At 41.2% G+C, this 121,896-nt stretch overlaps 6 protein-coding genes and 1 long non-coding RNA gene across 10 annotated transcripts; 4 read left to right on the forward strand and 3 right to left on the reverse strand.

Annotated features, from left to right (window-relative positions):
- Positions 1–6,773: 6,773 nt before the first annotated feature.
- On the forward strand, positions 6,774–8,381 carry LOC310950742. Its single transcript, XR_014593302.1, has 3 exons — positions 6,774–6,912; positions 7,183–7,223; positions 8,241–8,381. It is a non-coding gene; the product is annotated as an uncharacterized lncRNA (long non-coding RNA).
- Positions 8,382–11,337: 2,956 nt separating this feature from the next.
- LOC310950814 (NACHT, LRR and PYD domains-containing protein 1 homolog) lies at positions 11,338–19,288 on the forward strand. Its single transcript, XM_083918810.1, has 11 exons — positions 11,338–11,402; positions 12,572–12,615; positions 12,707–12,777; positions 14,105–14,319; positions 14,442–14,692; positions 14,792–14,911; positions 17,349–17,484; positions 17,610–17,648; positions 18,165–18,212; positions 18,420–18,698; positions 19,156–19,288. The coding sequence occupies exons 1-11, from the start codon at positions 11,348–11,350 to the stop codon at positions 19,170–19,172; spliced, it is 1,275 nt and encodes a 424-aa protein (XP_083774936.1). The 5' UTR covers positions 11,338–11,347; the 3' UTR covers positions 19,173–19,288.
- A 9,432-nt stretch (positions 19,289–28,720) lies between these two features.
- dnajc28 (DnaJ (Hsp40) homolog, subfamily C, member 28) lies at positions 28,721–32,331 on the forward strand. 2 transcript variants are annotated; one of them, XM_083918929.1, is made up of 3 exons: positions 28,721–28,946; positions 30,750–30,805; positions 30,893–32,331. In XM_083918929.1, the coding sequence occupies exons 2-3, from the start codon at positions 30,795–30,797 to the stop codon at positions 32,070–32,072; spliced, it is 1,191 nt and encodes a 396-aa protein (XP_083775055.1). In that variant the 5' UTR covers positions 28,721–28,946; positions 30,750–30,794; the 3' UTR covers positions 32,073–32,331. The 2 variants fall into 2 exon arrangements, with proteins under 2 accessions (XP_083775055.1, XP_083775056.1); XM_083918930.1 differs by lacking the exon at positions 30,750–30,805.
- A 179-nt stretch (positions 32,332–32,510) lies between these two features.
- Positions 32,511–32,939, reverse strand: LOC310950110 (uncharacterized protein; the record flags this gene model as incomplete). Its single annotated transcript, XM_083917772.1, has 1 exon — positions 32,511–32,939. The coding sequence occupies one exon, from the start codon at positions 32,937–32,939 to the stop codon at positions 32,511–32,513; it is 429 nt and encodes a 142-aa protein (XP_083773898.1).
- A 3,263-nt stretch (positions 32,940–36,202) lies between these two features.
- Positions 36,203–40,099, reverse strand: LOC310949973 (sodium channel regulatory subunit beta-1). Its single transcript, XM_083917609.1, has 5 exons — positions 39,772–40,099; positions 38,621–38,787; positions 37,112–37,346; positions 36,524–36,683; positions 36,203–36,256 (listed from the first exon to the last, which is right to left on the reverse strand). The coding sequence occupies exons 1-5, from the start codon at positions 39,812–39,814 to the stop codon at positions 36,211–36,213; spliced, it is 651 nt and encodes a 216-aa protein (XP_083773735.1). The 5' UTR covers positions 39,815–40,099; the 3' UTR covers positions 36,203–36,210.
- Positions 40,100–45,016: 4,917 nt separating this feature from the next.
- On the forward strand, positions 45,017–80,731 carry gramd1a (GRAM domain containing 1A). Of its 2 annotated transcripts, XM_083918050.1 has the most exons (20): positions 45,017–45,033; positions 48,796–49,891; positions 60,874–61,105; positions 61,656–61,676; positions 61,910–61,994; positions 62,177–62,280; positions 62,497–62,592; positions 63,203–63,283; positions 63,909–64,027; positions 64,757–65,066; positions 66,906–67,059; positions 68,885–69,031; positions 70,288–70,409; positions 71,895–72,037; positions 73,709–73,812; positions 74,541–74,771; positions 75,042–75,126; positions 77,896–78,003; positions 78,379–78,499; positions 78,699–80,731. In XM_083918050.1, the coding sequence occupies exons 2-20, from the start codon at positions 49,425–49,427 to the stop codon at positions 78,786–78,788; spliced, it is 2,820 nt and encodes a 939-aa protein (XP_083774176.1). In that variant the 5' UTR covers positions 45,017–45,033; positions 48,796–49,424; the 3' UTR covers positions 78,789–80,731. The 2 variants fall into 2 exon arrangements, with proteins under 2 accessions (XP_083774176.1, XP_083774177.1); XM_083918051.1 differs by lacking the exons at positions 45,017–45,033; positions 48,796–49,891 and adding an exon at positions 45,968–46,253.
- A 4,870-nt stretch (positions 80,732–85,601) lies between these two features.
- On the reverse strand, positions 85,602–105,220 carry scn1ba (sodium channel, voltage-gated, type I, beta a). 2 transcript variants are annotated; one of them, XM_083917982.1, is made up of 6 exons: positions 104,787–105,220; positions 92,587–92,753; positions 89,793–90,030; positions 88,656–88,797; positions 88,337–88,408; positions 85,602–88,154 (listed from the first exon to the last, which is right to left on the reverse strand). In XM_083917982.1, the coding sequence occupies exons 1-5, from the start codon at positions 104,839–104,841 to the stop codon at positions 88,342–88,344; spliced, it is 669 nt and encodes a 222-aa protein (XP_083774108.1). In that variant the 5' UTR covers positions 104,842–105,220; the 3' UTR covers positions 85,602–88,154; positions 88,337–88,341. The 2 variants fall into 2 exon arrangements, with proteins under 2 accessions (XP_083774108.1, XP_083774109.1); XM_083917983.1 differs by lacking the exon at positions 88,337–88,408.
- Positions 105,221–121,896: the final 16,676 nt, after the last annotated feature.

Raw genomic sequence — 121,896 nt, forward strand, 5'->3', positions numbered from 1 at the left:
GGCGGTCGCGCCTGCCGCACTGCGGAGGACAGAAGGGGCGACTACAAACTGGAGGACCAACGGAACTACTGGAGGACCAACGGAACCACTAAAGGACCAACGGAAACGTTATTTTCGGTTGAAATCCAAATGTGGTTAAATTCTTCTTCTTCTTCTTCTTCTTCTTCTTCTTCTTCTTCTTCTTCTTCTTCTTCTTCTTCTTCTTCTTCTTCTTCTTCTTCTTCTTCTTCTTCTTCTTCTTCTTCTTCTTCTTCTTCTTCTTCTTCTTCTTCTTCTTCTTCTTCTTCTTCTTCTTCTTCTTCTTCTTCTTCTTCTTCTTCTTCTTCTTCGAGATGAACAGACACTAAAAATGTAGCTGCAGCTGAAAGACGGCAATGTGTTACCGTGGCAACACCGGGAGTTTAGAGTGAAGTTAGATTGATTTCTGATTGTTTTTTTTTTAAATTATATTTACATACATTTGTGATGGAACCTAAATGCAGTGTAATTCATAGTTTTCTGCTGTAAAAAATATTGTTATTGAATTATTAAAAAAAATGGAAAAAATAAATAACAAAATAGTTCGAGAGGTCACTTCCTGTCCAAATGACGTCAGACGTGAGCCTTAAGTTGTCAGTGAGAAACGGAGAGACGAGAGAAGACGGTCTACTACTCGTCAAGCAGGCGGTAATTATAAAATATGAAAAATAATAAATTATGAAATGTGTTTTATTTTCTTACAGTTTTCCCGCTGTTCCGTCACTTTGTGGAGAGAAGAAAGTGGTTGTGGACATCATTTAACCAGGGTAGACACACTAAACATACAGTAAGTGGACGGGTTTCATCTCCAACAAGTGAAGCTCTGCGTTGTTTTTAAACTAGAATTAAATCACAACATTTGTCTGGTTATTTTTTTACTTCCACTTTCCCACTTCGGTTTCCTTTAAGGGGCAGAACCGTTAGCTAGCATATTTCCACAAGACGTTACTAACTTAGACACTGCTAACGTTAGCAGTGGCGGATAAAGGTGGTCAGGGGCCCCTAGGCTACAGTTTGTTTGCCCCCCCCCCCCACCACCACCACCAGTTTATCGAAGAAAAAAAAACACCAGCTAGAACAGAAGAAGAGTCCGCAACCCTGAAAAATCCTGTCAATTTAGGAATTTTCTTCAGTAGATCTTGGTCCTGCTGTTCTTGCAGTTGTTGTGCTTTTCTGTGTCGTGCACTGCTATCACATTTACTTTCTGACATTTTGCCACTGTATGACAATTCCCCGTGACGTCACAGCAACGGTATTTGTTCTGGGTGTCAAAAGCTGAAGCGTTCTCCGATGGCACCACTAGTAAACAAGCCCTTCCGTGTCATTAAACCAGTGTGGCTTAAATTAATGGGTGATCTGCACCGAAGTGGAAGTAGAATTAATTTACACACTTCTAAGAATATATTCAATTTTATTTTATTTTTAGTGCCAAATCATAACAAAAGTTATCTCAGGACACTTTACAGAGTAGGTAAAGACCACACCCTATGACTTATTTATGATTTACATAGACCCAACAATTCCCCCGTAGAGTACGGTGGCAACGAAAACCTTCCCTATTACAGGCAGGAACGTCAGACAGACCCAGCTCTGTGGACGGACATCTGTCCCGACCGGTTGGGGAGGAAGAAAAGTAGAGAAAAGACGCACAGATGGACAGAGAGAGACAGAGACAGACATAAAGACAGAGACAGACACACTTCCAGAGATGCAAGCAACCACAATAGTGACAGTGACGATAGTGGGTTTGCTGGTGTCATTATCTTGTTTTTTTCTGGGCTGTAGATTGGAAACAGAGAATATATTATTAGAGAAGAAGATAGAAAATGAACTGATTACTACCATATTTAGTTATCATTTAAGTAATATTTCAAGCAGAAATAACAATCATTATCTGGTTTAAGCTTCTCATGTGAGGATTTGCTGCTTTTCTCCGTCGCTGAGATGAAATATCTGTGTGTTTTGGGCCCTGCAGTAGTGATTTCACACTGTTTCAGACACATTTTAGACTAATTAGATCAATCTGTAATTAAAATAATAATTACTTGTACTTGTTACTACTTAAGATTAACGTTTTGTCATTTAACTGAGCCTGACAAAGTGTGATGTGGCTCTGATAAAGAATTACTTCTATTTTTTAAATGTTTACCATTTCAAATGTATCTGAAATAACAGAGGTATGCATAAAGACCAGTATATTTGTCTGAATTCTTTATTTTATAATCAATTTTTTTGTTTGTTTTGCAGTTTTTTGACCCTCAAGAGCAGCAGCTGGTCTAAAAAATGTCTGAAGGTAGGTGCACAGGTATTATGTACACAGGTCATCTCACCAGCTATCTGCTACTCACTGAGTTCAGGTTGTCTACAACATAAAAGCAGAACAAGACCGTGCACCATATTAAACACATTTGAAACAGATAGTACACACTGTTTTATCTTCTTTTTTTTCTTTTTTTTAGCCTTTTTAAAAAATGTTTATAACTATATATCAGAGAGAGACAGACTAACATGTTTTGCTTTTGTCATTGTGTTGACAATTAGAAAACAATAGAATACCCACATTGTTTTCCTTTTAAAGTCTTTTGTTTAAACTAGCAACCAATATATAATATAATGTATCTAGTATAAATCTTATAATGATTTGCTGGCTGTGTGTATGGAAAACAGTAGTATGCATAAACACAAGTCTAATCCATAACTAAGCAATTTTAATTTCCCATTTCCAGCTGCAGGACCCTCAACTGGAGCAGCTGGTGTAAATACCATGGCAGAAGGTGGCTGCACAGGTAGTTTGATGTCTTCTCAGTAAATGTACCTCGCCTGCCAGTCACTGATCCGATAATCCAAAATCTGACTAGGGAACCTACTTCCTAATTTACTCAGGGTTCCCACAAATCCTGGAAAACCTGGAAAACAGCTTCATACTTATACCCTGTTGGTGTGGTCACAGTTCACTCTGAGTAGGGAAGCTGATTTAAACCCTCCTTAACTACTAGTCTGATCAGTCGATCAGCACAAAACAAGAAGTATCCTCTACTGGTCGTCTTGTCTCTGATTATGGTCTGAAATTCCCGGATCTGGTCATTCAGAGGGAGCAGTTTAAGCTTCTTTTTTTTCCAGTCATAAAAAAATGAGCAAAAACGGATAATCATTTTAACATTTTCTGATTTTCCTTTAGCTGAAAATGAACTACGGGGCAATCAGTACTCTCCAAAATGGATAACATTGTTATCTGAGTGTGGACTTTACCTAGTTTGTAAAGTGTCCTGAGATGACCTTTGTTATGATTTGGCACTATAAATAAAATTGAATTGAGTTCTGTTCAGGATCATATTCTTAGTGCGCTGGGGTGCGGAAATAAAGACGAAGGACTCTAACAAAACCAACAAACTCGTAAAAAAGTCTGGATCAGTCGTGGGGACCAAGCTGGCTCCACTGGAAGAGGTGGTGAGACGTAGACTGTTGGGGGAGATCAAATCCATCATGGACAACGTCCCCCACCTCCTCCACAGCACCCTGGACAGCCTGATGCACACGGAGCGCTGCAGCTCGTCCTTTCTGCCTGAGGCCATCGGGCTTTATAACACACGTAGCCTCCAGATCTGTGCAGCCCAGCTGACCACATTTATAATGAATGAATGTTGTGTGTGCCTAGAGTATTTATTCTGTCTGTTTTTGAATATATAGTGTTGTTTTTGTTATGTGGAGCTGGGACAAACAATCTTCCCTCTGGGATCAATAAAGTCAATTCAATTCAATATTCACCTCAAATGGAAAGGTCATTCATGGACTGTTGTAGAATCAATCAGCTGCTGTGTTGTGGAAACTTGCTGTGGAGGCGTCTGTGTTAGAGCAGTGAAGAAGAATTGATTCTGGGAAGACAGCTGTTTTCTCTGAGTGAAACTACCTTAAAGTTTTAAATTAGGTGATATAGACCTGCACACTTGCTGACCCAGCATTTTAGGCAATATCATGAACATTTATGGTACTGGTATTTGTATCCAAACGACTTCAAACAGAGCACATCAAAACAGCCTGATTTCTATCTATTTATATTTCTGAGTAAGGCAGGTGCCAGATACTTTTGCTGGCTCCTTTTTGTACTTAGCCTTGTTTTTATTTTTTATATAAAGACAAGAGAAAAAGAGAGAGATGATAGCAGAGGTAGGGGTTGCCCAAACCCTCATTGTAACTTGATTATACAAATTAAATGAAATACGCGTGGAAGCGATGATATCAGCGATAAAATACAGCGATAGACTGTGCGTCTTTTAAACCAGGTTTCTCCAGAGGGGAACATATTAGAGTTTGCTGCGACCTGTCAGTCATTCAGTAAGATCCTGACGGAAAAAGTCCTGGAAAGTGATCTCTACAACGGCATAGTTGAGGCTTTGTGTGTGGAGTTGAACAAAGACATTTCAAAAAAGGATAAACAGGATTAATTTGGTGCAGACGTAGTCAGACATCGGCTCAGGAACTAAAAGTAAGATAAATAATGTGAAAATATAGATTCTATATTTGATCCTGTAAAACAGGGAAGTTCATCAGCTGGGTACAAAGTTTGCATATTGGAAAAACACTAATTTGATTTAACAAATTATGTGGCTACATATTATTATTATTATTATTATTATTATTATTATTATTACTGCAATTTCCCAGCTTGGGATCAATAAAGTATTTCTATTCTATTATTATCATTATTATTATTGTGTCACTGTTGGTTGAAGTGTGACTTTAGGATAAATTAAATGTCTATAAAACCTGATGTTAATAAATGACTAATGGGTCTTTTTCTGTTTCTCTCCTCAGATAAACAGCGTCCACTGACCCAGAGAGTGAGTAATGTCACAGCACTCTCACTTTACACAACACAGCTTCGATTCAGTAGATGAAGACTGAAATCTTCTTTGGGAACATTATAATTCATGAAAAAAAACCTTTTGTATTTAAAAAAAAATCAGTCATAACGGATTGACATAAACTATGATATTTCTAAAATGGGAAAGATCACGTTTGCTCTGAAACTACAACAGGGAACTTGTTTGAAAAGTTGGGAAAGATGGTTTTACGTATGTGTCACACCAATACGAGCATCATTTGTCTGAAGTGTATTTTTGTGTCCTTTTTGTTTTATTTTATATTCCCTCTGTAGAGGGCTTTGTATGTTGTTACGACCCGGCTCATGGGGAGAAGGGAAGCGACATAAACCAGAATGTTTTTGGTAAAATAACATTATTTATTTGCAGGGTTTAAAAAAAGAACAGGGAAAAGGGCATGTTGGATGCTGCTCAACTCAAAGAAATAAATATAACTTAAAGAGGTCTCTCCAAAATCAGAGATAACTACTAGCCAACAAGAATTACTCAATGTTGCTATAATCAGAAAATACAAAATAAGCAGCACCCTCTCAAACCTAGTGTCTCTAACATCAAAGTACTACAGGTGTCAGTTTGGTATCTGTAAACCCCACTAAAACCTTGCCCAATTTCCTTACGGAAATTTTAGAGATAACAAAGGAAACTCAAAGAGCACTGCACATACACACACACACACACACACACACACACACACACACACACACACACACACACACACACACACACACACACACACACACACACACACACACACACACACACACACACACACACACGGCCAGTTGGTCAAAGACAAAAGGCCAAAATCACAGCGAGCAACTATTTAAGCAGAGGGACGGTCTGGAAGGTGGTAGGTGGTTGGAAGAGATTTCCAGACGCCGCACCGATCAAATCACTGTCAGAACCAGGAAGTAGGCCGGTCTTGTGCCACATGCTTAGCATAGATGCACAACACTGATACACAGATACTGGAGGAGGCCGTAACAATGTCACTAAGGTCTATCCCAACATGTTAATTATTGGTTCTTGTTCTTGTTTTACCAAAGTTAAGGAAAATGGTTATATATTACTGGATGGGTGATGGGATGGAGAAGAATAACCTAAAACCGTACATTTGCAAATGGCTGAATGAGAAGTATATGTATTAACATTGACTGTATGGACCCTGGAGAATCATAATAATAATAAAAAAGAAGAATCTAAAAAAAAAAAATCAGCCCATCATGCTACATAATGTACACATGAGGTCTTATGCATGAATGTGAACCAATAATGTTAATGTTTTTGTTATTTCAACCAACCTCTTGAGGAATATATAGCGCGTTATTCGTAATTCAAAAAAAGAAAGGATGTTTCTCAAGATGCAACTTGTCAAACAACTGTTGTGAAAATCAACAGGCACATTCCAGCTTTTGTTGCAGTCTCTGAAAGAGTTACATTCAGGCAAAAATAAAGTCATGAAAGTGAAATAAAGTCCGTTAATGAACATAAAATACATGTAAAAGTGAATGACATTGATGTGATTAAATGAACACAGAAATACACACAGAAAAAAGTAATGTGAGACTAATTGGAGAAATATTATCAATGGTACCTTGTGTGGTATGATTGATGAACTCTCAACACAGCACAGATGTTGAAGAGATGTGAACAGAAAAATCTTTAACCATCCCAGCTGAGAAACTGCTTTTGATTCATAAACATTTCCTCTGAATCTACCAGGTGGAGACGATGGTGTCTGTTACAGAGCTGCTTTTGGAAACACTGAAAGATTTGCGTCACGGAGAGTTCATGATGTTCAAGAAGATCCTCTTGTCTCAAACTGACTTCTGCAGACTTTTATCAAACAGTTTATGGATGCTGATGTTGAAAATAGAAGACAGACAGATCCCAGTGTTTACGTTGGTGCTGACCTACGGCCAACAGTCCGTGCAGACGACCAAAGTGGTTTTAAAGAAGATGGGAAGGACTGATCTGGTGCAGAAGTTGTCAGACAGCAGCTCAGGACCCAAAAGTAAGACAAAAAGCATAAAATTATCTTAAAGTCATAAAACTGGTCTTTAACCTCTATTTGTAACTTATGTCTTCTCTTTACACTACAAATAATCATATTTATAATGCAGAGTAAAAACACATCGTATGGTGTATAAAATATATTTGACTGTTAAGGTGGTTAAAGTGTAATTTTGTGTATTTCAAATTTTTCCAAAGCGATATTGTCTGATAATATTTATCGTTTTTTGTTTGATTAATCACTCCTGACTTTCACCACTTTTCTTTTCAGAGAAACACTCCGATGAACACCAACATGCCCTGATCCACAAAGTGAGTAATATCACATCTGTCTGACTTTATACAACACAGCTTTAATTCAACAGATGCAGATTCAAAAGTAAAGCATTTTAAATACTGATATGACCCAATCACATGATTTACCCTTTTTTCCCATAACTGAAGCTGCGTTCAGGTCTTCAGCTCTTTAGCAGCAATTTTATCCAACAATAATGATAGAATCCATCAGAAATATTTATATATTTAAACCATTTTTAAGGTAAACAGGATATAAAACCCGAAATTATAAAAATACTTTATTTGGGCTTCTGTGACTCATTTCAGTATACGTGAAAATAGTTGCTGCCTGTAAATTAGACGAAAAATAACCATTAACAAGTATATAAGGGCAAGGGTGGAAGGGACATTTTATTAGTAATGAAAAAAACCTACTAATAAAAGAAAAGAACATCTTATAATCAATACAACAGCAGTCCAATAAGGAAGACTTAACGATCCCGTTTTAGATGTGAAAGTAAGAATTCATTTAACAGTGCATGACAAATAATATGATTGAATGAGAGTCTTTGTCGATTAGACTCCATCTAATCATCATGTCAAAGGGGTAGTGAAGCTGAGGGTAGAGCAGGATACCCCCGATGATAGAGATGCTACTGAAGACTTGGACGTTAATGGGGTGGAGATAGGTGTTTGCCATAGCCTGGATTGACAGCTGACGACACACAGAAAGACCAGTTTGAAACTTTTGACATCTACAGCCTGATTGGCTGAGGACAACTAGGAGATCCCTGATAGGTTAGAGAGAAGTGGTGACCCCGCCCCCAATCAGCTGACTTCTTAATGTCTCGACAAGAAGCGTGACAGAGCGAGAGAGATGTGAGATAGGATGAGGGGGGACAGTCTTTCCGTCTGAACTTTCGCTAGACTACAGTTACCAAATGGATCAGTACTTTGTGCGATCCAGCAGAAACCCCCACATCTACATTAATATTAACGAGATGAAAAGAGAGACATTTTTTAATTGTCCCATAAATGTGTTGATTATTTCAGGTAGCAGCAATGGCAGCTGTCAAACAGCTACTTTTGGAAACGCTTGATGATTGGAGTGACGAGGAGCTCGAGAAATTCAAGGAGAAACTCCCAAACATCCCATCAGAGATGAGACTCTCAGCAGACAGAGCAGACCTAGTGGATCTGATGGTGCAGTTCTATGGTCAACAGTCTGTGGCGTTAACCATGGAGGCTGTGAAGGAAATGAACAGGACTGATCTGATGGAGAGGTTTTCAGAGACCAGCTCAGGACTCAGAGGTAAGACACAGAAAACAATATATGCGTAATGATTTGAATGTGTTTGAAGAAACTGGGCCTTATTAAAGTGGATTATACTTTCGATGTTTAATGAAGTTAAAGTACTAATTTTAAATGTCTTTTCTCCTCAGGGAAACACTCTGTGGATGAACATCCACCTGCACTCTTGGAGAACGTGAGTCTGACTTGACACATCACCGAAGCATGTGAGCGGAGTGGAGCGGTGAGAACGCCGACTCCTCGCTCACAGCTGCTCTGTGCCGCTCCGCTCAATATCGATCCACTTAACTAGATTTCACATCGCTCCGCTCAATTTGCTCACTTTCTCCAAAATGCTACAAAGAAGAAGTATTTTTGTTTAAACAACACGTTGATAGCCGTTTCCAGTATTTATGAGTGATTTTATCTGAGATTTGTGTTTTAAGATCCATTTTTTCTGACACCACATGAAAGTGGACCTACGCTGCACAGGTAATTACAAATGTTCTTTACATATCCTTTGAATCTTTCAGGCAGCAGCAAGGGCAGCTGTGAAACAGGCTCTTCTGGAAACACTGAAGGATTTAAGTAACAATGTGCTCAAGAAATTCACGTGGTTGCTGCAGTTCACGTACTTTCAGAAGAGCCTCCCACAAATCTCATGGGAACAACTGGACTGGCTAGACGCAGAAGCTCTCGTGGATCTGATGGTGCAGACCTGTAACCAACAGTCTGTGGAGGTGACCAAGGAGGTTTTAATGGAGATGGACAGGGATGATCTGGTAGAGAGGTTGTCAGTGACCAGCTCGAGACTCAAAGGTCAGATTATTATGAACAGTTTACAGTATAAAACAGTACACACATTTGAATATTATATTTATGCAATGGGTAATGTTTGGGCTTTTGTATCAAGTCCTTTAGATTTCAGTTAATGATATGGTGTCAAAGCGCTCTGTGATGATATTTTTATGTCAGAACCAAACAGATTTGTGTGATTTACACACTAAACTTAATTTGAATCAGTTATGAGGGATTTTCTGTTTTCTTTCTTCTCAGAGAAACAATCTAAACTGCTCCAGGAAGTGAGTAACGTCACATCTCTTTGCTGCCATTTTCATGATTTAACATTTCTGGAGAATTGGAAAAATGTTTCTGCATGCCTGAAGAAAGGAATGTATATTAATATATTAATGTCCTCTGACTACTTTGAATCCATCAGATGGAGATCCTTTTGGAAACAGTGAAGCCTTTAAGTGACTTGGAGTTCAAGTATTTCAGAGATGCCCTGCAGTTCACTGAAATGGAGAAAGGCCTTCCAAGAATCTCAGGAGATCAAATCCAGACGGCAAATAGAGTTGAGATCATGGAGCTGATGGTGCAGACCTACGGCCAAAGGTCTGTGGAGGTGACCAGGGAGGTTTTAATGAAGTTAGAGAGAGATCTGGTGCAGAAGTTGTCAAACCTCAGCTCAAGATTCAAAGGTCAGAGAAAAAAGACGGAAACTGCCTCATTACACATCCATACGTGTCTCATACATGTCTAATTGATAATATATGGACTGATTTTTGAATCAGTAATGAGCAATTTTCTGTTTTCTTTCTCCTCAGAGAAGCAACCTAAACACAAAGTGAGTAATGTCCCATCAGACACACACACACACACACACACACACACACACACACACACACACACACACACACTGCTTTCTTTTAATTAATTAAAGCTAAAATCATTCTTATGTGGAAGGTCAAAACATGGATCAGTGGATCTGCATTCTTACTTTTCATGGCACATTGACAGAGAATTAGAGACATTCAAAGCTCCATTATTGAAAACCAGCTCATAGAAATAAATGAATAATATGACGCTGGGACGAAGCTTCAGAAATGAACACACAGAAGTAACCTGACTCTCGCCAGATGAATTTCATTCCGACTCACTTCACTCATCCATCTGAGATCTGTCAATAGGAAAATTATTTCAGGAGGCTGGACCTCCTGAAATCCTTGCATATGATTGGATAAACCACTTGTCCGTCATCTTTATTGACGTGCTACTTCAACCACTCACAATCGAAATCAACCTGTGACGCTGATGAGAGCGGCATAGGGAAAAGTCAAAACAGAACAGCCGACATCGTTTCTACCAAGAAAAGCCTTCAGAGCCGTTCTCTGCTGTTCTTTTAAAGAAGAAATATTCTCTAGATTGGACAACACGGATGAAACAGCACAATCCATGTTGACGCCTGCTTCCTTGATGCGAGCCGCTATTGTTGTCTGAATCACAACAGTCGCTTCTCTGCTACCTCACATCTATAAAACCCTCGCCCGAGGTCCTGATTGGCCTGACCATTTTTTACGGACCCTGAAATCCCTCTGCAATGGAGCGATCCCAGATGGTTGAGTGGACCTAGGTGGAGTCAAGGTAGAACGAAAGTCATCTTGCGATAGTCAGGTTAACACGGAAGAACATTATAAAAAAATCACAAAACACTCTGATGTGCGTATGACCGTGCCTTATGTGGTTCATATCAGTTGTTACAATACTCTCATGACTTAAATGCTGATGGAAATGATTGATGTCATCATTACATTTGAAATGTTACATAAATGCCCTTTAAATACATTTAATCCATCAGAAAGTAACCATGACACCACTGATGGAGAAACTTTTGGAAACACTCAGAGATTTAAGTGACGGGGAGCTGGAGATGTTCAAGAATGCCCTGCAGTTCACTAAAATGGAGAAAGGCCTCCCAAGAATCTCAGCCGATCAAATGGAGACGGCAAGTAGAGCTGAAATAGTGGAGCTGATGGTGGAGACCTACGGCCAACGATCTGTGGAGGTGACCAGGGAGGTTTTAAAGAAGATGAACAAGAGAGATCTGATGCAGAAGTTGTCAGAGACCAGCTCAGGATCCAAAGGTCAGAGAAAGAAGACAAAAACATAGCCTTAGCCATATTACACCATACGTGTCCCGTTATATCTAATAAATAGATTTCATAATTCTTAGCAGCAAAGTGAATTTGTGTAGGTTCATACTTTATTTTGTAACTTATGTGAAATATGAGAAGTTAGACAGCGATTCAACATCACATTCATCACTTTAACTGAAAACCTCATCGAGTCGTTTCCAGCCTCTTTGATCTTTCACTATTGAGTAGATGTTTGTGTCGTTTTGCAGCAGTAAATTCTTTGTTTAATTTAATTTGAACGCAACCAAACGTTATTTAGGAGGAGCAACATATTAGGTACAGTTCATAGTATAATACAGTACATCAAGGCCAAAGACTTTGACCTCTTGAATCAAAACTTCTATGACTCCATCCATCCGTCTTCAACCGCTTGTGCCTACCGGGGTTGCGGGTTGGGGGCTGGTGCCGATCCCAGTTGACATCGGGCGTGAAGTGGGGTACACCCTGGACAGGACGCCAGTCTATCGCAGGCCCATTGTAAATGATACAGTTGGACACAATTTTAACATTAGAATCTTTGTCCCAAAAGTGAAACAATCCTGTAACATCCACAGGACACTTCCATGAGCCTCAGCTGTACTTTGTGTTTTATGCTAAAGTTTTTTTGGTAACACACTAAACTAAGATGGTGAACACAGGAAACATTATACAGCATGAGCATGTCGGCATACTGATGTAAATATTAAGGTCAAACCCATGCTGTGCTTAAGGACAGCCAGAGCATGACTGTAAACTCTCCTACCCGCTTTTTGTTGGTAAATGGCGCAATCACTTTCTGTGGCCTCAAGAAACCAATGTGCCTGACCACACGGTATTTTAGGACCAACACACTCAGAGTATAGAAAGCATTTGAGAACATTTGCTACTCTCACAACGTGGACACTGGGCATGAAAAGGACACGAGTGCCCACACTGCCGTGACACAGACCTGGATTAAAAGCAAAAAATCTCTTCAAACTGCTACAGTCGTTTGTACTTTAGTAGACTTTCCAGAGTAGACATCAGTGTCAGTGTGTTCTCCGTAACATATTACTTAGAGCAGCAGAACATCTGGAATGTTACTATATGATTTCATTTATTCAAATTACATTTAAAAATAATGAATTTGTGTCTTGAAGGGCCTTCAAGAAGCTCAGACTTTGAGGATGGTGGAAGCATTAAGGTAATCCCCTTTATTCATTCATGTGTTCATTTATATGATGATGCAAAAAGAAACATCTCCACTTATTTGCGAACATGATTGTCGTCTGCAGCAGGTCTCCAGTGACTGGATTCAACTTGAACCTGAAGTGAACTTTACAGATGATGAGGCTCTAACTTACAGGTAAAATAACATCATAAACACTGCGTCACAGCAAACTGGAACTACAGGAAACACTTCAGCTTGGAAGGAAAATCTTCACCTGTGTTTTTAAATTACATGTTTGTGTGTTACTTGTTAAATATGGGGACCTGAGGCTGAAACCAAATCACCCTGTGACAAAAAAGTATGATTCTGACCTCTGCTATTATCTGATTATAACATGCAATACGCCATATAGGTCCGTGAATGTTCTCATTTGTCCAGGTCATCGTTATCCCCAAAGCGATTTCAGTCAAAAGCAACTGGACTTGGTTATTTGTCTAGAAAGTCGTTTCACCTCTCAACCAAGAGGCTCCATCAGGTCATGTACGCATCTGACCAGGCTGGGACTGGTCCAACTATCTGGTGTGGAGATCCAGGTATTTAACCTCTCACCAGGCCGATTATGTCACTGGAACCCGGTGTATCAGAGAAACCCAGGAAGATCTTCAACAAACCCTGCATCCCTATGTATTTCAAACCCAATAACACACTCGGACAGAGACAGTTCATCTCAAGGACAGACCACCACACACCCACAAAAGCAATCTGGTTCATGCTGTCCAATGCAACGAGGAATGCACAGATCTCTACATCGGAGAAACAAAACAACCACTGCGTAAACGCATGGCCCAACACAGGAAAGCTAACTCCTCAGACCTGGACACTGCTGTCCACTTACATCTCAAGGAGAAAGCCCACTCCTTTGATGACAACAATGTCCTTATCTTGGACAGAAAGGACAGATGGTTTGAAAGAGGAGTAAAAGAAGCCATTTATGCAAAAGTAGAGAAACCATCGCTAAACAGAGGAGGTCTGAGACACCACCTATCACCAATTTACAATGCTGCCCTTTCATCCTTTCAGGAGATTCAACAATCTAACCTCAAAGAACAACTGTTCACAAGAGGCCTCCTGTGACTCCAACGACTGTCGTTCAGACTCAATAGAGCACTAACGGAGTCCAAACCAACTTCCCACCAACGACTGCCACTCTAACGACTTTGAGCACAAAGGGTTCCAGTGACATCATCGGCCTTGTGAGAGGTTAAATACCTGGATCTCACACCATTTAGTTGGCCCAGTCCCAGCCTGGTCAGATGCGTACATGAACTAATAAAGCCTTTTGGATGAGAGGTGAAACGTCTTTCTAGACAAATACCCAAGTCCAGTCACTTTTGACTAAAATCGCTTCGGTAATATGACATATATAGTTCTTTGGTAATACATTTCCCACCAAATAAACTGATATTAATGCAATGTTTTGTGTATAAACACAAACTCACTTGCTTTCTTTTTCACATTTTAGCCTACAGTCTGACGCAGGACACTTTGAATGCAGTGTCTCTGGATTGCGGTGGGTCTGTAAGGAAAGTGTCAGCTTTAAGTACCAGTTTTGCTCTGTGAAGGAACACATGGAGAGGATTGAAAGCTTACAGTACCTGCCTGCAGGTCCCCTCATAGACATCACAGTCGTTGCTGGGAAGCTGGATGTAGTGTACCTGCCACACTGGATCTGCATCGGTAAGTGAACATGAAGAAAATAACAAAAATGCACTGACTTTTTACATTTCTGACAGCATGTGGACAAAAACTGATACAATCCTTTTCTTTTCACTAATTGTTTGTTTTTATATTTTGTGCAGATGACGACCCGACAATATTAGACAGGTTTGCAGTTCTACACATCGATGACTGTGGAGCTGTTGTGGAAAAAGTGTCTGAGGTCACATCATCCCATGTCAAGCTGTCCGAACCAGTTTTCTCTCTTAAAATGGTCCTGGTGAAATTAGGCTTTTCAGTGGAAATAGACTGTAAGGTGTTGATATATAAGACCAACTCATCGTCCCTCACACTCCATGTTTACCAGATTCCACCCGATCCTTTTCTGAAAGAGGTTATTTCAAATATTACTGTCACCAATACCACTAAAAAGATTCAGAATGACACCATGAATAGTACAAAAGATAATAATGTTGTGGGTTTTTTTTTACAGGAATTGGACAAGATAGATGGATACACAAGAATCCGAAAGCAGCATCCAAAGAAGCCCCTGAAATTATATGACTGGTTCAACCTAACAGCAGATTTGGGCGGTGAAGAACTCTATTCAGACGTAAGTTTTGAACTGACTGGATATCTGTAGAGTTAACTGTGTGGATATAATTACATGACTTCAAAGATATTTTTATTTAAGTAGATTTAAATAATTATGGTCTGGGCAATTCTACTGACAAGTCCTCCTGTATTTGTCATTTTTCTTCCTTATTCTTCCTCCTTAAAAATACCCGGCCACGTCTCACTGTCAGCTTTAATGATGCTTAAAACCTAAAGCCTCAGCTGTGGCTACAGGCAATACAAAATACTTTCAAATATACCTATAACCATGATCACCATTAAAGCCCAATATTTTACCATCTCATCTCATCTTCAACCGCTTATCCAGGGACGGGTCGCGGAGGTAGCAGCTTTAGCAGAGGACCCCAAACTTCCCTTTCCCGGCCCACATTAACCAGCTCTAACTGGGGGATCCGGGGTTGTTCCCAGGCCACTGTGGAGGCGCCCAGGGGGCATCCTTACTAGATGCCCGAACCACCTCAACTGAATCCTTTCAACGCAGAGGAGCAGCGGCTCTACTCTGAGTTCCTCAGGGGTCACCCTCCTGAGAAAACTTATTTCGACTGCTTGTACTCGCGAACTTGTTCTTTCGGTCATGACCCCGCTTTAATGACTATAGGTGAGGGTAGGGACAAAGATTGACCGGTAGATCGAGAGCTTTGCCTTCCGGCTGTAGGTAGAGCGACATACTCCCAGGCCCCCTCCAGGATCCTTGCGAGAGTGAAGAGTTGGTCCGTTGTTCCACGTCCCCACACCCACTGCTTTGCCTCTGACACAGCAGAGGCTGCAGCCCTTCTGACCTGTCGGTACCTTACAACTGCCTCAGGAGTCTTCCGGGATAACATATCCCGGAAGGCCTCCTTCTTCAGTCGGACAGCTTTCCTGACCACCGGTGTCCACCACGGTGTTCAAGGGTTACCCTCCCTGTGAGGCACCTAGGACCACAGCTCACTGCTGCAGCTTCGGCAATGGAAGCTTTGAACATTGCCCACTCCGGTTCAATGCCCCCAACCTCCACAGGGATGCCAGAAAAGCTTCGCAGGAGGTGTGAGTTGAAGATTTCTCGAACAGGGGCCTCCTCCAGACATTCCCAGTTCACCTGCACTACTCGATTGGGCTTACCTGCTCTGTCCAGAATCTTCCCCCATCCTCTGACCCAACTCATCACCAGATGGTGATCAGTTGACAGCTCTGCCCCTCTCTTCACTCGAGTGTCCAAAACATACGGCCTCAGATCGGATGAAACGATCACAAAATCGATCATCGACCTTTGGCCTAGGGTGCTCTAGTACCACGTCCACTTATGAGCATCCTTATGTTCGAACACGGTGTTAGTTATAGATAATCCGTGACTAGCACAGAAGTCTAATAACTGACGACCACTTGGATTTAGATCAGGGAGGCAGTTCCTCCCAATCACGCATCTCTAGGTGTCTCCATCATTGCCCAGGTGGGTGTTGAAGTCTCCCAGCAGAACTATGGAGTCCCCTACCGGAGCCCCATGCAGGACTCCATTCAGGGTCTCCAAGAAGGCAGAATACTCTGAACTGCTGTTCGGTGCATATGCACAAACAACAGTCAGAGTTTTCCCCCCTACCACCCGCAGGCGTAAGGAGGCGACCCTCTCGTCCACCAGGGTGAACTCCAACACTGCGGCGCTCAGCCGGGGGTTTGTGAGTATCCTCACACCCGCCCGGCTCCTCAAACCCTGGGCAACTCCAGAGAAGAATAGGGTCCAACCCCTATCCAGGAGTACGGTTCCAGAACCAGACTGTGTGTGGAGGTAAACCCCACCAGATCTAATTGGTAGAGCTCCACCTCCCGCACAAGCTCCAGCTCCTTCCGCGACAGAGAGGTGACATTCCCCATCCCCAGGGCCAGCTTCTGCTGCCGGTGTCTTGTCCGTCGAGGCCCCTCGCCTGACAGCAGCGCACCCGCCCCCAAATGGCTCCTCCTGCGAGTGGTGGGCCCACAGGATGGAGAGGAGGGAGGTGCCACGTCACTTTTTCGGGCTGTGCCCGGCCGGGCTTCGTGGCAAACCCGACCACCAGGCGCTCGGGCCAGAAAGGGGCCCCGGGCTTCCTCCGGTTAGGGTTTCTCTTCCTCGTTTGTTCATTGAGTCTTTGTAAACCATTCTTAGTCCGGCCCCTCGCCTGAGACCACTCTGTCATGGGTGACCCTACCTGGAGCGCTAGGCTCCAGACAACACAGCCCTCAGGTTCACAGGGACACACAAACCTCTCCACCACGATAAGGTGATGGTTCCCGGAGAATATACATTTTTTTTCCCCCTGTCTGGAAATGTCTTTGATTTAATTGTAAATACCACCGCAACTTTCTTAACTTCATTAGAAAACATGAAAAAGAAAAATTCTAGTGCACTCTAGCTCAAAGTCGAACTTCTCACTCTTATTTATCTTTTTTATTTTTTCCAGACATTAAAGTTCAAGTATGAACCCATAGAACCAAATTTCTTTGAAGTGTCCGTGAAAAATCCAGACAACGACCTGGTGCTCAATCTCAAACAAGAAAATAAGCCTCAGCCAGTGTGGACGTGTGTCATTTCAACAGGTCAGTTACAACACTGCCTGTGTACCACTTTCATTTTATGGCATTTGAATTATGAGTGAAGCAGATATCAGGTCAGTAAATCAACCACAAATGCATATTTTCTTCCCCTCTGCATTTTTTTCCAGATGAATGTCAACGCCGCCAAATCACTGGTCATGTACAAGGTGAGACATATTTGTATTTACTCTGTTTTTGAACCAAAGAGGCAACTGTAGGAACTTGATCAATAAGGGACAGACATTTTATTTTAGCTCAATCTGTTGCAATAAATGTATTATATATTGTCCCTGTTCAATAAACAATAAAATTAAATAGGATTAGCCATCTACTGCAGGCATCACCTGACAATATGGTACATCCTGGGTTTTTAATCTTTCACATCAGACATTTTAAACAAACTTCCGTAGTTTTGAACAGAGAAGATTTGTCACTGTTGGAGCTACTGAATCACTTTATTTTACATTGTTATCAGAGAGTGGAGGTTCCTCCCTCACCAAAGATCTCGGGCTGAGTGTAAACGGACTGGAAACAACACAAACCTGACAACTTTAATTTTGGCCTTTGATCAAATTACTCCCAGAGATAACACCCTTCGTATAGTATAACTTTATGAGTCAGCATGTCTGATAATAAACATTTATAGTGAGATTTTAAATCATTTTTTCTGCCCTTATCCTCAGACAAACCCTCTGTGGATGAACACCCGTCTGCACTGATGAAGAAGGCGAGTGAACTCACACCAGTCCGACTTTACTCAACACAGCTTTCATTCAATAAGAAGCAGAGTCTGAATCAAAGACTTTACACTGTGATAAAAACCAAACTCATGAATTAAACTGGATGGTTCTGATCAGCTCTTATGGCTTTTCAGTCATAATCTAAAGTTGTAGTAAAACGATGTCCCTTAGTTTCTTTGCTTTGAATCCTTCAGGCAGCAGCAGTCACAACGGATAAAGAGAGGCTTCTGATAATGCTGGAAGATTTGAAAATGAAAGAGTTCGACTCATTCAAGTGGCACCTGCGGAACAGTGACATCGGGGAAGACGAACGCATCCCGAGCTACAAACTGGAGAACATTTCCATGATAGAGCTGGTGGATGAGATGTGGCAGATCTACATCCAGAAGTCTGTGGAGGTGACCAAGAAGGTTTTAGAGAACATCAACAGGAACGATCTACTGGAGATATTGTCAGAAGCCAGCTCAGGATCCAAAGGTAACAAACTGTTAAAAACACAGAAGTGGCATAGTTAGTGTCACCATTTGTCCCATAAATGTTAGGCTTCAACTATAAATCAGAAGCTTTGGACACAGTGATGCTCTTCTTCTTTTGAGTTCCTTTATTTAAGAGACAGTACATTATTGTGTTATGTGGATAGATGGTCCTCACTTGGTTAAAGATGTTTAAGGTAACAGATTGAAATACAGAATAATAATAAGACATTTTGAGGAAATCTATCACGTAACTGCCCCACAAATAAAACGTATTATTCACAGAAAGTCAGTTAACGATCACGGACTGTACCTTTTGTGTGACTACTGCTGATTTTGCCCTCTGCCCACCCCCCTCTACTCCCTGCATTCAGATGAAACATTGTGAGTATTTTTTGTTGGAGCAGCGCCACGTTTCCTACACTGATGTCACAGGTTTTTCAAATGATCTTTCTCTTCAGACAAACTCTCTGGATGAACACCTGCCTGCACAGATCCTGAACGTGAGCAAAGACACATCTGAGCTTCAGAAACGGCACATTCATCACCTCGAGCTGATGGATTTTGGTTTGTTTGATTCATTATTTTTGTGGCGTTAAACCACAGAACCGAGGTTGTGTCCAGGTTTGTTTCTTCAGCAACAACATTTAAATGTTTTCTTCAGTAAGTCTGAGAGTGCTGCGATCTGTAACACGAGGAAATGTTTCTTTTTTATTTCATGTTTCAAAAACAAGACAAATTAGATGCTTTTTTTTAAAGCATGTACACGGGTGGAGATTTCTGCAAAATGAAAACATGAAATAATCAGCTGTAAGGTGCTGGAAAAGCTTGAAAATGGACCTTGAAAGTGCTTAAATTTGACCTTTGAAAACGGGAACGAACCCTGTAAACTTTATTTGCATCATGTATATATTTCTAATGATGTGTATTCTGTTTCATTTTCTTATTCTTAAAATCCTATATATTAATATTTTATGTTTATGTTTTATACTAAAACCTCCCTTTTCATGTCTTACATAGAGCACATTGAATACCTCAGGTGCTGTACACAATAAACTGTCTTGCATCATCATATACATTTGCTCTATCCTTTGAATTTACCGGCAACACTTATAGCTGTTAAACTTTCTATTTTACAATAAATTCCTCTCATCATTATCTGTGTTTGTTGACTTTTGCACATATGAATCTAGACTAGTCTGATAAGAAAGATCATTGTTTTTGACGATATTCTCTCAGGAGGGTGGCTGGAGTCTCCCTTAGAGAGAGGGGGAGAAGTTCAGCATCCGTGAGGAACTCGGAGTAGAGCCGCTGCTCCTTTGCTTTGAAAGGAGCCAGTTGAGGTGGTTCGGGCATCTAGTAAGGATGCCCCCTGGACGCCTCCCTAGGGAGGTGTTCCAGGCACATCCAGTTGGGAGGGGGCCTCGGGGAAGACCCAGGACCAGGTGGAGAGATTAGATCTCCACACTGGCCTGGGAACGCCTCAGGATCCCCCAGTTAGAGCTGGTTAATGTGGTCCGGGAAAGGGAAGTTTGGGGTCCCCTGCTAAAGCTGCTGCCCCCGAGACCTGACCCCGGATAAGCGGATGAAGATGAGATGAGATGAATGTAATGTGTAGTGTGTTGAATTCATAGGTTCAAAAGTGTGTGCTTTTAATGTGGTTACCTGTATATAAACTACTCCTATAGGTGGAAACAACAGCCTTCTGATCCAGAATATCACCTATAAAGCGAGGGGGTGCATTTCACGGCAGGGGTGCTGAATACGGCACAACACCGGCAGTGAAATGTTCAGGTATTTTAATTTTAATTTAGGCATATGAGGGGAAAGAGAAGTAGCATCTGACTTAATTCTGTCAGCTCTTGTGATTTGAGCTTTTTGTATTTGGTGGTTTAGTTTGTCACTGAACTAACTACTGTCACCTTTTAATAAACAGTAGAAAAACATGTTTGGATCTAAACGTTTAGAAGGCGCTGTGAGTTCACTAAACTCAAACACCGACACTCAACACAAGAGTCAGTGAATACGTTGTATTGTGTTTGTTATATTTTAGTTGTCTGTATCGTATGGTTTCATAGGGATAATATAAATATTAGCTTCTCCAGCAAAGTCATCTTCAGACTCATACTCATGACAGAATCCTCAAATCCCCCCAAAATGCTGTTTCATTGCTTCAGAACTTCTTTCTCAATTTTCATCATGTAATTGTGTTAAAAGCCCAAATTAAGAAAGTATTGCAAAAGTTCCTCTCATGGTGTTTCTTTTGTGTACCTGTGGATAAAAGAAGCACAGTGTGGAGGGTGTAACTTGTCCGTACAGAGAGTTATCACCTGGTTCTGCAGCTGCCCTCAGCTTTACACAAGGTTCATAGTTTCATCTCCTCATTTAAAGCTGAAGTCGGTAACTTTACCACTACGTCACTATATCCTGACAGCGTCGCGAGGAAGACGAGCTGTGGAAAGGTCACGTGTCTCTACTTCCATCCTCTGGTCAGTGTGATCTCAGAGCCCAAATGGCACCTGCTGGTTTCCAACATGTTTAAAGAAAACCAACCCCTCAGTGCAGCGGAGTCCGTCAATGACTGCTCTGGAATTATGAAACTAGCAGCGCTGATCAAATACAATCACAGAGATTAAAAATAAAAATAGACACATTATTCTTTCTGTTCTGTGTGTAAACTTGTACAAAGTTAAACCCTGAATTGTTTTATTTACATTTCAAAAACATACTCATTCATATTTAAAACTATATATGTATATGTATGTATATATGTTTGTGTATATATTTATGTATGTATATATGTATGTATGTATGTATATATATATGTATGTATATATGTATGTATATGTGTGTGTATATGTATACATGTATATATATATATATGTATACATGTATATATGTATGTATACATGTATATATATGTATACATGTATGTATATATATGTATACATACATATATATATACATATGTATATATATATATGTATATACATGTATAGCTATCACACACACTCACACACGTTTCCTAGATCAAATATTTGAGTAAGCTTATTTGATTAAATCTAGCTGGTCAAAGAATATAAAAAAATCCCCAGAGACATACAGCAAGTACCAGATTAAGCAGATTAGTATGTGTTACCTTTATTAAATTACCTAAGCTAACCATCCTCCCCTCCTCTGTCTTGAGCCCTGTCTTTGTACACCGGGGCCATGTTTGGAACCATGCTGAGGTTTGCATTATGAGCAGCTGCCCTGTTTCAGCAGTTCTGCCCCGATAAAAAAAATGCCCGGACTTCTTCGTCCGGAGAATCGAAGTGCTCACAGGTTTCAGATCTGGGATTTTGTCCTGCACAAGCACTGCAGGAGCGTGTTTAAGACCTCGTCATTATTTAAAATGGCTGCAACCAAAGCACATGCTGACCGCATCTGCATGGGTCAAAATACAAGATGAATAAACAGAATACACATCATTTAAAAATAAATATATATATATAATGCATAAACTTTGTAAAGGTCAAATGTATTTATTCATTTGTTTATTTCGGGCATGTCAGTTGGATCAATCATCATCACACATTATCTCATTTTAAATCACACAATTCACATTGGCCGAAAGGGAAAGTGGGAGAAGCAAAAGCTTTTCTAGTCCCGCCCCCGTTACCACTGAATACATTATCTTCATCCTATTTTTTTTCTTAGGACAGTTGACACAACATGTTTCAACATCAGGTCGTAATCAGAGGTGCGGTCCAGCTCTAGACAGTCAGACTGTGTGTGTGTGTGTGTGTCTGCACAAGCATCCATGTTAGTCCATCACAAGTGAGCTCACACACGAGTTGACCTTTGCCTCGTACTGTGCTTTTCAGTGTCAGCTACTGTTTGGGTACAAATGGTTTTTGTTTTTTTTCAAGTTCAAGCACTTTCAAGGTCCATTTTCAAGCTTTACAGCTGTGGTCAGATAATATATTTCTACGAATACATACTTACTGAAAATGATTGTATCACGTTTTCATTTTGCAGAAATCTCCACCCGTGTACATGCTTTAAAAAAAAAAGCGTCTAATTTGTCTTGTTTTTGAAACATAAAATAAAAAAGAAACATTTCCTCGTGTTACAGATCGCAGCACTCTCAGACTTACTGAAGAAAACATTTAAATGTTGTTGCTGAAGAAACAAACCTGGACGCAACCTCGGTTCTGTGGTTTAACGCCACAAAAATAATGAATCAAACGAACCAAAATCCATCAGCTCAAGGTGATGAATGTGCCGTTTCTGAAGCTCAGATGTGTTTTTGCTCACGTTCAGGATCTGTGCAGGCAGGTGTTCATCCAGAGAGTTTGTCTGAAGAGAAAGATCATTTGAAAAACCTGTGACATCAGTGTAGGAAACGTGGCGCTGCTCCAACAAAAAATACTCACAATGTTTCATCTGAATGCCCGGAGTACAGGGGGTGGGCAGAGGGCAAAATCAGCAGTAGTCACACAAAAGGTACAGTCCGTGATCGTTAACTGACTTTCTGTGAATAATACGTTTTATTTGCGGGGCAGTTACGTGATAGATTTCCTCAAAATGTCTTATTATTATTCTGTATTTCAATCTGTTACCTTAAACATCTTTAACCAAGTGAGGACCATCTATCCACATAACACAATAATGTACTGTCTCTTAAATAAAGGAACTCAAAAGAAGAAGAGCATCACTGTGTCCAAAGCTTCTGATTTATAGTTGAAGCCTAACATTTATGGGACAAATGGTGACACTAACTATGCCACTTCTGTGTTTTTAACAGTTTGTTACCTTTGGATCCTGAGCTGGCTTCTGACAATATCTCCAGTAGATCGTTCCTGTTGATGTTCTCTAAAACCTTCTTGGTCACCTCCACAGACTTCTGGATGTAGATCTGCCACATCTCATCCACCAGCTCTGTCATGGAAATGTTCTCCAGTTTGTAGCTCGGGATGCGTTCGTCTTCCCCGATGTCACTGTTCCGCAGGTGCCACTTGAATGAGTCGAACTCTTTCATTTTCAAATCTTCCAGCATTATTAGAAGCCTCTCTTTATCCGTTGTGACTGCTGCTGCCTGAAGGATTCAAAGCAAAGAAACTAAGGGACATCGTTTTACTACAACTTTAGATTATGACTGAAAAGCCATAAGAGCTGAATCAGAACAATCCATTTTAATTCATGAGTTTGGTTTTTATCATAGTGTAAAGTCTTTGATTCAGACTGTGCTTCTTATTGAATGAAAGCTGTGTTGAGTAAAGTCGGACTGGTGTGAGTTCACTCGCCTTCTTCATCAGTGCAGACGGGTGTTCATCCACAGAGGGTTTGTCTGAGGATAAGGGCAGAAAAAATGATTTAAAATCTCACTATAAATGTTTATTATCAGACATGCTGACTCATAGAGTTATACTATACGAAGGGTGTTATCTCTGGGAGTACGTTGATCAAAGGCCAAAATTAAAGTTGTCAGGTTTGTGTTGTTTCCAGTCCGTTTACACTCAGCCTGAGATCTTTGGTGAGGGAGGAACCTCCACTCTCTGATAACAATGTAAAATAAAGTGATTCAGTAGCTCCAACAGTGACAAATCTTCTCTGTTCAAAACTACGGAAGGTTGTTTAAAATACGATATTGTCAGGTGATGTCATTTTGTTTATTTTACAGGGACGGGTGTAGCTCAGTGGTAGATTGGGTCATCCTCCATTCGAGAGATCGTCGATGCGATCCCCGACTCCCCCGGTCCACATGTCGAACTGTCCTTGGGCAAGACACTGAACCCTGAATTTTGCATGGGTGTGTAAATGTGGTGTGAATGATTAGATTAGATGGTACGTAGACGTCCACTGCCGTCAGTGTGAATGGGTGAATGTGACAAACACTGTGAAAGCGCCTTGAGTAGTCAGAAGACTAGAAGGCGCTTTATATATATAAGTACAAGTCCATTTACTATTTAGTGTGATTAATAAATGATTCCTCCTAACCCAGTTATAACACCCCAATATGCAACAGGTAAATAAGCAAAGCGTGCAGGTGACTAAACTCACAAGTTTCCTGTTTCCTGTCAAATCCACTTTGACAGTTGGGTGCATAATAAGGCATTAGGTAAAAAGAAAGAGGAGCTGAGTGAGACCCAAACTAAGCAACACTGGCAAAGGCAACTCACAGTGTGATAAAGACTCATCTCACCGTGATTTTAAATAAAAAACATTCACACAGATTTATTAATTTACATTAAGTGACACATCACTATGTTGTCATGTGCAAATTAAACGTATTCTGCGACTCCGACCCAACAACCTTGAGCTGGAACGCTTGATACACTCCTTTTGCAGAGTTAGTCTCAGTGTTAGCAGAGTGAAGTTGATGTGATATAAGTCCATTACCGTTACCATTAACAATGCTCCTACAGTTGCTACTTTGGTTTCAAAAATACAACAAATACGTTTTAAATGTCTTACCTTGTACAGGACCAGTGATTTGGCTGCTTTGATATTCATCTGGAAAAAATGCAGAGGGGAAAAATATGGATTGGTAGCTGATTTACTGACTTCATCCCACAGTTGATCTGCTTCACTCATGATTCACACGCAATAAAACGTAAGTGGTACACAGGCAGTGTAGTAGATCCATGTGGTAACATTTAAAACGTACCTGTTCGAATCGTACAGGTCCATACTGCTTCACCATTTTTTTGGATGAGCTCGAGGGCAAAGTCTCTGTCTGGATTTTTTCTGTACACTTCGAAGAAATTTGGGACGCTTTTATATCTGAGCTTTAAGTCCTGCGAAGGAAAAAGAGAAACAGGGGAAATGAATGTATCCGTGGTATCAAATATTGATAAATGTCATCTCTCATCTCATCTCATCTTCATCCGCTTATCCGGGGTCGGGTCGCGGGGGCAGCAGCTTTAGCAGGGGACCCCAAACTTCCCTTTCCCGGGCCACATTAACCAGCTCTAACTGGGGGATCCTGAGGCGTTCCCAGGCCAGTGTGGAGATATAATCTCTCCACCTGGTCCTGGGTCTTCCCCGAGGCCTCCTTCCAGCTGGACGTGCCTGGAACACCTCCCTAAGGAGGCGCCCAGGGGGCATCCTTACTTAAATGTCAGAGATATTCAAATTTACAGTTATTTATCTCAAAATAACAAATAGTGGTCAGATTGGTCAGAGATATTCCTTCATTAACAAGGCGGTGAGATATTTTTTAAAAAGATAAGAAGTAATGATCATGCGATTGAAGCTGAATTTATGTTTGAAACACAGTAAAAGTCTCAAGTTTTTAAACATGGCTGGTTTACTAAATAGGGCAACATGTCAACAAGTATGAAATTATTTTTTGGAGTAAGTGAAGAGTTTTATTTTACAAGCCTCCCACAGAGGTTTTAGGACAGTTTCATGACTTTAACTAAATGGTAAATGGTAAATGGACTTGTACTTATATAGCGCCTTTCTAATCTACTGACTACTCAAGGCGCTTTCACAGTGTTTGTCACATTCACCCATTCACACAGATGGCAGTGGACATCTACATACCATCTAATCTAATCATTCACACCATATTCACTCACCCGTGCGCAGCACAGGGAGCAATTCGGGGTTCAGTGTCTTGCCCAAGGACACTTCGACATGTGGACCGAAACAATTATTTTGTCTGGATTTTTGACTAAAAAATTGAAAAACAGAGCAAGTGTTGCTCATCAGTTCTACACATACTCTAGGATAAATCTCTGCATGGTCCAAATCTGCTGTTAGGACGAAACGGCCGTGCATTTTCAGGGACTTCTCTGGATGTGGCTTTCGGATCCTGTTGTATCCATCGGACGATTCCCTCTTGTCCAAAACCTGTAGGAAAACAAAAAAGTCTTTAAAGTAGCCGGCATTGTGGGCTCTGTTGTCTATTTTATCAATCCATTTGTGGTGTAATTCTGTATCTGATTGTGATTATGATTAGTATTCGTGACAGTAAGATGTGAATGAACCTGTTCTAGACCAGGTGGAATCAGGTAAACATGGAGCGTGAGGAAAGCTGGGTCAGTCTTGTATAGTAAAATGTGACAGTTTATTTTCACTGGCAAGCCCACTTTCATCAGGACTGCTCTTGGTGAGAAAAGTGGTTCGGACAGCTTGACATGGGACGATGTGACCTCAGACACTTTTTCCACAACAGCTCCACAGTCATCGATGTGTAGAACGGCAAACTTGTCTAATATTGTCGGGTCGTCATCTGCACAAAATATAAAAACAAACAATTAGTGAAAAGAAAAGGATTGTATCTGCAGTTTTTGTGAAAATGTAAAAAGTGCATTTTTTTATTTTCTTCATGTTCACTTACCGATGCAGATCCAGTGTGGCAAGTACACTACATCCAGCTTCCCAGCAACGACTGTGATGTCTATGAGGGGACCTGCAGGCAGGTACTGTAAGCTTTCAATCCTCTCAATGTGTTCCTTCACAGAGCAAAACTGGTACTTAAAGCTGACACTTTCCTTACAGACCTACCGCAATCCAGAGACACTGCATTCAAAGTGTCCTGCGTCAGACTGTAGGCTAAAATGTGGAAAAGAAAGCAAGTGAGTTTGTGTTTATACACAAAACATTGCATTAATATCAGTTTATTTGGTGGGAAATGTATTACCAAAGAACTATATACTGTATGTCATATTCCCAAAGCGATTTTAGTCAAAAGTGACTGGACTTGGTTATTTGTCTAGGAAGACGTTTCACCTCTCATCCAAAAGGCTTCATTAGTTCATGTACGCATCTGACCAGGCTGGGACTGGGCCAACTAAGGGCGCACTCACACTGTCCTTCCGCACCGCGCCCCGGGCTTTGGGGGACTTTCTAGACAAATAACCAAGTCCAGTTGCTTTTGACTGAAATTGCTTTGGGGATAACGATGACCTGGACAAATGAGAACATTCACGGGCCTATATGGCGTATTGCATGCTTTAATCAGATTATAGCAGAGGTCAGAATCATACTTTTTTGTCACAGGGTGATTTGGTTTCAGCCTCAGGTCCCCATATTTAACAAGTAACACACAAACATGTAATTTAAAAACGCAGGTGAAGATTTCCTTCCAAGCTGAAGTGTTTCCTGTAGTTCCAGTTTGCTGTGACGCAGTGTTTATGATGTTATTTTACCTGTAAGTTAGAGCCTCATCATCTGTAAAGTTCACTTCAGGTTCAAGTTGAATCCAGTCACTGGAGACCTGCTGCAGACCACAATCATGTTCACAGATAAGTGGAGAAGTTTCTTTTTGCATCATCATATAACTGAACACATGAATGAATAAAGGGGATTACCTTAATGCTTCCACCACCCTCAAGGTCTGAGCTTCTTGAAGGCCCTTCAAGACACAAATTCATTATTTTTAAATGTAATTTGAATAAATGAAATCATATAGTAACATTCCAGATGTTCTGCTGCTCTAACAGACCTTATAGCAAATTAATTGACTCTTTCACTATAGATTTTATTTTATTTTGGGATAATGTTGTTTTTGGTTCCCATAATTACCCTGAGAAAGAAGGTTACTTAAAATAAATCTGTTTTTATTTCTTGCAAAATTTCATATTCATTAAAGTAAACTTATGTTTTTAAAAAGGAAATGGAAGTTTACTTTAAGCTAATCACCAAATCAGCAAATGTAAAGGCTGTTAAAACTTTTATAATATGTCTAACCTTGTTGTATAATAATGACCTTGTTCTCTGTATTCTCCATGTCATCTGTGCCAACGCCTTTTAAATAAAGCTGTTGGGGAAAAAAGACAAAAAAAACAGGGTGGAAAATCAGTGAAGATGCGCTTGACAGTGGGGTTTAATATCGAAAAATGTTATTTAACGTTAGCTTTTTTAATACGAAGACGGACTAATTAAATAAAAATGTAATATTGTAGAATAATAACAGTCGACGGTTGCTTCCAGTAGGGGGCAGTAATGCAATTAATGGGACGCCAACGGCCGCAAAGCCCCGAAGAAGAAGACTACGTAACAACAAGTCACACATAAACAGGTGACCTGGTTTTCTGTAGGGTGTAAAGTTGTCGTTGTGTGACTTTAACGTTAATAAACAGACGTCTTTAACTCAGTTTTCAGTGATAATCCGCGTTTAATGTTTAAACCTGGGTTATTTTGCTAACCTCTTCCGTCGCAGCGTTATCTAACGTTAGCTAAGCTAGCATGGAACCTTCAACTTCCTTTTTTTTTTGTCGTGTAACTATGGCAACTACATGAGCTGCGGTTAGTAACGGTAAGTCATTCTCTTTGTGAGCTCCAGGTTTGTTATGTACAGTCAGCTTTATTGTTCATTTCTGCGGTATGTGCCAGCTAAAGGGTTCAAAAATACGTTTCTGTCTAAATACTGAAGGGTTACAAACAATAAATACATTCGAAATAATGCTAAAGAAATAGAAAAACACAAAAATATACAGTGCAAAACAAAGAAGGAAACGTGCAATGTAAAGGACGTACTGTTCAATATGCGCAATATACAGGAAACTGAAACAATGGATTGAAAGTGTACGATTAAAGGACATAAAAGACTAAATATAATAAATGTAAAAGGTGTAACAAAGTCTCAATAGAAACCAATGCCATTTTTGACAAGCTTTCTGTTAACCCTGATTAGGTTAAACTTCATTATCACTGCACAGGTTTGAGGTACTGGGACAACTAAAAGTAGTTGACATCTAACCAGTGTGCGAAAAGCAGTGAAATATGCACCAAATTATAGAATAAACAGTAATGTATAGTTTGTAAAATAAACAATAAGGGGCACATGCATTCAAAATATATTCTGTAGAGTTTGAGTAATATGGACACTGTGTTATGTAGAAGAAGAAGAAGAAGAAGAAGAACAATTCCTTTATTTGTCCTGCGATGGGGAAATTCAATTTTCACTCTATTATTATTTTTCATTTTTACACACACAGGCCCGAAATACACACACATGCACGGACAGGACCTATATACATGCAATTAATGGAGAGATGTTAGAGTTAGGGGGCTGCCAGTGACCGGCGCCCCATACAGTTGGGGGTTCGGTGCCTTGCTCAACAGCACCTCGGCAGTGCCCAGGAGATGAACTGGCACCTCTCAAGCCACCAGTCCACGCTCCATTCATGGTCCACACAGGGACTCGAACCAGCAGGGACTGGACTGAGCTACTGCTACTACTACTAAATAAATACATATATGATTGATGAATACTCTAAGTGATATTTTTGGAGTTTTGGAGAACATCTGCCCTCTTAACAGCTAAAAAACATGTTTAACATTGTTTTAACAGCTTGCTAGAGACATCAGCTGTAAAACAAGTTTAAATAAAATTCATTTTGTAAGCTCTATGTATGCAATTGCTGTTGACACTAGTCTTTATGCTGCACCACACCTCCCGTCTCGAGAGAGAATAATTGTAACGTATATGTTTGCCCATGGAAAAACCCATATAACATGAAATAATGAGAAATGTATCCTTATTGTTGTCACCTTCATCAAAAGTACAAGCCCAGTTTGTGGCGAAGGGAAGGGTTGCCACTAAATATTTTACAGACATTGGGTTTAAATAAAGTCAGAAGAAAATTTTAAATATTTGATGGGGAAAAAGAGGTTTATTTTGGAGTTACACAGATGCAGTTAATGGTTCTGTGAAGCCCCAACAATGAGGATAAAAGTCAATATCAACAAAATACAAGGGTTAAGTGATGCATGTAATTTTAAAATGTGGTAAATAGTTTTCAAAATGTAATACCAGTATCATACATTTGCTAAAAATAAGGGATCATTATCACGGCATGAAACAAAAACAGGTACCTACAGTATTCGATCATCAATCTTTGCTTCTAATTTAATGACATTAAGACACAATTAACACACCAAAGCAAAAATAAAATGTAAACCACCCAGCAAACGCATATTCAGAGCTGCACCTGACCTACACCGACGTGTTTACTTTGTAAAGACTATCTAGTATTTATTTACGCTTATTACTGCCGGTAGTCTATCATACCGTTGCTTCCAGACAAAAATATTAACTTCATTATATCCGCTAAAGCTGCTGTCCCCATGACCCGACCCCGGATAAGCGGTTGAAGATGAGATGAGATTTCTGTAGAATGATCTACCTTTCTTTAAAGATCATTTTCTTGTACATGCCTGGTTGGCTTTTGTAATATCTTCTGCTCTTCAAATCTACAGGACGGTGCCAGAAATGAGTTGCACTTTCCACCTGCTAGTTTCCCGGCGTGACCTCTTCCATGGCCGCTTTCTGCTCATCTTGTCTCGACAGTCCCTGCTGCTCAGGGCGCTTGGCTCCATGCCCCAGATCAGCCGCAACCTGCAGGAGAGCTATAGGCTTCTGCAACTGCCTGACGAGGGGAGCAGCAGTTCTGTGCAGGTGAAAGAGGCCTACTTGCGCCTAGCCAAGCTCTACCACCCGGACTCTGGGGCTCCGACTGCAGATGCAATGCTGTTTGCTCGGGTTGAGGAGGCCTACCGGGCTGTGCTTGCACATCAGAGAAAGACCAAAATACCTGATGAAGGGAAGGAAGAGGAAGATGAAGATAAGCCCAGAGGTACAGCGCTTCAACACAGACACTACCTCAGCTACGAGGGTGTGGGTTCAGGCACACTCAGCCAGCGTGAGCGTCAGTACCGGCAGATTCGTGTCGACCGGGCATCCGAGCAGGTTTTGGACTACCGACAGAGGGAGCATGAGAGAGCAGCTGCTGGAGAGGGGGCGCTGGTGGAAAGGGATATGCGTCAGCGAAGCCGAAAGATTAAGATCACCCAGGCTGTTGAGCGGCTTGTCGAGGACCTGATCCTGGAGTCAATGTCCCGAGGAGACTTCAGGAATCTTAGTGGCGCTGGAAAGCCACTTACCAAATTTGATCACAATCCATACGCTGATCCTATGACCCACAACCTCAACCGCATCCTCATAGACAACGGTTACCAGCCAGCTTGGGTCGTCACACAACGCGACATCCGAGAGACAACTGCTCAGATCCGAAAAAGGTTATTAGAGGGGAGGGCCAGGCTCAGTGACCCAGTGACTCCCAAAGAGCACAGCCAATGGGAGCAACTCTGTGCATCTGTAGAGGAGGAGTTGGTGAAACTAAACAAGATGGTGGACAACTACAACCTCATTGTACCGATGCTCAACATGCAAATGGTTCACTTCAGTTTGTCTCGAGAGATTGACCGCGCTGTGAAAGGAGCCCACCAACACAGACTGGACCAGCAGAAAGAGAGACAGAAGGAGAGAGAGAGGAGGAAGGGAGAGAAAAAAAGAGCCAATGCAGTAGCTAGGTCGAAAAATACCAAACAAGGCCTGTTGTCTTGGATGAAGAGTTTTCTAAGATTAAGACAAAAATGAATCTAAGTGTAAAGAAGAAAATATAAGGGATCAGTGGTTTATTATTTATTTTACACCTAAACCAATCATTACAGACCGCGTGGCAATATTTCAGACTGACTTGTTTCTGTGTTATTGAGACAATAGTGCCACCACTCTCTTCCTACTGTCATTATCCAGATATGCTGGATTGTCATCAGGTGTTCGGGGGAGAGCAGTATTGAATAATCATGGTTGCACGACTGTAAAGTGTGAGGAACAGCACGTTGATAATGGGGATTGCAACATGAGGCGATTTTATGATTCGAGTTGTTTCTGTGAAATTATTGATATGAAAATACAAACCTAACACTGTGCGTTTTGGCTGCTGTGTGACATTAAAAGTTAAGGTAATTAAAAATCTTGTGTTACAGAGTTTTACATTCTTCAATGTGGGAAACGTTGAAATAGCTGAATGTCTCATTCTAGTCCGGGAGCTGCTCCAGTGTTGCAAGGGTTGCAGATGACGATGGGCTCCTTGCTGCTGGCTCCGTTACCTGCAGCTTCCTTGTGCAGCGCCTGAGCGACAGCCCTGGACGGAGTCATCACCTTGGTCCAGTCGTGGGCGATGTACTGGTGGTACGGATCGTGAGAGCTCTCCAGCTTCTTGGAGCGAATGTAGCTGAGCATGATGCCAAATGTGAAGAAGCTGAACATGCCAACCACCAAAAAGATATACATCATGCCCTGAGACTGAGCGTGGTCCCTTTCTCCAGCCACGTGGTGCACAGCCTGCTGGGTAGTGTAGTTCTGAGGTATCTGTGGCGACAGTATGCTTGTGCTGTTGAGGCAGTGCTGCAGGAAGGAGAGCAGGAGCGACTGCAGCTCAGTGGTGTTGAAGTGCGACATGGCTGACCTCTGCTGGACGCTCAGCAAGCTGCAACTGAGGAGGAAGAGGAGACCATAAGAAAACGATTCATTTCTCAGGTAGGGCTGAACAATTCATTCAAATCGCAATATGGACTAGAGCAATATTGAAATCACATGAGGAGTAATCTTTGTTAAAGGCAAAATATGTGTCTTGTGCTGCTAAAAGGTCTCGGTTTAAGAAAACAATCTTTATTTGGCAAAGATCCAACACACCATAATGATTTTAATAGTTTTTAAAAAATAAAAATGGAATAACGGCTCCAAAATAATGATTCCCTCCAATATCATCACCTTATGAAATAGCCTCATAATGCAATGTCAGTCCAAATAATCGCAACTGAATGTTTTTCCCAAAAGTGTTCGTCCCTACTCACTGCACAGAAACTGTATTTCGCTATTGGCGACTGTGGCTCAATGAAAGAGTGGGTTGTCCTCCATTTGTGAAATTGGCGGTTCGATCCCCACCTCCCCAGGTCCACATGTCGAAGTGTCCTTGGGCAAGACACAGAATTGCTCCTCGTGCTGCGCATGGGTGTGTAAATGTGGTGTGAATGATTAGATTAGACGGTATGTAGATGTCCACTGCCATCAGTGTGAATGGGTGAATGTGACAAACACTGTGAAAGCGCCTTAAGTAGTCAGAAGATTAGAAAGGCGCTTTATATATATAAGTACATTTACTATTTAGTGTGATTAATAAATGACTCCTCCTAACCCAGTTATAACACCCCAATATGCAACAGGTAAAAAAGCAAAGCGTGCAGGTGACTAAACTCACAAGTTTCCTGTTTCCTTTCAAATCCACTTAGACAGTTGGGTGCATAAAAAGGCATTAGGTAAAAAGAAAGAGGAGCTGAGTGAGACCCAAACTAAGCAACACTGGCAAAGGCAACTCACAGTGTGATAAAGACTCATCTCACCGTGATTTTAAATAAAAAACATTCACAGAGATTTATTAAATTACATTAAGTGACACATCACTATGTTGTCATGTGCAAATTAAACGTATTCTGCGACTCCGACCCAACAACCTTGAGCTTGAACGCTTGATACACTCCTTTTAGTCTCAGCATTAGCAGAGTGAAGTTGATGTGATATAGAAACCGATCACTACAAATTGTAATGTGTTCAGTAGAAAGAAAATCCCACCTTTTCAAGTATTTAGATCAGTTCCTCCTGTGATTGGCTTCAGCAGACATTGGTCCTTTCTTGTATCTCCAGTAGGACTAGAAGCAGCTGGTCTCAAACTACACCTTGAATAGAAGCTCCATCCCCCCTTGTCTCGCTCATAATGTGCCCTCCTTCTTGCTCATGCTTTTAACGCAGAAGAGACATGCACCATGTTCAACTTGTCAACACTTTTAATGAAACCAGGAGGTCACAGGGCAAGGTCAAAAGCTCAGTATAGTGAGACAGTAGCGTAGCATGACTTAAACCACTGTCCTATGCTGGAATTAACAATTTACTGTAGATGTTTGGAGTTTTTATTGTCTTTAGATCAGACTTGTTTTCAAGCAGTGTTGATCTCATAACATGTCATGAAAATCATTGGAAAAATTTGCCAAATCGGCTTTAATGTTTTTATGTTACGACTGTGTGTGGAAAAAGTCTACCGGCAAGTAAACAGGGACAAACAAAAATTAAGATTTACTTGTAGATACACTTTACATCATCTTTTGTGGAAGACTGGTGCTAAAATCCAGTTTGTAAAGAGCGTATGTGGTTGGTTGTTCTGTGTTATGTAGTCATCTAAAAAAGAAAATCTCTAATGTTCACATTGTGCAGTAGGAATATGAGGTGCCGGGCTGCAGCAGGAGAACAAAGCTGCTTTCAGACTGGAGGTAGTTTAGACCGTCTGCAGCTCAGACTAGATCGAGTTACAACACAATCTCCTCCAAATGTCCTTTAACTGTGTGTGCGTGTGCGCGTGTGTCTGTGTGTGTGGTATTTAAGATAGAGATGTACATGCAAATATATATTTTTGTATCATTTTGTATCAAAACATTTTAAAAACACAGAATTTGCACAAGAAACATCGCAGACAACCTCATTAACAGTGCATCACTGTCGAAGTCAGCATAATAGGTTGTTAGTTGTTTAAGTCATGAGCAACACAGCAAATGCAGCGTGCAGAGGACAAAAAAAGTAATTACAAAAACATTTACTTTATTCAAGTTAATGTACAAATTTGGACAGACATAGAAAAGGATAAACATTTGGGATTGAGATTGACTAGAACAGTGTTTTGCCTGTTGATACTAGTAAATAAAGACACCCTGCTCATGTTTAACAGTGAGTGAAGTCAATACAATGAGTCACTTATGTTAAAAAGACTTCTCCGATACTTAAAATGCCATATTAACGACACTGAAGAACCCTCTTTTGGTATTATTAAGACATGAAATCGGTCAAAATGAAACACTTTGAAATCTTATAATTTTTAAATTATGGCAAAATAATTGCACTGATGGGTTTTTCTTTTGTGTGGTCAAAAGAGCAACTTCATTGCTACAAAGGCCCTGGGCAGCAGTAAACCCAGTATGTTTACACATTATATTTATTATATTATTATATACATCATATCCACCTCAGCCCAGTGAGCCACCAGTGCGTTTTTAAAACTGCTGCTTTATAAAAACAAATTTCCATCGACACTATTGATCCAGTATAGATGTGAGTGGGCCAGAGAGCTGAGTAATGCTGATATATTAGGATGTGTGTTTATTTTTAAGGGTTTCAAGTTATGTTGAATTAATAAGTTGATTAGTTTAATCAATAGATACCGCATCAGTGGTCATTTTAATAACTGATGCATAACTCATTGTCTTCAGTGAAATGCTGTGTTAGGATTATTTTGGGCTACGGTAATTTGACATTTTGGGCTCAAATAAATCCACAAACTTTCAATCATTGAATATTTAACACGTGTTTTACTAACACCAAAAAGAGATCTGCTCGGCCTACTGCCACCTGCACCATCAGCTTCTATCTAGGTTGCATATACGACTGAGCGTGACCGAGGCGCTCAGTATCTACTTCTTACACAGTAGTTTTGTCTTTGTTAGCAAAATCTTGGTAAAGTAACGAAGCTTGACTCTCGCAGAGATGATCTTTTTATCTGGTGGATACAAAATAGAATTTTTTTTTAAAGGGAAACACATGTTTTCTAATGTGTCATATGATCACATTTTGCTGAATCAGATGTGTGTATGGGCTGATGGTGAAAGCTAAATCTAACTCACCGGTGTTGTTACTCAAGCTGCACCCCGTCACAGTTGTCTTTTGATTCTAACAGTCTGGAAAAATTTAAATAAAAGGAAAATGATTTGGATGTGAGAAAAAGCAGGTGAAATATTTTGCTAAATCAAGCTGATAGTGATAAAGACAATTTCAAATCAACATATTTCGATCAAATAATCATATATATATACTGTATATATGCCTTTTCAGTATTAAATCTATGTCATTTATTCAAATCTCCTGTCATATTGGTTAAAGCCTGAAAGATTAATGTGAAATGAACAACTTTAGTAATGCATTACATGGAAGACTTAATGACTCACTCTGCCTGAGCCTTGAGAGCCTTCCGGGCGTCCCGAGCTTCATGCTCCTCCGAAATCTTCTTGTAACAGTAAACCAGAACCCCAATGAGCCACAGCTGCAGAACCACGATCAGCACGTACATCATAATCTCGGAGATCACCGCTGTCAGCTCCCGATTGGCTGGGAAAGAGGAACCAACAAGGCAGCATTACAGAGAAAGCATGTCCACCAGGGTTAAAGGGGGATGTGGGGATTTTTCAACAAGGACCCTATTTCTGCATGCATTTATGTGTAAGTGACTCAGGGAGACACCTCGTGCATTTATTCCAGCAACAAGTCACCTCATACGATTTCAGACTGGTCTTCTATAATGTAGTCAGACACTCGACTGAGCCAGTCAGTGGCAAACAAACACTTTTGGTGGACGCATATTGTCAGTGAATGTAGTTTTTAGAACCTCCTTTTTATTGTGTCCGCACTGCAAGAACTTTAGGAACCATTATCGTGTTGTTTCTGTCTGGCCTTGCTGTTAAGATCTTTGTTATTTTGATATACTCCATAATCCACACAGGCGCAGGGACGGGCCGGACGCATACACCCCTCCTTACCTACAGCCACCACGCTGAGCTCCACCTCCTTCTCAACAGTGACGTGCTCGTCATACTGTGGCAGGAAGAGGGTGCGGTGGATGGTGCAGCGGTACGTCCCCGTGTCATTGAAGCTGGTGTTATGAAGGTAAATGGCTCCTATCTGAATGTCGCTGTTTTTTGTCCCGTGCCACTCCAGACGGTCGCTGAAATCTACATGAAGGACGTCGGCGCTGGGGTGTTCATAGTGGAAAATCTGAGAGAAATAAATAAATGGGAATTTTATGAATATTCTTGTAATCCAGTGAAGGGTTGAAGTGCATTTTAGATTTCAAGAGTCAATACTTTATTGCCATATCAATGTGACAGATTGGAAATAGTGTGTGTGTGTGAAAGTGAATTAGTGAGCTCATAAAAGAGAAAGAAAGGCAAAAGTATAAACCAACCATTCATAAAGCACATAACACCTGCATTAAGAAAAGTGTAAAACAATATCCATTCCTGTAAAAGAATCAGGAAAGCATAAGAGAAATGGTCAAAATGTTAATAATATCCAACACATAAAAACATGGTCATGAAAGCTGGGTCATGACCGAAAGAACGAGGTCGCGGGTACAAGCGGCAGAAATGGGTTTTCTCAGGAGGGTGGCTGGAGTCTCCCTTAGAGAGTGGCTGGAGAAGTTCAGCATCCCTGAGGAACTCGGAGTTGAGCCGCTGCTCCTTTGTGTTGAAAGGAGCCAGTTGAGGTGGTTCAGGATCATCTGGTAAGGATGCCCACTGGGCACCTCCCTATGGAGGTGTTCCAGGCACGTCCAGCTGGGAGGAGGCCTCGGGGAAGACCCAGGACCAGGTGGAGAGATTATATCTCCACACTGGCCTGGGAACGCCTCGGGATCCCCCAGTTAGAGCTGGTTAATGTGGCCCGGGAAAGGGAAGTTTGGGGTCCCCTGCTAAAGCTGCTGCCCCCGCGACCGACCCCGGATAAGAGGGTGAACACCATAGATCAAACACTAGCACCTGCAGAGAAATTAGCAGCAACATCAAATGACCTGAGTGTCAAGTGCATAAAAAGAAGAACATCTGCCCCAAATACTTTTGTGCGGAGACGTAGCCTTCTATAATTTCTACGTAGTGATATACATTTACACCTTAGTAGTTACGAATGGTGGACAGTGTAGCACGTCCTTCTCAAAGTTTTACAGAACAGCTAATATATATTTCTTGTGTGTCTTAAGTAACACGGTTAAAGATTTACTTTGGTTCAATATAAAGCTAATTTACGGTAAATGAACATTATGAGCTTTCTGTATCTTGGCATGAACAGCTGCCCTGTTTCCTAAATACACGGAGAGCTGCAGAATATAAATGTAGAAAATACAGTTCAATAATTGAATAAAGGTGTGACTTTGAGTCAAATGTACTTTGGGAAAGCTTCATGGATTCGCTCAAAGCTGCTTGATAACTAGAAGAGAGCCCTTTTCATTCACAAACCCCAACCTCATTTAACAGTCAGGACTTTGGTGAACTCACATGCCTGAACTCCTCCTCTCCCGGCGGTTTGAAGTGCCAGTCCACTGTGGCTCGGGCAGACACCTCCTCTCTTCTCTTACAGGAGATGCAGCCCAGCAGGAATCCTTCTCCTGCCACAGCTTCAGTCATGGAGTCCACCTCTGCGCAGCCGCCGTGGCACTGAGACACTGAAGGAGTAGGGAAGAAAAGGAAGACGCAGGAGTAAAAACAACAAGCAGAGGGTAAAGAGACAATGGTACCACAGAGGAGAATAAAGAACGTGCAAGTGTTTTATTATAGTGACAACTCTTCATGAATCATTTATCTAACGTGATAGGAAAATGTGTTTAAATGTAAAAGAAATTGGTAACTGATCAAGCACATCTAGGTCTCAATAACTGTCTATGATGCAGCACTGCAACATATATACATATATGTTTTTAACACAGGTCTCAAAGATGTTTTCTGTTTGCTCCTTTGAGGAAAATCTGGTGTATTTGTGTAAAGCAGGTAAAAAAAGAAAGGTAAAAAGGTAATAAGACATAATAAAAAAGGAAACACAGCAGTATAAAAGGACACATCAATATAATTTACATACAAGAAAATAAAACATTAAACCTGGGAATAAAAATGACAGTACAGTGATTAAATAGTCCCAAGTTTAGTTTGATTTATATTTAATTAACATGAATCAATACTAGTTTTTTATATGATTGATCAGCCACAACAATTCAATATATTTCTTTAAGTTCAAGGTAAGTTTTTATCACAGCAATTTTATCATATTTTATTAAATATGTCTCCTAATAATTCAGCACCTACACATTTGTATTCAAGAACAAAGAACAGATGACTCGTGCTTTACGAATATGATTTACTTTAAAATAGTCCAATAAAAATAAATAACTCAACATTTAGATTAATTTATGACTAATTTACATGATCAAATGAGACTTTTAACAGTTCGTTTACTTGACCAATTATGCTAGAACATGTGTTTTTAATAAGAATGCACTCTACACTGTAGCTTCGATTACACGTTTTTTTATTTTTAAGAATTGATTTCACAAGAAAGCTGTGGGGATCCTGAAAAGACAGAAACACACTTTAAAATGTGGAACTTAAACTTGCAAAGTCAATAGTTAATCACAATTAAAGGTGTTTAGACTTACCCAAAAGATTGAAGACGACTAAAAGAGACAAGTGGCATATCATTTCTGCGGGAGCAACTTTTAAGAAGCCGTTGAACAAAAAATATGAACGTTTCCTGCTGAGAAATATCTGTGGTGATTACAGGTTACTGACAAAATGCCTCTTTATCCCTGATTAATCCCATGATTTTCACGACATATCAGTTAATCCAGAGTGTCAGTCCATTAGTTCGACAATCTTGCGAAGACCAAACATGTTTTACTGAAAAAACAAAAACAAATTAAGTCTCCGTGTTTCTTCGCAGTAGTTTTAAGTCTCCCCTGCAGTCCAGTCTGACTTTAAGGCTACAGCTATATTTAGAGCGTGTGAATCCAGAAGAGTCGGACGGTGTGAGTGTTGAAAGCCAACAGGAAACCTGAGATGATGAGACTTTATCCATAACTACAGCACGACCGTCTAAAGACAGACCACTGTACAGGCCAGTTTCTTCTGATCATAGTTTTACAAATTTAAAGTTTCCTACATCCTAAAAAAAATCCATGTTTTGCTTTTTTAGTGGTGCTTATAAACTTACTTATTACTAAATAAATAGACTTACTTACTTATAAATATGTGTGAAATGTTATTCAGGCTTTGGTTATTACCTTTGCTTGCCTAGTAAATGATCTTTGCCAAAATGCTGTTCTATGCAGTAGCTTTTATATTTATTATTTAATAGAAAGAAGCAGCAGGTCAGACATGCAAAATCATCATCACGCCTTGTTTTGTTAAACAAATCCTTTCAAACAAACATGCTTAGAGTGGAGCAAACAACCGTGCAGGGCTTAAAGGGACCGGTATATATATATTAATGCACTATGGTGCTTTATTTTTGTCTGTAAATACTGTAAATGCTCTGTTCTCCTGCCTCTCTCCACAGGTCAGGGGTCATGGTCAGCTGGAACCCTGCAGCTGGCAGGGATGTGGTTCTTTGCTCAAGGACACTTCAGCAGACGAGCGTTTGCTCCGGTTTTGAATGTTAGGTTATTAGAAGTGTAAGTAAATTCGGTTTTCTGAAGAAAGGAGAGATCTCAAAGGGACCTTCCTGGCCAAAGACTGGATAAATAACATAAAATAAAAAATGTACATGCTACTTTCTCCGTAATTCCATGTAGTGAGCTGACGTCTGTTGTCCGCATCTCTTCCTGTAAAAGACAAAAATCAGCTGCAGTCAGGAGTTGGTTGGAAGCACTGACAGCAAACCAAGCCGCGCTTTGATATTTATTTATTTGTATTTCATGTTAAAAAAATATATCGAAACAATAAATCTGCAAACTCAATAACTACATTTCTCATGAACAAATTACATAATACATATCCTAACCCTTCAACACTACTCATAAATTACTTTTAAAAATGTACCGTATTTTACGGATTAAAAGTCGCGTTTTTTTTCATAGTTTAGCCGGGGGTGCGACTTATACCCTGGAGCGACTTATGAGTGAAATTATTAACACATTACCGTAAAATATCAAATAATAGCCCGGGCTATTATTTATGTCAGTCACGTAAGAGACTAGGCGTATATCAGCAATCGTCACACACACACGTCAACCAATCAAAATTCGGCGGGGGCGGGACATGGCAGAAGTGCGTTGTGAAAAAAAGATGCTACCTGCTACTTCCGTACCTGACCTACATGAGTTGGCGGAGTTGTTCAGAAGTGACACCGAGGAAGATTTAGTGATTAACAGTGACAGATTGTTTGGTAAACGTTTAGTATGTTCTATATGTTATAGTTCTGTGAATGACTCTTACCGTAACATGTTACGTTAACACACCAGGCACGTTCTCAGTTCGTTGTTTATGCGTCATATAACGTACAATTATTCAGCCTGTTGTTCTCTATTCTATTGTTATTTTAAATTGCCTTTCAAGATGAAATGTTGTTTCTTGCTGTTGGATTTTATCAAATAAATTTCCCCAAAAAATGCGATTTATATATGTTTTTTTCCTTCTTTATTTTGCATTTTCGGCTGGTGAGACTTTTACTCCAGAGCGACTTTTAATCCGAAAAATACGGTAATTATTATATTTTATATAAAATTTTATCCAATACTTGGGTCCATATCTGTTTAATCGTTTCATCATCTACCTTCTTACCTCATTGTCACATTTTCAGGAAATTTGGTATTCACTGTTACGCAGATGACACCCTGCTCTATCTGTCATCCAAGCCCAACTCCCACCATCATCCCTCTCTCACTGTCTCCTCCCAGCTGAATCCTGGTTCTCTCATAACTTTCTCAAACTCAATAGACAGAAAACTGAAGTTCTCCTTGTTGCCTCCAAATCAACTCTGGCCAAGTATGACGATTATTCTATAACAAATCGACAACTCCATGGTCTCAACCTCCCCACCAGGTAAGGAGCCTGGGTGTCAGCACACTATCCTTTGAAACTCACATCAATAATATCACCCGTCTCTGCCCGTCTCTCACACCTATCAGCACCGCCATCCTTGTCAATACCCTCATCACCTCCCATATAATACCTCTCAAGCTTCTCCATAAACTCCAGCTGGTCTCAGCTGCCCGGATCATCACCAGAACCCCCTCCGCAGATCACATCACCCCTGTGCTCCAACAACTCCACTGGCTCCCTATCAAATATCGCTTCGACTATAAGATTCTCCTTCTCGCTTTCAAGGCTCTCCACAACTTTGCATCCCCATACCTTTCTAACCTCCTTCACACCTGCACACTTCTTCCTCCTTCACGCTCCTCATCACACCTCATGCCCGCTTAGCGACCGTGGGGTCTAGAGCTTTCAGCCGTGCAGCCCCCCGTCTCTGGAACTCTCTCCTACAGATCCTCCTTGAAATTTACTCTTTTCCAAACTTCTTATCACAGTTCAATTTTTTCAGAACATCATATTTTGTCTCGCCACACTTCCTGCTCTCTCTCCACCTTCAAATCACAACTAAAAACTCACTTCTCTCTAATGCTGTTTTGGTTCTTTGTTCCGTTTTAATGAAGCTGTCTGTGTTCTTGTTTTGTTATTCTGATTTATTATTGGGTTCTAGTTTTTGAATTAATGTTGAACTTCTGTAAAGTGACCTTGAGTGACCTGAAAGGCGCCCAAAAATAAAATGAACTACTTTATGTTATGCGCTTATCTTTAACCTATATATATAATTTATTTTTTTACTTACTCTTCTTAGTTATGTGCATGTTTATATGGATATACATATGATCTCTAACATCTAGAACGGTATACTTTATTGTTTATGTTTGCACTATGTCTTCTGTTGTCGTAGGTTTGTCTTAGGTGCTGTTGTTTGTTTCTATGTGTGTTATAAATCAATACAAAATTTGATCCAAAAAAATATTTTGTCTGGTTAAGTAAAAAACAGAAAAGGTGACTAAATAGTCTCTCTTCATCAAATGGCCTGACAGTCAGTCAATGCCATTGGCCGGTCAGAAAAACAAGGCCACTGAACTCAAGGCTGATAAAACAGACATTGACTGAAGGCCTTATCTTACGTGCTGACGCAGTGACACAGAGATTCACGTGGTTGGAACTGTTTTTCCTTAGGAGAGCCTCGTCACAAGCCGGGTCAAATGAAACATGTCCCCCTACAAACATTAACAACATGTAGGGTGTACACGGATAGGGTATAAGCTGTGTTTCTGGCAGCCAGGCTGTGTGTGTGTGTGTGTGCATGTTCATGTATTTTGGCTGCATTAGAGGTCATTGTTGTTGTCACGTGATGTAACCGGATGACACAGTGAAGCGCTTGATAAGGGTACTTGCCTCTTTTAACCTTGTGGTAGCCCGTGAGTGATAATGACAATAAAAATCAGCCCGAGCAATCTTGGAAATTAGACAGAGGGTGAGTGAAAGACCTTGGATTGGCACACACACACACACACACACACACACACACACACACACACACACACACACACACACACACACACACACACACACACACACACACACACACACACACACACACACACACACACACACACACACACAACACACACGGGAAACTTCAAGGAAATGTTGACATACGATAAACCCTGTGTGTGTGTGTGTGTGTGTCTGTGTTGTATATATGGGGGGTGGGCTGCATCTCTGTGACCCTACACACAAACACACAGTGTGTGACACACCTCCTTTCTCGCTATGCTGGCGATGTTTTTTATTTTTAGCACAGATCCAGTTTCCAGTCGCCCGATTCAGCAGCCTGAGGTGCTCAGCAACACAACTCCCTGTATCCTGGAGCGGTCTCTCTGCCCACTTGGCTGCATGTGTAACGCAGACGTTGGCTTGAAGCGGAGCCGGGGAAGTGTCGACTGCAGGGAGTGAGAAGACGGAGGATGCTCAGAAAATCTATGGAGAATCTGAAATTGCCAAGTCATTGTGATGCTCTGCCATCGTTTTGAAAGGATACAGAAACAACCGCTGGCTCTGAATCTAAACTGACAGGCAGGTAAAACCAATTAATTACAGCAAAAGATGTGAATATTCTTCAGGTTTTTAAATACTGTATAAAAACTGAAATTATAACTGACCTTATTTCTATCAGGGTTTCTAAAGTTTAGTTGTTAAAGTGTGAGGATATATGCAATCTTGCACATTAAGTGATTTCACATCCTGGAAATAACATGATGGGGGAAATGAATAGAGATAAAGTTGAGGTAGTATTTCCGGTGCAGTACGCTAAAACTACTGGTGTCTTTTAAACCCAAGAGCCAAAATGATTAGTCAATTAGCTGATCAACACAAATCTAAGCTGCTACAAATTTGTTTTTAATCAATTCATCAATTAAAAGTAGTTTTTCAGGCACAAACTAACTCCCAGTTGTGTGGATTTGTTGCATTTATTTGTCGTGTGATAGTAAACTGAATATCTTTGGGTTGTCGGTCAGACAAAACAAGCAATTTTAAGATGTTACTTTGGGCATTTTCTTTTTAACACAACCCTATTTTTTTCTAAAATGATTTGAAAATTGATTGAAATCTGGAAAAGTAATAGAAATAATAGAATCAGTAATGAAAAGAATCGACCTAAAAGCTGTTGGTAAAAATGTCAACATCCACACTTCATCTTAAAAAAAAAGTCTGGTCAATGTATGTTTCTTTTGTTTTCAGCTTCAGACAAGGTGACCTGTCACTGGCCTTGTTTACTGTATGTGTCCTGGAGGAGAAGATATCCAATCTCCTGCAGGCTGCATCCTCCCTATAATAGGGCATGACACCATATGAAGCGATGCTGCAACAGGAGGCGAGGGGTGAGATGAATATGCCTTTATGCCATGCACACCATGCCACACTGCCTTTTTGTTGCATGAAAACGTACCATAATAAATGACTTAATTTTAGACAATTTCTGCTTAATAAGGACTCACATACTATGATAAATGATGAGTTATGAGGTCAGAAATAATGACTGCACACAACCTCATTTGACACAAGGGGTCGCCATGTTTCTGTCCCATAAAAGCTCCCTTCAAATGAACTCTGAGATGATGCTAAATGTGTGGGTTTACCTGTACTCGATGCTCGATACTGTGGAAAACGTGTGGTGACTTTCCATAAAATGAGGCTTCTGCTGCGAAAATACGAGGATTGCTCCATTTGTTTCTCCTCGTAATAGAAACAAAAAACTTTAACAAAAGGCCCAGTTAATACATGCAACGTGGTGGATTTGTTTTAACTCAAATAAGAGCAGTAAAGTTGTTAAAATACACAACAAATGTTGGTAGTTTGCGTTTGAGTGATGTCAACAGTCGCCTTCTTCTCTCGCCACATCCTCTGGACAGTTATTTTCCCGGACTGTACCACAAAGTTTGTCGGTAGGGGTGTACGTCTGCTTTTGTTGGTGGCGGTGTACACGTGTTGCATATAAACATATATATTTTTGAATGCACTTCCTGAGAAAACAGCGAATTCATTGTGGTGTCGTGCTTTAAAATGAAATATGTAAAAGAGATAATGCTTTTCTTGATGAGACTTATTGTGACCCACCCCAACATTATAAGTGAATGGGCTGACCCAACTGGCGTTCCTTTTCACTTTTCGACAAAAAAACTATTGTCTGTTACTTTAAAACCCCAGTTAACACGCTGCTAATGCAAAGCTGACTTCGGGTCGTTGGCTTTAAATGTCGTTTTTGATAATAGTGTATTGTACCGGGGTGTTTTTATGAAAAGTGGAAATGGAAGACAACGGCGTGGTGCTTTATCCGCTGGAAGTTAAAGCCTGTTAGCCCAGATAGTCATCTTTTTGTGAGCTGTCGGCCTTCAGAGGTCGAGGAGAGGGGGAGTAACCTAGCTAAACTCGGTTGTGTTTAGCTGTTAGCTGCAGCCGGCAGATGCGTCTTTACGCCACCGAGAATGTTGATGTGTTCCTGTGAGAAAGTGGATTTTAACATTACTCCCCGCACCGTCGCTCGGCTTGTTTTCGAGGCCGAGCAAGATAACAGGAACGGAGGAAACTCATCCAATGGGAGGTAGGAGTTTAATCTGCCCAGGCTACACGGGTTTGTTGTTCTGTGTCCTGTTACTCTTTTCTTTCTGCAAGGCTTTTGTTTTGTTATGGAGGACTCAACAAATAAATGCATAAATCAGTTACTACAGGAATCAATAAATGCAGAAATACAATTATAAATGTTGAAATAAACGAATAAATACATGCTGAAATAAATATACAAGTAAAATAAATTCAGGAACAAATAAATAAATGCAGGAATACAATTATAAATGTTGAAATAAACGAATAAACACATGCTGAAATAAATATACAAGAAAAATAAATTCAGGAACAAATAAATTAATGCAGGAATAAATAAATAAATGCAGAAATACAATTATAAATGTTGAAATAAATGAATAAACACATACTGAAATAAATATACAAGTAAAATAAATTCAGGAACAAATAAATAAATGCAGAAATACAATTATAGAAAAATAAATACATGCTGAAATAAATGTATAAAATACAGGAATAATCAATGAATGCAGAAATACAATTATAAATGAATAATTACATGCTGAAATAAATGTATAAAATACAGGAATAATCAATGAATGCAGAAATACAATTATAAATGAATAATTACATGCTGAAATAAATGTATAAAATACGGGAATAATCAATAAATGCAGAAATATAATTATAAATGAATAAATACATGCTGAAATAAATGTATAAAATACAGGAATAAACAATAAATGCAGAAATACAATTATAAATGAATAAATACATGCTGAAATAAATGTATAAAATACAGGAATAAACAATAAATGCAGAAATACAATTCTAAATGTTTAAATAAATGAATAAATATATGCTAAAATAAATGTATAAATACAGGAATAAATCAGTAAAAGCAGAAATATTATAGACGTTGAAATAAATGAATAAATACATGCTGAAATATATAAATCAATTTAGGAATAAATTAATAAATGCAGAAATGCAATTATAATGTTGAAATAAATGAATAAATATACGCTGAAATGAATAAATATAAATAAATAAATAAATCGAGAAATGAATCAATAAATGCAGAAATGCAATTAGAAATGTCTAATGGATACATGCTGAAATAAATATATAAATAAATAAATACAGGAATGAATAAATAAATGCAGAGATGCAATTGTAAATGTTGAAATAAATAAAAACACATTTTGAAATAAATGTATAAATAGATAAATACATTTTTGACATGTGAACACAGAAATATATGTATGTAAATAAAAATGTAGAAACCAATGTAAAGCATTTATTTATTATTTTATTTATGCATTTATTTATTTGTTCATGCATTTATTCATGCTTTTATTTATTAATTTATTTCAGCACTTATTTATCTTTTCTGCATTTATGTATTTATTGAGACTTCAGTCTCCGCATTTTGCCCATCGGTGTTTAACTGCAAACATCATCATGTCAGGAGATATCTGTGGTTGATAGTGTTTCACATAACTGCAGATAACTGAAGTGCTGCGTTTAATAAACATGCAACAGCTGTGTTGGGTAATGGACTTTATCTGTTCCTTGCTTCACACTGACTGCAGAAACTTGTACTTGCTTGTTTGGGCTGTTGTGCTCCTCGTCAGAAATGGCTGTGGTCAGCGTGTAATGTGTGATAATAGCTTGACATGGCCTGTGTTTTATGACGAAAATAAAAAAGATCAAGCGTGTGTGAACCAAAGAGTGAAGGCTGCGCGAGGATTACGGTGGATTACTCTGGACAAACTCGTCTGTGCCAAGATTGGTCTTGTTCAAACAGATCACGGCAAATACTATCAGACTTGCTTGAGCCCTGGCCTTGAAGTGTCTGCTTTGAAGGCAAACAATGGAGTGTGACACACACACACACACACACACACACACACACACACACACACACACACACACACACACACACACACACACACACACACACACAACCCTTCCCTGTTGAAGGACTCATCCGCTGCATGGTTTCGCGTAGTTCTGACCACTATGGCCTATAGTGGCAATTATACCTTGTTATTGGTGTTGATTACGTCTGGTACATTGTTTGTGAGGTTTGGGTGTGTTTGCGTGTTTTTCTAAGTCAGGGTTTGGAAATTCTGGCGTTTTGTTAGAGCACCTGCTTCTCTGTCCAGCAGGGATTGATCTTTACGCGGTTTCCTTGCAACACACATCGGTTAAAATGTTGCAAAGTGACTGATGTCAGTGCAATGTTCACCCAGTTGTGGCTATTTCTGAGTTACTTGAAGGGAGAAAATCTTGAAATATGCACCACGTAACATAAACTACCCCACCAAAAATATATCTTATCGATCTGCCCTGTACTTTCGGGAACAGTATTTCATTGCACATATCATCATCATCTTATGATACCTCATATTCCCAGAACTGGAAGAGCAGACAGAAATAGCCTGAGTCTCACAGTCAAAGTTTATCAGTTTTTATTAAAACATTTTTAAGAAAAGTCTTAGTCAGATGTAGGCCAGCATTTTGAATGCAAAGTTTCTGCTCTTGTCACTCCTCAGGTAGCTACTTCAGGACACAGATCTGTCTTTATCTGAGACTTCAACTCTTGCAAAGACAAGCCTGATTATGCAAATGCAAGCTTGAAGTCTGCCAAAGAGAGGAGAACGGAGGAGTACGGAATAAAGAGTGTGACGCCGGACAGTGCAAGAGGTGCAGAAGAGGAAGGGGTGAAGCTCATAAGCTAAACACAGAAAGGGATGGTAGAGCATTTAGTCACTCTTTGCCAACACACAGATTGGACAACTGGAACTGGATTGACTAATGAACACAAATTTTCAAGGCCTGTGAAATGTGTAACTTCCTCTCAGCTTCGTGTTGCATCGTTTTTGACGGTAAAGAAACACCTACAACACCGTTGACTCGTGAACTGTTCTGTGGTCTTACCACTTGTGGGGATTTTACTTGCCTGACACTTTGTCAAGTTCACAGGAAATATGGCGAAAACTGAATCATCTGTACTTGTACTTAGTGTTACTCAAGTTGCCAGAGTTGATTTTCCCAGAAGGACTATTTCTAAACAAACACAAGCATGACTAAATCACCTCGGCCCGTCATTGGTCAGTCTCCGCTTTAAAAATGCAACAAGACTTGACTGAAAGAGAAAATTAAGCCCTAAAAAGCTCAGAAGATGACTATGTCGTCTCATGTGGGACTAGAAGGCATCACTATTGCTCAGCCCATTCCTGTCCCAACACTGACTATCCTGCCACCATCCTCTGATACAGAGTCCTGGTCTCGTTCACCTAGCCCCAGACCATCACGCTCTAGCCGCCACAGCCGAACCCACCGAAGCAGGACCAGAACCAAGAAACGAAATGAGGAAGAGCAAGGCTGCAGTCCTAAGAGGCAATGGGGCAAAACACCACAAATTGTAATACAGGAGATGGAAAATGGCATCATTCAACGTCGGAGCCCCTCGCCCTCCCCCTCTGTGGTCAGTCAGATGGAGGGGGATGAGCAAGGTCAGGATAGCCCTTCACAGGACCACCTCCTGCCGCCGTCTCGCTCCTGGTCTCGTAGTCCCTCTCCCAGCCGACGCTCCCGTTGGTCCCTCAGGAGCCTGCTCAGCAGAGACTCTGACTGGGAGAGCTGCAGGTTAGTGTGCTGGATTCATCCCAAATAACCAGCCAGTAATTCATCATATAATGATTTAAACAAAGTGCTAGTGTGCAGCATTTGAGAGTTGACGGTTCTGTCTTTGAGGATGGGCTCACTTATCTTACAGCACCAGCACAACATAAGGTTCAGTGGCGTAGAACAGAGCAACCATGCACTGATGTTTGAATGTCTCATGGGTATTATACGCTTGCAGCTCTGTTAAACCTCAGCCTATTTGCATCCAGGACTTTTGAGACCAGATTTGTATGCAATGACTGAGCGTAGTGAGTAGCCTCTCATTTGTGCGTTTTGGTGGGGAGTAAGAGGGCCTTGCGTTTGAAAGATTTATGCTTGGTTGACTTTGCTCAAATGCTGCACAAGGTCAGCTATTTTGGAACAGGGTGGAGTTAATTAGCTAATGGCTAGTGGGGACAGATTACAGTTAAAATCCTGACTAAATTGAGTTGATTCATGGCACACTATGATGTCAGGCCAACACTAGGATGGTTGAATTTCAGATGAAGAAGCAATGCCCTTGCTCCTCTGTACTAGGAAAGCATACATACTTCATATGCCCCGCAATCGATTGGTATTTTAAAAGCATACTATATGTCGTAAAGAAAGATGACATCTTGGAAATATGCGAAACAGCAAGGTTATGTAAACTGTAAACAAAGAAAGTGAGACTGCTGTTGTGGCAGTGAGGAAAAACAGAGCTGGGTCGGTCAGACGGAGCTAGAGGCGGGGCTCATGCGCCATTTATCCTTCCTCTGAAGCATGACATCACCTTCAGCCAATGGGTGCAGCCTCTTAGTCTGATGATGTCATACAAGTCCAATCAGAGGAGGTTCTGGGCACCACTGCAGAGGGTGATTCTCTCCTGTGCTCCATATGAACAGCTGTGCCCATGTCCTCTTCATTTACACGTAATTTTAATGACCCAGTTATATTGTGCAGTTGGATATTAATTAGACGTAATATCCAGACACTTCCAATGAAGGTTTGGTAGTTTTTATAGGGAAAAACATACGTTTATGTAGCTTAAAAAGGAAAGGAAAGAACCACAAGAATAAAAAAAAATGTGCTCAAATGAATCTTTCAGCTCTGGCTTCAGAACAACTTTGCTTATATGTTGGCAAGGAAAACTCAAGAGGACTTTGAAGTGTTTGTACAGCGTGTTTGTTCCCCCATCTTCCCCAAAGGCGAGGTGCTAAGCTGCCCCTGCGGCCTTATGACAAACATTTATTATTCTAGTTTAACAATGGAAAGCTACTTACAAATAAAATCAGCTGTGGGCAGCTGACACAAAGGTCACTCAAGATGCATGGGAGTTTTATTGCGAACCACAGACCATCTGACCTGAATCTTCTCCTCTGACTTGATTGGTTCATTAAAGTGGTCGACAATAGTCACACACTCAGCTTTCATCATGTCAGTGTGGACAGTGTTGTTATTCATAAGACTTCTTTATTCAGAGAGGTCATTCCTGCGTGTGCTGTAAAGGCTTACATTTTAGTTTTACAGATGTGTGTTTTGAGACCAGGACTTTTGAGATTTATGTAAGTAAAGCGGTCTCTGACCTACTTTGCACACCAGTTGGATGCAAAGCCAGATCTAAAGACCAATGTTGACCTATTTAGATTGCTACGTTGTAGGTTTGAAAGGTTCACAGGTCTAAACATGGCCTGTACATCCTCACCGTGCCTTAAAACCAGGCCCTCTATAAAAACTCCTGTTGCTTCGCATTTTGCTTACTCAGTGTTCTTCATCCAGTGTGCACTGTTCAAGGGAGATTTATGAGGAGGAACAAATACTGTATTCATTCTGCAAGGGTGCATTTTCACTGTTATTATACAGTATATTCACACTCGAGATGTTCTGATATCATTTTTTTTCCTCCCCACACCGATTCCGATACTGGTGCTGTGGGTATCGGCCAGTATGGAAACCGATACCAGTGTGTTTTAAAAGAAAAGATCTTATTACGCCTGCGTGACTGTAATATGATTATCATTGTGGTAAGGCCGGGCGTAGGTTCAACCCTTTGTAAAACATGAATGAATACGGCAAATGGAAACCATTTATTTTTAAATAGAACAATATAAAACAGTAACTTAACTTAATAAATACAGGAATAATTATTAACAAGAATTACTAAGAATTATTAAACTGATTAATTAAACATTAATTAAACCGTGTCAGAGCTAACGGAGCTGACCTGTAATAGATTCCGATCTCTAATAAATTACATAGTATCGGATCGGTGCCTGGACTTCAGTACTGGCCGATACCGATACCAGCATTTTCAGCAGTATCGGAGGCATTTCTGATTGATGATGATCAGAACAACTCTAATTTACATATACATACAGGCCCAAGTACATGCACAAACAGGACTTATACACACATGCACTGTGTATGTAGAGATGCCAAAGGTAGGGGGCTGCTTCACAGGACGGCCCCTGGGCAGTAATGGTACTCAGAGAGGACGCCAAAAGATCTAAAGCTGCTTAGCTTGTGTGGTTGTAGCTCCTAAAAAAACAAAACGATGTGGTGTTTAGAGGTGGCTTAAATTGTTTCCCTGCATTTTTTTGTTGTATCTTCTGTTTTTACCTTTTTTGCAATTGGGGCGTTTTATTGGAGGACATCTCGTATACTTCAACCAAAATATGTCGGCTTTCACCTATGCCAGAAGAGACAAATCTTTGAATGTTGGGGCTGAGATAAATGTGAACTTTATTTTGCCCTTTGAATGATTTGCTAAGGTAAAGCTACTTTCACTTGCTTTGCACATCTTCTACAGTACAGCTAAAAGAGTGCGTCCACCTTACGCAGAGACCACGCTCCTCTTATTTTGATGTTAACATCTGCAATTGTCATAATAACGTATCACATGTTCGGCTTTACAAATATAGACTCATAAGCCTCTAATCTGAAACCATCCACGACAGTATGAAGAGTGCAGAAAATGTGTTGGATGGAAAAGATTCTGGATTAGATGTTTTCATGAAAACTTTAACAGACCGTATGTTGGCATAAACCTACTGTACAAATATACACACAGTCTAACTTGTTAATAGCACAGCCAGTCAACAGCACCGTGACCCGCTGACTGACTGTTTGTGATTGATGGAAAGCTTGACCGCTCTCTTTCTTTCTGCCACGCTGCATCAGTTCAGCTTTAAGACTTTTCCCAGTTCACATACAGCAGTCTGCTTTCAGTTGTTGTTGTTGTTGTTGTTGTTTACATTAACTCTCTTCTGATTATCAGTCCACTTTTAGACCTGATTTCAGACACGTTTTTTCACCGTTGCTAGTCAGTATCTCACGTTTTTGTTCATCAGCTTTTATGGTCTCATTCACTGGTTTGTTTTATAGTGTTTACCTCTTTGACTTTGCACTTCGTGTATGCAGGAAGCTCCAATCTCCTATACATAATAGTTCCTCTACATCTTGTATTCCCCACTTCCTGTACTGCATTCAGTCTCTTTCTTGCCCCTTCCTCAGTGTCCAGCCAGCCCGTAAAATTCCTACATCATCATGGGCTATGGGTGAACCTCAGAAAAAAACAGATTAAACACAGGGACACCAAATGGTGGAGATGTTGGCCTAGCTCAGGCCAGCCTGGATTATGATGTGGACTCTAATCCAGGGGGATGGACATGGAGATTGAGGGTGAAGGGATTGCGAGGGCTCTGGGCTTTGGCCAGGTGGATTCACCACAGGCAGCCGTGGTCTCTGTATTCACAATGCTAGATGTAGATTTTTCAACTTAAGACACCTATTTGACAACTATTAAATAAATCACTGTGTTGATAATTGATTAATTGCTAAATGCTTTAATGTGAAGATCTGATGGTTTATTTACTCCTCCATAACGGTAAACTGGATAGAATATGACATTTGAGGACACCCTTTTTGTGCTTTGGGAAACACTGACATTTTTCACCATTTTCTGTCTTTTAAAACCATTAAATATTTTTTATTACTGTTATCCATCATGGATAATCCTCTCGACCCTCTCCAACTCACACTGGTCAGACAGCGGAGCACCTTCTCCAGAAGGCTGCTTCAGCTTTGCTGTCGTAGCAATAGATACAGGAAGTCTTTCCTGCTACAATCCATCACTTTTTATAATAACTCTCTCACCTCTGCCTGACAGAGAACTCTGGTCTCTCTACTGTTTTGTTGTACATATCATTATTGTTATAGTATATTTTGCATATTTTGTTGTATATATTATTATTGTTTATAGCACACTGTGCACTGTATATATACACTATGTATATATTGGATTCTATTTATGTTATGTACAAAGTTTTTATTTGCTAACCCACTACTGCTGTTACAAAATAATTTCCCAGTTTGGGATTATTAAAGTAATTCTATTCTATTTCTAAATAACTAATTGATTAATCGAAAAAAATAATTGTTAGAAGCCCAAGTGAAGATTTTAATCCCAAATAATTAGCAAACTAATAACATCCCTTTTTATAATTTGAGGCTCAGTTTATTTGAAACATAGAGATAAAAATACGACTTTATAACTTTTTAATTTCTTAATTGTTTGGTCTATAAAATTCCCATGAGCGTTTCCCAGGGATCTTTTAAATTGCGTATTTTATCCAACCCTCAGTCCGAAATCCAAACATATTCAACTCACCATAATGATTTCCCTGGGTGAGAGAGGCGAACACTGTTGGTAAATTTAATTTTGTGACGTCTGTCTGTGAGAAACTGGTCTCTCTGAATTCAGATAAACCCCCCTAAGTTTTGAGCCTCCCTTAGTTCAGCGCCACCTGTTTTTATATATATATATATATATATATATATATATATATATATATATATATATATATATATATATATATATATATATATATATATATAACCAATCCGACATGTACTCAACATGAAAATTGATTGACAATAAATAAATCTAAGTACATTCGCACTCACACTGTCCATCCGTACCGTGCCCCGTGCTTTAGAGTACTTGTCCCCAACTCCCTCTCCCCCCGCGGCCCAGGCCCATTTGTACTCACACTACCTGGGCCTTGCGCGAATGATGACGTATAATGCTGCTTATACGTCATCACGCCGTAACACGTCACACTGACATCGCGATGCATCGCTTTGTTTACAAATCTTTCCATAGACCTCTGAGTTTTTGTGCGTCTTGTCGACTGTTTTTGAATATTTTCCTCGACCAAATCTTCAGTAAACACTCCACCTCCGCATCACACCAAAGTGAACCTTTCGCCGCCATTGTTTTAAATGTCCACGCATGGTCCGTCTTTCTTTTTTCTATGTCCTAACAGGCGCACATAAAATGACGTCAGAACCGCCGCAGGCCTCGTGCACGTGCTCGTACGCGTGCGCACGCTCGTACTTGTGTAAACGTGCTTTACAAAAGCCCACATCTCCCAAACGGGCCGTGGGCGGCAAGCGTGCCGCAACTACGCGCGGTACGGTTGCACTCACACTGGTCAAACTATATAGACTTTAGCCGTGAAACATCCTGGGGCGCGGTACGGATGGACAGTGTGAGTGCACCCTAACATACCATATGTGTAATATTATAATGTGTTAATTTAAACTAAAAATATTTTTTCCTATGTGGCACAATTTTCTCATTGTCAGCGTTTAATCAGAATTCAATAAATTCTGTCAAAAATGAATAGGAAGTGTAGAGGCCACAGCTTTGAATGACTTCAGCACATCTGCGCCCACAGGACATCACTAATCCGTTGTTCTTCAGTCTCTTCCACAGTTCGGTAACTGTAGTGGGTTTCTTAGACATTACTTTGTTACCAAGGATTTTCTAGAGATTCTCTATAGGGTTGTGTGACAGAGGACATTGTCTTGAAATATAAAATTGCAGCTGATTGGGAGACAATCGCAGTGAAGGTATTGCATGTTGTCGAAGGAGGTTCACATAAACATTTACATTCACCCTGCTGTACAAGAGGCCCAACTCCTGCTGCAGAAAACATCCTCGAAACCATAACATGACATTGCTAAAATTCAATTATTTGAGTCTGATGGTAAACGTGTTCGGCTTAAAGGGCTGGGGAATGACCGAACCTCAAGTGTGTAAAGAAGTCAGTTTAATTTGAAGGAGGAAGAGTGTCTCTATCTATTTATCTATCTATCTATATATACAATTGGGGATAGGTTTTGTTACATCTGTGAAAATACGTTTTACCATATAAAATCATCAAGTAAACAATAGATTCTATAATATACTGTATGTCTCATGTTCAAAATATAAAATACATAAGCCTAATGTGACATTCGTGTCCATAAAGTAGCTGGATGTAAACAATTATAGAATATTCTTGTTCATTGTTTCAAAAAAATTGCATTTGTTTTCAATATTTAAGAATTAGCACCACCTCACTGTAAAAAAAAAAAAAAAAAAAAAAAAGCAGCAAGGCCTCACTCAACACATGGAGCCGCCTCCTCCCTCCCTCCCTCCCTCCCTCCCATCCTCCTCTCCCTTGTTGCAAAGGGGATTACGGATGGACGCAGAGACTGCAGCCCGTTACCGGGTCCTGCTAACGGAATAGGGAGCTGCGGTCCGTCCGGTACCTGGCTGCGAGGTGCAGCAGGGGCGTCTGCCGCAATGAGAAATTAACATCCGACCGCGGGACGGTGGGCGATGGGCGAGTTTCTACCCCGAGGCTAAGCGAAGAAAACAAGGCAGAAGAGCGGACATACAGCCCGTAGCGTCTGGCTTTAGCCGCACACACAAACACACACCAGGATCACCAGATCGATAGGGAGCAGAAACGTGTGCGTGTGTGTGTGTTTGTTTTTTTTGCGGACATCAACTGGATCGCAAATGCCTCATGACATGTTCGAGTAAGTGACACAGACCGTCTCCTCTGGTGGGATGAATGGCTTTGATGCTATGCGGTGATCTGTCTGCCGTCCTCATAATAACCCGTGCATGTTCCGTGTGGTGGCGTAGTCCGATGAGTCACAGCTTTTGCAGAATCCCACCGATAACATGGACGGGACGGGCACCTTGTGTGTGCATATTAGCGGTGTAAACTGATGTGTGCTGTGTTGTGTTATGTTAATGCTGTCGGTGCTCATTCGGTCACTGCGCCCTCCACACCCCCACCCCTTTCCACTGACCATAGCAGCATCCAACCATACACAATCCAGTGAATAATTCATATTTTCTTATTCGTGTCCGACAACTTTACTAACATGGATTGTTTCAGGGTGTGCTATCTGCCCTTTAGCTGATCTATGTATGCTCGTTTGGTTTGGGTAAGGCACAGGAGAGAGGGTTATATTAAGGTTAACCGCGCCCCCACAGAGCTGGCTAATTGGAGGTTTGCGTGAAAAATGATTGCAATACCGCTGGTTCTCCTGTTTACATGTGTGCTGCTGACGGATTTAGCCCCGGGTTGTAAACACATGTTGACACAGATTCACATCACTCGGTGCCCCGGTCACTGAAGCCTCTTTACAGCACCCTTATGTGCGTTTACCTGAAGATATCCTGATGCCACTTGTCATTATGCCGCTCAGACTAACATCCCTGCAATAGATTTTGTCATTCTAAGTGGATTAGTTTCCTATAAATCCAAACCTGGTGAGGTTCAGGAATAGACCCCCAGCTTGACGCCTACTTTTTCCTGGGTGTTGATCATTTTGACTCATCCCGTTTCCCCTCTAGCTCCCGTCACTGACCTCCAATTAAGTTTTTAGGGTCAGAAGCCTGTGAATGTTCTCATTTCTCCAGGTCATTGTTATCCCCAAAGAAATTTAAGTCAGAAGAAACTGGACTTGGTTGTTTGTCGAGGAAGACGTTTCACCTCTCATGCAAGTGGCTTCAGAACAATACACACATTATATATTTTACTTTTTTAAGTTGATATTGATATTGCAAAAAAATGATCAATTGTGTCCTGCGTACTTCAGTCAAAGAGGATCAGTTTGTAATGATGGAGAGCTATGGAGAAGGTAAAAAAAAACAAATATTACAGCAAGAGGAATGCTGGCAGAAACCTGCTTATTGTGTAAATGTTTAAGTTAATATATTTATTTTAAAACTCAATGCACATGTTGGACCAAATTTGAATATTATACTCACCAATTTCATGAAGTTCTTCTGACGCTGTGTACAAACAAAACAGTGCGTTTACATGCAGTTTAAAAACCCGATAATATTTGGGTTAAGGGCATACCCTGATTTCCTAAACACCATGTAAACGCCGTACCCGGGGTAAAATCAGAGTTCTCATACCCCGGTTAACAGTCCTAGAGAACTCAGTTCTACCCCGAGGCTAAGCGAATTATCCGCGCATATAAACCGCATTCTCAGATTATTATCAGGTTTCTTGTCTGCGCATGCTCCCCACTCCGCGGCAGTGGCTTTTGACCCGAAAATAGAATAAACCAGGAAGCAACGGCGCTGAAAATAACGTGAAAAAAACTATACCTTTTAAACCAAGGGAGGACTTCGCAACGGCAAGTAACGTTACCACCAAGAAGTCCCTTTTCGGTCTTAATTCTGTCAAAAAGTCGGCCGTTTGTGATTTTGATAAAAGCTAAACCGGGAAAAAAGCTGCATTCAGTCCAGCTGTATGTTGGCAGAGCGCCCCCTACTGTACCGGAGGAAGAGCTACTACGTAATTTTCCCATTCAACTCATGTATACGAGGGGAACTTCAATAATCCGATCATTCCCTTAACCGCGGAAAGACCATTTTCGATTTACTGATGTGCACACAAACGCACACACAGACTGACCAAGAAAACTGCCACGCACTAAAAAAAGAGTATAAACAATATTCAGTTATTATGCATGAAAAGCTGCACTGAGCATGCATGAATTCACCAACAGTAGCTCTGGCCATTTCAAGTCCTACTGTACATGGAGCTCCAGGAGAAAGCATATACACACTGCAATATACTTTATTTATACCAGCAGCAGTGCACAAACCAAACCACAATGATAAAAGAATATTGAAAGAAATCAATCAAGTATCAAATCACGAGTATTCATATATTAGAAGACTTTAATTGTGGAATTGTCCTGATATGATACCAGTATGGGAAATGCCTCGGATAGTTCCTAAAATGCTGGTATCTGTGATTACACAAGTCTGCACTGATCTGATACAAGGTAATTTAGCCCTGAAAGAATTCTACTTTAAAATAGTTTAGTTATGTTTTTTATTATTTTTATTACTAGATGGAGAAGGGAGAACGGAGAAGAAAGAGAGCTGGAGGGGAGATGGTATAAAAGTCGTCATCATCATCGTGGAGTTGGCGAAACAGTACAGCTTATGTCATAGTTTGGCTCAAAGGAGTAAATGAAGTGATGCGTTCTTGGTTGCAGCATACTGTTGAGTGAGTGCGCGGAGCATTCGTCAGGTTTGAGGTTAAATGCGGAGTTTACTAACTTAAAGCCAAATCTCGTTCTGCTACATCTGATTCAAGGCGTCGGTTCAGGATAAACTCAGGAAAGCAAATTTCTAAGTTGACAAATGGTGAATGTGTCTGTTGTTTTACTTCCAAAGGGGTCAGGTGAAACCGTCACAACTGTGTAGTGGTGTAAATAGTTTCATGTATAATTTGCCTGAAAACTAAATGCAAATGTTTTGGCAGCAGTAGAATGACCCTGATGTGTCTGAACCAGTATATTGTACTCAGCGATTCTGGAGAAAGATTGTTGATAGTTGAACTCAACAAAACCCAAACCAACAAATATATTTTCTAGCAATTTGGCAAGGTTTAACTTATGATTTTATTTAGGTTTCGTTCCTATCATGGTGTAGCTACATATCTTATGGGCGAGGAAGAGAAGCCAACGGTGTTGTGCGGCTCAGTCACATCTCTCATTTACAGATGCTGTGCTGTGAATGAGCACCACACTTTCCTTTTCTTTGATTGTCATAGTAGTAAAGCAAGCAACATTTTCGTATTTTGCGATAAGAGTAACACCTTTATCACCATCTAGATGTAGGTTTACACGTTATGGAAAGATATAGATAGCGGGCTGCTGCAAATTTGCCAAATCTGCCAAATAAGGCGCTAAATATGCCCGAATGATGCAGAAAACGGACTCTCGATGATTGCAGAGGTGTGTTCAAGCTGATTTAATAACATATCAGAAGATCACAGTAATTTCCCTACTTTTTAAAAATGTGTAGCCCAAGAAAAACGCAAAAAGAGTATGGTCACTTCATGGTCAGACCTCACCCTCTTGCCTTCATGGCAGGATAACAACCAAAACATCCGTAAAACAGCATTATTTTCACCTTTCCATCGGCACAGTTCTCTTCTCATTAGCATGATTGGAGTCCTAATATAGTTTTTCGACATCAATCAGGCGCATTTAGTGCCTATTTGGCAGCAATCAATTTGCCTTGATATATATATATTTTCACAACATATGAACCTACATCTGTGCCAAGTGTGTTGCTTCACAAAATTCACAGTTGTAATTGTAAGGAATATTTAAACCTATTATTGATTATTGATTTTCACAATTCTGTCTGATAACGACTGTGCAGCCTTTATGTCCATGTCTAAAGGTGAATTTCATTCTTGATGGGGTCAGATCTGCAATTTCAGCTCAAACACTCTGAAGTTCTTGGTAAACTTAGTAGAGTAGAGTTTTATTCTGAAGAAAAGCGGTTTTATACTAAAACTTCTTGATTGGACAAGACTCAAATCTTAAGACCCTTAACTGCACAGCTCTTAATACCCTCACTGTCTGGCTGCTGCACCAGTCAGAATTTGTTCAGCTGATAACACTGCACATGTGTTTTCTTTGGTCTTCAGTCGGCAGTTTCAGACAGCACGCTGTTATCAAATAGGAAACGCCGGCAGCCTTTCTTCATAGCATGGCATTAACAGCATTACAGAGCAAAATTAAGCAATGAAATATGAAAGAGTTGCCTCTGTGCTCCCCTGAGTTGATCTCTCTCCGTTTTCTTTTTTCATCTCCAGTACGGCCAGTAACTCTCCACGCAGCACCCCCGGCAGCTCTCCCTCCCTGCGGCGCAGGGTCCTTGGGGGTGGCAGGGCCAGTGAGAGCGAGGGAGGAGGAGAGAAGAGCACTGGGGGAGGAGGAGGAGGCGGAGGTGGAGGTGCAGATAGCCCCCTTCCCTCCATACCCTCGGCCTCCTCCCTCACATCTGCCTACCCGCTTGCTTCACGCCACTTCAGCCGCAATGCCAAGGTAACCCTGAATATCTACTGATTAAAGTGACTTGTTAAAGATGCTGCTAAGTTTATATCTTAAAACTAAAGCTGCCACGAGGTCTGTAAGTATGCAAATCTGGAGAGGACAAAGATGAGTGTTTCAGTCAGCAGACTGCAGAATCTTAGCATGTTTGCGCTCTGTAAATTTACCCAGTCAGTGTGTGTGCTTCTGTGAGTGTTTCATTTAAGCTTTCACATCTCTTTTATCTCAAGCTCATTGTTTGGGGGGCACTGCTTGTTATACTAATGACTGTTATCACAGCTAGTCACTGAAGCCCCTTTTTTTTTTTCTTTTTTTTTTTAAAAAAAGGGGGAAGTGCTGAAAAGTGCAAAACCTCAAGGTTACATAAAACAGGTTTAGCCTATACGGCTGGACTGGTAGGATCAGACGCATACAGATATCGACGTGTGTTACTTTACCAAACGTATGCTGATACATTTTCCATACCTGCAATGTAATGTTTGTATTGTTGCAGAGAAATTTGAGAACTGTTCACCATTAAATATGCTGTTTCTTTTGTTTACAGAAAATGCAGAGCTGGTACAATGTAAGTATACATTAGCAGCCCCTCATTAGGCAATTTTACTCCAGGGTACATGACTTTGCTGATGTGTCTTTTTTAGCTCCAGGCGAGTAGAACTTGTTTACAGAGTTTTTCAATGATTAGCGTTTAACTGTTTATCCTTTAGATGTTTAACCAAACATCCCAGTTTAACCCTGTCGTGCACGCTTGTTGTGAACCATGTTCTGCTTTTCTCTTTCCTCTTTCCTGACCATCAGGTTCTCAGTCCTACATACAAACAACGGAACGAGGATTTTCGCAAACTCTTTAAGAAACTTCCTGACACTGAGCGACTTATAGTGGGTGAGTGAGACACATATCCTTCAACTGTGTGCTGAGCTCATGCAGAGCGAGCTACACCTCAAGAAGATTAAAAGCTTTTCAAACCCCTCCCTTAAAAATCAACCTCTTAAATTGCCTAAATATGTTTTTAATACCAGTCGGTGCCTCTCTTTTTCTTGGTCTTTTCCTGTGTCTTTCCTCAGACTACTCTTGCGCTCTGCAGAAGGACATACTGCTTCAGGGCCGCCTTTATCTGTCAGAGAATTGGCTCTGTTTCTACAGTAATATCTTCCGCTGGGAAACCACTGTAAGTCGCGGACACACTGTGTACACATTTGCAAACACTTGCCTGTTGTAAACTGGTTAATGTCACACCTGCAATCAGATAAGAAGTCATTTTAATGGACTTGTTTGCAGATCAATATAGATACGCTTAGGCCCTTGGTGAGATAAGAGTATCGCGAACTGAAGCGTACACTGAAGCATGCACACAGTAAATCTCTCTTCTGTCTTCTCTATACAGATCACTATCCTGCTGAAAGACGTGACCTCTATGACCAAGGAGAAGACTGCCAAGCTCATCCCAAACGCCATCCAGATCAGCACTGACAATGAGAAGGTCAGACTCGAGCACAAATAATATTGTCGGGGTGGTCGTTAATCAAATGTTCAGATATTATTCTATTATGAAAACAAGATAATCGAGGTAAAACAGTAATTGTGCCGCATTTCATTTTACAATGGCGCCCTCGTTTTGTCTTGTGTTATAAATCAAGTTCTCCGATGTTTAGGAGTTTTCTTTAAGGTTGTGTGTGGCTCTTTGATCTCATTTATTCCATTTACTAATCATTTTATAATATTTTTGTTAATGTGTTTTATATATTTATGTTGTTGTATTTAATTACTATGAAATAATCAGGATTATTTCATAGTAGCAGAGCTGGAGACTTTTAATATTTCTCTGTTATACAACAAACACATTTCTGTAGTGTATCAACACATTCTCCATCCTCTACAGTTTAACTGCTGCTTAAAGAGCTTGAAAAGTGTTGATTCTGTCCACTTCAAATGATCCTTTTTTGCCAACTGAGCAGTTTGAAACGAGCTGACTCAACTTTAGCTCCACTGACTGTGACAAAGCAAACATCCAAACAGAGGGAAACCATCAGTCAAATCACATTTTTCTTCTCCCCCCCTTCTTCCTGTCCCACTGATATTCACCCTCTCAGCACTTCTTCACATCTTTTGGAGCAAGAGATCGCAGCTTCATGATGATTTTTCGACTGTGGCAGAACGCACTGTTGGACAAGGTACAATCTACTCTCCTCCGCCCTCCTGCCGGTTCATGCTGCTGCCTGGTGTGACACGACTAGCAGTTAACGTCTTAGAATAGAACAGATAGTCAAGACGCAGGAGATGATGGCCTTGAACACAGGCTTGGGAGAACAATTTAGATCACTGTTATTTGCCGCGTTTGAATATAGACATTTATTTGGACAGCACTGGTGCAGAAACACAGCAGCGTAGTTTTAAGGCTCATGGCAAAACATCTGGAGGAAATAACATTGACTTAATGCTTCACCTGCAAAAAGCTGTCAAACAAATCACAAAGTCGCCGTCAAGAACAACCATCAAATGATATATTGATATATTGGGATTAGATCAGAGGTGTTGACTTTCAGCATACTTATTTTCTGATATGATGGATTCAATTTGTCCTTTGTCACCATGGAGATCAGTAAAATTCAATGTAGTTTATTTTAAGGCAACAAATGTCAACTTCTGACCAAATATGTCGATTGATTATTTTAGTGTAAAAGATAAATCTGATGCAGGACCCTTATGAATTTAGTCACTGTGCTAAGCTGATTACGATGTACACAGTACTTTGATCCTAATTAACTTCTGAATAAGAATACTGTGTTTATTTTGCAGTCTCTATCCCCCAAAGAGCTCTGGCACATCGTACACCAGTGTTACGGCACTGAACTGGGCCTCACGAGTGAAGACGACGACTACGTCTCCCCCACCGCCGAACACATGAACGGCCTACTGTGAGTGTTCCTGTGTGCAAACATGCTAATATGTGACGCAGTGCATGTTGTTTGAGAGTCTTGTTTTGTTTGTGTATGCGTGCAGGCATGTAAACACACTTAGCTGACTGAAAGAGTCAGTAGTTTGTGTTAGTGTGATGTGAAATTTGAGAATGTTACAAACATAAGTGAAGCTTGTGTCAGATGGCCAGGAAATGTTTCTTTTACTTGTGTTTTCCTTTATTGTACTATATACTATTGGTTGTCTTGTTGAAGTTAAGTACTGTGCATCTCTTCCTTTTTTTGTAGAAAATTTGGTTAAGCACCAATTAAAGAAGTACCAGTTATTTAAAACAATTACAATTACTTACTTACTAATAGAAAAAGCAGCAGAGAAAACAATGAGGCTCTCATCCTGCATGTATGTGTAAATACCACCAGAACAGCTGACATGCATGTAGCTTGAGGGGTTAGTTTGCTCTTCCTTTACCCAAATAGAAAGCTCCTGATTAGTGAGAATTTGCCTGTGCGCTGTTGTTTGTGTTTTGCAGACCCTATCCAAGTTATTCATTAATTACTCATCAGCTAGCATAATGGTTGCATTAAATTCCTGCACCGTTAAAGATTTCCCACCTCTGTCTCTAAGTTCTTTCACAAACACTTGGCTCTTTCTCTGTCTTTCTCTCACAGACTTTCTCTGTACGTGCCTCTGTCTCACTCACTCTCACTTCCTCTCCCTGTGTTCCCCAGGCCAGGAGACGAGTCAGTGTCGGTTACAGATCTACTAGACCTGAGCTCAGTGTCGGTTCCCTCTACGGGCAGCTCTCCCCCTCCCCTGTTGCCCTGCGGTCTAGCTAGCCCTGCCTCAGCTCCCAACCTCGGAGGCTCCTCTCCCCCTTTCTCCGCCTCCTTCCTGCCCATAGAGGTGCCTTCGTCGTCTGGACGCAGACTCAGCTCTGACCCGCTTGATCCCAGCCCGCCCAGCTCCCACGGCTCGCTGCCTTCCACCACTCCCACCAACGCCTCAGCCTCTGCTCCGGCCTCTGCTGCTGCCTCCTTTGTAAGTGTTTTTCTTGACATTCACACATACCACATTGCATGAGCTGGTCTTTAATGTGCATAATTTGATCTCATTAGATGTCTTTTTTTCACTGCTTCTCACATTGCCAGACCAATCTCCAAAGCGCTGTGTGTCATCCAATGTTAACTCGTCCAACCAGTGAAGAGTCTGGTTGGATGAGTTAACATTCTGGGATAGGATAAAATGCGCTGGCTTGTTTGTTTTTCTTTAAACTAATCACAATGGTGCTAAACCCCGGATGCAGCATTGGTGCCCTTGCAAAATAGACAGTGGAGATGATGGAAGGGGAGGAGAATGCCAGCTGAAATAAGCACCCAATGGCAGGATTGATACCAATGGTCTACATCCAGTGAATCAGACTAGTGATGGGAATAACGACAGATCTCATGGCTCTGTTTCTATCCGAGAACTGTTCAAAACAGTGGCACATCATTCTTTTTAAATGCTTTTTTTGAGGGGGAGGGGTCAGACATTGCGCATGTGTGCCTGCCTGTCACACATGTTGGATTAAAGTGTCAACAAAAGTGTGTTTGGTGTGTTTTTAGTGTAGCAGCTGCTGCTGTTTCCACTGCCACTGTTGCGACTGTCACAGCTGCAGGGGGAGGCGTAAGTGTTCAAGCGAGCATAAACTGCAGATCTAGGGCGACAGTGAAATTTGGGCCCAATAGTACAGAGAACGGCTCTCTAGTACAACTCTGTTTCCTTTGTTCATACCAACGAGGCATTCAAAAGAACCATTTTGTTCATGAACTTGGCATCACTAAGTCAGACTGTGCAACATAGTAATGCAAAAAAATATAAAGACCTGCACCACCTTTGGGGCTGTCATCATTAGTAGTATTCAAATACTACAGGTTGTCTCATAGAGCGGTAGACTGTTGGTAGGAAATGCTACAACTAAGTAGAGATGGAGAATAGATTAATCTGCTATTGCTGTTGGTGTTTCAAGACATCAGCCTGATGTGTGTAGACAGCTGGCTGCTCCGTCGACTCACTTGGCTTCACCGCTCATGATGACCAAAGATAATACCTCGTTAAGGACACCTGGAATCAACAACAACACAGTGGATTTTGTGTTTGTGTAATGCCATTGGGTTGGCAAGTAAATGATGGTATCCAGCCGCCTGTGATTCATGATGTATTTGATTAACAAATCTGATTTGTACACTTGCTATCATATCCAGTACAAGCTGGCATTAATAGTGCGTAGTACTTTTATTATTACACTGAAATTAATTCACTACTTTAATCTGCTGGAGTTATTCCTCATCAACTCACTGGCTCTTGAAACGTTGACTACAGATTAGTATTACATATTAAAAATGTATATCTAATCTAGGTTATGGCAGGCTTATTTGTATAGCACCATTTCAAACATGGGGACAGTGTTTTGATAAGACAAAAATAATGCATTGGATCAACATAAAAATACCAATAAAATCACCTAAAACAAAACAAAACAAAGTGAAAGACATATATTCCTAAAATGCCAAACACGAAATACAGGATGTATATTAAGTAAAGATGTGGAATACTGTGCCGTTTGGTTGTTTGCCTGCCAGTCGAGAGCTTGATACGGACAGATCAAGCCCAAGCCAAGCTAATGGAAATAAATGGAGTTCTGTGTTGACTGTGTGTCGGTTTCAGATTAATTGCACGGCAGCAGTGGTATGTCTGCTCAGGCCGCGTCAACACGAGGTCAGCTCAGCTCAGCTGAGGCCTCTTTCCTCTCAAGTCATATGACAATGGGGTGATTTCTCTACAAACCCCTTGCTAACCGTCTTCTGGTGTGCGTTTTTTTCCCCCTCACTGCATCAGAATCTGGAAGAGGGTGGGGACAGTCTGTCAGAGACGGCCAATCACATGCTGCCCCCGCCAACCACCAGTCTGGGAAACCTCTCCTCATTGGACATCACCAACGATGAGGAACTGCCCACAGACCCCAGCAACTCCTCTGACACGCAAGAAGAGAGTGAGTGGTGTTGTGTTTTCTTTAAACAACATATTTGTACGTGTAACATGTACTTTGTTAAGGTGAGAAGTTACAGTCAGAAGCATTTTTTAATGCACTGGTTAGTTGTGAGATTTTGGGATACTTGCTTCCATAACATGTCTTCGTTCAGTCAAGAGAAAAGTAAATTCACAAACAGTAACTATTAGATAATGCCTTATTTGCATATTTAAACACCATATTTCAGAAGTTCCTGAAAAAACATTATTGTGTTAATGTTAGTTATCAACTGGGAAAGTTTCATGGTGATATCTGGGAGTTAAAGTTTTTATCTTATTCATCTGTAGAGTCTCACAAAATGTATGTAGTTTATATTTAAACGCCATCTTTTCAAAAAGAGTTTGTTCTCACTAAACCAGAAATCTCCACTTCAGTCGCACTTACACTAAACTTTCATGTATCATTCATATCCAGAGTTATAGAACATTTTATTCCTAAAACACGGAGAAAAACCCTGTCAACAGTAATATTTGAGTTATGCACTGGTAAAAATAAAATATTAAAATCCTCTCTTTAAAAATCTTTGACTCTAATATGTCAAAAAAATAAAAAAACAAGGATTTTGAAACTGGCTTTTATCTAATGTGCACATTTCTGTTCTGCAAATGTGTGCAAATTAGCTCATATTTAATAAGATCTTTTCTCATTTGCATATGTAAACATTACATTTCAGAAAACTTATAATAATACAAAACATATTTATCTTTACGTAAATAATCAAATAGGGAAGTTTCATGGTGATATCTAATTCTCCCCTCAATTGAGTGAACCAAAGATGACGGAAACACAACACTCGGCGTTTTGAACTTGCAGACAAGCTTTTTAAAAATCTACCTCAAGGACTTAGAAACTCCCAGGGGATTTTTATGCTGTTACTGCTGTTATTTTTATCTCTGTTCTCTTTACTTGGGGTGTAAAGCGTTTACTGTGCTCATTTACGTCTCTGACTGAACTAACTTTATAAAGGTGCTAAAGGTTATTATACTTCTTTTATTTCCCCTTCCACCTGATTCCTGTGATCCTGACTTTTCTTTCTGCTTCCTTGCTTCCTCCTCTTCTTCCTTCCACACGTAATTTCAGTGACGGTCGTCAGATATTAACATTGCGTGATTTACTACTTTGCGGGTGGATCTGTCCTGAACTAAATAAAATAATCCCTTTGGAAGTTTTATGCATGTTGTTTTGGCTGTTTGTCAGATGATTAACCTAAAATTGCTTCAAAGTTGACTAGATTGTCATATGACAGCCTGGAGGTTTAACATTCAACGCAGAGTGTGTATTTATCAGCAGAAGATGGTAATGTGTAAACCAGAGACTGCTCCAGAGACACATTTGAAAACTGTGTTTCCCCTGAATTCATTTGGTTATAAAATCATAATCACAGCTAAAGTCAGTGTGATTATTAAAATGTCAAATCTACCTCTCAAACAGACAAAGCAAGTGAGCATTTGGATGCACTTTCGTTACCAAAACCAACAACAATACAGTAGATAAACCCTCATATGTGTGACTGGATTGATGTCAGAGAAGAAAACACTCTGTAGAACAAAGTAAACAGTGGCAGAAATTATACTAAGACAAGATGGAAGTGTAAACAACAACAACAGAAAAGGTAAATAAGTAAAAAATCAACAAAACAAAAGATACATTATAAGAAAATACAAAACGTTTACAAGACAAGTTGGAGTCAAAACGGAGATAAATGTTCACCCACAACTAAAAATATAGAAATAGAAATAAAATCGAATGAAAAGTGAAGCATTTTTGTTTCCCTCTTGACCTTCAGGTGAGGTGGAGTCGTTCTGTGCTGACCTGAGCGGGCGGCTGCACATCAACACTGTGGTCCGCATCGGTGTGGACAAGCTGCACGACTTGCTCTTCTCCGCCGACACACACTTCATCCAGCACCTCTTCTCTCAGCGACACTTTACTGGTAAGTAAAACACACAAATGTCATGGTCCAAACTTTGGAAATGCTTGTAGATATTTTCTCCACTGTTACACATGGCTTTAATAATGTTGTGAAGATCCTACATTGCCCAGAATGCATTTCAACAGAACTTGCATTAACTTGTTTCATAGCGTTAAGCTCGAGAGAGCAAGTTTTTCCTGTTGACAGTTGACGGTTGGAGCCCAGTGTTTGTTGTTGCTCTGCTGCTTACTGGACTATTGTCTGTCACTGAAGCCTGATGTTTGATGTTGGTACTGATATTTGATGTACTGCTGGTATCTATTTCTGTTGCTGCCACAGTGTTCGTCATCCAGTAGTACAGGGGAGATACACCAGCAAACACCTCCACTTGTTATCTTTTAATTTGTGGAAACCTCTTTTTGGTGATGTTTTTTATGAAGCTAAAAAATACGAGTCAGGGTTCCCGCGTGTCCTGGAAAAAACGGCAGCCGTATGACACTCCAAAGTGGGAATGCTCCCTGTGTATTGCAGCTCCTATGTCAGTCAATCCACAGGGGGCGGAGGGGTCAAGTCTACTTTTTCCAGAGACGAGCGGGTTAAATGTGTCAATTTTAGCCCTACTGGAAAATTATATAACCGTTTGTGAGCAACAGCTGTCTTTTAAAGCAAAACTCCTGTAAATGTCCTGGATAGTGATCTCTTAAAAAGAGAGGAAGCCCTGACAAATGTAGTGAAGTACCCCCTGACCACCCCTCAGACACATGCTGTATCCCACTGTTTTGTGCCACTAATGAGGGCGCCACACTGGCAGTTTACGCTGTGTTAACCACTCTGCATTACTGGTTCTTCTCTTCTTCGGCTGCTTTGTAACTGTACAGATATTTTTGAGTTGACATGCTGATCATTTTGGTAATCTTTGTATAAATTCAGCGTATATTTTCTTCTGTAGAGGTTTAAATGAGGTGAAGCTGTCGAGTTGAATTGGCCAGTGGCTCCCCCAGTAGGAAGCCCAGCCCGCTTGGGAACACTGTGTAGCTCTAATTGGGGCATTTCTTTCTTTCTTTTGATGGAGCATGGATCAACCCTCTGTTTCTCTCTCTTTCTCTCTCCCTTCAACCCCTCTGGATCTCTTGGTCTCTCTCCTTTTCATTTATAGACTCTCGGACGTTTCTGTCCTTGCACTCTCTTATTTTAACAAAATCTCTTGGGACTTTTTAAAAATCTTGTTCCCTTTTGACTCACTCGTGTTCTCCATCTTTTTTCTCTCTCTCTCTTAGACCTTGCGGTGGGTGAATGGCAGCAGGACAGCAGCAGTGGGAATACCAGCCGTGTGCTTAGCTACACCATCGCCCTCAACAACCCCCTCGGCCCCAAGACTGCCCCTGTGGTGGAGACGCAGGTTAGTCCTTGACAAACACTGGGCTTTTTCTTTATTTAGCCCTCTGGCACACAGGCCTTTCTAAAGGAAAATAACTGAGGCATAAACACTGTGCTTATTTAGCTTTAACTGGAGGGAAACTTTCTCCATAGTCGTATTTAGTTGTGTCTCTGATGGTTCCAGTTTTGCGCCCAGATAGGGTTCCAGTGCATGCGCCAGTACTTAAAGTGATTATCTATTGTAACATGAACAATTAATCTTGACACATCATGAAAACAAATGAAGAAATCAATTTGGAGATAAAATATCTACAATCTGGAAATAATGTTCCATCTGCTCAGACCAAATCATTTCTGCCATACAGTTAAAACTATAACATCATCGTCCTTCAGTTACATGATAGTTATATCTTATCTAGAAGTTCATTTGAAATGTTTATCAAGCTTATGTACATTTCTTCCTCCTAGCATTTTGAATCATTTTTGTGTTCAGAAGTAATTAATCACATTCTTTCTATCAAAAACTGACTGGTGAATTGTTGTGACATGTCAGTGTTCAATGTACTGTTGTCATTTTTGTTACCATTTACACCTGGCGTTAAAATGTACCCGAAACACTCTGAGGATGGATTGTAATCTGATCGGTTAAACCATTTTTAGAGATGGTCAGGGATGCGGCGTAACTACATTGATCACAAGTCTAAACGCAAATCTGTTTTGAATCCACATTCAACCACTACCAGCACCGGCCTCTGACGGCTCCAGACGAGAGGCAGCGCAAAACTTTCAGCTCAGACACAAAGAACAGCTCCATGCCAAAACTACAGAAAAATGAAAAATGAAATAAACTGAATCACAGTGCAGCCTGATGTGGTGTCCTTGCTGGGAGCTGAAGCCAGAGCAGCCGGTGCTTTTGGATGGTACACCTACATAACTTCCCCAAACTGCATTTCAATTCCGTCCTGTTTCCTGTGCGGCAGTGCGGCTTCTTTGTGCAGCAGCAGCAGACGGATGGCCACCTCACGCAGCAGGAGGAGACAATGACGTTTGTTTGTTTGAGCTGGACAGAGTGATGGGATATCAGTCAGATCTCAGTGTAGAACTAGAGAATGTGGTAATACCAGGTGTAAATGGGTTCATTGGCTACCTTTTCCCTAGAACACTGTATTTATTAATACACTGAATACAGAACACAGAAACATACAGAGACTCAAGGCCAAGTTATGCTAGAAAAGAAATGGTTCATATTATTTGTTGGAAATCAAAATTGTTTATTAAAAGCCAGCTGTGTATAGAGAGGGGAGGAGATGTGATATGGTTTCAACATGGGAATAACCAATTTTCATTCGGTGTCTCCTGGAAGACGTTAGTACTGTTGCACTCAGTTGTTTACAAAGACGCCATTACTACTGCAGCAGATGTGTCATCATGGTTTTGTTATATATCAGAGGAAACCAAAGTTTGCATACTATTAACTACGCACCTCCACTCTCCTTTCTGCCTTCAGACGTTGCATAAGAGCAGCGCCCGGGGCGAGTGCTTCGTGGTGGACTCGGAGGTCATCACCTCAGGCATCCCCTACCAGGACTACTTCTACACTGTCCACAGATACTGCCTCACCTCCATTAACAAGCACAAGAGTCGTCTCAGGTAGGGTTGTTGTTGCTGTTTATTGGTGTAATCATTGTGGGAAGGATTAAGCTTTGAGCTCACGCATTGACTGTGAAATCCACGGTGACCGTCTCACTCAGGATTTTTCACATGTTGAAATCCTTCGCTCCCCTATGACAGCTTATCGATTTCACGGCTGTTACTGGATTTATTCTGTTCATCTTGTCCTTTCTTGGTAGGTTTCATGATAAAAAACAATTCATTTTCTATTTTTTTTCTATCCTTAATAAGACAAGACAGGAGCTCCAGCTAATGCTTTTTACTAAACACAATATAAGGATAAACAGCACCACTACATGTTATAGAAGCCAGTTGCGTCAGTGCGGTATGAAGTTAATAGGATTTGCAAAAGGAACAGTAAAATCAAACCAAACCGACAATGACCCATCTTCAGAGCACAAGTTGCACGTCTGCTGCACGACGCAGAAGTGAGAGAGAGCGAGAGAGCGAGAGAGAGAGAGAGAGAGCGCACTGTCATGTTTCATCACCTCTTTACATTTGATCCATATGATCCTTGTTTACACGTGTGCCGTCAACTACTCAACTACAGTTTGCATCACCTATTTTGCTGCGAATTAAGTGCCTCAGCCTTGGGACCAGACACTTGCATATGAGTTAATCCCATCAGAGCTTTCTCTCCCTTGTTTCGTCAAGTCCCCCTTGCTGCTTTCCCGATAATTCGGTCAGTACTAATTTTAAACACCTACTGGTGGTGATGCTTTTATTTCCCAGCCCATTTTGCATGACCTTTTTCTTTCTCACTTCTGCAGACAATACCAGCCAGACATACTTCCAGCACTGGGTGTATGTACGTCAGCCTCTCAGGGTCAATAGCAAGTGCATCTTTCTCAGCGCTTCGCACAGATCAAAATATCAACAATCCCAGAGGAAGAAAAAGAACATGCAGACACAAAAGTTTCTCCACTGACAGTAGCCTCAGTAGACTATTATGCAATGTGGCTGCAAGACATGTTTTGCTTTGACTGTCTCGCTGTCTGTGTCTCACTCCCTGTTTCGCTAGTGTTGTTTATGTGGAGCAGTTTAATTATATGCTATATTTAGAAGGATTTCATCACTTTACCTTTCCGTCACACAGCTCTGTTTAAGTTTACACCGGGGGAACTGAAGCTGTCATCTACGCTCTTGTTAAAGCCACCCCACTCCATTGACACAAACAGTAATTTTACCTCGCAGAAGACAGGAGTTGGTGGTCTACCGCTGCTACAATCAGCTAGTTTGTTTGTTAGTTTTGTTACTTTCAAACACCAAAGTCACACAAAAACAAACCAACCAATAGAGGCAGCGGTAGACCAACAGCTCCCTCTTTCCGCGATGTCAAATTCCTGTTTTTTTCAATGGAGTCTGGTGGCTTCAGTTCCCAGCGTGTTAACGTCATCAGTGTATTCTCACAGGGAGGTAAAGCTACTGTAATAACTGCTATTTCCCTTTGACACTGATCAATCCAATGGACAACTGAAAGTCATGGGAAATGTATGATATCTTTAACTGAGAACAGTTCTGATTTAATGTTAGAGCAATACAGAGCGGGTTGAATTTCCCTTCATAAAGATTATGAAAGGTGTTTTTTTTGACGCATTAGATCATCTACATATGTTTTAAACAGGCTTTGTTTGCTTTTCCTCTGCACAGAGTTTCCTCAGACATCTGCTACAGGAAGCAGCCGTGGAGCCTGGTGAAAGCATTGATTGAAAAGAACACCTGGAGCGGCATTGAGGAGTACTACAGACACATGGGTGAGTCACGTGGTCTGTATGCACAGAGCTCTTTAAAACTGAACTGACCTTTTCAGGCTTATTTCCCTTCTGTAAATAACTGGACAAAGGCAAAGTGAAACTACGTGAGCAGGAAACACTTACACATAGAAACCAAATGCACAGGTTCATGTTACAGAACAAAAACGACGTGTTTATTTGATCAATGGTTTAATGTTTAAAATATAAACTTGTTATAATTTGACAGATCAAGGCTTTTAACACTAGAAATGTTTGATTTGTATTTAAATTCCACCTCCACTCAATAAAGTATTCTACTTATTGTTACTTCACTTGACTTGAGCTTCACTGTGCAGAATGATACATGTGCAGAGTCTGACACTAGAGGGTTGTTTTCACATTAATCTACTGACGGGAACATTTCTCACTGTTGTGCTCACCTCGAATCACAGTGTCTTGTATCCAGTCGTTAAACTTTAGAAATGAAAAATATTTGCATACACTGTACCCACAAATATTACTTAAATACAGAAATGTCTGGTCAAAGAACACCAAGTTATTAAGTGTAAGCATTTGTACTTAAATAGTTTTGATACTAAAGTGCTACTTTTTCTTATTTAATTAATACTTTTTTCCTAAATATGTGTTCTGGTTGGTAGTCAGCCATGTTGTAACAGTTCGGACGGAGAGCCCCACCTTACAATCCTGTGTATTTCAAATCCTCCATCTATGCATTTCCCTCCACGCAGAGAGCGAAGTGAGCAAGTTGGAGACGCTCCTGCAGACTGAGGTTTCCGTGGTAACCACAGGCGAAGCAGTGGGCGCGGATGCTGCCAAGACCCCACCGGCCCTGCGTCGGCGCAAACGCACCTGCTCTCGACGGCCGGGCGAGAAGGAGCGAGAGAGGGAGGGAGGAGGCATGGGCTCCGGAGACCGAGGGGACAGAGGAGTCGGAGAGGAGAGGGACCGGAGAGAAACCAGTAAGTCACCCAGGATACAGCTGTTGAGGGGCTTTGGGCCAGTGTTGGGAACTTCAATCCTCGGCTGTCACCAATGGTTAAGCTCATACAGTCAAGCAAGAAAACCTGAAACCATCTTCTGTGCGATACTGTCCTCTAGTGGATGTCTCAGGAGCTGCTTTCCAGAAAACATTAGTCCTCCAGGGGGAAATAAAGAGACTCCCCACGCTGATTGATTTGCAGCCTTTAAAACACAATGATCAGTAACAAACCTATACTGTCATTTTTTAGGTGGTCAGTATATGAAGCTGGGAGAGCGATCACGTGGTGGAGGACCCAACAGTATATCCACCATCCTCCTCATCGTCAGCTTCATGTAAGTTCAAGTGTGTGTTTACTGTGTGTTTACTGTGTGTTGGTGACATTGAGTCCATGCTTTTCTGAACCCTCGGCTTCCCTTCTGGCTGTAATAACTTTAGGCAGTTTCCAGCATGTTCTATGTTTTTCGTATGTCTTGTTCACCAGCCATCTCACACAGAATGAGATGAGCTTTTCAGAATAGAGATGTTGTATAAGAAAAGGGTCTTTCTGAGTGTACGTAGTACGATTTACACATAAAATAATGTGTCCCTGCATACGGTTCGTGTCCTTAGTTATACAGTGCGTCCTTTCCTGTATTGTTTAATGCAACTTAAATGGGTGGACTCTGTCCTTTCGATTTTCTCGACAACCGTTCATCCGATTGACTTCACACTTGTGTTGCTGCGGACGTTCTTGAGATCTATGGGACATATTTAATAGAAATTCATTATGTACACATTGTATAATGTATAAAATGAGTTGTAACATTGTAGCTCAAACATTAAACCTTCAGTGATGTAATTCTCGTAATGAACTCTTTTGTTCCTGGTTCTAGCCTTGTCCCAAATAGCTAGCTGTTGACACATAAACTCTGGGATAGCTAGGGGACGCGCTATGTCATGGCAGGTGTAATCTCACATTGCCAGATCTCAACAGCGCTGTGGACAACGGTGTCCTTGCAAAAAAGACAATGGAGAGTCTAACATGGGCTTGTGAAAGGGCCCCTAGATGTTTAACTTAACTATCCCTGTGCGGCACATCCAGAGCCAGCTACGACCGGTGTATCGCTCAGGAGCACAAGCAAGCGCAGTGTCGAGTGTAAAATTATTTGGTTGAGCGGTTCTCAAGGAATAGCAACTGGAGGCCAAGCATTGCGCCCGTTCAGAACAGGCAGGTTGAATGTGCACTGCACTGATTTAGTGGAATTTCAGGAGTTCCTCGCTGATCAAATCTCTGGTTTGATTGTATATCTTTGATTATTTTGCTGTCTTCGTTCTATCCGCGTCTGAATGCTCCCTTATTCAGACATGTTGGATATCGATCTTGTGCATACTAACAACCTCACTATGGCTTTCTTGCCTTTTCTCTTCTCTTTCTTTTCCTTTCTGCAATACTTCTTGTGAATAGGATCTGTATCAGGTTCGTATAAGAGGCTTTGATTTTATACCACTGACTGCATAAATAGAAACTGTAAAACACAGGAAAAATCCACCCTTTGACACTTTTAGAAAGGAAAAGAAACAACTGATAATGAGCGTTATTACGTCCAGACTGCAGCTTGATGAATAGTGACGACCAGTTACAAACAAGGTGAAAAACCAGTAACATTGATGGAGAAAGGACCTTCAGCGGATAGTTAAACCGCCCGGTGGATCATTGGCTTCCCACTCATAAACCTGACACACATCCAAGTCGTCTCCACACAGACGGGCCTCTGACATCATGGGGGACCCCTTTTATCATGGACATCCACTGTTCACCCCAGGCTCAGAGCCAAACTTGCACTGACTAACTGAGAAACGACCTTTTCCTTTTGGCCGTGGACAGTCTGCTGAACACAGAACAACTCCTCCTAAAATAACTGCTGCTAATGCAATAACTGTAATAACTGTTAATAACTGTAATAACTGTGTTCTTACATCCACCTTTGGTTCTCTATTTTCCATTATTTTGTTTGCGTCTGTAGGTTTGTTCTGTCTGTCAATATGGTGTTAGTCACTGCTTTATGAATATATTTAGTGTAGTTTCTGTAAAGTGTCCAGCTCATTACAATTCGACATTTGCACAGATATATAATGTATACTGTTTTTATTTGTGCTTATTTATATATGCTACTTAACTGTGTGGACTGCTGCCAAAACAAAATTCACTGCATTTTAAATTCAGTGACAATAAAACATCTCATCTTAGCGCTGAATCAGAATTGTGTCGCAAGTAACTTGTATATCGACATATCATTATACACAGTTACGTAGTCTTAATTTCTAATAACAAGCACATACTAACTCTCATTTCTCATCATCATATTTTGCACTGAAGTTCTTGATAAATTGAGAAAATACTTTTCATTTGTGACATAGTTAAACATACACTGGAGTAAACAAAATAGGTGCAATTACCTGCGACACATGCTTTATTGGGTGATATACAGTATATCATTATCAGGACAGAAGATGTTGGCGATATCATCCAGCGCTATGTTATTATATAAATGTATCAGTATATTTAATTACAATATAGTAATATAGTTATAATATAGTTCACATAAAGGCAGGTCGTGTCCTTCGACAGTTTTAAGGAAACGAAACGCAAACTTACACTCCCACGCGCCCCCGTCCGCTTATTATTACACATGTAACTACGGTGAACATAAGAGAAAATATGGTTATTATAGTAGATATTTGAAAAGGGGAACGCTGCATTGCATTCTGGTCCATGGGAGCTAGTGCCAGTGGAGACACTGATGTCAGTGTGATTGTTGAAATCTAAAAAACTAGTCCTTGTCCAGGTGTTATACTGTAAATATTTCATAATGGCATTAAAACTGGAGCAGTTATGAATAGGAAACCAAAAATACAGCAAAATATTCTGCTGAGGGATGCAACATGTACAGTATAACAGTAATAGTTGTTTGCAACACTGGCATCCGTGTCAGGGTGGATTTCTCCTGCAATAAAATCCCATTGTGTTGTGAATAAGAGCTGTTTTTGAGCATTTTCAAGTCCGTATATGAGACGACTGTCCTCTCTCTCTCTCTCTCTCTCTCTCTCTCTGTCCCTGTCAGTCTGGTGGTGCTGGTGGCTCTTAACATGCTGCTCTTCTACAAGCTGTACGCTCTGGAAAGAGCGGCCCATACACTGGAGACATGGCACTCTTACTCGGTTGCTGACAGGTAAACACACCGGCACTGTTTTCCGTACAAAGATAGACTCTGTGTTAATTGGCGAGTGGTCACAGGTTGATGGAGTTATTCTGGTGGGAGCTGAGGTGTGAAATATCCCTCAGAGTTTTAAGTTATTGTATAGCAACAAATCTCTATTCATTTTTTGTAAGGTAAGTAAACGAAATTCATAATAATCAGTATTAAAGGGATAGTTCTGCTTTATTGAAGTGCGGTTGTATGACGTTCGTTTCGATAGTGTGTCACCTACAGTAGATAACAGTTAGCAAGCCGCCAGTTACTAATGGTTACAGGAATTATAATGACTCTGCACTTGTTCTTTCCTCTTCCCCTCATTTCCCCTCCTCCTCCTCCTCCTCTCCTCAGTCCTTTGCCTCAGACAGCTGGAGAGTGGGCTCAGGTCCTGCAGCTTCAGAGGCAGTTTCACCAGGCTCAGCTCAGCAAGTGGCAGCAGATCCTGCAGTCCTCTGTCACGCTTCTCGACCAGGTGTGTGTGTGTGTGTGTGTGTGTGTGCTTTACCTGTGTGAAGTAAAATGCTTTTTAGTGCACATCTGCAGGGACAAGTCAGCAAACCACTTGTGTTATATACAATCCAGCACATCACTGCATTTTGTAATCCGGTATATCTCACCTGACCTCTCTCTCTCACTCCCCCCAAATCACCCCATCCATGTTTATGTCCCAGATGAAGCAGTCTTTAGAAAAGCTCCACCGGGGCATCGTGGTCCCAGAGATGCAGCAGGATCCCCCCGATGATACCCTGACTGAGGCCTGAACCCCGCCTCTTCTGGTCGACAACCCCACCCCCTGACTGTCTCCCATCTCCGACCACACCCTGGTGGACTGGTAGAGTAGAAAAGACTTCACACAGTTTGCTCTTTCCCTCATTTCCAAATTGAAAAAACCAGGAGTGGGACATGCAAGGGGGCACAACATTAACCACAACTCTTCTCACCTGACTGACTTGAAATGGCGACGTTCGCCTTCAGCCTCAACCAACTTCAGTGAACTCATTCACTCCGGAAGCTTTCAGGACCACAGCAATAATTTACCTACAGCTGCAAGTCACCTGTACGTAGTGTGTGGAAACAGGCCACTGGTGGGCCGATACAGACCATCCACTCCTCGAGAATCATAGAGACATTTCAAAGTGGCCAACCGCCTTTCAGAATAACTTTAACTCAGACCTCCTTCATTTTCAGAACCCCCTATTTTATGACTATCACAGACTTCAGTTCCAGACGTGCAACATTTCACAGGGATCATTGATTCTGGAAAGTGGGAGCTCTTCCTCTCCTAGTCCTGGGAACAGTTAGATACCTTTGCCTCTATAGTGAACGCCTGCTGAAACAAAAAGTGGGGAGGGGGCACCGCCTGCTGTGTGGATGTGATGAACAAACACCATAGAAAGAGAAGGAAGAGGGAGCAGGACGCCTCTCTCGCTCTTTCCGTCAGGGATTTGTTCCTCCGCGTTCGAGTCGAGCCCCTTCCAAAGGCCGCGAATCCTTCGCGGAAGGGGATGAGGAACCTTTCAACACCGAGACACTTTAGTTTTCACCTTTATTTTTAGATGTAAATTCTACATCTGAGGACGAATCTCCAACACCGAACCCACTCCAAGTCCTTTCGGGGGTTTTATCTTCTTTCAAAATGAGTGTGTTGGGTCGTTCGGACTGTTACAGTATTTATTATTACCAATGACTTTGGATCTGAAGCCCCGTCCTGCTCTTCAGTCATCTGGTGTGTATTTTGTGCTCTGATTTGCTGTTGCAGTGCGGACCAAGAGGAGCTACGCGAGAACGATTACTGGTCACAGCAATAATGACAATAGTGATGCTAGTACTTTTTGAATGTTTCAAACAAAGTAGTATATAATATTAATAATGACGGATTGCGTGTGAATGTGCGTGGAGGCAAGTGAAAAGAGAAAAAAAAAAGAGAAACAAGCAAATACGATTTTGACTTGACAGATGAGTGCGAGTGTGTTCACGAGGAGTCCTCAATGTTTCATATCTCTTGAGCTTTTTTTTTTTTGTTTTTGTTGAGATCTCTCTTTCACGTTTGGTTGCTCAGTCTTTGTAGCGCGGGAGCCAGACATCAACCGTTCAGGAGTTAACGTAGAAAACCCTAAACGGCAGAACTGGGCCGGACATTTCAAAACAAAAAGGACCAACCAGGAGGAGAAGCCTAGGTGAAGAAAAAGGGAATCTTGTTTTGCAGTATTGTTTTTTTTCCCCTGTGTGTGTGTGTGTGCGTGTGTTTATAAGATTAATTTGACTTCACTTGTCTTCTCTTTTTATTCAGTTCATTTTCTATCTTTATTATTTTTGTCGTTTATTTTCAGCCCGTCCTCTCCACCCACTCAAAACCATCTCGCCCATCCGTACTCCCTGTTTGTTTGTTTTATTCTCACCACTCAGCCCCGCTCTTTCCTCTTATGTGCTCTTCCCCTTCACCCATGCTCTCTCTCTCTCTCTCCCTCTCTCTCTCTCTCTCTCTCTCTCCTCTCTCTCTCTCTCTCTCTCTCTCTCTCTCTCTCTCTCTCTCTCCCCCTCTCTCTCTCTGTCTCTGTGTCACTGAAAATGGCGGCTACAGAAGCATGCGGGCCACGCTGTGCATGGCCATCCATGGGTGACAAAATGGTGTAATATTTATTGGTTGAGGGGAGAGAGAGAGGCGGATGAGGAGCGGGGACGATAATGTACTGTAAAGATGTGATTGTACACCACACCATGGAGAGAAATGAAACGTTCTAAAAACATGCAACGACTCCTCGCTCATCTCTGAGTCTGTGTCTTTAACTCTGAAATATTTGAGTAACATTTTTCTTCTTGTTAGGACTGTTATCTTAGTCCAAAAAAAAAAGTCAAATACAACATCCGAAGCCCAAGTTGACGTATTTAAATCGTTTGCTTTGTCCAACGAACAGTCTAATAAAACCCCAAATATTCTGTTTTATATCATAAAAGACAAATATTAAGACAAATTCACATGTGAGAAGCTCGAACCAGACTTATTACTCAGGTAATCAATTATTGTTTAAGCTCAAGTTTCACAGTCACAAGTTTGAGTAGAAGATTCAAGACATCTCATGTTTGTCTTTTTAAAATGTACTTAACGATGCTGCAAATCAACATTTAATGATTATATTCATTGTTATTAAATCTGATGGTTAATTTCTAGATTTATTGTTTAGGAAGTATAAAAAAAAGCTGACTACTGAAGGCGCTTTCACAGTGTTTTGTCACCTTCACCCAAATGGCAGTGGACGTCTACTTACCATCTAATCTAATCTAACCATCCACACCACATCTACACACCCATGCGCAGCACGGGGAGCAATTCGGGGTGCAGTGTCTTGCCCAAGGACACTTCGACATGTAAAGCGGGGGAGGTGGGGATCGAACCATCAATCTCTTGAATGGAGGACAATCCACTCTTACACTGAGCCACAGTCACCCCACAGGCAACCAAGTTGACATCTTCAGTTGTTTTTTCATTTCCTGAATAACGATCCAAAGCCATCCTCAAACTTTTCTTTGTGCCCAACAAACCAAAACCAGAAGATATAAAAGATATAAACGGGAGAAAAGGAGTAAATCCTCACACTTGAGACTTAAATCTTTCATAAATGTCTTCAACATTTCAATTAGTCCAAAGAAAAAAAATATTATTTCCTGATGGTTGTCTCTTAGAAGTGAAACAATAATTAAGTTCTGGTACCAATCTTTTTTTAACAGAAGAAGAAGAATTCCTTTATTCATCCCGCAATGGGGAAATTCAATTTTCACTCTATTTGTTCATGTTACACACACAGGCCCGAAATACACACACATGCACAGACAGGACCTCTATACATGCAACGTGTGACAGTGGAGAGATGTTAGGGAGGGGGCTGCAAGTGACCAGCCACCAGTCCACGCTCCATTCATGGTCCACACAGGGACTCGAACCAGTGACCCTCCAGTTCCCAGCCAAGTCACCTATGGACTGAGCATCTGCCGCCCCTCAAGGTGTCTTAATTAACTTAAATTGAGCTTAATCAGCCATTTCAGCTTTTTCAAATGTGCAGGATCGAGGGGTGCAGGGGGGTGAACTCAGCATTATCTGGGCTTTTGAAGTGATGTGGTGATCTGTTATACCAGGAGATGGCAGCGTCATCAAACAGACTGACTGTGAGCAGCTCATTTTACAGTCAGATGTGATTGAAACTGCGTAAAAACTGTTTGGCTTTTCACAAGAATAGTTGTTGTTTACATCTCAAAAGGGGGGGGGGGGGGGGATAAGTCAGAAAAATGTCCATCCCATCAAGTTCCTACAGCCCAAAGTGACATCTTCAAATTAGTCTTTGTGCCCAACAGTGAAAAACCCCCAAAGATACAAAACTGAGAAAAGGAGTAAATCCTCACACTTGAGACGCTGGATCCAACAAATATGAACATTTTTGCATTTATAAATTACTTCAACAATTAAATCAGTCAAAAGAAAAAAAAATGAATAGAACAATCATGTTTTTTATTTGATGATTAAAACATAAAATTGTGCTTGTCTGGTGTCACACTTAACACACCACAAGATGAAGCAACACAACAACATTTGCAGGAAATACAAGCAACATATGAATAACCAGCAACGTCAACATATGGGCATAAAAAGTGATAATTGAAGATGCTACATTGTACTTTGTAATGATTTCTTTGTCTTCTTTATTCTCTATTAGTAGTGAAAACTAATGAAGTACTTTGGAACCATATTTTTAACTATTTTGCACTGGAGGCATATTAATTATAATAATATAAATGGTTCTTTTTCCCAGTTCAGCTTTTTAAAATGTGCAGTATCAGAGTTGACAGCAACTTTGTGAAGTTGAAGTAAATGCAGTGTTTGGACTCCTGTTGCTCGTCTCATGCCGGCTAAACAGGAATATAAATAACCAGTTTCTCTGCTGTTCTCGGCGTAAAGCACCATATCCCAAATCTGAGCATCACCAGGATACGTCTCATAAACGATATCTGCAGGTCCAAATGCAAATCCTGAAAGAAGACCGTGGAGAAGTTGTGCTCCATTTCTCCTCTCACTTGGCTGTCTCTGTTTTGACCTTTGTTCACGTTACAGCTGTTTGGAGCTCTGATTCTGTTTGTGACTCCGTCTGCAGGTGAGAACAACTCTCCAGCTCAGTGCATGAACATCGTGACTTAAAGAAACTAAATCAGTTCAAATGTTTAAAGGTTATTATAGTTAACTCAAAACGCTAGAAATTCACCGACCACGTTGATCATCATTCACTTCAACACTTTGATGTTTCAAACTCGCCACAAGATGGCTTCAACGTGAACAATTTCCACATCCTGTTCTAGGTTCTGTAATGCAGAGAAAGACCAGGAGGCACTCTATAGGTTTTGATTGCTTTCTGCATCAATGCTGGAGCACAATGAGGAGGGGGAGGAAGGTCAGGTGATGGGAACAGGTGCAAAGATCTGGGGAAGTGGGCATTTGCAACAAAAACCCAATCCAAAACAATGACCGAAGCCGACATTGTGACAAGTTCAGACTTCTGTTTTTCGCTCATATTCATGTTTTTCAGTCTGTTACATCGATTTATAGTGCTTCAGATGGTTTTGTTTCCACATCTATAGTGTTGTGTTTTATCATAATCATTACATCTCACACCCTTCTTTGTTCTTTGGCAAGGCAGGTTTATTTGTACAGCACAATTTAACAACAAGGCAATTCAAAGTGCTTCACACAAAACCTTAAAAGCATTGGGAGAAATAACACATGACACATAAAACATGTAAATGTAAAACACATAAAAGGTCATTTAAAAGACTTAAAACACAAACGGTCATTTAAAACATATAAAAGACGTAAAACACATAAAAGGTCATTTTTCAAACTTAAACAATGGTTACAGATGTGACGGTGCAGTTTACTGGAAAGCAGCGGCAAATGAAGCGGAGATTTGGCGATGATGAAAACAACCTGACTAGAAGAAGATTCCTTCATGCAGTCATGGCACATATCACGCAACTACAGCAATAACTCATCCTCGGGGCAAGGCCGGGCACATTTATTTATGTACTGTAGCTATTTTATATTCGTACAAGCAGCAAGTGATTTACAGAAAAAATTAAATGAAGACCTAACACAGGGTGGTGTGGTGGTGGTTAGCACTGTTGCTTCACAGAAAGAGGGTTCCTGGCTCAAAACCAGGCTGGGGCCGTTATGTGTGGAGTTTGCATGTTCTCCCTGTGTTTGCGTACTGTAGGTGTGAGGGCAGTGTGCACAGTGGTTAGAGCAGTCGCCCCATTAAAGAGGCAGAAGGTCCTTGAGGCAGAGGCCACAGGTTTGACTCTGACCTACAGCCCCCTCCTGGGTGTCTCCCCCCTCTCTCACTCACCCCATTTCCTATCTGTCTTATATAATAAAAGGCTTAAACTGCACAAAAATAACCTTTAAAAAAAGGAATAAAGGGTGAACTAGGTTGTACGTGTGAACTCGAGGACTTTTCCCTTGTCACTGTCTATTCTAATAATATTTAAAAAAACAACAGCGTGTTATTTAACCAATAACAGTATTTGGTCTGCATTCAAAACAGAGGTGGTCTGCATTTAACTCACACAAGTGCTGTATGTTGCACAGTATTAAAAGCAAAATGTAGTTTATCATGATGAGTGATTTCCATCACCTTAGCCAGGACAGACAATTTGGGGATAGAGAGATAATTGTTGCGTACAATAGAGCCACTTCCTTTCAACAGGGAGGAACAAAAGCAGATTTCCATATAAGGGACATTTAATGTGTGCCCAGGGGGAGTTAGTGTGATAAAATCAGCTGCTAGCTTTAATAAAAGAAGGCTCCAAATTAAGAGGACCTGCTGATGGAAGAGTGCTGTGGACCTCTGAGATTAATCAGACCGAATCTAAACGATCAATATAGTGACCATCAGAGAAAGCAGTAGGGGAATTTACATGAGTGATATTTGAAGACTCAAACAAGGAACCAGAGGCAATGAACGACCAAGCATTTCAGCCTCATCAGAAGTTTTATGAGGATCCTTAATAATGCAGGAGGGACGCTCTGTTGCAACCGCCCATGTGTTGCACAGTTGGATCCTAGACTAGTGCTCCCGACCTTTGTATGTGACTTTTGTCGTGAAGTACGTTGGATAACTCTGAAGTGAACCATGCATTTCTACTCTGTACTTTCTCAGAAGAACCATCTGTGGTGACAGTTGCTTCCCAAAGCCACAGAGTGATTGCGTGTAAACTAGGTCGTACGCGTGAACTTATCAAGAGGACCTTTCCCTTGTCACTGTCTATTCTAATAATATTAACAAAACAACAGCGTGTGCACAAGTACACAGCAAAGAACAATGTGCTTCCCTTCCCCTTGTCTCATATCACTCTGTATGTCCCCTACCTCTTTAAAAAGTCAGAAGAAATTAATACATATTATGTATAAAGGTATACTCTCTGGTGTTAATGAATGAATAATTGAAATAATTGAATTAAAGCATCTTTGTTTTGTGCCTTTACACATTTACCATTTATTCAAGATCAAAAGAATTCAAGTGAGACACGACGGATTTTTACAGCATATTTTATTTGATGTGGCAAGAATCATTTCCACACGTACATATGACGTGAAAACTGCAGTAGCTTCAAGATGGACCCAACAGAGTCAGGAGCAGTGTCGTTTTCATTTCACTTATTGGTTCATCTGTGCAGGAAAAAGGAGTTTAGATGATGTGAACTGATGCAGCATAACCAAAAAAGTCAAAGCAGTGTGTTACATTTCCCCAAGGGAGGAGATGTCCCTTTTTCTATATATATCTCATTGGACATTCTGCGCTCGTACTGAACTTTCTTCTTCCGGTTAGCATGCGAGTTATTCTGTATTAACGCGTCAGTTTGTGTGTGTGTCCCCTTCTCAGTGACTCAAACAGAAGAGATCAACAGTAAACATGCAGGTCGGCAGTGTTCGGCTGCCATCTAGTGTTCGCTGATACTCGATGGAAAGAGAAGCGAGAGAAACAAGGCCCTCACCTCTTTCCTTTTTGGTTTCCTCTGGCTGCACCCTGGGAGGCACACTGGACAGGTTTTCTGGTACGTTTGCCCACGGCAGTTATATAGATATAGATATATAGATATAGATATATAGCAAGCCCTTAAGTTTCTACAAAAACACTAAGACATTTGTGTGAAATTGGACATCAGAGGGAAAGTTTCCACTGGAGACAAATTCCAGGTGGAGAGATTAGATCTCCACACTGGCCTGGGAACGCCTCGGGATCCCCCAGTTAGAGCTGGTTAATGTGGCCCGGGAAAGGGAAGTTTGGGGTCCCCTGCTAAAGCTGCCGCCCCCGCGACCCGACCCAGGATAAGCGGATGAAGATGAGATGAGATGATGAGATGACAGATGCTTTCGTTTAAATATTTGGCATGCTACAAATTGGTCTGGTGCAATTGAAGTGAGCATCATCGTTACATATGTCACAGGAAGTCCAACTTCAGGGGCCATTTATGCTCCTCGCCACCAAACTAGTCAGCTTTTCTGCGGTCAGATTAAACAGGCCGCTGGGCTGCTGAGGAGGCTTAAATAAAAAGGGAATCCCACTGAAGTTTAGCATTAACTTGTTGAAAAAGCTTAAATCCAAACCTAATTTTATTTAGATTTGCATGTTCTCCCTGTGTCTGCGTGGGTTTTCTCCGGGTTCTCCGGTTTCCTCCTACAGTCCAAAGACATGCACGTGTTAGGTTCATTGATGACTCTAAATCACCCGTAGGTGTGAATGGTTGTCTATGTTCGTCTCTATGTGTCCTGTGATAGACTGGCGTCCTGTCCAGGGTGGACCCCGCCTCACGCCCGATGTCAGCTGGGATTGTCTCCAGCCCCCTGTGACCCCGACAGGGACAAGCGGTTGAAGATGAATGAATGAATCATGGGATCTCAGAGATGTAGGAAAACATCACGGTGTTGTCTGCTAAGATAAAACAGACTTTACTGGCATATCTTCTAGTTGAACGTAGACTTTATAGTGCCTTAATTTGAGAACGAATAACCCAGAACTCTGAGAAAACTTATATTTTTCATCAAAACGCCTCCAGAGACGAGTTCAACATTCAGACAAATTCACATTTAACACGGATAACGTTTCTCTTGGTGTGTGAGAGCTCGCGTTCCTGTTTTGGACCTCATTGCTCTTCACAGCTGCTCCAAAGGCGGACGCTTATTTCCCGTTAACGTGTTAAATTAATTCAAATCTGTGTATCAAGAATGTCTGAAGAAGAAAAATAAGAGGGTTGTACGTGTTTTAATCAGGTGAGTAAAAACGCTGATGTGTCCTTAAAGGTAAGATATTCACCTGCTGTGCGGCTACTTTTAAAATGATCCTGATATTGTGTTTATTTTCTTATAAATCTTTTAATTTAGCATTTATTGTCAACCATTTTGGCCCAAAAGCTGAAGCTTTTCCAGGACGATTTTGATGAAATTTTGCCAAATATTTGTAATCTTTTGTCTTAAAAACTCGTCAAATCGAAACCGTTTAATATCAGGACAAAATGTTGCAGCAGTGTTTCGTCTGTACTTTCTAGTAGCGTTGCATCACAACACAGAGAAAATGAGCACTCAAAATAAATCGTATACGTATATATATTCTATTAAAATGTTGCTTTATCATTAAAAATGTAATTTTCACCACAGAGGGCATCTTTTTTGGTTAAAAGTCGTCTCAAAAACCTCTGTAATACCAATACTGTGCAAGGAAATATGACACAACAGATTAAAAAAAACATGACTCAACATCCGAAGCATGGCGTTGGTCGTCTTGATTAGCTCATAAGCATGCGGATAATGGATATACAGTATAGGCCTATGATACATATATAAGATTATCTGTTCATGTGTACACATATATACAGTGAAACCCTCTCTCCTTCCCGTTATGACCTTATCATCCCTCCGGTCCCTCAGAACAGAGTACAGTCAGGTCCTTTCCAACCTTTCGCCGAAGGTCACTTGACAAAACCTTTTCTGCGAAGATCTTTTATCTTTCTCGTGTGGAGAGGATGGACGGAGAGAGGAGGAGGAGGGGAGGTGGATTCCTCATGGAAGCAATTTTGAAATCTTCCTCGACCTGAAGTTAAAAAAAATGACAAGCCTGATTAGATGAATGCTGAAAACATGTCACTTTCAACCCACTACACCTCAGTAGTGCTAGAATATACAGTAAATACAATTACAACAGGTGTAATAAGGCCCCACTTTGTAAAATAAACAAGAGAGAACAAAGTAAACACATGAAGAATCCAGACCTACCCGTGCTATTCTGCCACTTGCACACCTGCACAATTATCTTTACTTTCCGATGCTATAGCTAAATACTCGGCCCTGAAGGAAAGAGAGTGGAGCAAAGGAGAAACAGAGCAAGGCGTCAGTTCAGTGAGGAAAACAGGAAAATATGTGTTATTTCAAAGAGAGCAGATTGAAATAGATCGTGTCTCTGCTTTCCAAACAGTGTCTGGGAGGGAAAACGAAGGTGAGAGCGGTTGGTGGGAGGTTTGGCACGGCCCAGCAGGATCTGGACCAGCACCGGAGAGAAGCTGGTTGGATTTGACTCTTTGAAAATGTTACTCACGCGCTCTCTCTCAGAGCTTCCTCTCCTGCAGCTGCGATCTTCCTGTAGCAGTAAATCATCTCAATCACCAGCCATACCTGCAGCCCGATGATGGAGACGTACATCATCACCTCAGACAAGATGGACGCCAGGCCCCTGGTGACTGGAGAGACAGAGAAGGGGATACTGTAAGATATATTGTATCTGTGTGCTTATAGAAACGGGGTTGATTCGATTTGTGCCCTGTAAATGATGAGGAATGCCCAGGCGATATATATTTTTTAACGATATGAGTCATGAGTCCTCCTGTCCTGAATTACAGTGTGGTAGTTCATCATTTCCTGAATCCTGCTGCAGATACAGTTAACGTCCACAGGGGTTCAGTGTCGTGCTCAAGTACTGAAAATTCAAAAGGGACCGAGCGTTGAACCTTGGGGGACACCTCTGTGCTAATTTAAGCACTTGTCACTAAAAGCATCCACTTTAATCAACAGTAACTACATTAACCTTCATAAATACATGTATTTTTTTACCACATTAGGGCAGTGAAACAACCTCTGAACACCACCTTTTGTCAGCTGTTGAGTTAATGTGGAGAACTTATGGCTATAGTCCAATATTCACGATCCAATTACCTTGTTTTTTTGGTCTCCACCAACCGAAAGGGAAATATCTGGCAGTTTATCAGTTAAATGTTTCACTATGTTCATCATAGTTGTTTCCTGTCTGCTCTCTGGTGCTGGGTGTGAAGCTCTTTTGTTCTTTGTGCTGCCGGCACGATGCTGTGAAACAAAACACTAAAGTTGCAGGCCAGAAAGCCACAACAAAGATCTTACGTGCACTCTGTAGAGCAGAGGAGAATGTACATAATATAAGGGGAACTTGCAACAGTGTCATTCATTTGGATTGTTAGTTTGATATTCACTTGCATTTCAGCTCAGTTTTGGACATCTACAGAGACAAATATCTGACTCTTTAGCTGTTAAATGTTCCACTGTGTTCACCAGCTAGTTTCTAACTTTGTTTTTCTGCTGTTGGTGCTGCCCTGGCAGTGGGATTATCAGTGGAAATGAAATCAGGCAATGGGAGCTGGCTAATGTAGTTCCCCCCTTTCACAGCTCAAACAGACAGAACAGCATCCCTCCTCTCTGTCCTTACGTCGTGGCACCACTTTCAGGACAATGGTCTTGTTGGCGAGGGTGACAACCCTGTAGTCGGGATACATGAGTTGGCGTCTGAATATGCACTTGTAGGTTCCTGTGTCGTTGAAGGTCACGTTGAGAATGTAGATGGAGCCGTCCTGCAGGTCATTGGTGTGCTTGCTGCCGTTCCAGTGCAGACGGTCGTAGAAACGCTCATCCTCGATGTTGGATTTTTCATTTTCATAGCTGTATACCTGAAAGAGGATTACGGAACGACATTTCTTTAAAAAGGAGGTGAAGTAAAAATAGAGAGACAACAAGGATAACAAGGGTTTCAGGCGTAAAACTGGTGAAAGACCAAACTGGCGCCTCTGCATTTGCTATGAACAGTGTTATCTTTGCATTGTTGCAAGTGTTTAAGGTGATAAATGTGTTTTCCCTCTTTAGGTCATTACATCACATGTAACAAAATAAAAACAAACAACAATAATAAATTAAATGAGCAGTACACATATAGTAAATTATCATAATCAATAAAATAAATTTACCAAAATGGAGCAGAAGGAAGAAGTTTACACTTCTCTGCTCCGGCTCCTTCATCATCATATAACTAAATCATATTGATCAAATATACAACTCAAACTTCTATCTCAGTGCTCTTGTGTGTGTTTCTATATATTACTACATTTTCTACTGTCATTTTGCCTCTTTTGGTAGTGTGCAGAAGGATTAACAGTCAGTTTAACAGTATGCAGTGAAAATGAACTTTCAGGTACATTTTAGTTACAGGATTCTTGAGGGTGCTGGAAATCCTTAAACACTTGAATTTTAGTGTGGTGTTTGAAAAGTGTTTGAAAAGTCTAACAAATTAAGTTTAACAGACTATCAAAATACTTGGTGATTAGAAGAAGAATTCCTTTATTAGTCCCACAGCGGTGAAATTCGAACAATAATTTCACTCTATTATTATTGTTCATGTCACACACACACAGGCCCAAATTACACAAACGGTGCCTAGCTTAAGAGCACCTTGACAGTGCCCAGGAGATGAACTGGCACCTCTCCAGCCACCAGTCCAGACTCCATTCATGGTCCACACAAGGACTCAAACCGGCGGCCCTCCGGTTCCTAGCCAAGTCACCTATGGACTGAGCTACTGCCGCCCACAATCAAATGTTTATCGATCTAGTAGTTGACTAATCTTTGCAGCTCTAACAGCAAGTCTATTCATGAATATGAAATGTTTATTCCTTGAATTCGTCACCCTTCTGTAGAAAGCTGTCAGGAGAAATTGCGTTGGTTGTTTATCGCACAAAAACATGTCATTTAATGTGATTAACAAGTGCAATAATCAGTACTAAGATACTGTATGTACTATAAACAAATACGTAGTTTGCCACATCTGTAAGGTGCTGGAAAAGCCTAAAAATGTGCCTTGAAATGCTTGAAAAGTGCTTGAATTTGACTTTGTAAATGGTGTAGGAACCTTCTAAGAGATCATACGAACCAATTAAATAGTGTTAGATATAAAATAGTGTTTTATAAGGTATCAAACCTGTAGATAAGAATACGTTGGGCCTCTGTACGGGGGCCAGAACTTTGTGCTACGTGTTGATGAATGAACATTCACACCCCCGAGCATCAAGTTTGGATTTCAGTTCTGCTGTCGTCGTTGAGCAAACAGACAGCCTGCCTCCGCATCACCACTTTTCTCTATCGATCAAGCTGCAGTTACGCCCTCACCTCTGCACTTCCTGGTGAATTAGTGGATACAGATTCTAAATGGCGGCTGAAGGCTAATGGGGTCGCTCCCCTGCTATGGGAATCTAACGTAATGGCCTCTTTGCTTTACCTAGTGAGGACCGCTTAGTTTAGCAAAGGCGAACCAGGCAACACACATGAAATATGCAGAACTAACTCTCTCTCTCTGTCTCTCTCTTCTCCCTCTGTCTCTCTCTCTGTCTCTCTCTCTCTCTCTCTCTCGCTCTCTCTGTCTCTCTCTCTCTCTCTCTCTGTCTGTCTGTCTCTCTCTCTCTCTCTCTCCCTCTCTCTCTCTCTCTGTCTCTCTGTCTCTCTCTCTCTCTCTGTCTCTCTCTCTCTCTCTGTCTCTGTCTCTCTGTCTCTCTCTCTGTCTCTGTCTCTCTGTCTCTCTCTCTCTCTCTCTCTATCTCTCGCTCTCTCTGTCTCTCTGTCTCTCTGTCTCTCTCTCTGTCTGTCTGTCTGTCTCTCTCTCTCTCTCTCTCTCTCTCTCTCTCTCTCTCCCCCTCTCTCTTCTCTCTCTGTCTCTCTCTCTCTCTCTCTCTCGCTCTCTCTCTCTCTCTCTCTCCCTCTCTCTCTCTCTCTCTCTCTCTCTCATGATAAATGCATTGCAGCTAATTCCCAGAATAGAAGACCCTGTTGTGATGGACATATTTGTGCTGATGTTATCTATTGCTTTATATCAGGGATATGATGGACATCTGTTTTAACTTCTTCTTTTTTTAAATCCTTGACTACACTGGTTTCATTTCTGGTGTCCACAACCAATGCACTCATTAGATTACACTTTATCAGAGCTTTTGCAGGAAGTTTAGGGTTAACTGTCTGTAATTTTGTTAATCCACAAAGAGGTCTTTTAAGTGTATGTATGCATCGGTGAATTTAATTCCTTGTTCCCGTGTAGAAAATGAGGCTTTACCACACAAACGTGAGTGGTATCGAAATATTCATCTAACTTTCTGCAAGAAGGGAAGTGTGTTTCCCAGAATGTGAAAACCTTCCTCAACCATTTGTTCAAAGCTTGCCTTGTCCTTTATCTCATCACCACTCACGTCAGAGAACTCGGTCTCATACGAAGACTTGAACTGCCAGCGGACCTGGGCCTCAGCATGCACCTCGCCCCTCATCTTACAAGAGATGCAGCCCAGTTTGAATCCCTCGTTGGCCACGGCCTCTGAGTCTGAGTCTACCTCCACGCAGGCGCCATGGCACAGAGACGCTACAGAGAGAAAAGGATGAAGAACACACAGTTAGAACACACAGTTAGTTCACTTTACTGCTCTGTGTCTATCTGCAGGTCACAGGGTTCATGGGGAAGAGTGACCCTCTTTTTTATGTACCCGTGACTCGAGGGAGATGTTGATACACGGGCAGAGCCCTGGTGTTTTCCACTATCTCAGTGCTTGCAGGCAAACTGTCTAAACAGTACTTTTCAAAACAATGTCAGCTACTGTAAGTGATATTTTTGCATGCTTGCTCCCAATGCTCATTGCATGCGTGTTTTTTAAATTTTTGGATCGGGCTTACGTAGCTGTTTTTCTTGCATTTTTTTATTTCCACTCATCGTTTATATACATACCATTGTTGTGAATTAGATTAATTTGTTTTTTATTTTTCTAGTAATTGTAATCATTTGAGGTGTTTTTCATCTGTGAGGGGAAATAAAGATGTTGCAGTGTGCGGTACTAGTTTCTTACATTCTGTCAATTGTTGATTGAGCTAAATTCATATATAGAAGCGTGAGTCTATATATGCATCATCATCATCATCATCATCATCATCATCATGACTTCTCATCAGAAGGGAGTTACACACCTGTAACTCCACATGTTTCTTTCTCACACTGCACCTTGCAGTTTCCACTGAGGCCTCAGCATGGCTCTCAACCAATGAGCTTGTGCTATTCTCAACTTTGACCTCTGCGGATGCGTTTGTTACGAATTGTAAGATGTGGGGAGGGAGATGAGGGAGAGGACAGGAAACACAACACTGATCAGGTGACCTGAAATCATTTCAAAGTTGGGTTGAGATTCAAAAAGGCTGCACATCGTCCCTGGCCTCATAATATACAAAAAGCAAAAGTGTAACTCTCACTCCCAAATATTGCTGCACCAAAATGATACTTTTAAAAGAAATAAACACCACGCTGCAGAGAAACATGGAGGGGGGGGGGGAAAGAAAGTTAGCACAGGCTTCAGTAGTAACAGGCTTTTCTGCAAAAGCATGGGGAGGTGAGGGAGCAGGAGGGAGGAGGCCTAATGCCGGCTGAAGCACTGCAGAGAGAGAAGAGGGAGGGAAGAGAAAAGAGGGAAGGAAAAGGACAGAAAGTTAAGAACACAGGCGGCACTTCACAGGCATACAATTATCAACCCAAATGTAAACAGACCCATTGCTATTGTTTTAGCATCAAACAAACCAGAACCCAGTTGGACCAGAGAACGACTAAACCCGAGCCTGAACGTTTGATCCTATAAGGTCCAGATTCTGAGGTTTTAGTGGACCTGCACAGAAGTCAGACGTTCGCTGTATTTACTGTATCTTCAGTCTCAAATTTGCTGAGTGCTTGTCACAAAGTCACAGTCGAACAAGTAATCGGTTGCATTTTGTTCAGATGGACACAAATGCAGCATGCACTGATGGAGAACCCCATCTCATAAGGGCCTGATTGGGTCTGCTGAAAACTTAAAGGTCAATGCCGGTCTCATGCAACTTATTTTCATAGTTTTGGACACTGTTCCTGTCAGTGATAACATTTGTGTCACCAACTTAATTGCTCAGATGTGAGCAGCATCATTTAAAAGACATCAGAAACACGTTTGACCTATATGTGCAAAAATGGACTATTATTGAAGCTAAGTTTCATATTTAAATAATAATGAAGCTGGTTTTGATCAATAGTTCCCAAACGACTTCATCTGATGTACCTCCAACGGTGCTTTTAGATAAGATCAATGGCCCTTTAATCAACACTGATCTTGTTACAAATGTATTATGTAAAAGGTGTTCTTCAACTCTAATGATGAATCAGTAACAACTGCACCTTACTGTTAACCCATAATATTTATTACAACACTTAAATTTAAGCTCTTTACTTTTCTGCCGTTGTGTACATATGGCTCATTGATACTCTCTATGGTTTAGTTTGTTTGATTTGCACACTTCTTTGCTACACGTTTTATCTCATCTCATTATCTTTTCTTTATCTTTGCTTATCTTGTTATGACATTTCTTTCATACATGACATTGGGTTTGTCAATCTTTTTTTTAATTTTCTCATTTTTGCATTCCTCCTACTGTTGCTTGACTGCTCCACCGACTGGGCATTTCGACTTTTCTGCTCGCTAACTAGTTAGCAGGCATGTGTTCAGGAGGAGGTGTGCCTTGTGCAGTCTAGGTGGTCATTTAATATTTTTGGTGACAATAAAACTACTAAAGATCAACCTAGCACCGATGTCCAATCCTATTTTTGTGTTAAATTCTTTTATTAAGACAAATATGTGGATATATTCTTTTACCAAATCATAATTTCAATTTTTTTCTAGCTGAGCTACTCCACAATCTTTCCACTCACCCCCAGGAAACTGCAGACATACCCACTGGTGAGCATGCAGCTCTGGGTGGGGAATGTCTACATGTCTGTGTGCTTGTGTTTCAGACTTTGTTGTAGCAGAGTCGTTGTTTTCTCAGATGAGTGCAATATTATAATCAGCGTTGGAAACAAAGGCCCAAACTATGAAAATACGACCACAGTCTAAGAATACCGGGTTTGGTTTAGCCCTGGGTCCTGGGTTTTTTCGGGTTATCTGGGAGTCAGTAAGGACCTAACAGACCTGGTGCAAACAGCATTTGAAGAACTTATCCACAGGAAGCACAAGCAAAGCTCTAATTCGGTTTCTTGTCTTACAAATGTGACTTGATTGTTTGTGTTAATTACTGGCTGCAGTAAGATGCACCAGCTGTCAGTGCCGCAGCTAACAGAGGTCGATGAACCACATTCATCACTTAATGTCCCTGTACAATCTCACAGGCAAGCATTCGGAAAAAAACTGACAGACACTTATTGCAAATAGCCCTTAATCTTTGGCTACACATTAATATGCAGTGGTAGTTTGACTCAAGTCTGTAAGCGATTCTATCATAGCAGCTTTTACTTTGCAGGAAACCCCCCCCAAGAAAGAGACGGAAAGGCAAAGAGTCACCAGACAGACACAAGAGTGAGACATCCCATGCAGAGAAACACAGAAGGGTTTGAGATGGCTGCTCTGAGAAAAGGAGATGAGACCTGGAATAGACAGAGGAGACACATTACAACAACAACAACAACAACAACAACAACAACATGTTTGACAGACAGCGGGACATAAATGAAAAGGACATCTGAAGACAGAAGAGGGCACTTTAGTTGCAGGACGGAAAGAACACGGACAGAGACGGGTGATAAATCTAGGAACAGCAGCACACACGGGCAGCATGAGGCAGTAATCCTGAGGGAGGTCAGTGACGCAGTGAGATTGTGCAAGGTGGGCAGGGATGACGCTGACTGTCCGAAGCTGAGACAGCAAGTTAATAAGACAAGGGACAAAGACACGGCACGAGAGAGAGAGAGAGAGAGAGAGAGAGAGAGAGAGAGACAAAGATGCGAGCAGACACAAAAGGAACACAAAGTGCAGAGTCAGAGCCACAAAACTGCCTCAGCAACAGCAAGACACAAACATACAGAGCATTAAAAATACAAACCCATTGCATAATCTGTTGACTGAAGTTCGGGGATTATGCAACGGATATTCCAGAAATTGCAGATTAGGAGGTTTTTTTACCCCCACAGGGGGGCTGAATGCTTAATCCCTCATATCAGTAGCTGTGTGCCCTGGAGGCCTACAAAGCAAAAAATGGACTTATCGCTGCACAAAAGACCATCCATCCACCCACTGATGTTAGCTAGCTTAGCAAGTCACTGGGAGCTAACGGAAACACACAAAGGATCAAAGCTAACTGCTGAACTGTCTGTAAGAAAGAGGGAGCAGGGGACATTGGATAAGTGACAGCAGAAGAGATGGGGAAGGACAACATCTGTTTCCATGGCTGGGTTACCACAGACGTAAACACACACACAGATACTGTAGGCATACGTGACCTGGGGAAATATCAAGCGTCCATGACATTTCCCTTGACACAGAGCAAGCGAGAGACTTTCCACTGGAACAAGTAGACCATTAAAGCACTGAATTGCTCTGAGAGCGTCTCTTTTACCTCACAAAGCTGTCATATTGTCGTGGCTCATAGAGAGTTTACTGGTTTATCAGTATAGCACCAGCCCGAGGACTCCCTGCTTGCTTATCTTCCTACATATGGTGTCTTCAAACAGCTGCTGCGGTGGTTCAAGAGCATCATTTTCTATTTTGAGGAGTCCAAAAACCAAAGCAAGACATCCAACAAGTGATTTAACAAACACACGGACACGAAAATCTAAAACATTTCCTAAATGAGTCAAAAAATACAACGTAAACAGAACTCTGACTTATCCTAAAACGACAGTAGCTTCATCTTTCTACTGTGGAAAAGTCTCAAGTTTGATCTTATTACCACAGATTATAAAAGGAGGAAATATCTAACTGTTGCTAGGATATTTGATACAGTCCCTTCCTTAAGAAATTACGTTTATTCATTTTGGTTTTGCAACTGCAAAATGTAATACTTGAATGTACGATTCTCCATTAAATCTATAGACTACTGTGTGCATGTTTTGATGTAGACTTGAGATTAATTCCTCTGCTCTTTTCTCTGCTATTTATGCACAAAGGCTCGTAGTACTGCACGCTCAATGACATTTTGTTCTGCAATGGATCCAAATCTGTTTTGAAGAATGAAACACAAGGCGCACATTCATTCCTTTCTCATGAAATCCTTCTTCTCTAGAAGTCTATTCAACTTGTTGGTGAGACTCAAAGCTTGCTTTGTCCCACAGCAATCTCTAAAACGTTTTTTTATTCATGGGCGGATGTGATGTGGCCTTTTGACTTGTCAGAACAGGAAAAGCACAGAGGCGGCTCCAGTTCTGCGGTGGTCCTGGTCCTGGTCCCAGTTCTTGGTGTTGTGTGTGCTGGCTCACTAACACCCAAATGGAGCGAGGTCCCATTAATGTCAGTAGTTAAGTTCAAATGTCTGCTGTAAAAACAAAAGGCCTACGACCAAGAAGCACAAAAAGGGATGCAGCCATTATCAATGTTGAGTTTTTGAATTGTGATGACAAAACTGTGAAAAATGTCATCTCATCTCATCTTCATCTGATTATCCGGGGTCCGGGCAGCAGCTTTAGCAGGGGACCCCAAACTTCCCTTACCCGGGCCACACTAACCAGCTCTAACTGGGGTATCCAGAGGTGTTCCCAGGCCAGTGTGGAGATATAATCTCTCCACCTGGTCCTGGGTCTTCCCAGAGGCCTCCTCCCAGCTGGACGTGCCTGGAACACCTCCCTAGGGAGGCGCCCAGGGTTCATCCTTACTAGATGCCTGAACCACCTCAACTGGCTCCTTTCAATGCAAAGGAGCAGCGGCTCTACTCCGAGTTCCTCACGGATGGCTGAACTTGAAAAATTGTTTCCCGAAATACAACGTTGAAGCTGCATGGATCTGTCATTTTGGCTGCAAAGCTGCTCAACAGACTGAAACCTGCTTATGTTTGACATGTCATTGCCTTTGTAAGTTGGTTTGGCTAACGTGTTAGCAATCTACTCTCTATTTACACGTCCTGCAAAATAAAACAGAGCGACATTTATTTGTGTTAAATATTCACTTTCTTTTGGCTCGGATTTACGTCTTTACCTACTCATGCGGGAAAAATGTTGGAGCTCCCCAACAAAAGACCCAGATCAGAGGAGAATGGGGTTTGGCTAAACGCCTGAGCGAGATGTGGGGACTTTTAGAAAAGGCAAGACGGGCAGCTCGCTGGTGCCTCGCAGACACACTCCAGACTTCTAGCGGGCTAAATATCCCGGCCCTCGGTGTGTGGTTGCAACACACAAGGCACCCTTGAACATGTCTTTCAAGCGCACAGGGTGTTTGTTTGTTTTTTACCGTAAACCCATCCACGGTGACATACGTTACCAGCTGGTAGCGGGAAAACAACAACCAACACAAGACAACAAGTTGCATAACAACACAAACAGACAACTTTGAAAGTCTTGTAGTGGGAACTTGGCAACTGCTAAATGTTCCACTATCTTCACCAGTCCGTCTGCCTGGCAGGCGGCTTGTGTACGTACGTAGTGGATTTATCAGAGCTCCTTTTTTGTTGCCAAAAAAGAGCTGCCTACTGCTGCTGGAGCAACATAGTTCATGGAGAGGTTTAGCTGAAGCAACACAGTAAAGTTGCAGGTTGTAAAACCGGCTAAAAGACACAAAGATGTCTCTGGTAAAGTCGAGGGCAGTATGCAACTAGAATGCAAGTTAGAGTCCAGAGAATAACGAGGAAAAGTTCAAGATCTAGTCCGTCAAGTACAACGGAAGACTGCAATACTTAGATAGTAATTCCTAATATAACAGGTTGCTAAGAGTCAGTATTATTTGTTTTTGATAAATAATTAATGAACACAGGCTCAATGACGCTCAGACTCTTGGCTTTAGGGAACTATGTTTGCATCGTACCCCCCCAGGGTGCGGGATGATGCAAACATATAGTTCCCTAATGTTCAGAAACAGGTCATTGCACAGCTGAAAGCAGAAGACCTTAGCCTTTTTCTGTGAGCGTGTGTAGCTGGTGCAGCTGAAAAGAGCTGTGCTGACTCCTCATCCCTCTGGACACCCAGGTGGGAGGCGTGTGATCTGAGGGACATACTACAGGACCTAAATCAACTTAGGTGCTCATAGTGTCTTGATTAGGGCCTAAGGTTAAATACTCCCCGCCAGGAAGCAACCAAGAGTCGGGCTGGCGTTACACTGTGGTTGACTTGTACTGCTTTTCCCTAGTCGCCTTAATTGAACTTCATCAAGGTCTCCTGAAACTCCTGCAGTCTGGAGTTAACCAGCTCTCCAGATTTCATCCGCAAAAATGACAAATCTCACATTACTTTGGTTAAAATCTGCATTAAATAAGTCAACAGAGGGGAAAAAAATCTTAATAATTATTGTTGGCAGTAGCAAAGTATTTTTCCAATAAACACAATTAACTTGAAAAGCTCCGAAAATACAAATTGAGCTGTGTGGAAGGTCGTCTCGTCCTTCAAAGCTCCTCTCGCTCCTCTGACTCCCACCCTGCAGCTACAGGGCACGCTGCTATTACAGACCTCACACAGCTGCATGGACAGGGACTCAGGTGTGTGTGCGTGCGTGCGTACGTGCGTGCGTGCGTGTGTGCGCGTGTGCGTGTGTGCGTGCGTGCGTGTGTGCGTGTGTGTGTGTGTGTGTGTGTGTGTGTGTCATGTAGGCAGCTTGCATATAAGGCTACAAAAAAAAGCCTTAAATAGAATTAAAATAAATAATAAACTCGAATAATAATAATTATATTCATGCAGCTTTGAGGCTTCAGTCCGACAGCAGCTGCGGATGGGGCACAAATGAACCACTGCAGCCGCTGTGATGGACTGCATCAATCACGAGCTCCTTGTTTACAACGCCCGCTGCTTATACGAGGCAATAAATATAGATCTACCCATCCTACATTCCAGTGGTTCCCGATCTTTTTCCTTAACACCTTTTCTATAACTCAGTAAACCTCTGACTAAGTGACATATGTTATGGATATCTCATGTTATATTCAAGGCATAACAAGACCAGTACATGCAGAACAAACTGCTAAACTGTACAATAACCCTAATAGTGAACGCAATAACTGCTGGAAGTTTCTGTGAATTGAGTTATTTGTATGGATTTTAACAGATTATTTCCTGTTATTAGTGCATAAGAGAGGAGTTCTCCAAGCCTGTTTTTATACCCAGGGCCCTCAGCGTTAGGACGCACCAGGCTTTCAACAGTAAGCAGCAATTTAGACACTGCATCAGAGTGGTGAATGGAAACTAGACAAATCTGCTGAGCTCATGTTTCACTTGCTCTTGCAGGTACATCCGGCCCCTCTCCCGGTCAGACAGATTTCCAGCTGCCCAGATCCAATCACGACCATTTATCTCAAGTGGGGCGGGTTTAAGATGATGAGTCGTCTAATTACGAATCTGTCACTCAGCGCTCCATCGTTTCATTGCTGTGATTGGTTGTAGTCTAATTGCTTTATCAAACTAGTTTTGTTTGAATTCAGATTCATTCTATTTTTCTAAGCTGGAAAAACGGTATCGTGAGTGTTTTCTATGAAATTCCTCAAGCCTAAGTACCGACCATAAATCAGACTTAATAGTTTTTGGGTTTAAAAAAAAACAAGTAGTGCATCGGTTGAGTAGTCCTAATTACGTTATGTTCTACTCTGGCACTTAAAATGATGATGAGCTCCTCCGTAATGTGATTTCCAATTTGTGCAGAAGCAGTGGTCGGAGTGGAGCGATGGAATGGACTAGATACCCAATGGGTCGGGGGCGGAGAAGTCGGTGTGGTTGTTCGGACTTCCTGTTGACAGTGATCTCCTTTAACCATAACTACGTGCTTCAGCCATTTGCAGACTAAATGGCTCTGTGCTGGGAAAGAGTCTCTCTGCTGCATGCATTAATTAAGATTGCCATCGGATGCATTAGGACTTTACGAGCCTCTGGTCTGGCTTGAGAGCGAGGACACGCGACAGCCTGTGAATTGACGGTTTATGCTTGTGAATGATCGTGTCCTTGCATTTGGAAAGATAGAAGTTTTTTGGCACTTTGAGCACCACAAAAACTAAAACTCACTATATTAAAGCTGAAGTCGGCAACTTTAGCTTTTTAGCTCAGGCTAATTTCAATCTCCGCCAATGTGCAATGCTAATGTTTCCGCTGTGCCATGGTGTAAATTTAAAAATATTGTATATATTGTTCCTATTAGTCTTACATTTTATATTTCCCTGTGTTTATATTGTTCATATTTTTCTATAATTTCCTTGTTTATATTGCTTGTTACAATTAATTGTTTCTTATTGATGCTTCTTCTATGTTTGCTATCCACTTTGCTGCTGTAATAAGGACATTTCCTCTTTCCATCCTTTTTATGAGGGAATTGCTCCAGCGCAAGTTTCCGCTCAGTTGTTTCAAGGAAAAACTGTGTCGACTGCTTGCATTTGCTGCGCTTCGGCGGCCGCCATGTTCAATGTAAATTGTAAACACAAAACTCCTTGCGGCGCTTCTCTTTCGTCATCGGGTTTAACCAGCCAATAGCCCGGCAGGTGAAAAAAGCCAGTTTGGTGATTGGATCCAGAAATAAGGGATAGGAAACAGGAGGAATAGACCTGCTCTTTTCCAGAGCCTTGTGCAGAGTGAATTCAAATCGCTGGCAGAAGGGGGAGGGGACACCCAGTCTACCGAGGTGAGGCGTTAACCTCTTAACGTTCTGACTCTCAGAGGTTGCAGTTGGCTCAGCCGTAAATCTAGAGTAAAGATGTTTGTTGAAAGCCCTCGATCTCTCGTTTGTGGTTGTAAAGTTTCATGAGGCTGTGATTGAATTAGGTTACGTTGTACAGTGGTCACGTTCCACTACAGTGACATGGCTACTATAGTGACTAACACCATCACACATGAATACAGTTGGGCTCATTGAATCCAGAACAGTCTCAGCTTTCCAGTCAGACACAGTTGATGTAATTTAAGACTGTTTAAAGACCCCAGTATGCAGAAATATTAAAATATTCCATTTTATAAAAGGTCAAAATATCACATTTCCACAACCGGAGAAAAACTGCATGTTTTTGCGCCAAACTACACGTGATTAACATACGATGGACATGTCTGTAAAGAGGAGACTTGTGTACGCCATCACTCTAGTTTTAGCAAGAGCCTCTTAAAGATGCTCCCGCGGTTCTCTTAGGGCGCACTATAAAATATTCAAAAACAGTCGTCAAGACGCACAAAAACTCCGAGGTCTACGGAAAGATTTGTAAACAAAGCCACACACACGCGATAAATGCGTGTAACGTGTGTTGTGGCGTGATGTCGTATGGACAGCAAGAAGCATTGGCCGAGGCCCAGGCAGTGTGAGTACAAACGGGGCTGGGGCGCGGGGGGAGAGGGAGGGGGGACAAGTACCCTAAAGCCTGGGTCGCGGTGCGGAAGGACAGTGTGAGTGCGCCCTTATTGGGGTGGCCATTCCGATTTTCAGGGGCCACCCCCTAGAAACGCCCCTGGTGAGCTCTGCCTTTATTGTCTTTTTTCTGACTCTGTATGTTCTCTGCAGCCGTCATTAAACTTAATTCAGATGGAGCTTAGTGTGATGGAGCGTGGGTGAGGCTTGTGATCTTCACCCTCGTTCAACTGTTATACTGTTATGTATGTTTTCTATCTCGCGGATCCACTGCCTCCCACAAACCTCTTGAATTCAATCTCATGTTGTTTTTTTTAGCTCACGCAAATGTCAGTATAAAAAAAAGAGCACACGTTGCTATTTTTATCCGCCTCAATCTGTTCCATTCCTCTTGTTTTGGGAGATTCCATCCAATTTCCTGTTTCGTCTTGTGTCCTTATCCTCACAGCGTCCGGCTCCAGATGTGCTCACTCACTTCAGACCTCAGCTAACCCCCCGGCTCCCCAAACAGACTGTGTTTCTGTCCGTAGAGATTGTGTAACCTTCTTACTTTTATGCCAAGCTTCACTTCCCAGCTCAACTTTCTGCAGCTCCGTCTGCTTGTTTCAACCTGATATCCTGGATAAACGGCCCCTTAACGTAAAAGAACAACAACATATGAAGCTGTGTCGTGCACGTGTGGTTTGAAGTATTGTTGTCAGTGACTGGTGCGAGGCAGTGATCAGTAAAACTGTCTTTAAGGCATTGCCTCCTTTTTGTGCTCACTTTAAAATCTTAACCTGAGATATTTGATTTGTGACGACAACATGCAAACTAACAAAACTTTTGATGTCTGCATGTATTGGTATTTGAGAAATATATTAAGACGTGTGAAATATATCCTTTTTCAATTTGAACTTGGTTGTGTTGTGCAAAAATACAAAGTAAAAATGGAAAAGCACTTAAAGGAAAACCTTGTTTATGTTTCCATAATTGGTAATAACACACTGACTAACCTGCAAATGCATGCCAATTGATAATTTTATATTCATTTCTGTTTTAAAATAAACCAAGAGGCCATAAATAAATAGACAAGGCTGTGTGTCGTAAACTTTAAGACATATTAAAGTTGATTTCCTTGCAGAGTTGCTTCTCCGCTTGTTGATTTAAAGCTGACGGATTGTGCAGCTCGGCTATTTTCATTTCAGTGGGAAGGTGTCTTTTGTGTCTTTAGGAAGTTGTGACAGGCACTTTTCGCTATTTAATGTCATTCAATAAACCAATTAAAAAGCTGATTTAATGAGAAAAGCATTGAAAATTACAATTATTAATAATTACAGCCCTAAACACCCGCATAGACACAAACGTCAGAGGAACAAAATGCAACGCACAGAAAGAAATGAATAATCGGCTGCTGTGTGTGTGTGTGTGTGTGTGTGTGTGTGTGTGTGTGTGTGTGTGTGTGTGTGTGTGTGTGTGTGTGTGTGTGTGTGTGTGTGTGTGTGTGTGTGTGTGTGTGACTGTGTGTGTGTGTGTGTGTGTGTGTGTGTGTGTGTGTGTGTGTGTGTGTGTGTGTGTGTGTGTGTGTGTGTGTGTGTGTGTGTGTGTGTGTGTGTGTGTGTGTGTGTGTGTGTGTGTGTGTGTGTGTGTGTGTGTGCCCTCCATTTTAACGCCACTACATGACCTCATCTCATTACTCTTAAAAAAAACCCTCAACAGCTGGGCTTTAAGCAAGCAATACAGCCCAAGGATGAAACACACACACACACACACACACACGCACACACACACACACACACACACACACACACACACACACACACACACACACACACACACACACACACACACACACACACACACACACACACACACACACACACACACACACACACACACACACACACACAGAACTCTCCCCAAAACATTGCCTTCAAACAGAGCAGACAGCGGTCGAGAGGAAAACAGGACAACAGGAAACACCTCAACAACAGTAACAAACTGCACAGTCAGTGAATGAGGTGGTGTGTGTGTGGGGGGGTGGGGGGTGGATGGATGAATGGTGTCTCGCGTGCATGCCAAGGTGTTACCATCGCGGCGTCGCCATGGCAATACAACCACTGCCCACTCACCTTGAAGTGCCAGGAGGGCCAGAGTCATCAGCATCAGCTCTTTTACTGTAGACATTCTGACAGGAGAAAGAAGACGGGTGGCGTCTCTCAACTACATACACACACACATACACACACACACACACACACACACACACACAGAATGGGAGACACAAGACAGATCTACAGCAGCTATTCCAGCTTTGTGAGGGAAACCTTGATGATGCCAAAGACGTCCTGACTACGTTTAAAAGTCTGGGGGATGAGAGGAGGAGACTCTGGGTGTGGTCCTCCCGGGTGCGTTCTTCTTCTCCTCCTTTTAAAAAAAATACATTTTCAGCTGGTCCAAGGGCTGGAAGGGGGGGTGGATGGGTCTTCTTGCTGATCTGGTCTTCTTAAGCACCTGAAAACCCTGACAGCAGCAGTGTGGACGGCGTGTGCCCTGCTGTTGTCTCTTCACCCTCTCAGGCTCTAAATCACTCTGGGGAGTTCGTCCAGCCTCTTAGTGTGTGAGCGTGTAGAGTTACCAGAGGGAGGAATCACTCCAAGTCTCAGGTTTCGGCCTCTTGTCTGCTCCAAAAGGGCCTTTGTTCAACTATTTATACTCTGTGGCACACCCTTTGGCCTGTTTGGATCCACAATGAGACTGTGTGCACCAAATAACACCAGCAGCCTGAAACACAGACTGGTCGATAAATGGCACAGTCAGTGATTAACTATAAACAGCTACTGGAAGACTGATATTTTAGGGACGACGCTGAGGTATTTGTGCTGAAAATGGAAGACTCAGCGCGTGACAGAGTCGTGCAATGGAGTGATTGTGCGGTTCAAAAGTCTGTTAAAAGGTTGCATGCATGAAGGCCTTTGAGAGTAAAACATTTAGCTGCACTTCCCTGGGTAGAAAGGACGGTCAGTGCGTGATAGAGCCACAGTCTGAGTGAAATGGCAAATGGAAGCAATGGGTTTGTCTTTGGAAGAAGTTACAATTATCACCTTTAAAAAAAAAAATGTTATTGCCTCATCAGTTTTAATGCTTTCTTTCTCCAAATTACAGTTCCACAAAAAAATGAAAGCTTTGCTCTTCAAAATAAAGCTCCAGGCTGCGATCGAGGGCAGAGTCTGTTTCCTTTTGACTTATTCAAGTGAAATCATCCGCTCTTTGTGCCATTTGGTTTGTTTAGCTGCTGCGTGGTGCTAATACAGGCTTGAATGCAACAGGACAGGTGGCTCCAGTGCTCAGATGGGTCACCATCAGCACATGACTCCAGTCTGAAGGCGGGTTGAAAGGCGTGCATTGAACAGCTACAGAAAGGGGGTTATTTACACCGCTGCGCGCCCATCTGTGCGTCTTTGGAGACTACAGAAGTGCGCGGTTGTTTTGTGGATTCCAGCGGTGAATGAATAATTAATAAGGATTATTATTATAAGAGCGATTATACAAAGTCTACAATCAACTTGAGGCTGTAAACGCAGCGCAGCCAAATGCAGCGTCCTTTTTTCTTTTTCTTTTTTAACCTGTCACCTCTTTCAAATTGCGCTTTTCCCCCTCGCTGGTATCCTTGAAACGTCTCTTCTTATTGACGGGTCAGAGGTGGACGGGTTTCACCCCGCGTCAGGCAGACAGATGCTGGAAGTCACACTGAGATCCACCGGAGAGATTTAAAGGATCAGCGCGCTAAACCGGGAAAAAGACAAAAATAAATAATAATCCTACTTTTCCTTTTATCGCCTTTGAGGAGAGACGCGCGGTGAGAAATGCCTTTTGGAGACCCGCATATTTCCTCCTGGAGATGATGAAGGAGACGTCAAATTGAAGAAAAGCGGCAGTGAAACACACACACACACACAGAGGAGGGGAGGAAGAAAAAAAACAACAGTAATCTCCAAATTACATGGTGTGTCAGTGGAAGGATGCCGCGCTAATCAGTCTTTGGGATGGGTGAAGGCTGGGGAGGGAGGTGCATGCAGGAGGAGGGAGGGTGTGATGCATTGCTGCAGAAGGATGGAGAAAGAAGAGGAGAGAGAGAGAGAGAGAGAGAGAGAGAGAGAGAGAGAGAGAGGGAAGCATAGAGCCGTTGTTATGGCAACGGTGATTGAATGCAATGTTTTCATTTCGTTCAGAAATCACCACGTGTTGGCACAGAAAAACTGTATAAGCTGTAATATTATAGGGACGTGGAGTACATGGTGTAAAGACACAGATAATTTACATCAAACATTATTTTATGCATCTACAAAACATGTGACATTAAAGGCTGCACTTTAAGTTTATACAAAAAAGAAATATAAAGAATACAAAAACTTTATTAATCCCTTGTGCTATGAAAATTTCTTAAAAATGACAACAGCATACATATAGAAAACACATACATGAGAATAAAAACAATAGAATAATAAATGTAAAGTGCATAAGAAACAGGAATGGGATGATTTTTATTGATACCAATGTCATCGATTCTGCTCAACGGTCCGATTCTTTATGGAATCTGTGTAGGGGGGAGAAAAATCAGCCTACACAGGTAAGAACATTTATTTATTTGGCATTTATTTATTACAGTAAACAAACAATGCAACTTGAATTATTATACAGTTAAATATTGCCAAGAATCAGGGCTTTCAACTGTTGCCATAAATTGTCTGCATTGTACGTTTCTGCACACCGCAGACACGTTGAATGTCAACGTTTCTGCAACTCGCTCTCATTCATACACCGACACTTTTTTTGCTCCGCCGTCGCAGTTTTAAACACATGACTATTGTTGCAAAATAAAGCAAAAACTATTAATGCTACCTAGGTTTAGACATCAAAACGGCACTGTTAGATTAGGAAAATGTCATAGTTTGGGTTAAAATAGGTAGCCTGCTGTCCCCAGGTCTGAAAAGTGAAGCCAATAGGTGCGTTTCCACTATGGCCGACTACCCTCTCTCGCCAAAAAACGCCCCTAATTTGCATGCGAGTCGCTCAGGAGGCCGTTTGACCGAGTAGAAAGAGGAGCAGGGCCTCTTTTGTCTCCTGAGATTGATCCAATCGCTGATTGGATGTAGCTCTCAGCGGGATGTGACGTGTGGTAGAACAGACACAACAACCACATGGCGAAGTAGAGTAGACACCTTTATCCAGTGGTGTAGAAGAACACTGGATTGAATTTCTGACATGTGGTTGCTGCACATGCTCCATACGTCTCTCTCTCTCTCTTTCTCTCACGCACATGCACACACACACACGCACACGCACCTGCACACGCACACGTACACGCACACACACAACGTACCTCAGCGGGGTGACAGCCTGTCTGTCAACAAACACTTTTAAAGTGCCTGGAATCTTTAAGGTAGAATGCTTTCTTTAATGTTACTTGTACATAAGTTGACGTTGTGAATCATACGGGCCACCTTAAATCAAACTATCACTATTCTGTATGTCTCACTTAGAGGAAGCGGCGCGCTGCTGTATCACTGATCAGCTGATCATCGGCGATCGAAAACCATTCAGAGTGATACGTCACCTCGGGAGTCTCGTAAATCCCTCTCGGGCCTTTTTTTTGTAATGGAAACACAGCGAGACGGCCATTTGAGAGGGCGTGCCCTGAAACTTTTAGGGAGGCCACTCTACAGGACTAGTGGAAACACGCCTAATGTTAAAGTACCTTAAACCTGCATTCTTTCTAATGTCCAACAGGGGGCGACTTTAGTTGCAAAGAGAAGTGTGATTGTATAGAAGTCAATGAGAAAATTAGCCAACTTCTCACTTGATTTATAGTGTCAGTAAACATTTTTCTAATGAGTTTATGCTCTCAATCACTAGTTGTAAATCTTCTTCGATGCAGCATGATGTTCATTTTGTAAATGATGGTCCCAGTTAGAGAAAAATAGCCGATAAAGCCGGGGATGCTTTAGGATGTGGCTACCTGGTGAATGACACGTCGCTATGCTAGTGACAGGATGGAGGTTTAGTGACACATATTCACGCCACTGTGTGAATTAAAATATAGCAATTAACTTGTTTTTGGATGTTGTCTGCGTTAGATTATGAGGACTTTGACCCTCTCACAGTGTGTTTTCACTTCATTACAGTTCATTGTAACATTGTGGTAGCCTGAAAATGTCTCGATCAGCAACATTTTTTTTCTGGCATCCAGACTTTTTACAAAAGCTCCTCTTCTTTAAAACTACCCCCTAATTCACACATTTCTGTAGCAAAGTGAACCACCTTTCTGAAGGAGGTTCATCAGAAATGCAATCGTCTGGTTTCACTCTTCTGATTATTGAACCCTTCACCGCCTCTTTAATACAACAGTTTATATATCTCTACTGCTTTAGCTCATTTTAAACTCACAACTCTTTGGATGTGGTGGATTTGAAAGACATTACTCACTTTAAAACATGAGTGTTTCATACGTTTCTCATTCACTCTCTGTTTGACATTTCAACTGCCAGGTGCCAAACCCACATTTATAACAACCATTGTCTTATAACCATTTTCTTAGTCATTCACACACACACACACACACACACACACACACACACACACACACACACACACACACACACACACACACACACACACACACACACACACACACACACACACACACACACACACACACACACACACACGCACACCGAAACCCCCCCCAAACACACACACACACAATTACACACACACATACACCGAAAAACCCACACACACCAGCACATGAAACATTACCAAAGGTGCACTGCCTCACTCTCTGACTTTGCTCAGAGGGAAATCAGCCCACTGAGAGTGTGTGTGTGTGTGTGTGTGTGTGTGTGTGTGTGTGTGTGTGTGTGTGTGTGTGTGTGTGTGTGTGTGTGTGTGTGTGTGTGTGTGTGTGTGTGTGTGTGTGTGTGTGTGTGTGTGTGTGTGTGTGTGTGTGTGTGTGTGTGTGTGTGTGTGTGTGTGTGTGTGTGTGTGTGCTGCTGATCTCTCATTTTGGCCATTTCATCATGCCAGCAGGGAGGATTACTGCAGATTGCGTGCCTGTCCTTGCCCTGGTAAATGCATCGTTCCTGTGTGTGTGTGTGTGTGTGTGTGTGTGTGTGTGTGTGACCTGTCCCTAATTCCACTAACATCCCTTTTCATTTTTTTTTAAATATGTGGATTAACTTCAATCACAGCAGCAACACATAGTGAGGATGAATATCATGCAGCGGGGATCAAATTGTTATGAACGTATCTTCACTGATTTGAAAGACGATACATTTTAAATAAGAGGTGATTTGAGTTTTGTCTCATGGTTCAGGTTTATGCTTAGAGTTAAGCCAATGCAATATGGTTGTATTTGTCACATAATAGAAACTTTTTTTTGTAATAATTAAAGGGAAAGAGGGTTAGACTCGAGGTAACCGTTAAAAGTCCCTTTCTTTATTTCAATACAAGGGAACAGAAAGGACCGTGAAGGAACTGATGTCAGAAAATTTAGAAACGAGAACCAGATGTTAACATTTCTGATAAAGGAGGAACCTGTGTCTGGGGGGGGTTTACTGCTATTTTCTGATTTAAAGCGAACCCTTTATTGGAAATCACCACCGCACGAAAACATGAGTAGAATCGATAGAAGACTGTAGGCTATGTTCTGCTAAAGAGCCATAAGAATAATTTAAAGAGTCATTTTGTGTTCATACATCATTTCATATAAGCTTGGGTATTCTGACACCTTTCTATGCAATATTATTCACAGTCAAATACAGTTTACATTGTAAATTCAATTATTCTTCGGAGGCCAAAGCAGATTTTTAATTAACTTTATTAAAAAATATGTTTTGAATGTAAAAGCAGAAGCCTGTTTTACAGAGACGTACAGTTTTGTAGTTCGCTTTATTCACAGGAAGCACCCTCCACTTTCTTTATTTGTATTTATTTATTTTTCATTTATTTCAGGCAGCATTCATCACAATAGCATTTGCACAAAAAATGGCAACATTAGAATGCAATTTGTGCCTGAAAAGGAGCGGGTAGAAGAAAAAATCGTATGTATACCCCAAACCTTTTTCTCATCAAGTGTCTTAAACAGAATATGTATTGTCACTTCCTGAATTTATGCAAGTAAATGTAAATAAACAAAAACTCAGACAAAAAAAACACAACACCTTACATAATGTTTACGTAGCTGATCCACTTGAAGTAACTGAGAATTATTATTATACTTTGATATTCGATCATAACGGCGTTTAGCAAAGCAAGATGATGATAAACCAATAACAAACAAAAATACGATACATATGAATGTCAGGACAACAAGTCCAAGATGGTAGTAATATAACCCTCCTTATACATATTGTGACCAAATAAAGAAGAATTCCTTTATTAGTCCCGCGGATGGGGAAATTCAATTTTCACTCTATTATTATTTTTCATGTTACACACATACACACACACACACACAGGTCCTATATACATGCTACCAATGGAGAGATGTTAGAGCGAGGGGGCTGCCAGTGACCAGCACCCTGACAGTTGGGGGTTCGGTGCCTTGCTCAGCAGCACCTCGGCAGTGCCCAGGAGATGAACTGGCACCTCTCCAGCCACCAGTCCACGCTCCATTCATGGTCCACACAGGGACTCGAATGAGTCCATAGGTGACTTTTGGACTCTCCAGTCCAAAAGTCACCTATGGACTGAGCTACTACCACCCCAGCATTTGTATAGTAATATCCAGCATATTCCATAGCTTCACACCTCGTACCGACACACAAAAGCCTTTGCGAGTAGTTCGGATCTTTGGTAGAACAAAGTTTCCATAACCCCTCAAGTTGGAATCATTATCTCTTTTTTCAAAGAGTTGTTGCAGGTTAGGCGGCAATAAATTAACAAGTGCTTTGTAAAGAAATACCATTGTGGTATACTTGACCAAATCATCAAGCTTCATCAATCACTTTCAAATCAACCATCATTTCTGAGATGATTTCATCTTGTTTTAATGCCTTTAATTCATTTTTTGTGATATTGTGTTATTGCAAAAAAATTATTTGACCCTTTGTGTCAAAAGGGGGGAATGTGAGAAATAACCAAAGATTGACCTAACTTTTTTTGTAACTCTTTATCTATGATGTAAATCCCTGTATGTTGATTAACAGTCAAGCTGTGGATGACTGCTGGGGGGATTGGGGATAGGAGTCACATGGGTTGCAAATGGCGACATTTGGGGGGTCGTAAAACACTGATAACATCCACTGGGGTCATAAACATTGGGTAGTGTGTTTTTGTTACTTTGATGTCCTTGTGTTTGTAAGTTGCTTTGATGTGAGTGTATATCTGCTGAAGTGATTTGGAGACAGAGAGAGATTGTTGGAGACCCGGCTGTTGGTAGGATGTCTCTCCTGTATGCATACAGTATTTAGTAAAGACATGATTTGAGAAACACTGAGGACTCCAGAGAATTTCTTTCACACCATGTTTCAGTGATGTAATTGACCCTGACATATTTTCCGACGCTTGTTATGTCCAAATTTAAAAACAATCCACAACACCGGGTAGATGTCGAGTTCAACTCTCAGGACATCTGATGTGTGAGTGCACATTCAAATTAGACTTGTTCTGATACAGATACCAGCATTGGAAATGCCTCAGATTCTGCAGAAAATCATTATATTTCATGGTGAACTGTAGTGGCAGTTGGAAGTGTTGTAGGTTGTTTTAATTAAGGTTGTACATAATGTATCTAAAAATTGCAATGAGGAAAAAGTGGAGGACTGGTTGCTTGATAATATAATATATTATATGAAGAGCTCTTTTCCAAAAACGAGATAAAAGCCAAATAAAAAAAATGAGTTTGAGCCACTTTGCTGTATACAGAACCTTTTCACTGCTTCATCAGTGTTTCTGCCAAATCGCTATATTTCCTTGTTTAAAATGGTCTCAAGATGCAGTTCCTTTCCAAACCGCGACAAGCGCCAAACCTATTTTTAGCCTAAATGCGATACGTCCTCCTGACCAATCAGAATACAGTGAGCGTTCTATGCGATCCAACATGGCGGCGCTCTGAAGCGGGAGAGTTTTTTGTTTTGTCCGTCCGTTCGACACGTTCAGACTGAGCCAAAAACCATTTTGACAAGACAAACTGAATATTAATCTGGGTAAAAAATGTAATTTTCCTGAAAACTATTAAAATGGATTTATAGCGTTTTGGAAAAGAGCTCCTCATATGTATACTATACGAAACTGCAGATCACACCAGGTCTTTGCATGCAGACTGGTGCGGTATGGATTTTGGGAGGCTGAGGTGATGATTTGTAAATGTGGGGAAATGGGACAGCCGTGTTGAACCATTGTCGAGGCTTTTAAGAGCTTTGTCTCTGAATTACAATGAAGCGAACACTTTAACTCAACTAACAAAAGGAGGATAATCTTTGGTTATGAATGATATTGATGTTGAAGATGCCTGGGCCTGACAGCCTGGATCTTCATTGCTAAGCCTCTCCGTTCAACCCAGATGTGGACAGACTCCACATCTGTAAATCAGCAGCAGGGCACTTATGAGTCCCAGCAGGGTGGTGATGGGCACCAGGAGGAGAGCTATATACAGGACCCACGGCTCTGGATACATCACCACACAGGGCTCTGAGAAACACAAGACCAACAATATGAAGCATAACCCTAAAATGAAACGCACATTGATGCACATTTCTCCAGTTAAAGCAAATTAAAATAAAAGGAAAAGGTGAGAGAATTAAAACGAAACAAAACATCAGCATTGCTAGATACCACTACAAATATATTTAAGAACAAACGATGAAACAACAACAGACTCACCGGAGACAGCTGTAGGACGTTGTTGCGTAACATTTGTTTGAACATCTGCACCGTCTCTAGCCACTTAGGAGAAAAGAGTCTTCGCTTTAATGTTGACATATTGCAGGGTTTCTGACCAGTGAAGCCTTTTAGGCTGTCTGCAGCTTTAAATGTATATTCACAGCGGTTTTCATGCTTTTCTAATTAGAAGAGACGTGCTTTTCTCCTGGTGTGGGTGGACACTAATGTTGGAATTTGTGTGGAAGCCTGCAGGACATGCTGGACACAACAGGCTGAGCATTTGCAATAACAGGATAAAGAGAGTGTTTCCAACCACGCTGTATGTTGCAGCATTTGTGCTCTTTTATTATCTGCAGAACAGCTAAAGTTATTGTTCGTGAAATTAAATTTTAGCCTCAGGTTGATAAAAAGGTGAGGCTGAATTTAGGGTTTTGATTCAGAAACATGTTCTGAACCTCATTTGACTGGTTCTTTATCACAGTGATCTGGTATATATGTTGTATATACGTACATATATATATATATATATATATATATATATGAATGCATCATCACATTGTTTGCACAGGTTAGACACTGAATATGACGTGCATGTTCCTGCTGCCATCAGACTGTACAACGCTGCACAGCAACGCTGAGCAACGCTCAGGGAATAAACTCTCACTACTCGAAGTGACCTATCACTGAAATGCACCTTTCTCTCTCTTGCACATTAAAATCCACATAGCATATTGTAATATAGTGTTTACCTGCGATACTGTACTTTATTGTTGTTCATATTTTGTATTTTATATTTTATCTTATTTTTAGTACTTCTGATTGCTTTGTACCGCTACGATGACCTCATTTCCCCTCGGGATAAATAAAGTTATCTATCTATCTATCTATCTATCTATCTATCTATCTATCTATCTATCTATCTATCTATCTATCTATCTATCTATCTATCTATCTATCTACCTACCTACCTACCTACCTACCTACCTACCTACCTACCTACCTACCTACCTACCTACCTACCTACCTACCTACCTACCTACCTACCTACCTACCTACCTACCTACCTACCTACCTACCTACCTACCTACCTACCTACCTACCTACCTACCTACCTACCTACCTACCTACCTACCTACCTACCTACCTACCTACCTACCTACCTACCTACCTACCTACCTACCTACCTACCTACCTACCTACCTACCTACCTACCTACCTACCTATCTATCTATCTATCTATCTATCTATCTATCTATCTATCTATCTATCTATCTATCTATCTATCTATCTATCTATCTATCTATCTATCTATCTATCTATCTATCTATCTATCTATCTATCTATCTATCTATCTATCTATCTATCTATCTATCTATCTATCTATCTATCTATCTATCTATCTATCTATCTATCTATCTATCTATCTATCTATCTATCTATCTATCTATCTATCTATCTATCTATCTATCTATCTATCTATCTATCTATCTATCTATCTATCTATCTATCTATCTATCTATCTATCTATCTATCTATCTATCTATCTATCTATCTATCTATCTATCTATCTATCTATCTATCTATCTATCTATCTATCTATCTATCTATCTATCTATCTATCTATCTATCTATCTATCTATCTATCTATCTATCTATCTATCTCTCTGCCTGCCTGCCTGCCTGCCTGCCTGCCTGCCTGCCTGCCTGCCTGCCTGCCTGCCTGCCTGCCTGCCTGCCTGCCTGCCTGCCTGCCTGCCTGCCTGCCTGCCTGCCTGCCTGCCTGCCTGCCTGCCTGCCTGCCTGCCTGCCTGCCTGCCTGCCTGCCTGCCTGCCTACCTACCTACCTACCTACCTACCTACCTACCTTCCTACCTACCTACCTACCTTCCTACCTACCTACCTACCTATCTACCTATCTATCTATCTATCTATGTTCAAAGGCGCAGTCATTGGTACTTTCTGGGTAAACTCCACTCATTTCATAGAAATCTAAGATCACAAGATATGGTCTTTGTTGTCTGTTCCAAGTGCACAAACTGAACTAGATAAAAAATCTTTTATGTGCTCTGCACCTCTCTCTTGAAAAAACCTTCAAAAGGACCTAAAACTAAGTGAACTGGTCACTCTGCCTGATCTTAAAGCTCTATAATAAATTGGTCGGTACTTGTCACAATGCAAAGGTATTTTAATATTCAAGTTGGCCAGGTCTCCCTAGCAAATAACATCATGGATCTCAGTGTGTATCACTGTATTTGGCTAAATGTGGGTCGAAAAAAATAAAAGTGATAAAAATGATACATGTTCGAGAGCAACTAAACCCCCCATTTAGCTTAAGCTTCAAGGGATGGTCTTGGGTCCATTCGATTTCCTCTGGTAAAGGCTAAAGCTGTCATTGCAATGAAAACAGTTGCATGGGACCAGACTTAATTGACAGTGCAGCGCAGCAAGTGTTTAATGTGCATGAAAGCTAGATCAGATCAGGAAGGAGGGTATTACCAGGCAGATAGTGGAAGATGCTTTTCGTCACCAGATCTCCGTGAAGGTGCAGCTGGCACTCATACTCTCCTTTGCTCCGCAGAGAAATGGTTTCAGTGATTGTGACGTAGGGCTGACCTGCACCAGCATCTCCTGGAGCTGAGTCAACAGGTACGAGTTTGCGTCCCTCATGAAAAACGGACAAAACAAATCCGGACTCCCGGGTCACGTTTACTGCACACCTGAGCAGAGAGTCATTGTGACCAGTGACGTTAAAGATCATGGTGTCTGAAAAGAGATGCAGACAGAAGTACAGGTGTGTTCACAGCATGTGCAATATACACTCAGAAATACATTGATACTGCAGGTTTTGTGTATTTTCATGAAATTCTTCCCTAACAATTATTTTCATTATTAATTAATCTGCCAATTTTATTCTCTATTGATAATTCTAAAAGCTTTTATTTACCGTAAACCATCAGTAAAGTTTCATTTCCTTTTCTCCTGAAACTTTTCTCCCTCTCTGTGGTGATGGAGAGTTTACACAGGTACCTTCCACCGTCGGTCCACTGGACATTCTTGAGGCGTATGGACTTGTTTGAGGTGTAGGAGTTACTGTTCAGAAGGTCAACACGTCCAACATATTTCTGAGAGGGTAACCATAGCCTGGGATAGTCACTGTTGTCCTGGTACACCCAATACAGAACCGGTGGTGTGACCAATTTCTCATCGAGGGAAAGATTGAGATGGCACGGCATGATAACATCATGACTCAGAGCAGTGGTAAGCACAGGAAGCTGGTGGACTGTGATCGCAGAGTGAGTACCTTTGAAAAACAGCCATAAAAAAAAACAGTGACAGGATGTTGGTTAACCCTAATAATTTCCTGTCAAAGTATCTTTCATAGAGCTGCTCATCCTCTGTCCATATTAATAAGACAAACTCACATGGTCACATGTGGGGTGCCTCAGGGTTCAGTCCTGGGTTCATTGCTGTTTCTCTTATAAGTTAATGACATATGTTTGGTTTCTCAATCCCTGAAATGTATCTTATTTGCTGACGACACGACTGTGTTCTGTAGTGGGGATCATTTGCGTCAGCTACTGGATATGGTAGAGAAGGAGCTACAGAAATTCAAAGAATGGTTTGACTTCAATAAAATATCACTCTGTCTCAGTAAAACAAGTGTATTATATCTGGAAAAAGCAGAACCATAACTATAAATGAACCAAATCTCTTGGAGCTATCATTGATGATAAACTAAATTGGAAATCACACATAAATGATGTCTCACCAAAAGTGTCAAAATCCATTGCAAGTCTCTATAAAGCCCACGCTTTCCTCTCTCAACACTCACTAATCACTTGATATTATTCATCAACTTCCCCATACGTATATGACATATTGCATTGAGTTTGGGGGAAACACATACAGAACAGCCAACCAAATACAGCCAACCAACCCACTATTTAGTCGTTTGAACATTTTGAAATTCAGGGACTTGGTTGATTACATTACAATACAAACCATGTACAAAGCAGTAAATACAGTTCTTCCTCAAGATATCCGGAGTCTGTTTAAAATGAAGGATTCCAGTTGTAACCTGAGAAAACCACTAGTATTTGAGAAATCAAAGACGGGAACTACAGTAAAACATCCCCTCGTTCTGTTAGAGGGGTTAACGTCTGGAATAATTAAGCCTGTGAATGTTCTCATTTGTCCAGGTCATTGTTATCGTGTATTGTATACACATACACATACACATACACATACACATACACACACACACACATACATACACATACACATACACATACACATACACACACATACACATACACATACACATACACACACACACACATACACATACACATACACATACACATACACATACACATACACATACACACATACACATACACATACACATACACATACACATACACACACACACACACATACACATACACACACACACACACACACACACATACACATACACATACACATACACATACACATACACATACACACACACATACACACACACACACACACACACACATACACATACACATACACATACATGCACACTGTAGCAGCTTAAGGAGACAAAAACAAAAAACAGTAGATTGCAGAGACCCTGAGCATCATGTACCATCATAGGTAAAGGTATTATTATTTTAAAAGGGTAGGGGTATATAAGCTTTGGCTTCAACCTACACCCTTTCGGTTATGTAAGCTTGATATACTGAAATAAATAAATAGATTAATTCATTAATTTATACATTCTGTCAGTGTTGTCCTTTTGAATTGTGGTGGTGAACGTAGCTACAGGCAGTGACTGACGGGGTGCAAACAAAGACCACAATGTTATTTATTGGGACATCATGTGATGCTACGGCCGTTCTGAGAGGCAAGAGGACCGTTTTTTCTAAGGCCTAGTTCACACTTAGACGGCTATTCTTTTAAACGTAGCTTTTTCTATGCAATTTGACCTTTTCTTCCCACTCAAACTATATTTTAGGTCGACTCAACAGATCTTTTGAAAAACTCCAGGATTAAGGTTTTGATAAAGTCTGTTTTTACAGTAGTGTTGTTGTGTTTTCTTTAAAACAAGGGGAAAAGCCTACCACAGAAACTTTTCAGGGGAAAATAAAGGTTTGGCAGGTGATTTCTTTTTTCTTCTTCTCTGGATCATTGGGGGGATCCCGGGGGCGTAGTGTGACAAACACTTTTGAGTTCCCACTACAATACTTTCAAAGTTGTGAGGTACTGTGGTCACACAACTTGCTGTCTTCTGTCTGGAGTTTAAAGTTGGATCCAAACTGAAGAACTTGCTCTGACAATTACCATCACCACGGATGGGTTTACAGTTAAAAAAACTGGTGCATTGAAACTGACATCCAAGTGTGCTTTTTGTGTCGGTTTAATAAACAAGGGCTGTGACGATGCAGCTGGATGTGGCGGCTTCTTCTCTGGCCTCGAGCTGAGCTTCTCCTCACTGTTTCGCCCGTTCCCGGGGCAACCTGGCACGTTAGCAGCCACAGATAGTGGGTGCTACAGGTGCCCCCCTTCCCCTGGTTTCTGTGTTTTTGCACTTTTATTGGCTCTTGGAGTTCCTGACAGCTCCAGATATTTTACATGCTAGGTATCTTGAGTGTGCCCGGGAGGCTCGTCTCTTTAAAAAGTTCACACATCGCACACCAGCTCTGAGCTCCGAGTGTCGAGCCAACCTTGATTTGCCGCTGTTCTTGGGCTGCTGTCAGGGAGCTCTAAAAGCTGCCAGAGAGCTCTAATATTGGTTGGGTTGTGGGCACTTGGTATGAGAATATTGATCCGAAACAAAATTTAAAAAATCCCCTGGCACAACTTTTTTTTACCTGCCTGTTTCATAGCTAAAACTGAACTCATTCCCTGGAAGACAACAGTGACAAACGGAGTTTCTGAAACTCTTCATAATGGAGTTTCCCAAATGATCCGTTTTCAGTGACCTATAAAACAGTTTGTGTGTGGACCAAAGGCCAAAGGGCATTAAAAGAGCTATGTTTTAAAATACTTAACATTTGGATGAAGACATTTTTTTTCCGCATGTTCTTAAGTTGTAAACCCAATTTAGCTAAGACTTAAAAAAATGGATCACCTGAATTTTTCTCAGGGCTTCCATGGATAGATGCAGGTTTTATAACCTGTTCGGACATGTTTGCAGTTACTAGACCCAAAAAATAAACATTAAAATGTAGATGAAGAGAAGCTGGAAGGTGGAGCTGAAATGCAGCAAGAAGCTTAACGCGACCAAACTTTAGAAAACATTCTTTCTTTGAGACTCAACTAATGACGCTTATTTAAAGCACAACGAAGAAGTGAAATTAGACGTAAACAACATTTCCCTCAACTGAGTATTTGGGGATTTTCCTCGCAGCTTCAATACAGGAAAGTTGTCTTGTAATAGTAGGGGGATTTGTGTCTTCCTTAAATCAAAGAGGCTATTATAATTATTACTGTAACCTCATTGCTTTAACGTTCGGCTTCAGCTTTCAGTTCTTAAGGTTGCCACTTCCCAAAACATTGACCTATGAAAATGATAAATAACCTGTCCAACAAAAGTTGTCACATGTCAAGTTGTTTTGACTTTTAAAAATGTTACCAAATGATGTTTTTACCAACAATGTTATAAACCTTTTTAAAGAAAGACAAAACTCAAGATGAGGGATATAAGGATATAAGAAAGATGCAACCAGAATGTGAAATCAGTGACAAATGCTCAATCAGTGTCACATGCAGCTGATATAATGAATATAATGAATATAATGAAATTATCTCTTGATCCTTATCCACCGAGAGAGAGAAAAAGCCAAAACGTGTGTTCTAGATATCAGTTTTACCCCAAATCATGGCTAATTTAAAGGGATAAACTTTAAAATATCAAAATATTTTATAGCGCTACCCACAAGCGTCGTTTAGCTACAGCCGTCCAAAGATGGATCCAGAGTGGTCCATAGGTGACTTGGCTGGGAACCGTAGGGTTGCTGGTTCAAGTCCCTGTGTGGACCATGTATGGAGCGTGGACTGCTGGCTGGAGAGGTGCCACTTCATCTCCTGGGCACTGCCGAGGTGCTGTTGAGCAAGGCATCGAACCCCCAACTGCTCGGGGTGCTGGTCACTGGCAGCCCCCTCGCTCTAACATCTCTCCTTAATTGCATGTATAGGTCCTGTTTGTGTATGTGTGTATTTCGGGCCTGTGTGTGTAACATGATTAATAATAAGAGTGAAAAAAAAATATATATTTCCCCGTTGCGGGATAAATAAAGTAATTCTTCTTCTTCTTCTTCTTCTTCTTCTTCTTAAGAATCCGCATTACTTTTATCAAGTCTGAAAAGTTTTAACAGAATAATAATAATTGTACCACAAGAAGTGGAGTCCTTAAGAAGGGAGAATAATTAACCAAATAAAAAACAGAATCAACAGAACGTTTGAAATATAACTTAATTCAAAGCAATTTGTGAACACGTGTCTCTCACTGATAAAGAGTTTGAGGGTTCTCGCTCCTTGGATTATCATGGACCAAATGCAGAATTAAAACAAGTTGCCTCTGCCACCTTCATCAAACCTGAAGCTTTTTGTTGTTCTTGTTACATATCTAAAAATATACACTAGAGCATGAACACACACACACACACACTCACACACACACATGTCCAAACCACAGCAAAGAAACCACTGTAACACAGATTGAAAATGCCTGAGAGAACGAAAACAACGGCAACTGTCTGACTTGAGAAATAAATTGGAATCGCCTGCAAATGAGCGTGCAGAGTATTTATGCTCAAACACACAGTGCTGAAATATAAATGTCACTGTATTTAAAATAAATAAATAACAGATTCGGACCCCTATCACAAACACACACATTCTTCATGAATCAAAAATCTTTATAAATTGTACCTGAGACCATAAAGTAGAGAAACATCCACTTTGTCCATCCCCATTTCGTCACCATAGAGCTGTGATGCATCTCTGACCTTATCTTTAACATGTTGCACGACCCGATGTTTCCTCCTGTGTGTGTACGCAGGAAGCACATGCTGGTGTGTCACTCCACTTCCTCAGAGGCAGGACGAAACTTGACTCACTGACACCTTCAAGATATAAACAAATCTAACGTGTTTCCACTCTCGTATGTTTTTGATCTCATTGTTTCGGTGGTACAAAGTATTTCCAAACTTCTGCAAAAGAAATAAATGAATGCAAATGCAGTGTTTTTTAAAAAGTTACTCTAAAAATTCCAAAATAAGAATGAAAGTGAAAGCACAGATCTTCTTTGTGTTACAGAAAAATGATCCAGGATCCTGTAACTTGAGTCTACTGGAGCTTTCAGGT

The sequence above is a fragment of the Echiichthys vipera genome (assembly GCF_963691815.1).
Source record: "Echiichthys vipera genome assembly, chromosome: 8".
NCBI lineage: Eukaryota > Metazoa > Chordata > Actinopteri > Perciformes > Trachinidae > Echiichthys > Echiichthys vipera.

Coding starts and splice junctions, on each gene's coding strand:
- LOC310950814 (XM_083918810.1), top strand. CDS start 11,348: ATGAACAAGAGAGATCTGATGCAGAAGTTGTCAGAGACCAGCTCAGGA. Junction 12,778..14,104: donor GATGAGGCTCTAACTTACAG/GTAAAATAACAT, acceptor TTCACATTTTAG/CCTACAGTCTGACGCAGGAC. Junction 14,912..17,348: donor GTGAAGAACTCTATTCAGAC/GTAAGTTTTGAA, acceptor TATTTTTTCCAG/ACATTAAAGTTCAAGTATGA.
- LOC310949973 (XM_083917609.1), bottom strand. CDS start 39,814: ATGATATGCCACTTGTCTCTTTTAGTCGTCTTCAATCTTTTGG. Junction 37,347..38,620: donor GAGAGGAGGAGTTCAGGCAT/GTGAGTTCACCA, acceptor TATTTCTCTCAG/ATTTTCCACTATGAACACCC. Junction 36,257..36,523: donor GCTCTCAAGGCTCAGGCAGA/GTGAGTCATTAA, acceptor AAATTTTTCCAG/ACTGTTAGAATCAAAAGACA.
- gramd1a (XM_083918050.1), top strand. CDS start 49,425: ATGACTATGTCGTCTCATGTGGGACTAGAAGGCATCACTATTGCTCAG. Junction 65,067..66,905: donor CCTCTGCTGCTGCCTCCTTT/GTAAGTGTTTTT, acceptor TCACTGCATCAG/AATCTGGAAGAGGGTGGGGA. Junction 70,410..71,894: donor CCCCTGTGGTGGAGACGCAG/GTTAGTCCTTGA, acceptor TTCTGCCTTCAG/ACGTTGCATAAGAGCAGCGC.
- scn1ba (XM_083917982.1), bottom strand. CDS start 104,841: ATGTCTACAGTAAAAGAGCTGATGCTGATGACTCTGGCCCTCCTGGCA. Junction 90,031..92,586: donor ATGAGACCGAGTTCTCTGAC/GTGAGTGGTGAT, acceptor ATCCTCTTTCAG/GTATACAGCTATGAAAATGA. Junction 88,798..89,792: donor CCTGAAAGTGGTGCCACGAC/GTAAGGACAGAG, acceptor CTGTCTCTCCAG/TCACCAGGGGCCTGGCGTCC.